The following is a 126,991-nucleotide window of genomic DNA, read 5'->3' as shown; positions in this document are numbered from 1 at the left end:
TGTGGTGCGGAGTCTTCCAGTCTTAACAGTGCTGAAGATCTAACCCAGGGCTCCGCACGTGCTAGGCGAGCGCTCCACCGCTGAGCCACAGTCCCAGCCCCTTTAACAAGAATTTTGATGTTAAAAAAATATTCAACATCAGAAACAATTCTCTTATATCCTTTATTTTTCACTTGCCTGACCTTTGTTTAGCTGTCACTAATGGATTTAAGAAAAAAGTCTCATAGTGAGCACAGTGATGCATGCCTGTAGTCCCACCTACTTGAGAGGTGGAGGCAAGAGGATTGTAAATTCAAGGCCAGCCTAGACAATTCAGCAAGACCCTGTATTAAAATAAAAAAATAGAAAGAGGCGGGGAAGTAGATAGCGGTAGAATGCTTGCCCAGCATGCACAGGTCCTGGGGTTAATTCCCAGTACCAAATTAAAAAAAAAAAATCCGACTTTATTTATTTTTATAAAAATGCCTTCCTTAAAAATTTCAACAATACAGAACGGTACAAAGACAAAATTAAAACCATCAGAACATTGAACATGCAAATAAATGGTTAGGTTACATATTGTTGAATATCCTTTCAGACATGTCATAGTCCATAAAATGTGTATATGTTTGTGTGTATGACATCTTACAAAAACAGGGCCATATATATACTGGTTTATATTTTTCTTTTTTAGTAACAGTACTATGTCCTTGGTATATTTCCTGGCCAATACATATAGATCTACATCATAATTTTAATAAATTTTTAGTATTACCCTTTGTAGCTCTTTAATAATTAACATAATCAGTTCCCACTGATGGACATTTAAGTGGTTTCTAATTATTCACTATCATTAGTGAATTATTTCTAATTATTCACAGTGCTGATATGAACAGCATGACCTGAAGGCAAGGTTGATATGGTATAACTCTCAGCTCTGCTGTGTAACTTTAGATGTTACTAAATTTGTCCCTCAGTTTTCCCATAAATAAAATGAAAATATTATGATACCTAATATTTGATAGGAGAACTGTGAGAATTAGGTAAGTTAATATATGTAGTAGTACCTATTACATATATTAGCACATAACATCTCATAAAAGTTGTGTACTATTCTAATATCTTTTCATTTGTCAGATATGTGGTTTGCAAATATTTTTTTCCTTGTCTATAACTTTTCATCTTCTTAACAAGGCCTTTTGCACATAAAGTTATTGAGATCCAGTTTCATGGATTGTACTTTCAATGTCAAGTTTAAGAAATTTCCTCTAGGCCTGGATGCTAAAGATTTTCTCTGATATTTCTAAAAGATTTATAGTTTTACATTTAAGTCCATGATCCATCTTAACTTTTGTGTTAAGATGCGTAAAGATAGTACACTCATATTCATAGCAGCATTTTTCACAATAGCTAAACCATAGAGGCAACCTGAGCATCCATTAACAGATAATGGATGAAGGGATAAACAAAATGTGGTATAAACATACAGTGAGACATTATTTAGCCTTAACAAAGGAAAGGAAATTGATGCATACTACAATGCAAACGAAGAAGACATTCAGCTAGATCAAATAAATCAGGCACAGAAGGGCACCTGCCGCATGACTCCATTCATATGAGGTACTTAGAACAATCAGTTTCATAGAAACAGAAAGTAGAATGGCTATTGTCAGGGGTTCATGGGAGAGAGGAATATGGAGTTATTGATGGGAACTGTGTTAAAACTTTGTACCATTTGGGGGAGAGTTAGCATCTTTATCATGCTGAGTCTTCCAATCCATAGAAGGAGTCTGTACTTATTTGTCTTCTTTCATTAGTACTTTGTAATTTTCAGCATAAAGATCTTTATATGTTTTAAATTTCATATCATATTCTTTGTAGCAACTTGAAATGGAGGGTTTTTTTAACCTTTATTTATTTATTTTTATGTGGTGCTGAAGATAGAACCCAGTGCCTCACACATGTTAGGCAAGCGCTCTACCACTTTGCCATAACCACAGTCCTAAATGGGGGTCTTTCAAAATAGATTTTGCAAACTGCTTTCTACTCCCTTATAAAGATGTTCTATCTTAAGGCTTCACCAATATTGAGAATTATTCATATTCTTTATCAACATACAGGCAAAGAATAATAGTTTCTTCTTTGATATTCCAGCAAAGTTGAACATCTTTTCATTTGTTTTTTGGCCATTTGTTTATTTATATTGATTAATTGCCTAATTTCTATTGAGATGTTGCTTTTTGTTAATTTAAGAGTTCTTTGTATTTAGAGGCATTGATCCACTGTCTGTCTTGTATTGCAAATAATTTTTCCAAGTTAAAAAATTCTTATTGAACTAGTATATGTGTGGGTGAAGGTTATCTGGTTATAAGGGTGTGTACATAAATAAAAATTGTACATTTTACTGTTGGCAAGCAATACTTCAATAAAAAGAAAGGTAATAAATAAATTCATTGGTTTTTTTGTGGTAATTCCAACAAAATAGAAAAGTCTGTAGTATATTCCACTTGCCAGAGATTTGTTCTATTTATAATACTTACATTTATCCATTTTTAAGACATGGTATTTACTTAATTCTGTTTTCTAATATAGTTATTTGAGTACATGGCTTATCATCTCTATTGGATAATGTGTATTAAAGGTAGGGATTTATTATAGAGTCCCTTTATAGCCATTCTGGGAATAAATGAAAGAGAAATAAATAACCCACTATTTGGGGGCAATTTCCAGTTATTTCATGTTATGGTTATCGAAGATCTTTGTTTCAGACACTGTACTAGGAATTCTATTATTCTTCACAAGAGCCATACAAGGTGATAATTTTCTTAGCAGCAAACCATCCCCAAATTTAGTGGCTTAAAACAATGATTCATGCACTTTGCTAAAAAATCTGTGTGTGGGCATACTTAGGCAGAGACAACTACTGTTCTCAGCATCCACTGGGTAGTTTGAAGGTTCAGGGTTGGAATAATTTGATGTCACATGCATTTAAATGATGGGGTCAATGCTGGCTGTTGGCTGAAACCTTAGCTGGGCTGTTGATTGGAACACCAGTATGTGCCTCCTCCAGATAGCTTGGACTACCTCACAGAAGTGGCTGGGTTCCAAGGCTGAGTGCCCAGAGAGAGAACCAGGAGGAAGCTGTGTTGTCTTGTACAAACTAGCCTCAAAAGTGACACAATGTCATTTATACTACATTCTGTTCTTGAAAGCAACCACACTACCCTGCTTAATTTCTAGGGAATGGGAAATGGAGTTTGGGGTGTGGCAAGAATACGTGGGATGAGAAATACTGCTCTGGCCGTCACTGAGAGTTCCTTTGACCTTGGCAGAAACTCATCATGATTAATTTACTAAAATTTCTAAGAGGCTTAATGCTCAGAATTCTGACTCCAAAGCCATGAGTGTGAGCTAGATATTTCTCTGATTTTTAGCGCCATTGACAAATATATCAATTCCTTTTATGTTTTATAAACAAATCCTTATGCATATCATTCATTTTCCATAGGAGGATCATCTATGAAATATTATTTTCCAATTATATTTAGACAATTTTGTGCCGCATAAGGTACTAATTTGTTTTAGAGTATTGTTTAATTCTTGGTTACTTTTTATCCATGGAAAGGGACTAGCATTTTTGAGGAAGCAGAGAAGAGAGAGCAGAGCTTAAAATAAATAAATAAATAAATAAGAGAGAGCACAGCTTGTGTGGAGAATTGCATGGAGGATAATGGCTTGAGCAAAAACAGGGGAGAGAAAAGCATTAAGAGATGAACTTAAAAGTAAAAAGGGCTGTGTCATAAGCAGGAAAAGGGCTGAGACCCAATGCCCGAGGCTTGGGGGGATCTCTGAAATTTTCTAAATAGGGGAGTGATGAAGTTCAGATTTGAATTTTAAATGAACACTTCATCTTCAGTGTTAAAAGCAGGAGATTCAGAGTGATAATTTAATCACTTCTTGTATAATTTGTAGTTTGCGTAGAATATTGTATGCTCATTCAACCCATAGATACAAGTAATTTTCAACTTAGGAAAGGGTTGTTCCCCCCACCCTCCATCGGACTATCTTTGGCCATGCCCCTCTTCCCCCTGTGTTTTATTAACTGTGCATAGGTTTAAGTCTTATTCTGGATTTTTAGGTGATAGTTCAGCACATCTGTTCTAATGAGATGGAATTTCTCTAATCTACTTGAGTATATTAGGATAGGATAGGCCATGAAATAAATAAACCCAGAAGTCTTCACAGTTGAACATGGGTAATTTTCCACTTGCAAAATGTCTGATACAGATTGAGAAACTTTTCTCTGTTTTATAAATTATTGGCATTGGAACACATAGTACGAGAAGTTAAAATTGGAGGATTTCATGAAATGATTTAAAGTCAGGCCTGGAGTGGCTTCTGTCACTTCCACCCACATCCTGTTGGCTGGAACTCAGTCAGTCACGAGATTCTAATCTAACTGCAGAGGGGGCTGACAAATTCAAAGGCACACAGGGACATTTGACAAGAACAGCGGTTTCTGACACCACCCTCTGCCCAGATTTTATATTCTCAGTCAACTAAAATTAAGATTCTCAGAATAAGTTGAAACAGAATCTTTTTGTTTCCAACTCTGTTTATAGTGTATCATCTCTGAGGACTAAACTCCTCACCAATATTCCCTAGTAGAGCTTGAGTGGATTTGTAGGGTTTGCTTTCCTAGTGCTATGCTGATAGCCTGCTGGATAAATTCAAACAAAATTCTGTTATCTTGAAAAAATAAAATAGAAGTGGTGCTTACATGTTTCCCTGGTTGATATAGATTGGGTTGAGAGGAACACATAAAATGCCTTTCTACTTTTTAAACAGGTGTCTCTCTTCTTTTAAGATAATGTTTACTTTTTTTTCCTTTTTCTAAGTATAAGACTTTAGGGCCTATATAATTGTTAAACTAAATTAATTGGCTACTAATACGTGTAAACTGTTTATCCAATGGGTTAAAACTGTGTTATGTATTGGAAAGTTGAATGTTAATTAAACATCGGCTAGGGCTGGGGTTATGGTTCAGTGGTAGAGTGCTTGCCTAGCATGCACGAGGCACTGGGTTCGATCCTCAGCACCACATAAATGTAAAATAAAGATATTGTGTCCACTTAAAAGTAAAAAATAAAAAAAAATTAAACATCGGCTATTGGGAGTTACATTGTAATAAAAATATACTACAAAAAAGGTAAGTTACTCCCTTTGATACTTCAAGTCACCTCAGAATCCCAAACTAGTTCAGCATTATTATTATTATTTCACATATATTTACAGCATTTAGACTTCACAAATTACTTTGATTTATTTTATTTAATCTTTATAATTCCATGCCATGGGAATTATCATCCCATTTGTTGGATGAAGAAATGAAGGTGATTTGCCCAGCATTATAAAGCTTGTGAGTGGCTGAGCTTGTGCTGCACTGGGCTCTTTCTGTTCTGACGACATTCAAAACCTATTGCCCAGTCCTCCAGACATGACTCTTAGCCGAATTGTGCTGACACTTTGATGAACCTTGAATTTGGTCATCAAAATGATAAATCCTTAAAAAGTTGCCTAATTGTATTTTATTGTTCATCACAGAAACTAGAAAATAATGAAGTTCTAGTTACTTGTTATTATTTTGGATAATTAGGCATCAATTTTTTTTTAAGATTTGTGCATTTTTTTTGGACACAATATCTTTATTTATTTATATGTGGTGCTAAGGATTGAACCCAGTGCTTCACACCTGCGAGGCATGCACTCTACCACTGAGCTACAGCCCCAGCCCTCAATTCATTTTTTATTATTACATTCAGAGCCATACAGCCTAGAAATGTCTTTAAAAATGACAAGCTAGTATCAATTTCAGTTTATAATTTAGCTTGTGTACTAAGGCTGAAATAAAGCAGACAATCAGCACTTAAGATTTGATTCTGTATTGTTTTCTTTTAACAACGCCTGAAGCAAGAAAGGCATTAAAAATCATTGAAACATATATGGAAAATATGCATTTGGATAGAATTGATATAAGTTTGCCTTTATTATTTATTGTACTACCAACAAAAAATATTCCTACAGGAGTATTTTGGCAAGAAGGTCCATTATTATGGATACATTTATCTTATTCTCCTAACACTATTCTTACTAGGTATCCTGAGGCTGTAGGACAATTAATACTCAAAGGAATAAAAGCAGCAAAGGGAGTGTTTGGAATTTCTCCCAATAAAATTATTACTCCATATACTATGAATCAAATTGATGAGTTAGCTAATGAGTTAAATACTTGGGCAATAATCATGTGCAAATCTAATGTTTCATTTGATAACCACTTACCATCTAATCCTTTATTGTCTTTTTGGTCATTGCATCCTGTAATTTTTCCAAAAATGACAAGAAAAACACCTATCATGAATGCTCCAAATATATTCACTGATGGGTCAAATAATGGTACAGCAGCAGTAGTTACCCCTGATCAAACTTTTACATTTTTAGTACCCAAACAATCAGCTCAAAAGGTAGAGCTTAATGCAGTTTTACAAGCTTTTGTGATGTTTAAAGATTCTGTATTTAATTTATTTTCTGATAGACAGTATGTAGTTAATGCTATAGTATCTCTTGAAGATGCTGGTAGGATTTCCCCTTCTTCTACTGTTTTCTCTTTGCTTTCCACTATACAAAGTCTAATCTGGGACAGAAAAGATCCATTCTTTATAGGACATATCAGGGCACATACAGGATTGCCTGGAGCCCTTAGTTTGGGCAATGATTTAGCAGATAAAACTACACATGACATACATATTTTCTCTACACTAGAAGAAGCTATAAATTTTCATAAAAAGTTCCATGTCAATGCTAATACTTTACAAAAGCGTTTTAAAATAACTAAGGAACAAGCTAGACAAATAATAAAACAATGTCAAAATTGTGTGACCTTTTTACCACAAGTTAATCTTGGAGTCAATCCTAGAGGATTAATACCTAACCATATTTGGCAGATGGACGTCACACACTTGCCAGAATTTGGAAAATTAAAATATTTGCATGTTACAGTTGATACTTCTTCTGGATTTTTGATGGGCTCCCTTCATGCCGGAGAAAAAACTAAAGATGTTATAGCTCATTGCTTACAAAATTTTGCCACTGTGGGTGTTCCAAAACAGTTAAAAACAGATAATGCCCCTGGTTATACTTCTACCTCTTTTAAACAATTTTGCTCAACATTTGGCATTACTCATATAACAGGAATCCCATACAATCCACAGGGACAAGGCATAGTTGAAAGAGCTCATCAAACTATTAAAATTTACTTATTAAAGCAAAAAGAAAGAATTGGGAAGGGGTATATATTCCCCAAAGATAAACTTAAAATAACCCTTTTTACTCTAAACTTTTTAAATTTGGATTCATCAGGACTTAGTGCTGCGGAAAGGCATATGTGTCCAAAAAATGTGCATAAGCCCAAGGTACTTTGGAAGGATATTCTAACAGGACAATGGAAAGGTCCTAACCCAGTAATTGTCTGGAGTCGGGGGTCTGTTTGTGTGTTTCCACAGGGAGAACAGCAGCCGATTTGGATTCCAGAGAGATTAACCAAGGTCCTGACCCAGTGATTGTCTGGAGTCGGGGGTCTGTTTATGTGTTTCTACAGGGAGAACAGCAGCCGATTTGGATTCCAGAAAGATTAACTAAAGCGATTTCTACAGACCAAAAAGAAGATGATTTGGCTCAAATCTATAACAACTGATATCCAAAACTCCAGTTTGGCTATTCTTACATCTGCAACAGAACCAGGATGCTTTTTTCAATATCTATTTTATTATTGCCCTTTGCCATATCATGAAGTTCTATTTTGTTTTTTGAGCTCATACAGACCTAGGTTAATGTTTTGCTGATCAGTTCTATTTTTTGACTATAGAGTTTTTAAACATTGCAATGGAGATTTCACCTGTAAAAGGTTATAAGGCCTTTACTATAATGTTATGTGTTGTATGTATTCTATTATGTGTGCACACTTGTGTTTTGTGTTATATGTTTGAATGTACGTATGTCCATATATCATATATGATGAGCGCTCATGATAAAATGGATCCAAATATTTTTTTTCACGTGATTTATATGGTTTAATTTAAATTGGGTAAACAACTGTTGAGGATTGTTTTAATATGTAAACAAAAAAGAAGGTTAACAGATCTGTTTGTTTACTTTCACCTTTCCTTTTCATTATATTTAATAATTCTCTTAAAGACAATGTAAATTGTTAAGAAAATTGTTTTCTTTTAGTGCCTTCTGTAATGTTACATAATTTTTTCTTTAGCCATTATTGCCAGAATTCCTATCTTCATCCCAGTGCTGGTGAAGTCAAAGATAAAACCAATCTATAGCTTCTACAATAGCCATCACTGAACTGCTTGCAGAACTTGCCTGGACACATTGTGAGCTCACCTGTATGCATTGTGAACTATCTGTTGGTGCAGCGACTTGTGGTAGTGTTGGGGTATTTTTGCTGATGATGTCATTGGTGATACAATTTTTCCAAAAGGAGCTGTCAATTGGCTTGGTGTATCTTCCTCCCTTCTGCTTGTCATGATCGTCCAGCTATTTGGGGGCCAACAGAGGTGAGGCAAAGAACCTCACCCCCCCGCTGGTACAAAGACCTCTCCACAGGTGTGGCTGTATACTGGACCGGTAGTCAGTGACGGGTAAGATCCAATTGCAATGGTACCAAAGGACCATATGTACTATTGGACAACCTAAGGCAGGCACGGTCCCTAAGCCACATGCTTGTTGTTCAAACAGAGAGGGGGAGATGTTGAGAGCCACAGCCAAGGGGCCCCAGCAAACTTCCAGCTGCCAGCAACCAGCTGCCGGCTGATGATTGGCTCACAGCGGCCCCAGCAACATCTAGCTGATTGGCTCCTCTGCGGTGATGCTCATTGGGCTGTTTCCCTGCCCTTTCAGACCACGGAGCTGCTCATTGGGGGACTTTTTTGGCTCCGCCCACGTGACCCAGCCAATCAGCCTCAAGGGCAGGAGGATTGTGGGAGGTGGGGAGAAGCTTGTGTGGGAGAGAGAGGCTTGTGGAAAGCCAGTGGTGGCAGTTGAGGCTCTGAGGGTTTTTCCTGAGAGGCTGTTTTGTTTGGCGTGTGTGGTTCTAAAAATAAAGTTAGTTTCTTTTGACAAGTGGCTCCTGATTGTGCCCAGCCAGACTGCGGCAAAAGAGAATTATTATTCTTAAAAAATATGGCCCCTTTTATTGATTAGGTTATTTTTTTTTTGGTGTTTTTTGAATTCTTTATATATCCTAGAGATTAATGCTTTATCAGAGGTATGTGGTAAAGATTGTTTCCAATCTATAGGCTCTCTCCTCATATTATTGTTTTCTTTGCTGAAAATAAGCTTTTTAATTTGAATCCATCCCATTTATTGATCCTTGATTTTACTTGCACTTTAAGGGTCTTGTTAAGGAAGTTAGATCCTAGGCCTACATGGTGAAGATTTGGGCCTACTTTTTCTTCTATTAGGCGCAGAGTCTCTGTTCTAGTGCCTAAATGAAATAAGTCAATCCCCCAAAAACCAAAGGCCAAATGTTTTCTCCAATATGTGGATAATAATTCACAATAAGGGGGGAACCAGAGAAGAGAGTTACTTTAGATTAGGGAAGTGAAGGGAGGGGATGTGGGGATAGGAAGGATAGTAGAATGAAACAGACATTATTACTGTGTGTGTGTATATCTATCTATCTATCTATCTATCTATCTGCATGACCAATGTGATTCTGCAACATGTACACTCAGAAAAATGAGAAATTATATCCCTTCTATGTATGATATATCAAAGTACATAAATGCATTCTACTGTCATGTATAAGTAATTAAAACAAATTTAAAAATTAAAAAAATGGCCCCTAAAAAGAGCTGGAAAATGTATCTCTAGTTGACAAGGGAGAATGTAAAATCTTCTATTTTACATTTTTCTAATTCTCCTCTGTAAAAGAATAAAAACATCCTAGAGTGTCACAGTACAGGTTAGTTAGAGAAACCTTACTCTCTGTCTGCCTATGTTTTAGTGTGGGCATTGTTACAGGGAAATACAACCTATATCATTTGCCATATTCACCATGTATATATTTTGAGTCATATTTGTTGACAAGAAGGTAATTACACGTTTTCTTTTTAACCATCATTTCCTCAATAAAAGTTGGTTAGGTGTGTGGGATTCTGCACTGATGGTGTGCATTTGTTTTACATGAGCCTGTGTCCCTCAAACAGCTCATCAGCCATGCAAGAAATGGATTCATCTCACAGGATTTAATCTGCTCTTCAGTGAGATATTTCATTTCCATAGTGGGGATCTAGCTCGGTTATACAGTATCTGCCCTGGCAATGGCAGCCTAGAAACGGGGTAGAATGCCGCCTACCCTGGGCAGAGCTCTGGGGCACCAGGGCACAGAGAGATGTTAATTATTTACAGTGGTGGATTAGCAAAGCTGCAGAGGAGCTCATGGGCCACTGACTACTGGAGTTAATTGCTTTTCCATCTGAAGTACACACAGATGATGTGTTTATTTGAGGACCTGAAAATATGCTGGTTTAATTACACATTTCTTGGTGAATAAAAAGGATTTATAATGCAGAATAACAATTCAATTTGATCTAAATAAGTCAAATATTATTAGAATGATTCATTTATTAAATAGCATTTTAATTTCTGCAAAACAGAAAGCTACTCTTCAGATTTTAAATAGTGTCCAATATTTGTGGTCTCAGGATGATCAAAAGCTAATATTAAGCCAGACATGCACAGTTGCTGCTTAAGTCACATTTAAGAGTGGGAGACATTCCCATAATTAATAGTAACCAAAATGTTAAAATCAGAGATTATTACATGGGGCAGAGGAAACACTGGTGGATGTGCCCTTGTGCCTGAGACCAAGCAGAGGAGACAACATTCATTAAGTGCCAACAATGCTCAGGTACTTCACATTGTTTTTGTGAGTTGGGGTAAGTATTATTACCACTCCCATTTTATAGATGAGGTAGCCAAGACTTAGAGGATAGTGCAGCTTGCCCAGGGCATGAAGCTAGGCTCTGGCCTCTGGCCTCTAAAGCTCCCCCTCTTTTTACTACCCTGTAGGCCAGAACAAAGAACCTATGAACAGAAAAAGAAGATCAGATTGACCCAAAGTACAGCTTGGAAGGAATGGGCAACAGGGGACAGGGCAGAGCCATGGGAATAGGAAGATACACCAGTTAACTCTGTTTTCATTCATGCCCATATTCCTACATCTTCCATTTTAGGTGGTTTGTTTCTTAGCTTGAGCATCAACCATGAGATATAGCACGTCTGCCAAACAGCAGGTCTGCACCAGAGAAAAGGACATCATCCCATGGCAGTTGTGTGAGTTTGCTCAAATTCCAAAGCCTTGGAGTCAAAGGGAATAACTAGAAAATCATTAAACCATATCTGACCACCTGAGACACATCCTGCACGGCCTCTGCCCTTTCCTCTCTCCTTCTGTTGATACAGATCGGCATTGAGGGATGAAGTCTCTCCCTTGTTTCTCCCTCTTTCTCCCCCAGCAAATCTTTTGTGCATCTAATTCTGCTTGGTGTTTGCCTCTTGTTACGACTTCAACTCCCAGGAACACTGTCCCAGCCATAAGTCATTATGTAATCTAGCATTTTGGAAGAAGGGAGCTTTGAGTGTCTGGTGGTCTTCAGCTGGTTTTTTGGACATATGTGACTCCATCTTTATCCCAAGTGGTACTGGACACACCTAGGGGCTCTTTACAGAAGGTTGAGATATCTGATGAGCAGTTGGAACAAGAATTCACAAATCTTGGGTTCTGGCTGCTAATGAGACCCTATTGGTGGCCACAGGATAGGGACATGATAGGACTTAGAAAAATTGAGTTTCCAAACACAGAATGAAAATATATTAAACTGATAGTAGTTGTAGTTATTAACATGATGAATCCCATGTTTAGTCTCTATAGCATAAATGTTATAATCATTTTGTATTTGTAAATTAGGGGAAATAGCAAAATATTACTTATGGCTTACTAAATACTAGTCACTATACAAAGTTTTTTTTTTTTTTTTTTGTACCAGAATTGAATTCAGGGGCACTCAACCACTGAACCACATCCCCAGCCCTATTTTGTATTTTATTTAGAACCAGGATCTCACTGAGTTGCTTAGAGCCTTGCTTTTGCTGAGGCGGGCTTTGAACTAGTGATCCTCCTATCTCAGCCTCGCGAGCTGCTGGGATTATGGGCATGCACCACTGAAGTTCTTGATAACCAAGGCAGACACTTATTCAATATTCATTATTTACCCCACCTTCTATGCTAATAAAATCCTGATTTTGAGAAAACAAAGTGCTTAGCCCTCGGTAGTGGTTTATGTCACATACCCATGACACTCCTGTTCTCTGTAGTCTAAGCATTTTTGCACTGAGGGATGGAGGACTGGATTATGGAATACACTTCCAGAAGATTATAGGTGAAATTCCTCACTTCCTTCAGGTCTTTGCTCAAATATCAGCTTCACTGGTCACCAGTTTTAAAGTGTAGAGCCTGGCACACAGTAAAAACTTAATACTTTTTTTTTTTTTTTTTTAGTGAGTGCATGAAAATAAAACAAGGACTATCTCTGGAGAAGGTTCAGTACAAAGGCCTTGGGTTTGGAACATGCCTCACACATTTAGTGAATAGGAGGTCAACATGACTGGGGTGGGTGTCATGGAGGAGAGAATGAGTGATAAGACCAGGTGACATTGAAGCACACGGAGGCTTGCAGACACGGTAACAACTTGAGCTAGGAAGCTGTGGGAAGAATGATAGCACCTGACTTTCATTTAAAAATAGCAGTCTAGCTGTCATAGAGAGAGAAGGGAGGTGGAGGACACAGAAGCAGAGAGAATCAGAGGTGACGGCAAACTCCAACCTGGTGATTATGGTTGCTTGGACCATGGTGAAGCCGTGAGGGAGGAGGGACAAGATAAGGTTCTGGCTGTATATGAAGGTGTACTCCACTGGATTTGTTAGCAGATGGATGTGGACTGTGAGAGAGAGAGGGTGAAGGATGACCCCGAGCTTTTTGGCTCTAGCATCCAGAAGCGTGGTGGCTGAAAGGATTGTCAGGAATGGGTTTTGGAGGGAAGTAAGGTCAGGCACTCAGTTTTGGGCATGTTGAAGTTTGAAATGACTATTACCTCCAAGTGGAGATAGAGGGTCAAATGGCTCCATGGCTCTTGGTTTTATGGGAGAAGTCCAGGTAGTTTTTAAAACCATGAGACCTGGTGAATTCAACCCAAGATCCAAGTGCAGAAAAAAGTAAGACAATTCTAATAGGAATTCATCCTAATAGAAGCAGAAATCAAAATTTGCGCCTACTGATCACATTGCTTTTGTTCATCTCTCCAAAAAGAGCTTCCCCTGTAAGAATGCACAAATTATAGGGCCATGTGCTAAACACAGTTCTAACAAATAAAATCTAGAGATAAACACATTTTTAAAAAAATAACAGATGGAGTCTGAGTTGGGTTTATCTAAGGTTAATTTAACCATAGAAGATCAATAATTGACTAAAAGAAAGTATGATGCCAAGTAGATATAGAAAAACCTTTGATAAGGTTTAAGATCCATTCATGAAAAACAATAAAAACGTAGGTGGCAGAGAAAGAAGACAAGTTCCTTTATCTAACGAAGGTCATCTAAAATAATCCTATAGCAATCATTACACATGGTGAAAAGCTAAAAACTTTCCTCTGAGTTGTGACCAGAACCCGGTACCCACTGTCTTTGTCGTCCTGTTGGTGTGGTGCTGGGGGTTTAGCACCCAGGCACAAGGAGGAAATGATAACATGTGAAATTGAGCTGCCACAGAATATGACACTGGGCTGTAAAGGGAAGTGGATTATAGATTGTGGGGAATTAATAAAAGGGCTAGGCAGGAAGGTGCCAGTCAGCTTTATTTTTAGGAAGATAAGGAATGGATTTGAGCCGGGAGGGTCTCCTGGCAGGAAAATGACATTTTTTTTTTGGTTGTTGTTGAAAACTCTTATATGCAGGTACAAAATTCAGTGCACACTCAGTACAAAACTTAAACATATTTTATTGTTATAATCCAAATACTTTAATAGAAATGAAATAAAAGCCTATAAGTAAAACTATATATGTTCAATTTGTTAGTTCATCTTATACAAAATAACAAATTATACAAGACCCACAGAGACCCCCCAAGTACCCCTTCAGATGCTTTCCTATATGATGTCTATGTATGGCACCTTCTCTGTCTCTTTGGCTAGGCCAAGATTGATGAGGACGCTCTTTTCCAGCTCCAAATAAGCCTCGTATTCCAATTTCAGTTCAGCCTCCGCTTGTTCTTTTGACATCTGATATATTTTCTAGGAGGAAAAAGAGCAAGACATCTCTAGAAATTGCTAATAGATAAAAACATCAAAGAATTAGAAGAAGCTGTTTTTGAATAGTTGGCGTGACTGGGCTCTCCAGAAGGGGCCGGGGAGGGTGGGATGGCTAGAGGGCAGTCCATGTGCAGGAGTGGGGAAATGGGGAGAAGTGAAGGCCTGGCTCTCTCCAGTGCTTCTCTCCAAAAATAAAAGAAAGCCCTCTTTCCCATAACTCTTTCCTGGCTCTCATGGCCTGGAGGGAGAGTAACTTGACTACAGGTTGCAGAATCCTTTTGAAGTTCTCCCTCCCCTCAATCCCAGAGAAAAGGCATAGCTTGTGGATCACATGGCAACTACTCCTTTACCCAACTCTGGTTCTCCAGCTGAAATTTCAATTAGAAAGATTCCCATTTCATATGCTGTTAGAGCTGTAATTATTATTATCCTTTGAGAAGTGAGCTGTGTCCAGACTCGATGGTGGCAAAGAGATGCTGTATCATTTCCCTGGGGTCTGTGGGTTGAAGCCTCATCCCTGGCATCCAGAGGGCATTCGTGAAGTCCAGCCAGGAAAGTAGGATCCTCCCATGACCTCTGACTAGCACTTTCTAGGTACCAATCACTGTCTCAGTGCTGGAAATATGGAAATATTTTAATTCACTTAAATCCCCACTGCAATCCTCTGAGGTTCATATTGCTATTGTTCTCATTTCCTCCTTTCTAAGGGGATATTTCTAACTAACATTGTTTTTCCTTAGTGACTTTATTCATCGTCCAAATGTAACAGAAGAGCCCTTTGAAATTCATTCACTTATCCATGATCTAGTTCCAGAGAAAATTTGAGAAGTGGCGGCTCTACTTACACTAGTATGGCAATATGTAAATCAATGGATGTGTAACTGATGTGATTCTGCAATCTGTATATGGGGTAAAAATGGGAGCTCATAACCCACTTGAATCAAATTGTGAAATATGATATATCAAGAACTATGTAATGTTTTGAACAGCCAACAATAAAAAATTAAAAAAAAAAAAAAAGAAGATAATGTGTCAAATGGAAATGATGTTACAAGAAGTAGTTGGAAAGGTTCTGGAAACTTTAAAGTAACACAATTTTAAGATATGACTATTGTAATATCCACTCATTTAAAAAATATTTAAAATGCAAGTTATTTTTTGGAATTTCCATAATTCTACTTTGTTTTCACTGATGTCGGTAATTTGAAGTTGTTGCTATGATATATAAACACACATAAAAAATTTGGATAATTACTTGGGTAAGGGAAGGGTGGCAGATATATCCCACCACATAATTTCATTGAATGTTTTTAAGTGTGAAAAAGAAAAACCCAAAACCGTTTTTTTTTTTTTTTTTGGTAGCAATGGAACTCGATGAAGAGTTAATTAACTGGCATTAATGCATAATTTGTTAAAGTAAGCAATGTTTTTGAAATGAGTTCCTCTGCTTCTATTGCACTAATTAGTTATCTATCAGTAAGTGATATTATTAATCTATTGGCTAGTGCAGTATGTTACGATATTTCCACATGTTGGTGCTTTTAACAGGGAACTCAGGTCTCACCTGAATAATTAAGGACGCTATGCATTTAGCTACAAGGAGACTTCTGCTAGGACCAAACATAAAATTATTGGTGACAAAGGGCAAGGAATGGAATGAACCAAAGAGAAGTAAAAATCTCAAGGGAAAAGGAGAGAAGAGCTTAATTAACAGACTATTGAAAAGACCCAAATTCCAGTGGATAAACGAAGATCAGAATTATAGAATTCATATAAAACAAAGAAAGGCTGAGAAAGAGGAGGGTGAGAGCTTGATTTAGAGTTCTAGGTTCCTTTTTGGTGGAATTAAAGATGGATGTGTCCTGTACCAAATTCTTCTGTATTTCAAGAGTCATACACAGCTCCAATATATTATATTATAGGAAAATCCACTCTCTCCTTATCTGTCATCTGCCATTATAGTTATTGTAGCTCTCATTTGAAGACAGTCTACTATTTGTCAGGTTATTTAACTGAAAGTCTTACAGTAATCATCAAAGGTAGTTACTAATATTTCTATCTTCCACACGAGACAACTGAAGCTCAGCAAATCAAAGAAGAGCCCTCTTGACTCTCATAACGAGAGAAGGTTGTGGAAATGAGGGGAAAAGCCAAATGCACATATTTCCATGGGTGTGAGGGGAAAACAACTTTCATTTCTACAATTTAACTTACAAATGTTTTCTTCTCCATTTCTAGTTCCATTTCTCTCTTTTCTTGCTCACGAATATTTTTGCGCTGTTCTACATATTCCAGATGCTTGACTTCTCTTTCAAAGTAGTGGTTAACACTTGCTATCTGTTAGAAACAATGGCTTGTGAGACAGTAACCCACAGGGAAGCTCTATGTTCTGTCCCAGACTCTTAGAATTCCTGCTGTTTGTAATGAGGCAGGCCACCTACCTGACCAACCTACTTAGTCCATCCTGACATTACCTAGTGACCATCTACCTAGTCATGAGAGAGATATCTACTTTGGGATGCTTTTAATCCTTGAGGTGAATGTAATTTGGAAATTGTACCCACCTGCCCACTTCCAGAGTAGCCAGCTTAATATGGGAGCAATTGTGCTTAGATTTAGGTCCTTGTGACTTGGAGGTTTCTAGGAAAGAAGTAGGTTGGAAGGAGAGGGCTGCAAATAACTGCTATTGCATAGTAGGAATATTTTTCCCTTTTTCTTCCTTGATTCGAGGGATATTTCATGTCATCAACTGAACTTAGAAAACCCAGATGAGGATATCAGTGGAGACCCTGAAGGGACTGAAGTAGAGCTGAACTCCTAGTCCCCTGGAGGGCTTAATATGTGAAAATAAGAACAGAAGCTGAAAAGTCAGCAGAGTCCTCAGGAAGGCAACCTGAGTAGGACGAGGGAAAGTGTGTCACCTGCCAGTAAGCAGGTTGTTGTTGGGATGTGCAGTGAATTACAATCTGTGCATTTAATGTTGGTTGTGTATATACTTATGCATCTCTATTCATTGATTTTCTTTTTATAACCTCATTATTAGCATTGCTTTAAACACTTGGGTAGTGTGTACCAGGTTTGGGGGAGGGGTGCAGAATATTGACAGTTCAGATATGAGGCCTGCAATATACTAAGGTGGGAGGAGGAGGACAGAAAGATGCATAAAAATGTCACCTGGGTCCTAAGGAAAGAACTTCACTGAAATTGGGAGGCTAAAATTTAGCTACAATCTGAAAACATTACTATTTATGATTATGAATTCCCAAACTGATTTTTCTATGACTCTGGGCTTCATCTAATTGCCTTCTCTCCCATCTCGTGTTAGGTCTTTTTTTCTAGCTTCAAACTACTGAACTCATATTAAGAGAAATATATCTCCTTTTTTTTTACTGCATTAGTTTTTTGTTTTCTCATAAAGCAAACATGCTGCCATTTTTAACACACTTTTAAGATATGCCTCAGCAATGTCTAGTCACACAAATCTTCAAAACTAAAAGTCACTAACCTCATTGATGGAAGGGTGACTTAATGTCCATGGAATTTCTAATATATGCAGTGTTCCATAATAGTCAGCTATGGCTATAAATTGTTGCTTAGCTGAAAGATTTAAAAGAGAGAGAAAATTCAGCAAATTCAGCTTCATAGGCTAAATATGCAATGTGTTTTGTGGTTTCCCAAGGGACGTGCTGTGGTTACAGTGATCTTGGCAGCTTCATCAGATGTTCATGACTGAAACATATAAACATGTAAAAGTCATTTTTTCCAGTTGATGAAATGAAAGCTAAGACTCTGAGTCTTCCTTGGCCTCCCTGTCACCTCAAACCTTGCTTTCCTGGCATCCGTATGAGGAGTATGGCTGATAGCCGGCTTCTCTGTGGCTGGGCTCATTGTCAGAATTGAGAAGAAAGTAAGGAGGGCACATGGAAAGATTTTCAAAGAAAAACCATGAAGCATATTTTCACCAAACACACTGAGGGCTAAAAGAATACCAGTTGAAATTCAAAGACATAGCCAGAACCACAGTCTTCATTACAAAACCGAATTGCTTACTTGAATCACTTAAAATGGGCAAAATACACTAAGTGTTTGAGAATTTTAATTTTCTATCTCATTATATATGTCAGTATACTTTCTTCTAATTTTCAGAAGTTCTAGTTCAAAAGGTTGAATCCTAGACTCATGATCCCTGCAAGTACAAAAACAATATTTTGTATCAAAGATAGGGAAACATACATCGGTGACACGTATAGCTATGCAGTACCCAGATTGTGATATGCTACAGATGCTGATGACAAAAGTTTCTGAATCTAATGTTTCTGAGAGAAATGGATCGACAACTTCTTGCCTGTACACCTTTGGAAACAAAAGGGAACTTTTTTTAGAAAAAGGCAAATATGCAAATAGAAAAATTGGGGAAAAGGAAATAAATTTGCTCTTTCATAGACACAGTCCTGGGTGTATGCTTGTTTTGCTGCATATTACCTTTTCCTCATCCTTAATCCAAAGATTAAAGTTTAAATAGATATATAACCCTAGAGAATCATTTGATCTCATGAAGAGAACTGCTTGATAGGGCCCACAGGAAAAATCACAAAAGTGACATAATGTCACAAAATATAAATTATAATAAAAAAGAGACAAAAAATATTTTTATATGGAAAAGAAACAGCAAAAAGTAGCCAAACTTCAGGGATGACCCTGTCTGACCCCAAGAGGACAAGAAGGATGTTTCCCGTCATGCTTGACATGGTAAACGTGTATCAGAAATCATTGGCAACGAGGCCAAACAGTATGGGAGGCTCTGGGTGTTTCCAAGGTTTGAGAGCAGGAGAGAAGGGGAAGGATGAGGAAGGAGGGGAGAGAAAGGAAAGATGGAAGAAGAGAAGGAAAGAATGAAGAAGAACAAGAGAGAATGGGGTGGAAAGATAAACCAAAACCTGAGAGAAAACACTGGGATACTTTCCAAATGAATGTCAAAATGTTTCCCAGTTACCCAAAAGGATATAGCTCACTTATTTAGAATTAACATACAGGAAAAGGTCCAGGGCTTGATGCTGGTGATCATAGTTATGCAAATATTCTGTGACAGAGCTGGTTCATGGGTTTTCTCCAGAAGGTCCCAGACATCGATGTATCCATCTTCTCGGCCAATATAGAAAACTCCAGGCCTTGTCAGGGACCAGTGTCCTGAGGTGTACCTTTTTGGTGAACAGCATGACTGAAGGAGAGGTCCATACTTCCGAGCAAAATTTTGAAAAGATAGGTTAAAAGCATTTGTTATTACCGGAGAGAAACTCAATGATTTTCTTAAAGTATAACTCAGCTGGCCATGATCATTTAACAGCAAAATTATCCCACTGGGAAGTCTTCTTTTTGTTGTGAGGGTTGAATACAAAAAAGCTCTTTTCTTTATTATTTGTTTTCATAGGTCATTTTTTTTTCTTGTTTTAGTTGCTTTTAGACAAGATTGAACCTTCCAGTTGAGCTGTTGAGGGTCCTATCAATACCCGCCTATCAATACCAGCTGTGAGACACATGTTGAAAGTCAAGAGCTGAGCTGGCAAATTCTAATTAATTAACTTCAGATGAGAGTATCTGATGGCTTACAAAAGTATTTGGAAGAGATTTTAGACCACCAATGCATCTTGAGATTATGTCTTTTATCTATCTACCTTAGGATAATTTTCTGATTTGGGGAACTTTTCACAGAGATGATTGGAATATGTCTTCTACCAACTGCCAGGGTCCATCAACCAACCAGGTTGTCTATGGGCATCTGCAGGGACTAAGCTAAACCATCTGCCTCATACACTCCAATACATGGGTAGGAACTTTTCCCATGGTAAAAAGAAGGTATCATGGCTTCCTGGACTTCTTGCCCATGTCTCCCAGCTTCTTCAGTCTCTATGAGGGTCTTGGCCCGCATGGTCTATGAACCATCTTGCCTGAATTTTCTTTTTTTATTTCTTTAACTACAATGCTAGCTCATTGTAAAAAGAAATGTAAGCATTCAGATGTAGATTGTTATAAAGTAGAAGTCATTTGTTGATGCATATTTAAGTAGTTTCCAATTTTTTTCAGTGATAAATTTGTACAAATGTTCACATACATTTCTCTATTACTTGTGTAAGTTAGAGTTTCAAAGGGTAAACCATTAGGGTCAAGAAATCTATATTCTACCTGGATCCAGCCCCTTTCCTAATCCTGACCAGACTCTTCCTCCTGCCTCCCTGTGACCCATGCATGTCTCTGGCAGGTGATCATCTGCCTGGTGATGGACTTCTGAGCCTACTTATTCCCTCTTTCTGAAGCTTCCAGAAGAAAAGCTGGAGCAGAAGATGACAGACCCAGTGTTTCCCGATGGAATCCATCCAGGAATCAGCCTCCCATCTTGTATTTTAAAGGGAGGCAAAAACACCAGCCAAGTCAACCGCCTGTGGTGTGTATTTCCAAGAAAAGGATTCGGAGAACAAGGGACTTGCTTTGCTGTTTACTGCCCGCAGGAAAGAAAAGCAAATGGATGTTTTTCAAAAGGCTTAAGGTGGTTCCACTGACAAGCTGGAGCGCAGGCCACCTGCTCTAATTTTTCTAAAAAAGTACCCAAAGGCAGTTATGTCAGAACAGGCCATTGTTCCTACTGTCTTTCCCAAGAACAAAGGACCACACCCCGACTCTTCCATTTCACAGGCCACTTACCATAACACCTTCTTTCCAAATAGCCACGTTCCACCCACCAATGGTGAGGACAATGTCATTGTAAAACGGTGATCTCTGGACAGTGTGGACAGCTCCATCATGGACAGTGTAGATGTTCACTGGTTTCTTTGCTGTTGGAGTGGAAAAGACCATTTTGGAGGTGAATGAATTTATAAGGGATAGCTCCTCATCTTTCTATGAAAAGGTCTGGAGAGTTTCCCACCAGGGCCATTTTTCAGACTCAGAGGAATACTTCGTCTTCTTATTCATTTACTCATTCATTAGTTCATTTAGGGAATCAATAAATACTATCTGTAGATTGCCTACATGTGCCAAGATGGATGGGTAAACAATGGATAGTGAACGATGTGATCCTGCCCTCATGGAGCTTAAAAATCTAGTGGGAAAGACAGATGCTCAGTAAATAAATCCTAACATATAGAATTAAAATATGGTAAAGACTGTTATGAGAGAAAAAATATTACAAGAAAGTAACAAGGAACATTCATCATTTAGATTGATGGTCAGAAAGCCTTCTCTGACGATAAAGTCATGGACACTGGAAGACATTGTTGTGGAGGAACATTCCAGAAAGAGGGAACAGCACACACCAAAGTCCTGAGGAGGAAAGTGTTTGATACCTTTGTACACCTGAGGAAATCAGCACCAGCGTCTGGTAATCACAACATGAGCCAGGAAAGGTCCACACCATGCAGGGCCTTGCAGGACAGTTTAGAGTCTAGTCTAAGGGTAGTATGTTTTAATGAGTCCTAGAAGGTAGACAAATTGATTGGCGGTTCTAAAGGGCCTCTGGTTGGGGGAATGGATTAGAAGCAGGTAGAGGTGAAGAGGGGACAGTAGGGGAGGCTGCTGCAGTAGTTCTGGGGAGAGAGGGAGGTGGCTTGGATTAAGGGGCAGTGGAGAAAAGTGGATTATCAAGAAATATATGTGAGCTGGGATGTGGAGACCGCTCGAATAAGGAGAGTGAAGAGATGAAGTGCTGAGAACAAAAGCTAAATTTCTCATGAGAGTAATTGGCTCTGTGAGGTTTCCACTTGTTGCAAAGGGTTGGGAGGGCACTAAAGAAGGAACATTGCAGATGGAAGATCAGAGTTGATGTTAGTCTCTGCCCCAGGCCACAGAGTCTTCCCACTTTTCTGGACTCTTCACCCAGAGCACAGGAAAGTTTTGCTTGGGTTTATTCTCTTCCAGGCCTGTCTGCAGAGCTCGATGCTCCTCATTCCTCGTGTCAAAGCCCAAACCAAAATGTCTATTTACTTTATACCAAAATCACAAACTTATTGTGAATCTCACTGTAGTAATAGTTATGTGGGAGCAGGGGTTGTTCTTCCCCTGTCCCCAGAACACTGATGGAACATGAAGTATAAAAAGACCTTCTATATCTTAGAAGACCTTATGAAGAAGGTTTTTCTGTCCACATTAATAGCAGCATTATTTGCATTAGTCAAAAGGTAGAAGCAACCCAAGTGTTCACTGATGGTGGAATGGATAAATAAAATGTGATGTAGACTGACAGTGGAATATTATTCAGTCCTAAAAAAAGAAGGAATTATGATACATGCTACATTGTGGATAGATCTTAAGGCTATTATTGCTAAATGAAATAAGTCAGTTGCAGAAGAGTAAATACTTTATGGTTTCACTTATATGAAGTACCTAGAGTAGACAAGTTCCTAGAGACAGAAAGCAGAATGGTGGTCACCAGGGACCAGGGAAAAGAGGGATAAGGAGTTAGTGTTTAATTGGTGTGGAGTTTCAGTTTTGCAAGAAGAAAAGAGTTGAGATTGGTTACAGAACAATGTGCATGTCCTTAACACTACTGAATTGTGTACTTAAAAATTATTAAGATGGCAAGTTTCTGTGTATATTGCCACAATTAAATTTTTTTTGGAAAAAAAAACTTATTAGGAAAAATAAATAAATAAAAATGTAAACATAGCACTTCTGGATTAAAAAAAAAAAAAAAGGCCAATTTTCCTCTACTCAGAGCCTAACCTTGAAGACAGTACAAAGTACAAAGACATACTTCTAAAGGCCACCTTGAAGTGACCTAGTAGATTCCTGTTAAGACAGGAGACTCTGGAAACCAGTGGCTGTCTTCTTGCTGCTGCCCCTGTGTCTCAGGGTCTGGTGTTGCCCTCAGGGTTAACTAGGCTTCCCTAAATCTCACCTCACCCTGGTGAGCAGGTGCTTCTGTAGTCTGGAATTCCAGTGACAGCAATATTCATAACAATAAGGGTTTGGGGATTTTTTAAAAAATCTTTTTAGTGCTGGGGAACCAAACCCAGGGCCTCATACACCAGACAAGGGTTCTACCAAGGCGTTAAACCCCCGGCCTAGGTTTGTTCTTTAAAATAACAGCCCATAAAAACTTTTTCTTCCTTTTGTTCTTTGAAAGACCCATTGGCCATTCAGCAGTGAATGAGGCTGTCTTAAATTATTAAATGGAGTGCCAGAGCCTCTGGGCCAGATCACTAAAAGAAAATTATAATAAGCGGAAAAGCAGTTTTCCTAAGTCATTATCTCTTGTGGGATTCAGTAGGGTCATGCGGTTAAGAACATCGACTGGTGGCATATGTGACCAAATGCTGGCGTCAATGTCAGCACTGCCACCTATATAAGCTACCCATGGGGCTGCTATGAGGTGAATTACATGGGTTAACTCATAGAAAGTGCTTGGAAGAGTGCCTGGCACATGGCATATGCTGATTTGACAACTTGAGAGCAGACTAAAGGAAATAACACGTCAGCTGTCACCATTCCGAATCTGCATTTCTTGGCTTGTCACTTAGATCATCTGGAAATGTTTGGTTCAGTCTTCTTTATCACACACATCTCAGTGGGTGTAATCTGACTTCCAGAAACATCTCCTAAGAAGAAGAAATTCTCCTTCCTTCCCAGTTATATATTTGAGATAAGCAGACCCCAGAGGGTCAGGCCACAGTAGGTGCCTCACCTTTACTCAGGAAACTCCATGCTGTTTAAGAAAGACACTGGGATGGGAGGTGCCAAGAGACATCCCTCCAGTTCACAGAAGGCAAATAGGGCACATAATTTACAGTGCAGAGCTTCTAAAACATTGACTTTCCCTGGACTTCAAATATTATTCAATGAGAATAATGGGTTTTTTCAGCTTTCCATGCTATAAAATACTTGACTGCTGATTTAAAATATTAACCGTGATCTTTTAGCAGTTAAAATGTTTTTTAAAATGAACTAAATGCAAGAAATTAAAACAACTCCTCTAGTCCTGACTACCCACATCCCATTGGACACAGAGTCCTGGCATGTCGACCCCTGCATCTCCCCCCGCCCCATTTCCCTGCTACCCACCCCTGTAACCATGCTTGGACTTCAGTACTGTCTCTCATCTGGGCTGTTGCAACTGAGTATCCTGTTTCCGTTATGAGTATTATCAACAAACCAACCCATCTTTGCTTTCCTTCCAGGAGATTTTCTGATTATATGCATGGCTCTGGGATAAAGTCCAAAGCTCTTAGGAGGGAGATCAAGGGTCTTTGCCACCTGGACCAAGTGTCCTCCCTAACAACTCCCCTGTTGCCTTCTCTATTGCTGTGCTTTGGCCATGAACTCTTCCTTTTTCCTAACTATCCATTGCTCTTCAGGTTTTGTGTTTTTGCCCTTGATTTTTTTTTTTTGTACCTGGAGTCTTTCCTCATCTGATCCAAATGGAAACTTCTAATCTATTTTTCAAGACCTAGCTCGACTGTGTCTCTCTTCAGTGGGACCTTTTCTTAATAGCCCCATATTGAGTCAGTTCTTCCTTGGGCTCCCACATCACTTTGCATTTTCTTATAACCATAGATCTAACGGCTGTGTGATGTCTGATTTGCTTTGTCTGATTTTTCCAACAGATCATGAAAATCTATTGAGGTGGAATAATATCCTGGTCATCTTGATATCTCCAGTGCCTGGCACATAACAGGTTCTCAATAATGACCTGATAAGTGGATAAAAGTAAGAGGGAAAGAACAAGCCAATAACTGTATGTTTCAAACATAAAGCTCTTGCATTTTAAGTTTACTGATATTTGATATTTTACTAGTAAAATAAAATCCATTTAAAATAGATGAATAAACCTGTTTGTATTGGGTCTTCTGGAAGGCAGTTTAGGAAGTTGGCTGTTCGGAGGAGATGGAGCCTCAAGAGAATCTCTAAGACCAGAAGAAATTGGTGCCTACATGTCCACAACCAAGTCATGGCATCTAGTCCTCAGCCAGTGTCTCAATAGTGTGGTGACAAACACTGCTGTGTTATACAGCGACTGGCATGTAGTACATGCACAATTAATATTCATGAATTATTGAATAAATAAATTACATGAAGAAGCATAAAAGAAGTTGAATATAATTCATTATATCCAATATCTAATTTTGAGTTCAATTTTAACTTATAGAATCAGGAATAAATGAAAAGCAAAAAAATCAGTTCTGTGTAAACTTGATCCTCCTTTGGGTCACATCTGATCCTCTTTTGATGCCCCACTATTGTCAATAACACATATTCGAGTTTTTGGACAGGGGATACCATAGAAGGAAAATATAAGTGCTTTTGCTTCGAGATTAAAAGCTTTTGCTTCACTGTTGGCCTGAGTGACAATGAAAGCCTTCCCAGGTAGATGGCAGACTCTGGTCTCTGGAACCAGATCAGTAGGACTGACTGGGGGGAAGGTTTGAGGTAAAGATGCCAGCCCCAACAGCTGTCCCATGCAGGATGTGGCTTTGACCTCTGACCTCTGTGGGTCATTCACTTGCCACTCTTCCGAACACCCACAGAACTGACCAGATTTCCTCCGCAAACTGAGCCAGCTGTTCCACCGGGGTCTGCTCCTACATGGTATTCTGAAGCCTTCCAGAGCCTTTATCTGCTAGCAGTTCCAAGAGCCACCTCTTCCTTTGCTTATGGTTATTTCAAACTTGAAAATGTAGTACAATTACATTGTCATGGTGGGATAAAATTTAAAGGTCTAAAGTAAGCAGCTGTAATTGTAGTGAATCCCAAGACTCTGAGACTATCAAAGACAGGGAGCTTTGCTTATTGGTGTACCTGTTCTCCTGGGTGTGACCCACGCACCTTTGCTTAGCTGCCCAAATCACGGGAGCAGGAGTTCGGGGTTACTGTTTAATTAAGTCGTTCAAGTGTCTCAGTGATGTAAGCATCATATAAGTCAAATTTGGGGGTAAAGTAAATCACCTAGAAAATCTTATTGAAACCTGTATTTAGGTTCAATAGGTCCCAGGGTAGGATCCAAGATTTTTGTATATTCTTCTAGTAAGCTCTGTGGTGACAAATATGCCACTTAGTCGAGGCCCTCATTTTAAGTAACACATGTATTAGAACGGGTGCTCTCCCTTCCACGAGCAGGACAAGGCAGGCCTCTCAGGACTTCACAATATTTCTTTGGATGGTTTAAATTAAAAAGAAGAATATCTTATTAATAACAGAGCAATCCACAAAACTTACTCATCAAAACTTACTCATAAATCGTCCAGTGTCAGGATCTCTTTCTAATTTCCAATCTGTATATATCACTTCACCTTCCTAAAAATATTACAGGTTTCTGATGAATACAATGACAACTTCAGAGACAAACCCTCAAATTCATGTGTTCAGACTAACTGCAACCAAGACAAATATGAGTCCACAGTTCAATGTCATCAAATGATAATTAGATAATCACTTTATGAGAGGGTATCGAAATCATGACTGTACTTGGTTTTACAAAAAATAAGTTGGTATTTATATACATACAGTGACATAGAGAACATGATGGCTATGGAAATGTGCTATGTACAAAGAATTCTGCTTCTGGGGTTCCAGAATTTTTGCTGATCCATGATCAGTTTCAACTCATTCAGTGATCTGTTCTTAACATGTAACAAAGTACTTAATAACAACTTGTGGACTAAAAGAAAAATTACCTTTCAATTACCTTTTAAAGTTGAGAACAGGAAACATTAAGTTCAACCCAAATAAAATAACAAGGAGTATATATGCTGGTAGTACCTTATGACCATTTTAAGAAGGGAAGGCAGAAGGACCCAGTGTATAAAAAAAAAGAAAGAGCCACACGGGAGGGAAGCATACAGTGCTAATGAATGACAGAGGTGGAGAGGCAGTAGCCCCCACTGTCATCTTTTAGATGAGGAAAATGGAAACAGAGAAGTTCAATGACTTAGTCAAGGTCACCCAGATGTAGACTCCTCCTAATTCTAATCTCCACCCCTGACCCCCCCCCCTGGACTGAGGGTATTTAAAAAGAGGAATTGAAAGGACTTGGAGGAGGGGATAGATTGGGATGTATAGGCCAGGGAGTGGAGATGAGAACACATTTGATTCATGCAAAGTGAAGGATGAGTTCAGTGGTGGTTGCCAGGAGCTGCAGAAAGGTGAAAAATGAGGAGTTATTGTTGAGTGGGTGCAGAGTTCCAGTTTGAGATGATGAAAAGTTCCAGAGATGGATGGTGACAGTAAGAGTGGATTTAATACCACTGAATGGTACACTTGAAATGGTCATGATGGACAATTTTGTTATGTATATTTTGCCATAATTTGAAACAATTTTTTAAAAAACCTTGCTGTGACACGCAAGTTATAAAACATAACGTCTATTGGTAGTGTCCTACTGCTTACTAAACGGAATTCAAAAGGCCATCTCAGGTATTGGACTCCAGTTCCCCACGCCAGGCATAGCTCTCCCTCCTGCACCATTCTGTGCCACCACCTGCTGACAAATCCCAGACTTTTATGACTCCCAAATATTACTCAGGCTATGACTCCTGCTTGGAACCAAATTCTCACCCTGAGCCTTTTGGGTTCTTCTCAAATGCTAATTTCCCCTCAACCCTCCTGCTTCCTGTTTTAGCAGTTTCTGGACTGGTGTTGACCTCTGTCACACTGTCAATGTGTCTGCTCCTTAACTAGGCAGAAAGTGCCTTGAGGACAGGGACTGTAGGGCACACTTTATCTCTAGCCAGTGTTGAGCATTGCTCCTGGCAGGTGCCATGCTCCCCAGAGCTTGTGACTGGGGATTAATCTTGGAGTACCAGATTGTGAAGGCAAATTGCATTCTGTTAAGACGGAGCTGTGGCATCTTCCCCTGGTGCGTTGGTCTGGGAAAAAGAGGGTCATGAGTGAAAGGAGCATCTCTACCTGACTGTAGACAAAGTTCTGAGTCTCACTTCTTCATCTGTGAAATGGGACTAATAATATTGGCCTTTATTCTTGGGATTAAATGAGTCATACTTTGGAAGATCACCTGGCACAGACCCTGATACATAACAATGTTTGATAAATGTGGGCTTGCTTTGGTTATTACGGTAGGTGCTGAAAATGGCATTCATTATCATTATTATACTCAATGGTTATTTAACTTCTGAATTAATTTTTTTAACAGTCTTTCCCAAGTCTAGCTTGTGTTAGAGTAGAAAGTGGTATTTTCTTAGTAAATCTCTAATACTTAGCATGTTTTTTTTTCCCATACAGTGAAGAATTCAGTGAATATTTGCAGGTTGATCAATAAATTATTAGTAAAAAGTGTCCCTAATTTTATAGAGTTTTTTTTTTCAGATTTGTGAATCTATGAGGCAACAAGGTTAAAAATCTCAAATGCAAATAAGCACATGAAAACATGGAAAATATTTTAATACCATAAGTCTTAGTACAGGAAATACATAAAACAGGACTATAATCTCATATTTTGGTATAATTAGGTATTGATTTTAAAAGCAGGGGATTCCTATTTACCTCTGTCCCCACGAAGAACTTTGTGCAGAAGTCTTCTAGTGGCTTCAACTGCTCAGACATCCCACCTTCCAGATTGTAGTACGGGCTAGTTTCTCCTGCCTTCAGTGCTTTGGTCTGGGCTAATATTTTGTCTTTCAGAGGAGCATAGATAGAAGAACACATGTTTACATGAAAGATCTTTTAAAAATACAGTTTACATTTTCTATTCCTTGCCGTATACATCTGTCCCAGTCTGTTCTGTTCTGTGGCATATGATATATATCATAAGTAAATACGCAAGCAGCATAAGAGCGTAATTAGTCCAGGGGCTGAAATGCAAACACCATCAGGAAAATGCTTCTTTTAAAAAATATTTGATGTCACCTTGTCTTAAAACAAAGTTCATGGTCTAAAATTAATAAATATCATTTCCTGAATCTTTGGAAAATAAAGACAAGCATGAGTGAAAGAACAAAAGTCACTCGTTATCTTGTCTCTCAGAGATAACCACTATTAAAATATTGGTATTTTCCCCTCTAGTGATTTTTCTGTGTGTGTGTGTGTGTGTGTATGTGTGTATATATACACACACATACACACACACATTTTTTAAAACATTGGACCATTTCTATTTGACCTTATCATTCTGCTTTTCCATCTTAAAGATATGTCTTAAGTATCTTTGCAGATCATTTATTATTTTTTTAAAAATAAATGTGGTAGTAAATCTCTGGGAAAGATGGTACAAAAAATACATGTTCACAAAACCCTTCTCATTGCATCTCCTCAGTCTGCCCTCTGGTTATGTCTATGGGAAACACCAGCAGATACAAAAACCAGCCAACAAACAGATAAAAACTAAAGTAGGGTAAGAACACTTTAGCTATACTAAAAATTTATGTCGCATTAAAAGATCTTTAGCATAATTCTGGACAAAATTAAAAAATGACATAGTCAACCAACACTTCCTTTGTTCTGGGACCTATATGTTTTGAAAGGTCTCTTTTTTTACTGGGTAAGACATTAAAAGCAAGAAGTGAAATAACCCAAACACAGGGATTTAAAGAAACTGGACACTTAAGTAATTGTTTACAAAGTGCAAATCAATGTTTTAATAAATAATGACGCACATTCAGTCACATTATTCTCCTTAAAAGAGACTATTTACACACATTTAGGAAAAGCAAAGAGGAATTTCTATTCATTTCATATATAAAATTAAATCATTAAAATATTTTAGATTTTTCACCCTTGTTTTAATGTCTGCTTTTTTCTTTTTAAATAATGTACATAAATATATTAGTAGAGTAGTACATGTATATAAGTTATAAATAATTATATGTACATTGGAGATCTGTACTCAAAAATATTTACTGAGAAGGTACAAGATCAAAAATTTCGGAGGTGGGCTGGGATTTTGACTCAGTGGTAGAGTGCTCGCCTAGCATGCATGAGGCCCTGGGTTCGATTCCTTAGCACCACATAAATGTAAAATAGAGATATTGTGTCCACCTAAAACTAAAAAATAAATAATTAAAAAAATTTTTGGAGGCCTCTGGTCTAACAAGGCTAATGAAAAACAAGAAGCAAATGAGAAGTAATATTTTAAAAGAGAAGAGAAGCAGGGTGGGCTGGGAGTCATGAATTCTGTACTGGACACATTGACTTTGAGCAGGTGGGTTGGATTCAGACCTGTGAGAGGTCTAGTGGAGAATTCTCAGCCAGAAAGTGGGAGCCACGTGAGTAGACTATGTTACCAACAAGGGTATAGCTGAAGTTAAAGTTTGAGGTACATTCATGATGAGAGCAGCAAGGCAAAATGGAGCCAGGAAATGGAGGAGGAACTGAAGAAGGAGCAGGATAGGAAAATCACCAACACCAAGGAATGTGTGATGAGCTCCAGGAAAATTTATTGTGGTAGTGCCAGAGGATGAGGCCAGAGAAGAATGTTACCATCAATTTCATTTACTCAGACCTGAGTGGGGCATCTTTGGATATTTAATAAATTCAAAGTCACCCTAAGAGGTCATGGATTTTTCATCATGGGGGTTAGTAATACTAGTAGCTCACATTCATCAAATGCTGTGTGCTTTATGTGAACTATTTCACTCAATCCTTGCAATAGCTTCCAAAGTGTGAATGTATTAATCCTCCTTCAAGGATAAGTAAACTGAGGTTCAAAGAGATTGAGTATTTGCCAAAGGTCTCAAAGATGGTGATTAACATTTATTGTGCTGTTCTTAGAGCTTTGTGTGTATTCACTCATGTTTTCTTCACAATATCCTATGAGATAGTTATCTTTATTTTTTACTACCTTTATCTTCTCACTCTGTTTTCAAACAGGTTAAAAAGTAAGGCAAAGAGAGGTAAAGTATTATGATCTGGTCAAATAATGAACAGTGACTTTGAGATTTAAACCTAGAACATCAACTTCACAGCCTTAACCACTATACCACATTGCTTAGAAGGATATATGAAAGGCCCTGAAAGCTATTGCAAAAGAAGAATTTCACAATCATTTAGAGCTAAGACTTCCTCATTAAAATAAATGTAGGATTTCTTAAAATCATTACAGTTCTTCAAAGGGTATTGTCACGGACCTAAAATGGGAGGCAAAAGGTGAGTGGTCTCTGGCCCCTAGATGGCGACAGAGCACGAGAAACTGAGACCAATTAGGTCTCCAAAAAAAAAAAAAAGGAATATCCAGGACTGGTGATCCACAGTGGAAGGAGGGCCAATATTGGATCTGTAGCAAAATGTGCTGAAGCGTTTATGAGTGTGTTCTAGTTAAAGGGTCCAAGTCTGGCTAGAATAGGTAGATAACTGGCAGTTTGTCCAAAAAAGATCCAAAATACCATAATTGATTTCTAACAATTAAGGTCCTTAAAACTGGCTATTTGCACAGGAGGCAGAAAATGACCATATAATGTCTGACTGTTTGTTTTTTTTTTTTTTTAAGATTAAAAAAAAATGTGATCAAGATTCCTGGGATTAGCAAATGAAATTTACTTCTTTTAGGCACTATAGAATTGCCTGAAACATGAAGAGCCAGGCATGCATAAGGGGACCTAAAACCAACTAGAATCTAAGTTGGGAATCCAAAAACATGTATCCATTACTGTTACAAATTGATTTAAAATGCCTTTTCTCTGAGAATCATTTATAAAATCATGTTGTCTGGAAAGAGAACATTCATTTGATGATATATACTCTGGTTTGATGACATATGGGACATGCTGTAAGCTTCTTATTTATGTATTTTGATTTTTTATTGATGCATTAGAGCAAGCTTCTTATTTTAAATAGGCCTTTCCTTAATTGGATGTCAATATATACATTATTTATTTTAGTGTCTATCCCACCAGAATATTAGCTCCGTAAAAAACAGGGACTTATCTGTTCTACAGGTGGGCTCCCTCAGAGCCAGGAATTTTATAAATATTTGTTGAATGAACTCAGACATCAATATGGAGATAATTAAAAATTATTCTTCAAAAATATAAAGGAGCACAATATTTCTATATAATACTTCTGGCCACATCTATTTTTATGCACTTATTGTTGAGTGTTGGCTGTGTCAACAGTAAAATGAAGTTTCTTTTAGAGATAAAAAAGGCCTCTATGTCATGAAATGGTACTATATTTAGGCAGCCTTCAGCAAGAGGTAGCTTGGGAGTCTAATATTTATAAAGATATGATGGAAAGAGAAATTATCCTCACTTAATGAATATTAAAATTTAGATTCATTTGTTTAAAAATATATTATCATATCTCAGTGCATTTCAAAAAATATACTATAGAGAGACATCTGCTTTAGGTCAAGATGGAGCAACTGGGACTGAACTTAGGCTATCTCACCTAAAAAAAAATCACAAAACACAAAGTATATGAAACAATAATATTTAAGGTGCTTGACATCAGACAACAAAGGGCAGTGATATCTGAAAATTAAGGTTAAAAAAGATAACAGTTTTAAATCTGTCAACAATCACATTAAATATAAATGTTCTAAATATCCCAGTTAATATACAGACATGATCAGGCTGGACTATAAAAAAAAAAAGACCCCAAAGAAGTGTTCAATACAAAGACACAAATAGGCTAAATTTAAAAGGCTAAAAAAGGTACTTCATGTTTTTTCACTAAAAGAAAACTGGAATGACTATAACAATAGTAAACAAAGTAGATTTTGAAGTCAAATTATACCAGTTATAAGACATTAATCTTAGGATTTGTGTATCTAATAACAGAGCTTCAAAAATAATTGAAACAAAACTGATAGAACTGTGAGAAATAGAAAAGCCCACACTTACACTGGAAAGTTTCAGTGTTGAAAATCAGAAAGGATATAGAAGACTTAAATAGTACAGTAGTCTCCCTTTATCTGTGGTTTGCTTTCTGTAGTTTCTGTTACCTGTGGTTAACTGTGTTCAGAATATATCAAATGAAAATTTCCAGAAATAAACAATTCCTAAGTTTTAAACTGCATATCATTCTGAGTAACATCATGAAATTTCACACCATCCCACTCCATCCTGCCTAGGATGTGAATTTTCCCCTTGCCCAACATATCCATCCTGTATAGGTTACCTGCGCATCAGGTGCTCAGTAGCCATCTTGGTTATCAGACAGACTGTGGTGGTACTGCAGAGCCTGTATTCAAGTAACCCTTATTTTACTTACTAATGGTTGCAAAGTGCAAGATTAGTGATGCTGGCGATTCAAGTATGCCAAAGAAAATCCATAAAGTGCTTCTTTTTAGTGAAAATGTGAAAAACACAATATTTGGAGAGTGAGAGAGAACACATTTATATAACTTTGATTCTAGAATATAGTTCCATATTGAAGCGTTTGATTTTCTGTATTATTTTCACAAATTAAACTGTTTTAGCAAGTAACTCACCTTAGATATAATCAAATACAGATGCCCAAACTATTAAATGCCTTTTTAATAGGCAAAAAGCAGTTACCTTGTGTTTTGTAAAGAAGATGGTCTTCAGTCAGGCTTATCTTGGTTGGGCAGAGGTCTAAACTTGTTTCCCCCTTAGACAGCTTTATCTTTTGGGAGAACATAAAGGAAAGCTGTATTCTTTCATATTAAGAAAGAAGTTCTTATCAAGGATAACTTAAGATATCCTTAATTTTGCCTGTCACTTCTGACCTCAGATTGTGGGAAACCCACCTACTCCTCCCTTCCTTCCTGCTTCCTTCCTCCCAGGTGCTTTTTACCATGGACAACACCTAACCCACATTTCCAAAACCTTGCCGCAAAAGGGAGCTTGTCTGGAGGCACATTTCCAAATCCCAAAGTTTCATGTTGTATTATCTTTTTGAAAATGCCTTATATTCTGCTCCATAAGAATCCTTGTTAGTTTTAATATAAAATGATGACTCAGTCTCATGTTCCCTAAATATTTCAATTAAATGAGACTCCAGGAAGTTGTAGAGGGACCTTTGCATCTACCTGACCTCCACCAGGTTCCATCAGGGACATATGTGACTCTAAGTTCTAGAAGTGGCCTTGGGCCTCCACCAGATCCTAGTGGCCAGAATGATATTCTTAATTGTCTCACTTTAGGTTTTTCCTTCATGGCTCCTTCCCTATTTTTCTATTTCAGAATGTTTGCACATGTTGTACAATTATTCTTAAGTGTTGCTGCTTGTTTTAATTATTCACCACTCAGTAAATTCTACCCCAGAAAATTTCTAATATTTTCTTTCCAATTCTTTCCTGGTTACTTCAGGAATATTCTCATCCCTCTATGCTCTCTCATCCACTAGGGGCATATTTAATAATGTAGTTCTTGTGATACTTATAAACTAAAAGAAAAGTATTAAGTTTGGAATTAAAATTAGATGTTCCAAAGAAAAAGCCCATTCACACTTACCATACACGGCCTTGGCCATATTGTTCTCAAGGTAAATTGCTTTTCTTTACATTTTGTAATTCAAGATGTATACAAATAACTTTCAAGTTCTGTTTGGGCTAAAGTATTGCAACTATATTATTTCTTACTATTGATATGCAAACTATGCAGGATTTTGACAGTGTTGGGGAAAATTAGCTTTTCTGGGCTAACTTGGGTAATTACCCATTTTTGAGTAATGGATACACAACTGAATAATTCTTACACAAACCATTTGTAAGCTGTTGTTCATGGTTTGCTTATATATGAAATATCAATCTCAAGTTCACAATGATTTTGATTTCTGGTTTGCTCTAGACAGGCATCAAAATAATGCTCAATCAAGGAATATATTGTTTGAATGAGTTCATGAATTTTAAGGTCCTGTGTTAATTTGAGCTGTTTTACTTTTAGAGGCTGTGCATATACATGTGTATTTATGCAAAATATATAGTGTACATAAGTAAATAGGATGGCTCTAACCCCATATTACCTCACCTTAGCAAGAGGTTTCCAGGAGAGATCTAGATGCAAAAAAGTAGGTGGTACATCAAATGGAATTTCAATACTTTCTTCTTTCTTTTTCTCTGTTGGCTGAGGGGTTAAAGGTTTCTGTGGTCTAATATCCCAGAAACATATCATGCTAAAAGAAAGTTGACAGACATCTTTATTAAAAACAATTAAGAGGTTTAGTCTCAGCACCAACATCAGTGCTGATATACACCAGCAATCTGACTATGGCTATGTTCTAAGGTCTCTGAAATTAATTTTTTAAAAATAGGACAGGTTTTTATTTCATAGTTTAGGGGATTATACCATATATAAGGTTTCTTAATGACCTCGCTTGTCTAGAGATTAATATTGCCATATGTAAGAATAGAGTTTAGACACTGATGCAGTCTTTTAAATATGAAATTAAGATACGTCTCATAAGCTAAAAATTCCACCCATTTAAAGTGTATGATTTTATATAGAGTATACCACCCAACATCAAGCAGTTACACTTTTTTCTCAGCAGCACATGGATCCTTCTCAAAAATAGATCATATATTATGTCACAGGGCAACTCTTAGACAATATAAAGGAGTAGAGATAATACCATGCATCTTATCTGATCATAATGGAATGAAACTGAAAATCAACGATAAAAGAAGGAAGGAAAAAGCATACATCACTTGGAGAATGAACAATAGGTTACTGAATGATCAATGGGTTATAGAAGACATCAAGGAGGAAATTAAAAAATTCTTAGAGATAAATGAAAACACAGACACAACATATCGGAATCTATGGGACACATTGAAAGCAGTTCTAAGAGGAAAATTCATTGCTTGGAGTTCATTCCTTAAAAAAAGAAAAAACCAACAAATAAATGATCTCATACTTCATCTCAAAATCCTAGAAAAAGAAGAGCAAAACAACAGCAAAAGAAGTAGAAGGCAAGAAATAATGAAAATCAGAGCTGAAATTAATGAAATCGAAACAAAAGAAACAATTGAAAAAATTGACAAAACTAAAAGTTGGTTCTTTGAAAAAATAAACAAAATCAACAGACCCTTAGCGATGCTAGCGAAGAGAAGAAGAGAGAGAACTCAAATTACTAGCATATGGGATGAAAAAGGCAATATCACAACAGACACTTCAGAAATACAGAAGATAATCAAAAACTATTTTGAATCCTTATACTCCAATAAATTAGAAGATAGTGAAGGCATAGATAAATTTCTTAAGTCATATGATCTGCCCAGATTGAGTCAGGAGGATATAGAAAACCTAAACAGACCAATATCAATTGAGGAAATAGAAGAAACCATAAAAAGACTACCAACTAAGAAAAGCCCAGGACCGGATGGGTATACAGCAGAATTTTACAAAACCTTTAAAGAAGAACTAATACCAATACTTTTCAAGCTACTTCAGGAAATGGAAAAAGAGGGAGAACTTCCAAATTCATTCTATGAGGCCAACATCACCCTGATACCTAAACCAGACAAAGACACTTCAAAGAAAGAAAACTACAGACCAATATCTCTAATGAACCTAGATGCAAAAATCCTCAACAAAATTCTGGCGAATCGGATACAAAAACATATCAAAAAAATTGTACACCATGATCAAGTAGGATTCATCCCTGGGATGCAAGGCTGGTTCAATATACGGAAATCAATAAATGTTATTCACCACATCAATAGACTTAAAAATAAGAACCATATGATCATCTCGATAGATGCGGAAAAAGCATTCGACAAAGTACAGCATCCCTTTATGTTCAAAACTCTAGAAAAACTAGGGATAACAGGAACATACCTCAATATTGTAAAAGCAATCTATGCTAAGCCTCAGGCTAGCATCATTCTGAATGGAGAAAAACTGAAGGCATTCCCTCTAAAATCTGGAACAAGACAGGGATGCCCTCTCTCTCCACTTCTGTTCAACATAGTTCTCGAAACACTGGCCAGAGCAATTAGACAGACGAAAGAAATTAAAGGCATAAAAATAGGAAAAGAAGAACTTAAATTATCACTATTTGCAGATGATATGATTCTATACCTAGCAGACCCAAAAGGCTCTACAAAGAAACTATTAGAGCTAATAAATGAATTCAGCAAAGTGGCAGGATATAAAATCAACACGCATAAATCAAAGGCATTCCTGTATATCAGTGACAAATCCTCTGAAATGGAAATGAGGACAACCACTCCATTCAAAATATCTTCAAAAAAAAATAAAATACTTGGGAATCAACCTAACAAAAGAGGTGAAAGACTTATACAATGAAAACTACAGAACCCTAAAGAGAGAAATAGAAGAAGATCTTAGAAGATGGAAAAATATACCCTGTTCATGGATAGGCAGAACTAACATCATCAAAATGGCGATATTACCAAAAGTTCTCTATAGGTTTAATGCAATGCCAATCAAAATCCCAACGGCATTTCTTGTAGAAATAGAGAAAGCAATCATGAAATTCATATGGAAAAATAAAAGACCCAGAATAGCAAAAACAATGCTAAGCAGGAAGTGTGAATCAGGCGGTATAGCGATACCAGACTTCAAACTATACTACAGAGCAATAGTAACAAAAACAGCATGGTACTGGTACCAAAACAGGCGGGTGGACCAATGGTACAGAATAGAGGACACAGAAACCAATCCACAAAACTACAACTATCTTATATTTGATAAAGGGGCTAAAAGCATGCAATGGAGGAAGGATAGCATCTTCAACAAATGGTGCTGGGAAAACTGGAAATCCATATGCAACAAAATGAAACTGAATCCCTTTCTCTCGCCATGCACAAAAGTGAATTCAAAATGGATTAAGGAGCTTGATATAAAATCAGAGACACGCCGTCTGATAGAAGAAAAAGTTGGCTACGATCTACATTTGGTGGGGTCGGGCTCCAAATTCCTCAATAGGACACCCATAGCACAAAAGTTAATAACTAGAATCAACGAATGGGACTTACTCAAACTAAAAAGTTTTTTCTCAGCAAAAGAAACAATAAGAGAGGTAAATAGGGAGCCTACACCCTGGGAACAAATCTTTACTCCTCACACTTCAGATAGAGCCCTAATATCCAGAGTATACAAAGAACTCAAAAAATTAGACAATAAGAGAACAAACAACCCAATCAACAAATGGGCCAAGGACCTGAACAGACACTTCTCAGAGGAGGACATACAGTCAATCAACAAGTACATGAAAAAATGCTCAACATCTCTAGCAGTCAGAGAAATGCAAATCAAAACCACCCTAAGATACCATCTCACTCCAGTAAGATTGGCAGCCATTAGGAAGTCAAACAACAACAAGTGCTGGCGAGGATGTGGGGAAAAGGGTACACTTGTACATTGCTGGTGGGACTGCAGATTGGTGCAGCCAATTTGGAAAGCAGTATGGAGATTTCTTGGAAAGCTGGGAATGGAGCCACCATTTGACCCAGCTATTCCCCTTCTTGGTCTATTCCCTAAAGACCCAAAAAGAGCATGCTACAGGGACACTGCTACATCGATGTTCATAGCAGCACAGTTCACAATAGCAAGATTGTGGAACCAACCTAGATGCCCTTCAATAGACGAATGGATAAAAAAAATGTGGCATTTATACACAATGGAGTATTACTCTGCATTAAAAAATGACAAAATCATAGAATTTACAGGGAAATGGATGGCATTAGAGCAGATTATGCTAAGTGAAGCTAGCCAATCCCTAAAAAACAAATGCCAAATGTCTTCTTTGATATAAGGAGAGTAACTAAGATCAGAGTAGGGACGAAGAGCAGGAGAAGAAGATTAACATTTAACAGGGATGAGAGGTGGGAGGGAAAGGGAGAGAGAAGGGAAATTGCATGGTAATGGAAGGAGTCCCTCAGGGTTATACAGTGGAGGGGGTAGAGAGAGAGGAGGGGAGGGGAGGGGAGAGGTGGGGAGGGGGGAGGGTGGAGGATGGGAAAGGCAGCGGAGCACAACAGACACTAGTATGGCAATATGTAAATCAACGGATGTGTAACTGATGTGATTCTGCAATCTGTGTATGGGGTGAAGGTGGGAGTTCATAACCCACTTGAATCAAAGTGTGGAATATGATATGTCAAGAAATTTGTAATGTTTTGAACAACCCACAATAAAAAATTAAAAAAATAAATAAATAAAGTGTATGATTTAATAGATCCATCAGGTCTCCCTTGCTCATGGCTGTGGCTCAGGTCACTTTTTCTCCTGTCAGTTTGCATATACTTCTGCTGTCTTTAATAGTACAGTTTTTCTAGTATTTAAAGGCTAGATAAATAATAAACTCTACATATTTCCTACATTGTTACAAATTCTTGGTCCTATAAATTAAAGGACAGAATTTTATTTAAATGATTATTCTCTACCAAGTTACTTATAAAAACACTTTTTACAAATGTACAAAGAAAATAGAAAAACTCTTCTACTTTTTAAAAGCTTTCCCAATGAAACGTTACAATCTCCCTAAGTGTGAGATAAAATTGAATGTAAATATCACACACTGCAAATTTATAAATAAGAAAATGTGAAGTAGCATAATAACTATAGATAACACTATACACTGTCATTAACCATGAATCCTGGTTAATTCCTTTTTGTTTTTAAAACAACATACCTACTGCTATAAAAATATTTTTACATACTAGCAGCAATCTATACCAGTCTGCCCTTGAGTTATATTAAGGTTAATTGTTATAATAAAGATGAGTTAAGGAGCACAAGACAATGTTCTTAGGAACAAATAAGAAAAAAACAATACATTGGGTGAAAACATTTTAGGTAATGTTTGAAATAAGACATACCAATCTGCTGAACATGTGGCAAGCTGACAGCATATTCCATTTCGATTCTCAAAGACAGAGCCCATTCTGTTAATCTATTTTTTAATGCAAAAAAAGTCAATTCTGTATATCTAGAAAAGTAATAACTTTTTTCTCATAGTTATTTTTTTATGTTTTTAATTTTCCTCTTCTATTTTAATATAAATTTTAATAAAAGATCTTAATACTACCACAAAAGTTTGGAAAATATGTCTTAAAATCAAATATGATTTTGTCACATATTCTTGCCCAGTCACAGCAACATTTTTAACATAGTTTTAATTAGAACACATGTAAATATTTATCCTCAGAATTTTCACTTCACATAATTTGAACATTTACCTAGGCATATGATGGATTATTTTAATAGTTTCATAATGTATAGATGATGTACTATACTTTCATTATTGTTGGAATGTAGGCCCTATTAGTTCTTTTATATTATCAATTGTGGAGCTAAACATAGCAGCTTTTATGAGGTGGTTGAGCAAGTAAAATCAAGAAAAGAGGCTAATATTGGTGACTGGGGTAGGAAGAAAGGAGGGGTTGCTGGGACAAAAGGATGGCTACTTCCAGGCCAGCCTTAGCAATTTAGTGAGCCCCTGTCACAAACAAACAGAGGCTGAGTGTTAACTAAGAGACCAATGGTGTCCAGTGTCTGTAATTACTGGCGTAACTCTGCAAGTACACGGAGGATCTGCAGGAGAGTTGATGACTCCTCCTTGTCCTAGAAGCTCCTAAATCTCAATTAACTAGCTGTCAATGCAAAAGCCTTTGGAGGCGGCTTGAGAAGATGTCACTCTTGAATTAATAGGAAGACATGATTTCCCCAATTCCCTCCCCTCCTGATAGGGATGAGGAGCAGAACAGTGAAACAAAGGTGGGACTTCCAGCAGCAAATAAGCGGTGAGAGCAAGAGTGGAAGAAGAGGACAGAGGAGGCTCTGGTTAGGCCTGGAGGCAGCACAGGAGCTGGGCAACCACAGACTAGGCTGACACCACTGTGGCCTGAAGGCCTTCAGGTTGTGGAGCTGCGGCCAACTTCCCCTTAAATCTGATAGTCCTTGCACCAAAATCTCTCTTTGCTGAGGCTCCCTGTTGCATGAAATCAGGGCCCTCAGAGATGTGACTGCTCTGGGGTTTTATGTTTTAAAACTAAAAATTCCTAAAACCATAATATTACAGAAGCTTGGAAAGCAGAAAGCCTTCAAATCAAACAGAAGGCTACTTTATCTTCTTTTCCAATCTTCTTTCATGTGCACACTTTGACATGAGTCTTTAGGGTGTGCATGTAATTTTCTATCTTGAGACACAAGATAAATTGAATCAAATATGATTTGGATCATTTCTTAAGTTGAATTCCCAAAATTGGAATTACTGGTCAAAAAGCTTGAAACTTTGGATGACTTAAGAACTACACTGACTAATTGCATTCTAGAAATTTCATATGTCAGTCAGCAATGGTAATGGACAACATTTTAACCTTTCAAATACTACTTTGTATTAAAGAGATTTCATTCTTTAAATTTTAATTTAAAAATTAAATAGATCCAAAAGAGTAAGTTATCTTTTCTTTATTAATTTGTTTGATATTAGAAAGGCTGGGTGATTTTCATGTTGACTCACTGTTTTGTTTGGTGTATGTTTTTGCTTACTTATTGAAAATTTTTATAATAACATCACATTTAGTACAAATATTTTCCTCCATTTCATTATTTACTTATTTTTAAATTTATTTTGTGTGACAGGAATTGAACCCAGGACCTCATGCATACTGGCCAATATACTCTACCACTGAGCTATACCTCCAACCTTGCCTTTTAATTTAGAAATTTAAATGTGTATGCTTTGAATCTGTCAATTTTTTCCTTTATCATTTCTTTCATCATTAAAAAGCTTAAAAAACTATCCCCATTCCAGAAATCTGACATTATATTCTGTTTTTTAAATATAATATGTTATTTCTATTTAAATGTATTGTCATCTGAATTAACTTGTGTGTGTGATGTGAGTTAAAAGGGAGTTATTTTGTGTTATAACTTTCATTATCAAATGTAAAATTTCTCAAAATTATAGAAACTGTGTCTGAATTGTTTATTTTGGTCTATTATGACTTTTTAACAGTAGTTTTGTTTTACATAATCCACTTGAATACCTGGTTGAGCTAGTAACTCTCAAAACGAATTTCTCAGAATGTTCTTTGATATTTACACTTGTTCATTCTTTAAAGTACACAGCAAACCCTGGTGTCCTTGAGGGAAAACATGTGGGGAGCTTGCTTGTTTTCAAATTCATAAAACCACACACTTTGTGAGGCTGGAGTCAAGCTCAGACCCTCAGTTGGGGTGGTCAGCCAGGCGTGCTACTATGTGGCTAATCTTCACTAGCAGCCCTTTGACACACTCAACTCTAAAATGCCTTGGCAAAGCCACACCTTACAGTGTGTTACAGATTGTTAGGGTTGCCTGCCCCTAAAGACCTGAGATCATAAATTCTAAGTCCACAAATGCTAAAGGAGTATAATATTTGCACTTAAGTTTTGCATATCAAACCCTCATTTTCTCCACCATCGTACCTGTATCAATATTGATACTAACTACAGTTTTCGGTGGTTAATAAACTATCCCTAGTTGGAAGATTGACCTTATTCGAATCCCCAAGTTCTGACACTGATCTGGAAATGGTGACCCAGTTTTTGATGTTAGGCTCCTATTTTTCTTTTTCCCACAACAATTTAAATATAAATGAACTGTTGACTTGAAACACCTACTTTGGATAAAATCTGAAAATTTATAATCCAGCAGGAGAAAAGTATAAAGCCATCAAGACTCACCTCGAATGTGTCAGGCAGCCAGTGTATATCTGTAATTATTTTCTTATGTCCACTTTCTATTGAAGAAACAGCACAGTGTCTGATGAAGTTGGACTCTTTAGGACTTTCCGGTTCAAGGAGAAACATAGGCTGAAGAAATGTTAAAGTCACATTTCAGAGAGCTGATGAGTGAACTCAGACTCTACTCATCATTTCAATTAAAATTAATAATTTGAAGATATATCAGTTCAAGGGAAAACATAATGAGTGTTTCTCTATAGTGTATATTTATGTAAGATTCTTGATTTCCCCTTAAGTTTAGTCGTAAGATTTTATTTCTAAACCTAAGTATTATTGGCACACTCCTGAAAGCATCATTGGTCTATCCCAGTCTTGAAGGAGAATTTCCATGTGTGCACAGAATGTGACATTGACCATTCCTTGATAAGAGGCTTCTTGATATTAAGACTGAAGAACTGGGGTTCTGAGGATGGGGATGGGGGTGGGCGGGGGGATGTTCAATATAGTGGCCAAATACTGAGTCAGGAGCAAGAAATATTTTTCCAGTGCTTTTTAACAAAATCCACAGCCTCACAAAATTATAGTGTATTTTGACCAGAAAGGATTTGAAATCCCTTCATTTCATATATGAGAACTAATTCCTGATGAAGTAAGGTGATGTGTCTAAACTCACCCACTGTGAGGCAGAGCCTGGATACCTGGCCCTCTGTCCAGGGCTCTCTCAATGACAGCACATAATATAAATCACTTGGTCCCTTTGTTTTACTTAACAATAACAACAACAACAACCCCCCCCCCCCCAACATCTGGTGGGATAGATGATGCAACTTGTTTTGTTGCACTTTTAAAGAAGGGTCCACACAAATGCAATTTGGAACACATCTATGAAAAAATGGGAAGGCTTCGGAAATAACATTCTTTTTTTCTTTTCTCTACTGAGTCTTTGTTAAACTCGGCAACTTTTTGATGAATTCCTAAATGAGAAAAAATTTGCAAGTAAAAATTTTTAGAAAACCAACCTTGAGTGTGACCTTTTTGCTTTTGCCACTCGCCTTAATGTTTTCTATGTGATCTGCAAATGTGGTGATGTCCCACAAGACAATCTAAAACAGAAATAAATGGTTTTTTTAAACACTTTCAGGAAACAGTTAATTGGATCTTAAAGATTTCTTTAGAAAACTATTGATATGCAGCCTGATAAATCAGTCTTCTTAGGTGATAATCAAATTTAGTCTATATATTCATAAACAATTTTTAAAATGAATATTAAAAAAGAATGTTTTCTCCTTTCTAAAAGTTCTTCAGCCATTGGATTTTTCTGCTTGTGATAATAAATGCCAATATTTTAAAAAGATCTAGATGAGTATCATGTACTTTGCTTTGCTTTGGGAGGAATTCTTCTCCTGTACTTGTGAATGTACAACTGCTATAGACCCAGGGGAAAAGATAATTTTTCAAAATTCTCCAGAATCAAGTTCTGAATTAAGTACAAGGCTGGTAATTGATGATTTCTATTTTTTGGGGGGAGGGGTGGGGGGGACTACAGGGGCACATTACTACTATGCTACATCCTCAACCATTTCTATTTTTTTTTTTTTGAGAGAGAGTCTTGCTAACCGCCTGGAGTCATGGGGACTATAGGTGTGTGCTTCTATGCCCAGCTTGTTGATTTTTATTTAATTGAATATTATAGCCAACTTCAATTTTGTATATACCTGGTCATTTTCTTGAAAAACCAGACTAAAATAGAACTGTTATACAATATTAAATTAGTTTCAATGACTAAAAGTTTCAATCTTTTTTTTTGTGTATGTATATATATATATATATATTTTTTTTTTTTTTTTTCTGGTGAATTCTATTTAAATTCTGTATCATCCTCTAATAACTACTCACAGGAAAATTTCAGAAGAGGTCTTTTTTTTTTTTCATGAAGTGGTAATGCTTGTAGCTATTTTTCTTCCATGGATTCTTATAGAATATGTGGCTCTATCCCAGCAACTCCAATAGAGTTGACTCAATTTTTGTCAATCATTGTAACTGGGTTACCCTGTGAACATCTCATATGCTGTTACCATGTCTCACACATCTTCATCCCCTGGTTCCTGGCAGGGTGACTGGCACACAGCTGACAATGCTTTCTTCTGTTGAACTTAATTTTTAAGTTAGTTCAAAAAACTACCGAATCAAAATTTATAGAATGTTATCTACATTAATAAGTGGCTAAAATATTCCATAAATACCTGTCCATTTATACAGCCTCCAGCAATGATGTTAGGGTCACTTGGGCAGAAGTTGAAGCAGATGATATCATCGGGGCTCTCCAGCATTAGCTAAAGCAAATCCCACAAATGGAAGAAAGAGCAAGAAAACCTATTAAGATCATAGCTAGTAAATAACATTAAGGTGGTTTGAGGTCTAATTTTATAGCTGTCTATAAGCAACGTGCATTAGAGTTCATTCTCAGAAATCTATCTCTGATTGGAAGGTGCTTTTGTTGAATATTATCATGTACATTGGCCATACCTATGATAGTGGGGATATTTTCAAGGGCACCTAGGTCTTCCCCCTTACCTACTTCTAATGTGCCCCCTATATAATGGTTGGCACATGTTAGAATTTTTCTAAACCAAAGGACTTTTTAAGGAAAGCCTTATAGTAACAACATATTATTATATTTAAGAATAGTACAAAAACTTAATCTAACATTCAAAAAAAAAAAGCACCTTCCACTAAACAGAACTCTTATTGAGCAGATACTGGAAACTAGAACCATATGAAACAAACCCAGACTTCAGTCTCATTTTATGCAGATTGCTATGTGTTTTAGTTTGGTTTGAGTGAGGTGTGTGTGTGTGTGTGTGTTGGTTGGTTTAGCTTTAGTTAGGCTATTTAAAATTGGGAAATTTTCACACAAAATCTTAAATTACTGATTCTCTTGACAAAGGGACGCCCTGGCAACAAGAGAGCTGAAGAGTACTGATCCAAGGTAGAGAGGTCCTGTACTTGGGGACACAGTCCTACTCCTCCCTCCCTCTTGCTCTCCCACAGAACCATCTTTTCTCATTTCCGCCACCTACTGGTGTTTCTTGGAATTGAGGAGATTCATGTGAAATAATTGAAAATGAAATACAATTGAAAATCAATTTGTATTTGAAAATCAATATTAAATAAACCCAGAAGAGTTTGTTTAAAAATAAGTTTTAAAATTCCTCTTTAACCATTTAAAAAAAATATATTGCTTTGTTCAGCACACTGTTTCAATAAACTCACCATAAACTTTAATTTTGCTCAAATTGGATGACAGGCTAGGCATTGAAGAAATCCCAATTTCATAAGGCTTTACAACATTAATTAAGTGGTAAGAAAGTACTTTTCACTTAGAAAAACTGCTAAAGATATATGACAAATTAGTACCTGAAATTTCCCGGTTATGTGGGTAACTTGTAAATTACCTGAGGATGTATGGGATCAGAAAAACTCCAGAATAAAATCAAGGATGGTTGCAGCAATAATTTACCAGAAAGCTGGACTCTCTCTTCAAAGGAGAGACGCTCGGCCATTGACACAGCGATTAGCCCTGAGTGAAATGTAAGGAGACATTAGCATTGGCAGCAATAGGAGGTGGAGAAGAGCTTCCATCTTGTGCTCTTCTGTGTAGCAACTACTCATTGACATTTTGATGAAATTCAAGTAGAAATCTTCCACAGGAGAGCGAGAGTCTTCTTAGAGCTCTGTTGTTGAACACAGTAGCCACTCGCCACATGCCACTTGTTAACTATTTCAAATGGAGATGTGCTGTGAGAATAAAATAAGCACTAAACTTTAAAGATTTGGTAATAAAAGAAAATGTTGCCAGGCATGATGTCGCACACCTGTAATCTCAGTGACTCAGGAGGCTGAGGCAGGAGGATTGCAAGTTCAAAGCCAGTCTCAGCAACTTACTGAGGCCGTAAGTAACTTAGTGAGACCCTGTCTTAGTAAATGAATGAATAAATGAATGAATGAATGAATGAGTGAGTGAGTGAATGAACAAATAAATAAATAAAGGGCTGGGAGTATGGCTCATTGGTTAAACTACCCTGGGTTCAATCCCTGAAAAAAAACAAAATGTTTCCTTTTGTATGTGTGTGAAAAAGGGCTGGTGGGGAGTTTGGGGAGAGAGTGAGCAGGGACTTCATGGTTCTGCCTTCACATGTTCCTCTGCTTCTCAGCTGCCAAGCTCCTTAAAGAAGGTAAGTGTTCTGTCTTGTCCAGCAATCCTGGAGGCAGAGTGTCAGGAGGAATGAGTCCAATTGGGGAGTCCCCTTGCACTGCACAATTGAGTGACCTGAACAAGTCACTTCCCAGAGTTGAGATTTGGTCCTCTTGTTGTAAAATAGAGGCAGTAATATGTGCATGTCCCATGGGATTGCTGGGAGGACCTGTGGAAACAAAGGTGTTTGGCAGGTACCTGGCACTCAGCAAATAGAATTGGTTTTGAAATTGATCTAGTTTGATCTAATTTTACATAAATTTAAAATTGATCTAATTTTACATAAAAAAGCAAGACTATTTGATATCAGCACAAAAGGGAATCCATCATTTCCCTCTCACCATAGATAGTTGGGTGCCAGGAGATGTAGCTAATCATTTTATCCGTGCCACTATGAAGGTCAGTAAAGGACTGGTACTCTTTCAGGTGGGTGTCAGTTTTATCTCCAAAGGCACCTTCTTCTTCTGCCAGGCACTTCCAGTCTTCAATGAATGTGTTCATGATTTCATTTTGCTGCAGGGCTATTTCAACACTATTTTATTCAAGAAAGCAATGAAGATGTTGGATTTTAGTGTTCAAAGATAAGGCTGTTTTAACAGGTTTTTCTTCATTCATATTGAACAAAACTAATAATTCTCAATTATACTTGGTCATAAGGATTAACCCCACATGAAATAAATAAATTAAGAGAAAAGAAACTTCATTGGAATTTGTTACTTGGAACTTCTTTCATGAACTTGCTATTCAGCAGCCGGAAGGGCCATTAGCTGACAGCCTCTGGTAACTGCAGGTCTGTGGGTTCCGAGGCAAGTCTGCAGTCTGTGCAGGTCAGTGACTGAGCAGGATGCCAGGGCCTGACCAGTTCTGCTCTGAAGGCTGTGCTGGATTGGCTGAGAGTTTGTCTGAAGCTCTACCTGAACACTTCTCCCTTTATATTTCACAGTTTATACTCAGGAAACCTCTACTGCTAATTTGGCCTCAGTTGCTTCCTGGAAAGCCCAAAGTGACACAAAAGGAAATTTCTAAGGCATTTTCAGTATTAAATGATCACTTATACTAAATGAGGACAGCTCAAATATGTGTGTGGACATGCATGTAATGTATATGTGTGTATTACATAGATACAAATACATATGTATGTATACATTCAAAACAACAAATAACTGATTCTCAACAGGGGGGAGATTTGGAGTTTAGCAGTGTGTGTGTATGTGGAGTTTAGAAGTTTGTGTGTATGACAACTAAGACTGGTGGTTTTAGTTGTCACAATGCCACAATGCCTGGGAGGTGTTACTATATTCAATTCTAATACCCACCCCCTTACAATATATAAGATAGTTCCTAAAATGAAGAATTATCTACTAAAAATGATAATATTGCTCCTTTAAGGAATAATCCGAGTGCCTGTAAAATCTCTTAGCAGGCTAGGGATTCTGGTTTCACAGGCTCCTGTCTTTAAATAGTTACTATGTTTATTATTCCTTTATATAATTAAGTTTGAAAATAGCTCACTAGGCTTCTTGGAGCTTTCTTACAATTAGAATGCTGCTTCAATGATTGAAAGTCCAAATATCTTGTGTGTATATGTTTACATAGGTGTGGTAAGCTGAATCATTTCCAATGATGAATTTCTTAAAATAAGAAGAAACCCTGCATTTAGACAATTAAATGTAAACACTAAATTTCCTAATGGACATTCCTAAAATGTAAATAAGGGTCCCATTTGATATCTCTGTCACTGATCCTTAACACTACTGGTCACTGCTTAATTGAATTCTCTCTTGGTTAAATTCCTTGTAGTTCATCTTTTCGAACAGAAGCATTTTTAAGTCCCTGTGCTTCAAGTGTGGATCATGGGCCAGCAGCAGCTGAGGGCCGGCAGCTTGCTAGCAGCACGGTCACAGGCCTCTGTCGCCTTCTACCACCTGTATCTGCAGAGTCATCGCCTGAATTTTAACAAGGTCCCCAGGTGGTTCACTCGCACATTAAGCTTTGGACAACCCTGCAGTAGAGTATGTTCATACCCTGGGACTTCAAAGTATACACTGTTTCAAGAAGAAAAATTAGTTAGCCTTTTTCAAAGGGTATTTCTGTTTCAGCCTGAAGGAGAAAGGCAGTCTCAAGAGACAGGGCTTGTGTTCTATTCTCATGGCCCTAGTGGGGAAGTCAAGGGAGAAGTGAAGACAGCACTTTCTTCTGGTTTCCAGTCGCTCCATCTCCAGGAACCTTGTGGTTCCTGAGAGGAATGAACTACAGCTGGCAAAACTGTTGTCCCAGGTAAAGCCCATGAGGATCACTGTTTTTTGTAACCCCATGTTGGCTGCTCTGTGAATCCCTTTGAAGTTTCTTTCCTATCATTTTTTTCTTTTGCAAATAATGCTTCTCTTAGGTTTGTTTGTTTTGAATGAAAGAAAGAACTCTTTTCTAAATGGACATTCTTCCAGAACAAAATCAGGTATATATTACTTTAAAAATCTTAAGTAAATTCTAAACTGGTTTAAAGTTGGAAGTACAGCAGTAGTATAAACATGGGTTTCTTATTTATTTTGGCCACTGCTATTGTAATTCCTGTGCTAATTTTCCTTTTTAATAATTCTTGCTTCTGCTTTGTACATCTCAGGGAACAAATTAAAAAGCAGTTCATCATTCCTTTCTTTATAAGCATGGCAATTGAAAGGAAAGTATAAAAGCCCAAGTCTAAAAATAACAACCAGATTATCTTTAGAATAATTAGGGATTGATGAGTGGTCCTTTTATTTTTAATCTTCTTATCAAGAAAAACATTAATGACTACTTAGTGTTGCAATGAGGTGCTATGTGTTTTGCTATGTTTTGATTCTTGTAACCTAAGTAAATCCATATTTTAGTTATGATCAGTGTGACTATGCTCTGGCAGCATTAGGTCTATTTTGAGTCTTTTCTTGTAACACAAACTTTAACTGAGCTGAGTTGCTGGCAGACGACACATTGACAACTGAGTATTGATATACAAACCCGATAGTTGGTATCTCAAGACTTTTCCTTCCAAAGTTACCACCTGGAAACTTTACATGTCTTCAGAGTCCATAAATAACAGTACCTTAAGACTGCCATTTGAGACTCATGTCGCTGTGACTGCACTCTGAACATTCACTCTGAACATTCATTGGATGACAGAGGTGAGCAGTCCTTTGTTTCATTGTTGGACAACTTGGCTTTTCACACAGGGGACTGGTCTCCCAATCCATTAGGACATTTTTCTCCATGGATGCACAGTGTTTAGTTTGTAACTAACATTTTGTGTCAGAGTAAAATTTTTTTTTTACCCATTTTTGCCTAAATGTTCACATATTCCTTTTGTTTATTTTGCTCTTGTGTGCATTACAATGGACTGATTAATTTGGGAGCTATCTTGACTTGTTATTTGATTAGGAGGACAAAAAAAAAAAAAAAAAAGGAACCTGTTTTATTGCAAGAATTACAATGCTTGAGGTTAAAATTGTCATCAGGTATTGGAAAACCTGACCACCCTTCTTGGTCCAGTGCAACAAGTGACAAGAAACCTTACATTTTCTTCTTTCTTTCTCATTGCATCATGCTTGATGTGAGTGATTGGCAAAGAGTGAATGTACTCTGAATCATTAAATGAATTTTTTCATCAGATTCTTTCTAGACATTGGTAACAACTTTTGAGAGTTGCTGGAATTTTCAGGACATTTTAGTTCAGTCTGAAAGAATTAATGAATGTTTTCTTAAAAATAAAAAGCTTATCTTGTGCTATGTATAAATTTAACTATCACATTTTTTTAATTTCGGAAAGAAATAGAAACCAACCAATTCAGTACAACTGCTAGACTGGTCCACTACTGATCACTTCAAACTCTGATGATAGTTCCATGAGATTTAGTGAAGCCCATTCTCTAGTTTAGAAGCCCCAGCACTCTGCTCTGAGTCCTAGCACAAGCATAGGGGTTGTTTTGAAAACATCTCTCTTTCAGAACCTGGGTGGGCAGCAAAAAAGAAATTTGTGATAACAGTGACATGTCCAAAAAGCATATCTGAATTGAAGATAGTTTTTGAAAATTCTTTCATCATAATAATGATCATCCCTAACACCCACAGCATCTTCAACCTAATTGTCCTATAAAAGGCAATGAAACTGAGAAGGGAATTGGGGGGTGGAGAAAAGAAACCATAGTATATACAAATATACTTTGACTAAGGTCGAGCATCCTTAGTCCAAAAATTTGAAACCTGAAATTGTTGAAAATCTTAAACGGTTTGAACAAGGACAAGACACCACAAGTGGAAAATTCCATACCATGAAACTTTGTGTAAAATTACCTTCAGGCTATGTGTGTAAGGTATATGTGAAACAAATTAATTTAATGTTTAGGTGTGGGTTCCTCCAAAGCTATCTCATTATTATTATTATTCCCAAATCCAGAAAAACCTGAAATTGGAAACACTTCTGGTCCCAAGCATTTTGGATGTGGGATACTCAGCCTGCAGTTGTTAATTTGTAATTAGGAAAACATCCTCACACATTCAGTTGTTCAGTGTGTTTGATGTGGTCCCAGCATAGGATATTGCTTAGCAATAGAAGGGCAAGAAATACTGATAATCTGTAGAATGTGTCATGATCTCATGCACATCTGATGTTTTGTACTTTCTATCTACATACCATATAGAATTATTTATTAGAAGCATTATAAATAAACTTGCACATTTTATGTTTTATTTCTAAATTTTAATATAAAGTTTTTTACCTTGTGGATACCTTCTTAAGAAAATCAATCAAAGTCTTTGATTGTCCAAGTTTCTCTCTTTCCTCTTCTGAGAATTCTCTAGCATAATATTGTGTAGTAGCATTTTTGGGGTATGTCCTAATATATTCAAAGAAAATAGAATACAAAAAATTATATAAAAGAAAAGCAAATATAGATCATGATAGGTCAAAAGTTTATCTCTGTAGGTGGGTGCAGAGGTGCATACCTGTAACCCCAGAGACTTAGGAGGCTGAGACAGGAGGATTGCAAATTCAAGGCCAGCCTCAGCAACTTAGTGAGATCCTGTCTCAAAAATGAAAACTAAAAAGAACCGGGGATGTAGCTCGGTGGTAAAGTACTCTGGGTTAAATTCCCAGTACAAAAAAAAAAGTTTGTGACAATGATATTAGCTATTAATTTATACTTAAATTCTAAAGTTCGAAATTTTTTTTGTCTTAGCAATTGATATTAACTACCATTCAAAATCTAAATGTATTTCTCTCTGACATAATTAAAAGGCTTATTTTGTAAAATTTTAACTTAGAAATCATTTTTAATTTATAGAAAAGTTATAAGGAGGATATAAAGAATTCTCATACACCTTTTGCCCAGATTCATCGATTATTAACATTTGCCAGATTTACATTATCGTTGGCTCTCTCTTCATGTCATTAATGTTTCTTGACTACTGCAATACACCCTCATGCTCAGGGAATATTTGGCAATGTCTGGAAACAGTTTTGGTTGTCAACGCTGGGAAGCGTTGCTGGCGTCTAGTGGGTAGACCCCAGCGATGCTGTTACACAGCCTACATAACACAGGTAAGTTCCCCCACAACAGAGGATCATTCAGCCCAACATGTCAGTTGTGTTGAGGTGAGAAACTCTGCTCTAAGTATGCAAAACTAGAAAGAAGTTATAGTTAGGCAGTGATGGCAGCATGATCTCTGAAAGGAATCTGCTTCCTCCAGTCTGCTCTCCAGGTCACCTTCCCCGTGAAAATGTCACATAGCCTTTTACTTCTGGGCTTCATTGATAGCCCCCACTCACTAGACTGGGTGATGTTGGTCCTAGCATGTGGTGCTGAGAAACAGATGAAGCACAATGATCAGGAGTGTAGGCTCTTAGGACAGGCTGCCTGACTTTGAACCTCATTCTCTCACTCACTCTTGAATTTAGATCTCCTGACCCTCTCATCTATTTACACCCTCTATAGCCGTCACTATTACTCACAGCCAACATTCCTTGAAAGCATACCACATCCAAAGTCTTGTGGTTGGGGTCCCTGTTGTTAGAGGTTTACTGTCCCTTCTGAGTCCACCTACTGAGTCTAACCTGGCTGGCTTGGACTTGTCTTCACCGGGATAGGGACCCAGAGGAAAGCTGGCTGGCTTAGCTGGACATTTGTCTCAAAATCCAGGGCCCTTTGGTACTTACGTATCACCTCTCTCCTTTGTGTCTCACTCTCACTTTTTGGGAGTTTATGGATCTCTACTATCATCATTCCCTGCAGGGACTTTACTACCAATCCTTGTCTTTCTGTTTGTTTTCTCTGGTTCAAGCCTGTCAATTCATCTGCCTCCTTAGTTTCTGATTCATTTCTTGGCCCAGCATTTGGTGTTTATGTTTCTGTGCCCTGACTTTAACATTGCACTCTCAAAGTTTCTGATTTTTGGCTTAAATATATCTGAAAAGCATTTGTGTGTTACGTTCCATGTTTTAGACCCTGATTCTTCTGGTCTTGAACTCTTTTACTGTATTTCATGGCTTTTCCCTTAACACTCAATATAAATGCGTGATCAAGCTGAAAGATTTCACTAACTCCATCCTTCCTCTTTCCTTCTTCTATTCCTTTTTTTCCTCCCCATTTAGTAAGTGCATGTCAGGAACTATTGTAGGAGTTAGAGACACGGGGTAGGGGGAGAGAGAGACAAAGTTTTTGTCTTGTGGAGCTTAAATTCTAAATGGGGAGGGGAAAAGAGACAATGAAAAATATATATTAAGCAATGCCAGCACCATGAAGAAAAACAGAGTAAGGAGTTAGATAGTCATCAAAGTGGTAGCCTTTATGTAGGAGTGTCAGGGAATGCCTCATTTGAGCAGAGGAGGAGGGAAGGAGACATAAAAGATACCTGGCAGGGAAGAGCATTCTAGGTAAAGGAACTGCATACATATACCAAGCCTGAGGGTGTTTGGAGAATCCAAGAAACAAGAAAGACAGTGTGGCTGGAATGGATGAGAAAGGGGAATTATGAGAAAGGAGAGGGGGAAGGAAAAGGGATTCTTGATCATGTGAAGCCTTATAGGTTCCTTTAGGATGGAAACCACTGGAGGGCTTTAATCAGTGACATGATCTAACTTACTTTTTTTTTTTTTTTAAAGAATTTAACATTTATTTATTTATTTCTCTTTTTATTTTTGTGGTGGTGCTGAGGATTGAACCCAGTGCCTCACCCATGCTAGGCAAGCACTCTAGCAACTGAGTTACAACCCCAGTCTCCCAATATACATTTTAACAGGATTTATCTGGCTTTTCTATAGAGAACAGAATGTAGGAGGAAGAGGATAGATAGCAGAAGCCCAGTCAGGAGGAATTGCAATAATCCAAACAAGAAGTGGTGATGGCTTTGTCCAAGTTGATAGCAGTGGATATATTTAGAAAATAGATCCAAGAAAATCTGAGGCTTTGGGTCTGAGTAATTAGGAGTATATAATTGTCATTTATTGAGAGTAGAAAGATTCAGGATGTTTTAGGTTTGGGGATATAAAATCAAAAATTTTGTTTTGGGGCATTTAAATTTGAGATACCATTAGACAATTCAATTAGGCAGATGAGTAAATGAGTGTAGGATTCGGGGAAGAGATGGAGGTTGCATGTATAGATTTGGGAGTCATCAGCAAAGAGATGGTAGGAAACACCACAGGACAGAAGGAAATCATCCCAGGATTAAGTCTAGTTAGAAAGGAGATCAAAAGGAGATAGCCTTGGTGCCCTGAAATGTTTAGACAGTTTCTAAAGGAAGAGGAAGATCCAATAAAAGAGACTTAAGAGCTGCCAGTGAGTTAGGAGGGGATAATAAGAGTTTTCAATAAGTCCAACAGAAAATGTGTTTCAAGAGGGATCAACAGTCAATCCTGTTAAAAACTGCTGAGTGGACTAAGGTCTGAAAATGGATCACTGGATCAAACTGTCAGAGATCTTGTTAAAGACTGCTTAGAGTGGGCCTTAGACAGAAAGCCAGAAGAGAAAGTGGAACTACAAAATATGGAAAACTGCCGTGAAGAGTTTTATTTGCAAAGAAAAGCAGAGGCATTAGGTAATAGCTGTAGGGGGCAAGCTATTTGTTTGCTTTAATGATGAGTTCATAGTATTTTGTATGTACACATGTCTCCTTTCCACTTCTTCCACTCTGTTGACAGCCACCACGTAAATTTAAACATGGTCACATTTTTCCTGGTTTAATTACAACAGGCTCCTAGTTGGTCAGTCTCTTCAATTCCAGCCTTTCTCTTCTCTGCCCTCCAATCCACAGTACCTGGATATCTATAGCCTTACCATCCTGTCTCTGCTTCAGAACTTGCCAAACTTTCCTACTGTCTGTCATTCTTTGTCTGCCTCATCATGGAGGAAAACAGAACCTTTGATGCCATCCCAAGAACTCTGAATTAATGTATTTTTGTAAGTAATAATGAACCAAATAAGAAATCTAGCCAATGAAGTAAGACTTGAGGTGTAAAAATGATCACTTAGGTGGTATAATGGAGCAGTTAGGAAGAAACAGTAATATTCCAGGTGAGGAATGACCAGCATTGCAATTATTAACATCACTCATTTTCCCATCTCATATTTTTATAGTCTTACATAGTTGTATCTCACTTTCTTAAGATTTTTAACGGCATTATTGAGCATAATTAGATCTTGAATTGAATGACTCTATGTGATCTATAGGATCATTGTCAATCCATTTCTATTACTTATAAAGAGCTCTCAAACTATCATGGAAGTTGCTAAATTTTATGGCAATTGTCTATAAAAATACATAAGCCTATTCTATACCTACCATTTTGTCTGAGTGCTTATGTCCTTGACAAAGGGGATTACTTGCATGCCAATATCTTTCTCGAGTTTTTTAAGGGTGAAGTTTTTATCTGGGTAGGCTGTACAGTCAATGTAGGCATCTTTTGTACTGGAAGCATTCTGGTCACTGAATGTAACTGGCGCACCAAATTGATTTCGTTTTCGAGAAATCATATATATAATCTGCAACACATGCAAGCAACAAAGGTAACATAATGAAGTCCTAGGAGAAAAAAAATGGATGTATAGTAGACAGTGTTGGCATTGTTCCCAGTTCCTCTCAGCTCCCTTTGTACAATTTCCATGTGCCTGTTCAGTTTTCCATTCCCCCTGGCTACACCCACTTTGGAGGACCCTCTAGCACCACTGAGAACACAGGAACAGAAAGTGACCGACAGATTGCATCTTGACCAATAAGGGACTGGTAGGAGGTATATGGAAGCCCAGTTTCTCGGCTTCTGTTTGGGACAACTCTGAGGTAGAGTTTAGATTGCAGGGCCCCTCTACAGGTTCAGGATGAGGCCTGGGGGACTTTTGCCTGAGATTGCTCCCTTGCAGGACTTCCTCCATGTCTCTGTCCTGCTGTTTTTCATCTTATCTTATGGGGCACATTCATAATAGTCACTCACACACAAATCCTCCTCTCAGGAGATGCTCTGGGAAGGAATGCCATCATATTCATTCCCCAGGGCTGCGATAAGGAAGTATCACAAACAAGGTGGCTGAAAACACAGGTTTTGTTTTCTCAAGTTGTGGAAGGTGGAAGTCGCAAATCAGGGTGTTGGGAGGGTTGGTTCTTTCTGAGGGTTGATGGGAGAATCTGACCTGACTTCTGGTGTTGGCCACAATCCTTGGTGTTCCTTGGATAGTAGTTAAGATGGTTCTACTCTCTACCACCTTTTCCACAGGGTGTTCTTCTTGTTCTACATATTCTACATGTAGCCATCTTCTTATAAGGATACCAATCAAATTTGGATTAGGGATTATGTTACTCCAATGTGACCTCAACTAATTATATCTGCAATGACCCTTTTCCAAAATAGGGTCAAATTCTGAGATAACTGGGATTACAACTCCAAAGTGTCTCTTTTAGGGGGTGGGGCAGATTCAACCCATAACACACACCTAAGGAAATGGCCATTTGTCTATAAGATATTAAAAAAAGACACATCCCCATAGTACATATAACAAATTTTATAGATCCCTCAGGAATAAATGTTGTTCAGCTATAGGGAGGTAAGAACTGGAAGTCATATTTAAGCCCCTGACCTGCTTTGTAGATTCCTTCACCGATTCTTCCTCAATTTCTTTTTCACTGCCCAAAGAAACCCATGGTTTAGAGACAGGTGGCTGGTAAACATATATGTCTTCAGGAATAAGTTCTTTATTTTCTTCCTGTTCTTCTGGTAGTACTTCTGGGGGCTGGAGTAAAAGAAATAGCATTTTAAAATATATGACCAAATTTAGGTTTGCAATCACATGTATGTATTTTGCAATAAATGTTGCTTTTATGTAAGTTCATTAAGTACTTTCTGTTTGTTTTCTTTGTAGGTTTCATGATTTTGAATGATGAGAAGTAAATTAAGTCCAAAAAGGGAAGAATAAAGAATTAAAAAGAGACATTAAGAATGTAGGAAGAAGAAGGGGAAGATAGAGGAAAAGAAAAAAAGGAAGCATGATAAGAAATAGTCATTTATTACCCATCTTTATGACCACAGAATGCCACATTTGATAATAAAATGTAAAACTAATTTTATCTGATTTAAAGAAAGGTTCTTTGATAAAAGGAATGTAAGTATGAATAAAGATGATATCCCTTAAATATTAGCAATGAATTTTTTAAAAACCAAGATGTTCACTGCTGTTTTATTTGTAATACTGGAGGAACTAGCAACCAAATGAATATCACTAGGGAAATGGATCAATGACAGTGTGGTATCATTGTAAAGTAAAACCCCATAAAGCAATTAAAATGAACAAACACAATCAACATATATACGACATCCAAATGTATCAATATTTATAGATTCTAGAATTTTACTATTCTGAAAAAAACTGCAGAATGCTTTATATAAAATGACATAATCTTCATGATAAATTTTAAATTAATTAAACAACAAAACACATTATTTACAGAGGATACATATATGATAAAGGTATAAAATCATGGGCACAAATATTATAAAACAACCTTAGAACAATGGTTCCTTATAGAGAGGAGTGAAGAAAATGAAATTAGGGATGATATCAAAAGGAGTGAAACATTATTTTTATTTTATTTCATTAAAATTTTTTTTGAAGTAAATATAAAATATTCATTTTGTGTGGTGATTTTATAGATATTTGTTATACCACTCTTTTCTATACATTTAAACTATTTCACAATAATAATATGAAAGCAGAGAAAACAATGATAAAAATAAAATTTAAAGTATTAAGGCAAAATGAAAGATTAGTTTTAAATTAGAAACTATCAGGTATTTAAAATTCTGGGACTTTCCCCTATTTTTTCTTCTTATTGGACAACCATGCAAATCTGTGTGTCTCTCTCAAACAATCTGACCAACCTTTCCAAATAATTCTACTCAAATTATGAATCTCTTGCTGAGTGCAGAGGCGCACTCCTGTAGTTCTAGTGGTTCTGGAGGCAGAGGCAAGAGAATCTTGAGTTCAAAGCCAGCCTCAGCAAAAAGCGAGGTGCTAAGCAACTCAGTGAGACCCCATCTCTAAATAAAATACAAAATAGGGCTAGAGATGTGGCTCAGTGGTCGAGTGTCCCTGAGTTCAATTCCCGGGATTCCTCATCCAACAAATTATGAATCTCACAAATCTGTTACCTTTCTTGCCTACCTTCAGCAAAGGGCTTTACCTGTATTAGTCCATCTGATTCAAATGGGTACTATTGGTGCCACTGTTATAGATTTGAGATTAATAATTTACCCAAGGTCATGATAATGGGTGTGACTGGAAAAAAAGGATCATGGACCAGGGAGAGACACTCCCAGGAGACCAGTGGTGCTCCAGATAATCTGGTTTTCTCTCTTGCTGGGTTAATGAAAGGCAAGCAGGAAGAGTGCCTACCACCCAGAGACATCTGATTCTGTTCACCCTCCATTTACTGCTCACCTGTTCTAGGCACCTGAATCTGATCTGGGCCCCAGGGAAACTGAGCTGAACAGGAATAATCAGAATACATATAGGGATCCCCCAGAGATACAGCTTCCTTCCAACAACTGACAAATCATATGGGCTTGGGATCTGCTTACATTTAAATAGTTTTCCTTGCCCTCTTCGGTGCCAATAAGATAAAAGTTGAGTCCATATTTGAAGTCTTTGTCATAAACAATCAGAAGCTCATCTCCAGGATATGCCTGTAAGAATATAATCAAAAGAGAAGATTAATGTTTAATGGTTTATTCAGACGCTGACACAATATTGATTTTTCTTTAATCAGTCCATAAAAGATAGCCATAGTACTAGTCTGTGACTGATAACCCCAGACCACAAAATTATTTGCTTAACTTAAAGCTCTTAAAAAACACAAAATGTCCAGGGATATTTATCAATACAACTTTATTTCCAACAGGAAGAGAGAAGCATTACTTTTATTTGGTGTGCTCTATAGCATGTTTGGAGACAAATCATGAGCAAAATTATGAATTAAACAAAGCAATATGAGAAAATAAGAGGTAAATTTCTATTCAAGGTAAAACTGGGCAAGGATGAGCTTTACTGGGTGCAGGATAAGACAACTAACCTGAACTGTTGGAGCTTTGCTTTTCACAGAAGATAATCAAGCAGGATTTCCAAGGAGATGTGGGCAGGCTAGTGTTTGTTCAGGGTAAGGGGGGCTGCCAGATTTGAAATTAACAACCTCTCAAACTTATGTTATATGTTCCCGGTACATAATAACACACTGTGCACCATAATGAGGTAGGATAGAAAACAAAGGGGGATATTGTACTTACTTGGACAATTTTTTTGACTGGGTGGAAATCAGATACTGCGTCTCTGTTGTGCAAATCTTCAAAAATATCTTCTTTTTTGATAAGCTTATAAGGTACTTCATCTGTGATATCTTCATCTATTCGGCAGTTGAATATTTCCTGGGTCTTGGTAGTTAACACTATAGGATAAATTTCAGGATGACCTAGGAGAGATAAAGTGAATTTGGACATTATTTATAACTACTTCAAATATTAGCAATGGGAATATGCAATTGTTTGCTTTTAATAAATTTCTTGGTTAAAATTTAAAACTTCAAATTTATTGTTATTATATTCAAAGTAAATACATCCATTATAAAAAGATGTTGAGCAAAACAAAAAGGAAGAAAATAACAATGGCCCATAATCATACCCTTCAAGAAAGAACTTCTATTAATATTTCTTTTAGTCACCCCATATATACCTTATATGAAATTCTGGATCCTGCTTTTAATACTTACTATTATGTCACAAGTATTTTACTGACATTAACTAATCCTTCAAAAACCATCATCTTAATTTAATTCTGTAGCATAATTTTAAACCCTTATTGGTAAACATTCTAAAATTGTCCCATTTGTTTCCAATTATTGTAAATAACCCTATAAATAAATATCTAGCTCATAAATTTTATTGCATTTCAAATATTTTCTTGGGATAGATTTTAAAAGTGAAAGTATTGGTTCAAAGATCTGATCATCTTTTCAGGCTCTTTCAAGCCTCTATTGCTTTTTTAAACACCTCCAGGCACCTGCCTGGGCTGTGGCTTTCTGTCTCTAGGTGATGGCTTTCCATTTCACTCAGAAAACAGGATCTGTATAGCACAGAATCCTGCTCAACAGCTGATCAGCACAGGTGCCACAGTCTCACCCTTTGCTCAAAGCAAAAGACCTGCCCACCCCTCAACCCTCGTTAGCCAGGGTCCCACCAACTATTCCTCTCCCTTCAACTTGTCTATGCCTAAGCTGTTTTCCCTCAGCACACTTATTTGCTCAATGACTTCCTTTTAAAACAAAACAAAACACACACACACACACACACACACACACACACACACACACACAAAGAAAAACCCCTTCCCTTGACCCAATATAGTGACTCTGCTCTTTAGGGCTTCTTCTTTTCACAGTCTAATTTCTTCATGTTTTTCAATTATTGACTTCTCAGTTAAGTTGTATCACGAAACCCTTGGGCATTGGAAGGAAAGTGGGTAGGGAATCCCTGTTTCCCCTCTGGTTCACCAGTTCCAGGGTTGCTCTCCAAGGAGGAAGGAGGGATGGAGAAGCTTCCATTCCTGGTCTCTGGTGCCTCCCTCCCGCCCCAGACCTGTCCTCAGTAGCTGCATGTCCTGGGACAGAGGATGCAAGAGGACAAGGGAGCATTTTGACTGTTGCCATCCACTCATTTAAACTTTCTTCCCATTTTCTTATCCTTTGTCTCACCATCAGCTTCTGCCAAACACTCTAGGCTCTGCATCTGCCCCCAGAACTTTCTCTCTCACATCTGTACTCCTGGGGTCCCAGGCCCACTGTCATCTTTTCCAACTCCCATATACCTGCATATCTCAGCATCCTCCTTCCAGCTGCTCAGCAAAGGCACCAGTGAGGGGAGGAGTGTATGTGTCCTCACGTTGGAATTCTGAGCTTATTTTCCTGTAGAAACATTTTCCACTACCCAAGTGGTTCTATGGTACAATTATTCAGGATATTTTGGGGTTTTGAATGACTGCACACATAACACTGACTATATGTGGAAATATATTCTAAATTGCAATCAGTTGGTATAACAAACATTTGAAATTCAGTAAATAATGAATTAGGGACAAATACCCATTTTTATCTCTCTCAAAATACTAACCATAACACTTGACATATGCAAGATGCTCAATAAATAATTGTTGGCTTGAATTACATGAGTAATCCTTTGAAAACATATTGTGGACAGTGATTTGTATAGTGTTGAATACATAGTAAAAATTCTGAAGTTTTGTCATGAAAAACCATACAGTGACACAACCACATTAATGTGTATAGCAGCACAATTCACAATAGCTAAATTCTGGAACCAACTCGATGCTCTTCAATAAGTGAATGGATAAAGAAATTGTGGTATATATACACAATGGAATATTAGCTTAAAAGAGAATAAAATCATGGCATTTTAAGATAAATTGATGGAGAATATCATGCTAAGTAAGCCAATCCCCAAAAAATCAAAGGCCGAATATTTTCTCTGGTAAGTGGATGCTGATCCATAATGGGAGGTGGGGAGCAGAGACCACTGGAGGAATGGAGGAACTTTAGATAGGGCAAAGGGGAGGGAGTGGAAGGGAGACGGTATGGTGGAATGAGATTGATATCATTACCCTAGGTACATGTATGATGACTTAAATGGTATGACTCTACTTTGTGTACAACCAGAGAAATGAAAAATTGTGCTCCTTTTGTGTACTATGAATCAAAATGCATTCTGCTGCCATATATAACTAATCAGAACAAATAAATAAATTTAAAAAAAACATATTGAGAGAATTCATTTAAGCAACCCATGTATATTTTATACAATTCATCTGCACTTTGGTTTAAAATTTTTTTTTAACATATTGGTTGTTAGTTAGCTTTTAAAAATAGGACTAGGTAGATCCTTGAAGCTCTCTTTGCATTAGGGTAAGACACAGGTAGTCAGACCAGAAAACTGCCTGCCATCCAAGAAACTGGAAAGACAGTGACAAAGATTGTGTACTATGCTACCTTCCCAGCCTAAACAAAATTTTCAAATTCTACCAGCTTGATATTTTTCACAAAGCTATCCTATTGCAAGAATTAGGCATTCTTAAGGTGACTTTAATATAGGATCTAATAACATTCCTTTATCTATAAGTTTATAAACCTTAGAGACTGTTTCTAGCTGGAGTTGGCAATTAATCAGACAAAAGGCAGCCACTAGACTACAAAAAACCTCTACAGGCTGGTATATTCATGCCCATCAGAATAATCTCCAAACTGAAGAGAGCAAGGCTGGATGCTTTTGGCCACCCCAAAGGGTCTGGGGATAAATTCAAGACAAGAACAGTTCTTGTTTATGCTTTGAGGCACACATAGAGGGACAGTAAGTATCTCAGGTTACAGCAATGGGGCCAAGGTGATCAGCACTGAGATGGGCCCAATTGGGCTTCCAGCATATGGGATATTAGTTGCTGGAAGATGTTGGGGCAGAGGAGGAGGCCTTGGGGCCTCCTGAAGCTGATGGAGGTCAAGAGTGCCTGACACAGGGCTGTACCTGCTGGGAGGGTGCAGGCTAGTACAGGCCTCAGGCCTAACAATGTAACAGCCATTCTTTTATTGGAGCATCTGTGCCTGGTGCAGTTCTAAACACTTTGTATGCATTACAAACTTATTTAGTATTCACAACATTCTGAAGTGGTTACAAAAGCTGTCTCTTTTTTTTTTTTTTTTTTTTTTAAACCAAGGAACTGAAGCCTACAGAGTCTGAGAAACCTTTGCAAGGTCAGCCACTGAGAGGTGGACGCTGCGGAGCTGCCATCAAAATTAGAATCCTGCTCCTCCACATAGTCAGGGAGGGCACAGAGAGGAGTCCTGCTCCATAGGACACAGTGAAGCGCAGATATTCACCTAGCAACTTGATAGAGCAGGATCTAAGACAGACTTGAGCTCTACATAATTCATGCCTCAGACTCTTGCTGTGTACACAAGCCAGGGCCGTGCGAGTTAAAGCATAGGTTATACATGTATTGTCTTACGTATTGAAAGAGTTCATTTAAATGAACCTATTCATTTTATATACTTCACCTGTGCCCTTTCCCCCCTCATTTTGGTTGCTATCTAGCTTTTTAAAAATAGCTTTACTGAAGTCTAATTGACAAACAATAAACTGCATATATCTGAATGTACTATTTGATAAATATATGAATTTGATAAATATATATAAGCCCCAAAAGTTTCCTCCTGCCCCTTTCTCCCTGCACTCCTCCATCATCCCCAAGCAACCGACCACTGACATGCTTTTTTTACTTGAAATATTTATACATGGAATTACACAGTGTGTACTCTTTGTCTTCTTTTAGAAGCATAATTATTTTGAGATTCATCCATGCTATTTGCTGCATGTAGCAATGATTCATTCTTTTTTTTGTTGCTAACTGGTATTCCACAAAAGAAAATAATCAAGATTTTAAAGAGATTTTCTTAAATTCCTAGCATTTTTTAAAATAACTAATAATTTTAGGTATTATCTATAGGAAATCCTTGCCTAATCTCAGATCACACATATTTTCTTCTAAAGGTTTTATAATATTTGGTTGTACATTTAGTCCTATGGTCCATTCGAGTTAATTGCATATGATGTGAGGTATGGATTGAAACTTATTTATTTTTACATAAAGACATCCAATTGTTCCAGTATCATTTGTTGAAAAGACTATCTTTTCTCTACCCAATTGCCTTTGCACTTTTGTTGGAAATAAGTTGAACACATCTATGTGGGTGGGTCTATTTTTGGACACTATTCTCGTCCATTGATCTTTATTATCTTTCCTATGGTGATAAGAGTTGTGTGAACTTATTTTGTTATAGCCCCATGTGAGGAAATGTATCTCCTATTTTAATTTCTACAAAAATCTCATGAGGTAGACATCCTACCTCATTTTTCAGATGAGGAAGCAGAGAGACTCAGGGAGGTGAAGTTATTTGGGACTATATAGTCATTAAGAGGAGGAATCATGATTTGAATCAGATCTGTCTGGTCCCAAAGGCTGTGCAATTAACCACTTATAGTAAACAGAATAATGTCCCTACAAAGTTGTCTGCGTCCTTTTGGGGACCTTTTGGGTTGCATTGTCATGCATTTTATTGGTGATAATGCTGAAGTGCAGTCTAGTGCTCCTAAGTGCAAGAAATCTGATATGCCTAATGGAGAAAATACGTGTTAGATAAGCTTCATTCAGGCATGAGTTACAGTATTACTGGTCACATGTTAAATGTTAATGCATTAATGATATATATACGATTTCAAATATTAAATGAGGAATCTTTAAACAGAAACACACTTAAAACAAGGTTGTGTATTGACTAGTTGATAAAAATGTAAACAGAGGCTTGAAGGAATATAATTCTGTATTTCTCCTAGAAACAACATTTGGTATTGGATAAGTCATTATTGAAACAATTTTATAGAATTTTCATGAATAAAGAGTATTATTTTTGGATTTGGAATGTTCCCCAAAGTCCTATGTGTTAAGACTTAGTCCCCAGCTTGGTACTAATGGGAGATGGTGGAAATTTCAAAAGGTGGAGACTAGTAAGAGGTTTTTAGGCCATTGGGGGCATGCCCTTGAAAGGGACTGTGGGACCTGGGTCCCTTCCTTTTTTTCTCTTTCACCTCCTGGCCATGAGGTAAGCAAGCCGTTTGTTTTGCCATGTGTTCTTGTTATGATGTGCCACTGCAAGCCCAAACCAACAAGGCTAACTAACTAGTCAAAACTGTGAGACAAAGCATACATTTCTCTTTATAAGTTGATTATGTCCATTGTTTGTAATAGTGACAGAGAGCTGACAAACACGTCTGTACTTTAACTTGACAGTTACACATGCTATGAAGAAAAGGCCTCTTAAGATGGGATTGGAGTCTAGATCTCAGTGATACAAAGATAGGTGCATAGAAATGTGAGAGCTATTTCCCTATCCTATATAACCAAAAGCCAAATCTTCATCTAAATCAAACCTGAAAGTGAGGTTTCTCCTCTACTTCCCTGAAAAAGTCCTGTTGGTATAAAATTATTTTACCCTTAAAAGAAAGAATGTCATTAGTTTTGTTGTTTAAGTTCTAGTTCATTTCCTTGAAAGCCAACCCCTTTCCTTGAAATAGTGGAATCTATGAAGGAAAGACAAATAATGCTTATGAACCAGACTTTGAAAAATACTATTTTGATAAAAGTTATAATAGGCAGACTTAAAATACTTCATAATTACAAAAGATCTTTCAATAATCACAAAATATATTTTTAAAGGTCTTCTTGGTCCAACTCTATTTCTTAGTTTGAAATTCTGTTTTCATCTCTTATTTTTTTATTCTTTATTTTTTTCATTTTATATTCTAAATCACATGGTATAATGGTAGCCTTTGGACATTTTGATGGATCAGTTCAATATGTAATAAATATTCTTTTAAAGATATCTTTTAAAAAATTGTTTATTTATATATGACAGTGGAATGCATTACAATTCTTATTACACATATAGAGAACAATTTTTTCATATATCTGTTTGTATACACAGTATATTCACACCAATTCATGTCTTCATACTTGTACTTTGGATAATAATGATCATCACATTCCACCATCATTAATAACCCCATGCCCCCCTCCCTTCCCCTCTCACCCCTCTGCCATATTTAAAGTTCGTCTATTCCTCCCATGCTCCCGCTCCCTATCGCACTATGAATCAGTCTCCTTATACCAAAGAAAACATTCGGTGTTTTTTTTTGTTTGTTTTTTGGGGGATTGGCTAACTTCACTTAGCATTATCTTCTCTAACTCCACCCATTTTAAAAATGTCTTTAATTAATTTACTTTTATGTGGGTCTGAGGATTGAACCTAGTACCTCAAACATGCTAGGTAAAATCTCTCCCGCTGAGCCATAACCCCAGCCCCAATATATAATATTTGTGCTTGCTTATTGCATATTAAAATATTATAAAACTGGGACATAAATACTAAATTATATTTCTACTTACCCATGCTCTCCATATTTAATGGTTCCTCTTCTTCAGTATCTAGAATATAATAAAATGATATCATATGTACATTTTTCAATCAAGTAAATATCTTAGTTTATTGTAACCTTTTGCCAAACGGTATAATTTAGAGCATAATTACAAGTATACAATGGAGACTTAAACTGTCTTATGAATAATTATAGAAAAATCTGAGTAATTGCTTTTCTCGAAGTTATTGCTTAGTGATACACTTTCTACAGCATTCATCGTATGTATGGTATTTAATTGATAGTGAAACAAAATGAATCCAAAGTAAAAATTAATCCCCAAATATTGAAATCTGCATGTGTTTTTGACTTTATGGCAGCAAAAATATTTCATTTTGCTTGATACATGAAAACAATCATTTTGGCTGCTAATATATGTAGAAGAAACACAAATCCCCTTTGAATGAAAAATAATCTTACCAGGTAATGGTTTATGTTTTTTTTTACCACGTTTCCCACCACCTGGGCTCTTTCCTCTTTGAGCTTTTGGAGCCATGGTTCTGATGTAGGCTGCTGAAAGAGAGATTATCATTAGTAAATTCTAGCTTACGATTTCAAATATCATTTTGTGAACATAATAATATGTTTTCTAAACTTTGCCCTGGACTAAATCAACATGTATTTTCAGTGGAGTAGATGTTCTGTGACCAATGGTTTATTGTGAAAACAATCTTGCTGATAATATCTTGTTCCAATGGAGCCATTCAGCTGAAGCACAAGATGGTGACCTGCCAAAATTTCAAAGTTTCCGCAGAGGCCCTGCCATGGAAGTGCAACAGAGTGCACTGGATCCCCTGCTTCTCACTACTGTTTCCACCCCAGGTGGTTGATCTCTGCTGCCTTGTGCTGGGATCCAGCACAGGTGCCCCAGCTACAAAGATGAGCTTAAAGTCTGCTGGGAAGGACAGGCCCACAATGTGCATATATGTACATAATTGTTAAATAAACAGTTTAAGTTGTACATTGGCCTTAGCATGTGAGCATATAACCACTAAGGTCTCATTTATGCTGTCAGAGGCTGCCTCTGGATGTTTTCCGTGGAGTTGCTTATCGGTTTTGACAAGATATAATACTAATTAAGGTCATTACCATCACATCAAATCCCCATGTTCTCCAAGATGCCTGCCTTGCCCATTCCTATTTAATGGTCAGGAGTGTGATTTCAGGAGTTTAGCCAGCAGTATTTAAAAACAGGCTCTACTTTTAACCAGCTGAGTAACTCTAGGCAAATTACTTAACTTCTCAGTTTATATTCATCTCTTCAATGGTAAAAACAATGACCTTCCTCACAGGGAGTCCGTGAAGACTTAAGATTAATCAAAAATCTCATCATCTTCAACTCAGTTATCTCAGAATGGTTTGTTTCATTTTAACAAATCAACACAGTTTGACTATTACCTCATAACCTATGATCAAAGAAAATCACAAGTCTTTTTTTTAAAACCTAGTTTCCGGATTACAAAAATCTTGACCCAAAATATGGGTGCCTATAAATATCTTTATCTTCAGATTTTTGCCCAATACGCTTTTCAAATGGTAATAATGATAGCTTGTGGTTGTGGAGCATTTACTACGTGCAAGGCATGCTTTTAAGCAATTCATGGGTACTTTTAACTTAATCTTAACCTTATTTTATTATTACTGCTATCTTTATCTCCACTTTATGATGAGAAAAGAGGCCCTGAGAGATTCAATGACTTTGCTGAGGGGACACAGAGAGCAGTGGGCAGTGGGTCAGGCTGTGAGCCCTTACAGTACAGCTATAGGGCCACGCTCTCTCTGTAATAAATTGTCCCTCAGACTGGAAACCGTTTGTTATGTTTCATTACAAATGAAACTATTTGTTGGGTACAGTGGCACACACCCATAATCCCAGTGACTCAGGAGGCTGAGGCAGGAGGATGGCATGTTTTAGGGCAGCCTCATCAACTTAGAAAGACTGTCTCAAAAGAAAAAAAGGACTGAAGATGTAGCTCAGTGGCAGACCTTGGTTCAGTCTTCAGTACTACAAAATAAAACAAAAACAAATGAAATTATTTAAAATCATTGTCTTCATATAGAAAGGCACAATTTATGATTTAATCATCACTATATTATTATGATGTAGAAATCTGAATTTTTAAATATTTTTCAAAAAAAAAAAAAAAAGCTCAGCTTCAACTTTTCAGACTAAATGTTCTCTATCCTACTTGTCAGTTTTAGCATAATTTCAGGCCTTGGACCTAGCTCTTTTTTGTAAAGATTTCTTTTCAGTGTACTTATCAATTCCTTATCTCCATTTTCTATTTCAGGAGCATTTGGCTTAAAATGCACACACAAAAAATGAACACTACCTAGCCTCATCTTGCACACCACTCACTGGCATGTGTGCATGCACACATACACATACACACACAAACACACCACCACCGTCACCACTATTCCTTCTCATATTATCTATTGACTAGGATGGACAAGGGGTTATCCTAGGTATTAGGGAAACAGCATTGGACAAAATAGGCAAAATAGGGGTAAAAAATGCTTGCCCTGTTAAAGCTTGCATTTTAGGATGAGACAGAAAATGAAAAAAATAAAGGAGCACAATAGTGAGTATTTAGGTGGTGATAGTTGCTAAGAGGAAGAATAAAGTAGGAAGGGGAAAGGAAGTGCAGGAGTGGTGCAGCTATGATTTTACAATCTCTGACAGGGGAGGCCTCACTAAGTGTCACCGGAGAAAGTCCCAGAGAATGGAGGAAGCCCAAAATGCAGACATCTTGGGGAGACAGACAGAGTGTTTCTAATTCAAGGGAAAAGCAAGTATGAAGCGTTCTGAGGGCAGGAGTGCTGCCTGCACATTTAATAAAACAGCCAGAAGGAAAGTCTTCTTGTCATTGGCACCCTGTCCTTCTGCTCAGGTTCCAGGGGCCCTTGCAAAGTATGGGGCCAACTCTGGGGATGGGAGAGGGATATTCTGCCTGCTTGCCAATAGGTAGGAATGTATGGTCCTTTTTACAGGGAAGAGAGGTAGGAGTTGGGGACAATATAATTGGGAACAATTGTATAATACACACAGGGGGGTAGGTCAGGTATAAGCTTTAGCTTTCACTGTGAACAAGTTGTGGAGCTACTGGATGGTTTGGAGCTGAGGAGCTGCTTTACTCCACCTGACCTGCGTTTTAACTATGAGCAGGTGCGCTGTGTTAAGACTGCATCAAGGAGAGGGCTGAAGCAGGAATCCAAATGAGAGACCTTCAACAATTCGTGGAAGAGATGATCGCAGCATAGATCAGGGAGAAAGTGGGATGAACAAAAATGGTTGGGTCAGCCTGGTGGCATGTCTCTATAGTTCTAGCTACTCTGAGGGCTGAGGCAGGAAAGTCTCTTTGAGGTCAGAAATTCAAGGCCAGCTTGAGACTAGGAATTTGGAGCCAGCTTGGGCAGTGTAGCAAGACTCCATCTCCTAAAATAAAATCATGATTTGGATTCTAGTTGTATTATTTAGGTGGAGCTAATGAAATTTGCTGATGACTTGATATAGGGTCTGAGAGAGGAGGGGATAAAGGATGATTTTAGTGAATTTTGCCTAAGAAATTGAAGGCATGGGGTTGCTATTTGTTGAAATAGGGAATATTAGGAGTTGAGGGCATGTGAAATTAGTCTCTGTAAATTGTGAAGATGGGGATTATGTCTTTATGTCCATTGGCATAATCCGTAAAACTAGCATAGTGAACATACTAGAAAAATTGTTTTAAAAAGTTGAATTAATGATTGCTTAGTTTCCTCTTCCCTTCTGCCATTTTTTGTGAGTCTCCAGTCTGGACAAAAGGTTTTTTGCCTAATGGTCCATGGAATTTCTAGTATGCATGCTGTATTAGTTTTTTACTGCTGCCATAACAAATTATCATAATCTTGATGACTTTAAACAACACAAATTTATTTTCATACATCACTATAGATCAGAAGTCTGACCAAGATTTGAAGTATTAAGTTTGAATTAGGTAACAGTTTAATACCATCATTCTCTAAAATACTCAAGGTAAACAGGTGTCCATTTCTTTTCAAATGCTGCTTTTAAGTAATCTGTGTACTTTGATTGAATCTCAATTTTTGTAGAGGAACAGTTTTCCAACAGTAAATTGACAAAATTGGAAGACACATTATAAATGCCTGCTGCCTAACCAGAATAGCTCATTTACTACTTTCACAAATATTAATTAACTTCTGTCTCTAAATTATAGACTAGTGACCAAGGGTAAAGGGAGAATCAGGTTGTTCTGTAGTTTTTCAGAGGCCGCAAGCCTTTTAAATTAAAAAGCAACATGTCTTAGTTTCTAAATAGAAAATTCATTAGCTGAAATTAGACTGGTGAATATAGTCAAAACTGGAAAGAAAATGATAACTTTGGTAGTAGCTATCTTACAATGAATTTGTGTTTCAGGAAAAATCTCATAGTTTATTTTAGTAATTACAAATAATAAAAACCCCACCAATATTATATCTAGAAAACAAATCACTTTTGGTTGGAGGTACCTATAACAAATGAATAATGTATAAGTATGTCTGCATACTTTTAATAAGTACACTTATTTCAGGTTTATTTTTATAAATATTTTTATTTTTTTAAAAAAAAAACTCAAATAAAAAATACTGATTTTAAATTATAGTTGGGCTTATTGAAGTTTTTCATAAAAGTGCATATTTTATATACTGAGCATGTTATATAATACTTTCCAAATTTTATTTTTCCATTAAATTGATTATTAAAAGGTTATGAACACATTTTCAATATCATTTATTGCTTTACTGAGATTACTCTGAAATGTTCACATTTTTCCTGTTTCCAGCTGAAATTGATTTGTACTTACTAATAATAACAGAAGAGCTATCTCATTTCATCTACTCCCTAAAGTAAAGGTTATGTCCAGGGATTTGTGTTATGATTGGTTTTCAAAGCATTAGAGCTGACTGGATTTCAACCAGAAATTGTAGAAGGTAACGCTGAGAAATGTTAAGCATTTCGTTAAAAAATATTTTCAACGTTTGAACCACTCATAGTCATTATAAATTAATCCATCCCTTCTAGAGTACTTTCTTGCTACCAAGGTACCAAGGTCACATTGTCTATCATCTAGGTTAACAGCCACAGACTTCAGAAGCTGACGAATTGGGTATTGGATGAGTCTTCCAAAAAGTGGATCAAAACCCAAGATGGTGCTCCACTGACTTCAGAGTTGTCCTTGACGTGGTTCCAAGCTGACTCTCCAGACTTGTCCATAACTATATCCTCTTGAGATGCTTCTATTATTTAGGAGGATGACTACTGCAGATGAAGGAATATGTGGTGCAAATTACAACTGACATAGCACAGTGACTTAAATAGCCACAATTTCTTCTTTACCTTCTTTGTGTGATACACACAAGCTGTTTGCTTATGCCCATCTTTTTGCCATATTTATCTGTGGCCTGTTGCCAGCAGATCTTGATTTGAAAAGACCTGTTGCAATAGCATCTTTTCTTCATCTAGGTCCTCAGAAACTTTACCTTTCTGAGTCTTCTTCAATTAGCTGACCTTATCTAAGGTCATTAGCCTCTCATCCCAAAGTATTTATAAACTTATCATGCTTGCCTCCCATCTTTTATGTTTTTAAACAGATATTTAGAATAAAATTTGAGACTAACATCTTGGGAATTTGGTAAATGTGTCTCCAAGAACTGCTTGTCAGTAAATCTCCATTAAGACCCTGATTAGTCTTCAGGGTTCTCCTGGGCCTTTCAGCTGTCTTCTGACAAGTACAAAACATGCACCCCTCGGAGATAACCTATGTTTCCTTTGTCTACTACTCTTGTTTCCTCCCCTCTGTATCTATTTTGCTTTCTTTCCAAGACTGAATATTCACTCATTTAAGTAGATGCTGTCTTAACACTTTATCCTTTGAAATGTCCTGGCACCCTTCAATACTAGGGCTCATTAAAATGTCTCCTGAATTCTCAGCCCTCCTTTTCCACAGCTTCCTCTGGTTCCTGCCTTCAACATGTCTTCCTAGTCCAAAGCTCCTTTTCTATTTTGTGCCATAAATCCCTTTGGCAGCATGGTAAAGCTCATATATCAGATAAAAATGTGAGGTTACAAGAGAGATAGTCTATATTGAAATCTAGCCATTAATATATTTTGAAAAACTATGCTTCGTTAATTCATGTGCTTCTTTATTAACACATTAAATAAGATCAAGCAGTGAGTCTAACAACCACCTTAATTTTGGAGGTTGTAATGAGCATAAATAATATATCTGTAACATCTATAATATGAAAAGAGGTATGATTTATTTTTGTGACAAAATTACAGTTCCTGCTATTACTACTGTGGTTTGTTACCAAATGAATACATTTAATTTAAGTTAGTGAAAATAAACATATAATTTTTTTTATTTTATATATATTTATTTTTTAAATTCCTTTTTTTTTTTGGTACTGGGTATTGAATGCAGGGGCACTTGACCACTGAGCCACATTCCCAGCCCTATTTTGTATTTTATTTAGAGGCAGGGTCTCACTGAGTTGCTTAAGTGCCTCGCTTTTGCTGAGGCTGGCTTTGAACTTGTGATCCTCCTGCCTCAGCCTCCCAAACTGCTGGGATTAAAGGTGCATGCCAAAGCATCAGTGTAGAATTTTTTTTTTTTCATCCACAGAGTCCCCTTTACCCAACCCTCTAATCTAGATCATAACACTTAGCTGACCTTCCTGCCTGTGTGCTAAGTGGAACAAACATCTAAGGCCTGCCTTCAGAACTCCAGTTCCTAAAATGCAAATCTTATTTTTCAAGTCACTTTTCTGAACTGGAGCTAATTTGAAATGCAAATTTCACCCTCTGATTCGGTAGGCCTATAATGATTGTGGGACCCTGAAATTTTAAAAGCAGTACCAGGCAGTCCTGCACTGGTGGTCTGCACATCACACTTTACACCATGGGATAGAGTCCAAACTTGTACACATGTCCTTCAACACCCTTCGCAGTCTACTCATCACACTCACCTTTTCAGTTCTTGTCCAGCCTCACAGGGTTACCATCCATTCTCAAACAGTTCTAGTACTTCCCTGCACCCCCTCACCCACTCTCTCTCTGTCTGGAGAACACCCTACCCTCCAGCCATTTCTGATCCACACCACGTGCATCCTTTAAGGTTCCACTAGGCACAATGTGACCAGTTTTCTGAAGCCACCCCGACTTTCTCTCAGACTAAAATAATCTTGTTCTCTTTAACACATTCTAATCTCACTGTATGTTGTTAATTATGCCAGACCTCTGCAAAAGCCGAAGGCCTCACACTCAGAACTGCCTGAAAAATTGCTGTTTGAATTTATTTAACATTTAGCATTCACCATACACTAGGGAGGAAGGAGAGAGAATGCATTTTAGCAGAAACTCACTACTAGGTAAAATAATCCCTAGGGGAATAGGTAGGGTCCTTACTTTCAAAAAGTTTGTATCTGCATTCATCTTCCTGTTTATTTTACAGTCCTGAAGTCATCTAACTACTAAAGCCAGCATTAGTCTTTTGTTGGATCCTCCCCCACCCTGAATAACCAAGATCGTGCCATTTTTTTAAATATTCATTCATTTAATGATTTATTGAATGTCTACTATGTGTCAGGCAATGTAATAGTCACTGAAGATATATAAGCTGTGGACAAGTCAATACCTGCTCTCAAAGTTCTCGTTAACTGCTCTTTCTTTGCCTGCTTGGCTAGGTTGGAAGCTCTCTCTGAAAGCAGTGAAAGTCTTATTTTATTATTGTTGTTGTTATTTTCATCTGTATTCTTCACCTCAGCAATGCAGAAATATTTCTGAACTCCCTTGAAAGAGTGAATAAAATAACTTTTTTTCACTCCTTTCTCGTTCAGAGCTGTCCTTACCTGTTATGGATAAACTGAAGAGAAAGAAGAAAAGCTCCTTCGAGAACTGCAGATGGGAGTTTGACTCTCCTCTCTCAGAAAAACAAATCCCAAGAGTACAAATCGCAGCTCCTTCGCCGGGTGTTGCCAGGACGCATCCGTTGCTAAGAGAGAAGAGGCGGTTCCTCTGCTGAGATTGACAAAGCATCATCACCAATACAGTGTTCGCTCTCCAACAGTTTCTTTTAGAGATGGCTTGTGATTGGTTGCTGGGTTGTGACGTCACCTAACGGAAGCGAGGGTTGTACGCAGTTTAACACTGACCGGGAGGGTTGAGCAATTTAGGTCTGTTTCTACGTCAGTGGCCAGGTCTCACAGGCTTGGTCCAAGCCTCGCACCCACCAAGAATCCTCGTGGGGTGAGCTCTCTAGGATGGGTGACTAAGGGCTTATGGAAATTGCCCTTTAGGAAACCCTTGGGACAGCTGCCCCGGCAACCCCTCTCTGGCGAGCTGAATCCTTCCTAGGAACCTGTCTTAGAATTCAGGTGTGAAGAGGAAATTGGGTTCAACCGGGTGTCATGGGCGTCCCAGAACTGTTAATATAGTTTCCTCTTGCAAAAATAAATTTTTCATAGAGTTTGACTCGTCCTGGATGTCTGAATCTCAGGGGTGGAAACGTTTGAATCCCTGAGTAACTCTAAGGATCATTTTATCTTGTAATTATGAGACCCAAGGGATTCAGAGTGAAGCTCAAGCTCTCTGAACAGTTTCCCTCTTTTCCTTAAAAAAATTAATTATAACTGCCCTAATTTGTAAATTGGCAGAATTTAATAAAACAACGCAATTGACTTCCATAATTGGTCTGAATTAATTTTCTTACATTCGATATGAATGAAACACTGGAGAAGAGGCTATAGGCTTGTAACATAAATGACATTTAATCCTAAATAAAGATTTTACATCATACATAGAAAGATCACGTTGATTCTTTACAATTTTAGAAGAATTTGCGTGCAAAATCCAGATACATTTTACTATAGGAATCATGAAAGGAGGTGGAGGAGGAGGGGGAGGAGGAGGAAGAGGGGGAAGGAGGAGGGGGAGGAGGAGGAAGAGGGGGAAGGAGGAGGGGGGAGGAGGAGGGGAGGGGGAAGGGAGAGGGAAGGGGAGGAGGGAGGGGGAGGAGGAGGGGAGGGGGAAGGGAGAGGGAAGGGGAGGAGGGAGGGGGAGGGAAGGGGAGGAGGGAGGGGGAGGAGGAGGGGAGGGGGAAGGGAGAGGGAAGGGGAGGAGGGAGGGGAGGGAAGGGGAGGAGGGAGGGGAGGAGGAGGGGAGGGGGAAGGGAGAGGGAAGGGGAGGAGGGAGGGGAGGGAAGGGGAGGAGGGAGGGGGAGGAGGAGGGGAGGGGGAAGGGAGAGGGAAGGGGAGGAGGGAGGGGAGGGAAGGGGAGGAGGGAGGGGGAGGAGGAGGGGAGGGGGAAGGGAGAGGGAAGGGGAGGAGGGAGGGGAGGGAAGGGGAGGAGGGAGGGGGAGGAGGAGGGGAGGGGGAAGGGAGAGGGAAGGGGAGGAGGGAGGGGGAGGGGGACGGGGACGGGGAGGAGATGATCTTGGCAGAAGTCTTATCTAAACATTGTTAACCTTTTCCTGGACTCTTCTACTCCTGATGCTGAAAGATTAACTTTCCCCTATCTCAGTCCTGAGTCGTGTTTCCTCATTCTGTGTGCTTTCCTGGTTGGCATCTTATTTTTCCTCTCAGTATAGAATAGCACCTTTAAATGCATCCGTGACCATCATTTCTATATTCACAGCCTAAACTTCAGACCTGAGTTTTCACTAACTATCCGGCATTTCTAACTACCAGTCTAGTTTGTATCCTGATATTGAATAATTGCTACATAAAGATACTGAATGAATGAGTGAATTAATTTATTACTATGCTGTATGTACCACAGTGTAGTCAAAGCCAATCCATTATCTTTCAGATATCTTTCAGAAATCTTTCAGAAACATTTTTCTTTTTTTATTTCCTGAGGTAAGAGCATCACTGTCTATCAGTGATAGTTGGCAAAATTAGAAAATTGAGTCATCCCTAACTTGCCTTCTATTGCTCACAATCAACACATTATTAAATCCTATAACTTTTCTTTTGCAAATATCTCTCTAATAATCCATCTCCTCTTAACCATCTTCTATGTCTCCCTTATTTCAGGTATGACTTATCTACCATCTAATGTCTAGAATTGTCCTATCTTCTCCTGTCTCATTTATTTGCCAAGTTGCCATGAAATGTTCTAAACCAGGGATTCAATGCTGAGCCTGCTTAAATATCCTCAACCTGGCATATGAAGTGCTATGCAGAGTTCTGAATGATACATTTAAAAACAGGTAGTTAGACTTTTCTCTCTTCCTTCCTCTCTTCCCAGTGCAACCCATTTAGTCCAGTGCTTCTCAACTGAAGACCCCTAAGAGCTGAAGGGCATGAAAAGAGGGATTATGGGTTAGTAGTAGGCTGATGAGGGGTTATAAATTGAAATAGATTTCTGCAACTGATATATTAGTTTTATATAAAGAATTCATGAGGTTTTTACATTCTGCTTCACAAGGTATTCATGTTTATTTATTTTTGAGGGGATGGTGCTGGGGATTGAACCTAGGGCCTTGTGCACGCTAGGCTAGCACTCTACCAACTGAGCTATATCCCCATCCCTCATGTTTAATTTTTAAAAATGTATAAAACCACTATTAGCTAGAATTGATATTAAGTTGGATAAACACAAATTATTGCAAGGCAACTGTGACATACTTATCCCATTCTTTTCCACAGCTCCTGATGTACTACTGGACAAACCCTGGAGTGGTGTGTTCCAGGGTGGGAGCCAGGGCCTTAGTTATACAGGGCTCTTGATAGCTCCCCCAAAATGCCATTCCCTTTCACAAACATCTGCTCATCCCTTTATTTCTGTCCAGCTCTACCTCCACCCATATGCCTTTCCTCGTCTTCATTACTTGATAAACTCCTTTTTAATTTTCAAAACTCAAACATCACATTCTCTGTAAAGCTGTTTCACCTTTTCCTCTGTTTATCAATTAGAGTAAGTATTACCTTGTGCTGCAATGGCTTGTTTATATGGGTGTCTCCCTTTAAAAATATTAGGGGTGGCAAAGTGTTTCATTCTTTTATATTTGCACTGCCAAAAGTAGCATCTGATATATTTGGTAAAATATGCTTAGTTATTTAATTGGCTGTTCTTGAAAACAGACCTAGAAGGAGCTAATCAAAGCCTCTTTGTATTCTTCTAAAGAATTTTTCTTGAAAAATAGTCATAATTCACTGAAGTCAGATATAAGGAAGTGAGAAGTATAACCTTGTGATTTAGATGAGACACCAAGCACTTCTGTCATCTTTTCTTTAGAGATATCCCAAGGGGATGTATGTTTGGGGGAATGAGTCATAAGCCACATGTCAAGAAAGTTAGAAATTAAATGGAAAATGTTTAGAAATTTCTTCATGTTACAAATGCATGATTGACTGACCGTCCGTTCTTTCATGGGAACTTTCAGAAATGAAACTTTCAGAAATGAAACTGCACTATGGTCACAGTGAATGCTTCCATCCAGGGGATGCTGATTTAAATTTGCCTGAAACATAAAAATAGAACATAAAACTTAGTCTTGGGACTGGGGATGTGGCTCAAGCGGTAGCGTGCTTGCCTGACATGCGCGGGGTGCTGGGTTCCATCCTCTGCACCACATAAAAATAAAATAAAGATGTTGTGTCCACCGAAAACTAAAAAAATAAATATTAAAAAATTCTCTCTCTCTCTCTCAAAAAATATTTTAAAATTTATTCTTAATTTTATTTATTGAATGGAGGTCAAGAAGTCAGGACTGAAAATGCTTTTTTGATAACTTAGGGACATTTAGATAAATTTCAGATTGGGTTTATGGAAGATGATCTGACAACTTAGATCTGAGGCAGATTTCTACTAATTATATGTATTTTAAAAGAATTAGCACAGAAACTAGGGATGGAAAACCCCGTTTTGGAGCCTTAATAAGTTTTGTTTCTCTGCACCAATATGCCTGGAGGGAGAAAAGGTGAGAAAGATGGAAATGTAATTGTTTGAATCCTAAACTAATGGAATGACCACATGTTTTCAAAATGCTTGGAGAAATATCACAGTCTAGTGCATGAGGAACCAAGGAGCATCTGAGAAGAATGCTCAGCTATAGAAATGAGAAAACCAAACAGAATGGTCTGACCTGGGAACAAAGCTTAAGCTGTTGGAGAAAGGGACCAATTGTGACATTTCTAGAGAGAGGAAAAAAAAAAAAAAAAAAAAAAAAGAACTCCAATGAGAAATTAGAAAATGTTCAACACTAAAGTGAGGAGAAAGGCAATCTTGCTACTTATGCAGAGAATGGCTTAAGTGTACTGAAACTAAGGAGTACAGGCCTGGATGACTCCAGAATTTCTGACCCTTCCCACAAGGGAATCTCTGCAGACCATAGGAAGCACACATCTCCAGTGGGGCAGTTCAAAAGCTGAGGAGGAAAAACATGGGGCTGTGTGGTACCAGAGTGGACTTCTCTGTGAGTGTAGGTGAGTCTCCCTAAACCCAGAAAGAGTTGGTGATGGGGGACCTGCTGTATGGCAGTGATAGTGCTACAATATCAGCAGGCACAGACAGCCAGTGAATACCAATTCCACATGCTTAGTGATTCTTACCACCAGGGATGGGGACACACACACACACACACACACACAATAATACTGGATTTAAAATGGGAAAATAGTGTTGAAGACTAAATCTGTCACTTTTTAGATAAGCAGCATCATATAAACTATTTTTAAAATTTATTTATTTATTTATTTTTTAGTTTTCGGTGGACACACCATCTTTATTTTATTTTTATGTGGTGCTGAGGATCGAATCCAGCGCCCCACACATGCCAGGCGAGCATGTTACCGCTTGAGCCACATTCCCAGCCCTAAACTATTAAATTCTTTAAATCTCAGTTTTATATCTGAAAAATTTGGGATCATGATGCTCTCCTCAGAGCAAGACAGATAAAGGGTGGGAGCAAGCACATTGTTGCCATAGGGGAATTCTTCAAAAGGTCATTTTTGAAATGAATTGCAAATAGTTCAGGTTTCTGTAGGGAACTCTCATTTGCTGGGAAATAGAAGAATTGATTCTTCTCTCAACCCAGCTTCAGATTTGAAATAAAATCTGTGGTGAATATTTTTGTCATGTGAGGTTCCAAGTCATAAGGTGCAATTAAAAAGCAATACTCCCATCCTGGAGTCTGCCCAGTTTTCATAGCCAAATGTTGAACGGTTCAGTATGCTCCCTCAAAGTTGTATAGTTTAGAAAATTGTGTTTAATAAATCATTTAAAATGTAAAGAACAAGCATATGTTTATTTTCCCCCTCTTGCCATCAGATAAATGGTAGATGAGCCTTTGAGGATGGATATGAAGAGATTACCCATTATTAGCCTGTCCAGATTGCCCATAGATCTTCCTCTGGTCCTTCTTACATAACATTGCCATAAAAAGGCCCGCATAGTGCCTTAAATGTGGTATATATTTAGCGAATGCTTGTTAAATCAGAATCTTAATTCTGTGCAAAGTGAATTTAAAGACATTGTTATTGTCCTTTGGTTATGATTAAATGTAAATTTAAATATCTATCTGTCTTCTAGGCATTTCCACTTGGATGACTAACACATAGTTAACCAGAGTGTGTCAGTCAGGTCAGTGCCTGCCAGGAAATACTTGTTACTAGTCCACTAGCCCGTGAAATATTTGTTACCATTCCACAAAAGAAGTGCAGAAATTGAAAGTGCTTAAAAACTTTTTAGCAATTCAGTAGAGTCTCTTTGTGTTACATATGAAGAAAATTGAGGTTCATATTCAAAATGTCTTTATTCCAGTTTTCCATTTGTACTGTATTTTATAGAAGTATCAGTGTGTAAAGAGATGAAAATGAAATAAAGCCAACCAGCCCTTTAACGGTCTGAAAAGAACTCGATTGACATCTCAGATACACATTCAAGACTAAATTCTCCCCACCTTCCTGTTCACCCTGCAGTCTTCTTCATTGCAGTGGATGGTAACTTTGTCTTCTTGGTTGTGTGGCAAAAATATATCAGATGCTATGTTAGGCAGTGCAGACAAAAAAGCCTAAGTCAATATCACGTCAGTCCTTTGCTTAAAACCCTCAACTGGCTCTCATTTCACTCCATAGAAAGCTTACATTTGATGGCCTGCAAGGTCCAGGACAACCTGGTTCCTGTTACTAGTTTCATTTTCTACCATTGCTCCCTGCAGCTCACATCTGTGCAGACACACTGGCTTTCCTGTGGTTACTCAAACACACATGGCAGGTAGCTCCTCTCTTGCATTAGATATTCCCTCTGTCTGGAACATTTAAACCACATACCCTTCAAACTTTTGCTAAAATACTAACTTCTTAGTGAGGCCTACCCTTCACCCTTTAAAATGACAACTCCCCAGCACCCTTCATTCTCTTAAGAGTATTTATCACCTTTCAGGGCATTGCAAAATATACTTATGTTCGTTGACTGTCCACTGAGAAATAAACTCTACTAAGGCAGAGATTTTTGCCATTTTTACTGCTACACTATAAATGTGTGTTCAGTGATGTGGGGCAACCATTTTGGAGATCATTTGGGTGGTCTACATTAAAACTGAAAATGTACACTCCTATAATCTAGCAATTCTATTCCTGGATACTTACCCTACCTAGGGAAACTTTTACACATGTGCATAAGGAATTGGTTCATGGATGTTCACTGACAATTTTTGTAATGGAAAAAAAAAGTGCATTAGTCGTGAAATGGATGGAATGCTATGGTACAGTCAATAAATTATTATGAAGCTGTTAAAATAAATACACTTGCCTGGATAGAACTAGAACAAAATTATCAGGTAAGCATTGAAGATTAGGTACAGAAAAATCTCATCTTTATGAACAAAAACATGCATGAATTATTTCTATATGTGAGAGAAATATTACATAGATATGAATTGAAAAGATTTACATGAATTCATGACTGAAGCTGCATTGAGGTAGAGCAGTCAGTTTTGTAATGCTTTATTTCAATAAAATAAAAAGACTGGACCTGCAAAAAATGAAAACTAATATTTGTTCAATTGGAGGATTGTGGGTATCAATTGGGATCGACCTGTTATTTATTTTTTGTATTTTCTCTATTTGAATTTTTCCCATAATTAAAAAAAAACATTGTTTACTAGATTAAGATTGTTAGAATAGGAACTATATTTTATTTTATTTGGTGCAGTGCTGAGCATTAAACCTAGGGCTTTGTACATGCTAGGCAAATGTCCTGCCACTGAGCTCTATTCCCAACCAGGAATTATGTTTTATTTCTATTTTTATCAACAGTACCTAACAATCTCACTGTAATATAGGAGGTCCTCAATAATCTAAGTGTGTGTGTGTGTATGCTGAATAAATAAACATTTTATTAGGATCTCCTTTAGGGACAGAAGATGAATGCTTTAGACAGAAATGTGGACAACCTTTTGGGTTTACATATGTGTGACTTAACACCCATACTACCTGAGACTTCAGCTGAGCTGTTACTATAAAGCAAATACAATTTTGACATGGCAAGAATATCTGGGAAATAAGGAAAAAAGTCCCCTTCTATCCACCAGATACCAAGGATGTCATGAGGATCTATTGGTTATCATAGAAGTGTTTCCAAATTTCAAACAGATGTTAATCACTGGAATTCAGGAATAGAAAAAAAATTGAAATTTCTAAAATTATAAGTTATTTTGTATTTTTCATACCATTTTATTTAGATGTTCTTAAAATATAGGAAGTAAGAATAAACAGTGAATAGTTTTTCTGTGTTAGAATTATGCTAAAAGTTCCAAGGATTTCTTTTCGTTTAAAAAAGATAATAAAAGCATGGTTTATTATTACTGTGAACCAGTATATTGAACGAGATTAAATATTTCAATTATATATAATAATGATTGCTGTTATAGTTTGTGTGTGAAAATAGTGCGTGTGTGGAATTAAGAATTGAATCGCCAGCCATGTGCTTGCTAGGCAAATGCTTCACTACTGAGCTGTATCCCCAGCACCAAGCCTCTCCCCCCACCTTTTTTTGTACTGGGGATTTAACCCAGGGGCATTTTACCACTGAAGTACATCACCAGCCCTTTCTATTTTTTATTTTTAGACAGGGTTTTGCTAAGTTGCTGAAAGTGGCCTCAAACTTGTGATCTTCCTGTTTCTGCTTTCCAAGTAGCTGAAACCTGCCACATACCTGGCCTGTTATAGATATTTTATAATAAAAATCATTAAAACAAGGAAGCATTGATACAAACTAATTCTAAAAAATATTTTTAAGTGAAAAATAAGACTAATATTTTAAGTTATTCTGTCAATGGTAATTTAAGACATAAAATAATCACTTTATTTGATATTTTTACTTTGTGATAAATATCTAGAGGTGATAAAATTTCTCTTATTCTGCATTTGATGTTGGTTCAGTTGTTAAAAGTGCTTCCAAAAGCATTATCATATTGAACATAGGGCATATATTGCTTTATATAAACTAACTTTTTTTTTCTTTCATACAACTGAGTGTTTTATTGGTTTCTTTTTTATTTAATTTGGAGAATTTATTAGTTAGGCTTTGGTTAATATGGTCTAGTTCTTCTCAAAAAGGAAATAGTATTCATATATACTGATACTCATAAAAAATACATATTCTTCGTTGGAAAACCAGTTAACTTTCTTTTTGCCTCATTTACTTATTTATTTATTTATTATTACAATTCTTAATACACAATTACACAATAATTTATCATATCTCTGATTATATATAAAGTCTGTTCTAATTAACTTTTTTAATATTTATTTTTTAGTTGTAGTTGGACACAATACCTTTATTTTTAGTTATTTATTTTATGTGGTGCTGAGGATTGAACCCGGGGCCTCACACATGTTAGGTGAGTGCTCTACCACTGAGCCACAACCTCAGCCCAATTAATTTTTTTTAATAATGAAAATATTTCATCTTTTTTTATATACTTTAGTGAATACAGTCATGCTTCTATATTAACAAGGGCATACTCTGAGAAATGTATCAGGTAATTTCAGTGCTGTGTGAACATCATAGAGTATACTTACAAAAACCTAGATGTGTAGTCTATATACAACTAGTTATATGGGATAGCCTATTACTCCTATGCTACAAATCTGCACAGCATGTTACTATACTGAATACTGTAGGCAATTGTAAAACATTGCTGAGTATTTGTTTTTAAACATATCCAAACATAGAAAAGGTATGGTAAATATGTGGTATAAAAGTTTGTTTTTTTTTTAAATACTATACCTTATCAGACACTTACTGTGAATGGAGCTTTCAAAACTGGAATTTTCTCTGAGTGAATAGTGAAAGAATATAAAGGCCAAGGACATTACTGTAGACTGTGAACACTGCACTTAAGCTATATCAAATTTATTTCAAAATTTCCTTCTTTATTAACAAATTATAGCAGTCTTACTTTATACATTTTTAAGTTTTAAACTTGACTCTCATAATAACAGCTTAAAACATAAACACATGGTACAATCGTATGAAAATATTCTTTATGTCCTTGTTCTATAAGATTTTTCTATTATTACTATTTTTACCTTTGAAAATTTTTGTTAAAAACCAAAAAGCATGCACATCATCCCAAGCCCACACAAGACTAGGATCATTAATATCAGTGTCTTCCACATCCACATCTGTCCCACTGGAAGGTCTCCAGGGGCAACAGCATGTGTGAACAGTCATCTCTTCTGGTAACAATGCTTTTACCTGAAGGATCGGTCCAAGGCTATTTTACAGTGAACTTTTGTTTTATATAAGTAGAAGGGGTACACTCTAAAATAACAATAAAAAGTATAGTATGGGGGCTGGGGCTTTAGCTCAGTGGCAGAGTGCTTGCCTCACATGTGTGAGGCACTGGGTTTGATCCTTAGTACTGCATAAAAATAAACAAATAAAATAAAGGCATACTGTCCATCTACAACTACAAAAATTTTTTTTAAAAGTATCCGTGGTAAGTACATAAGCCAGTAACATAATCATTTGTTATTACTATTGAGTATTATATACTGTGTATAATTGTGTGTGTTGCCCTTTTACATGACTGGCAATGCATCAGATTTGTTTACATCAGCATCACCATAAACATGAGTAATATGTTGTGCTAAGATTTTGTGATGCCTACAACATCCCTAGATGATAGGAATTTTTCAGCTTCATTATAATCTTATGAGACCACCATCATGTATGCAGTGTGTTGCTGACCAAAATATCCTTATGCAGCACATGACTCAAATACTGGAAAATGCAGCGAATGAATTGATTGGGTAATATTCAAATAACATTTTTATCTCCTAGCGACAGCAGTAGTATTACACAGAGTCATATGTTGAAACTGCCAATTTAGAGGCTTTCTTGCTTCCAAGATTTACTTCTGGAAGTATCTTTCATGTGTGTAAATGTATTGACATTCATTTTATTTGCAAAAACAACTCCCCAACAGCCCCAGGAACACACACTTAAAACAAGGCAATATTTAAAAGCAAGATTGACTGATTAGATCTTAACTGCTTCTCTTTCTTGAGCTCCTGCCCTGCTTTCCAGAAATGTTTACCTAAATCTTGGAATTATTAGCATTTCCTCTTTCTTTTACTTGGTGTCAGTGTACTTCTTTGAGCCCGTAATAACACTTTGTTGATTGTTAAGGTTAATTTTCTCCCTTATATTATTTGACACCTTTGAAACAAATCAACTGAACAGGTACATGCATGTGAGTCTATTTTGGACTCTGTTCTATAGTTTATATATATTCTATTTGTCTCTTTTTTCCGACACCAAACTGTTTTGCTTATATAGTTACATTAGATGGCTTGGAATCAGGTAGGGAAAATCCTCCAGACCAATGAACCTTGGTCATTCTAGGTTCCTTGCATTTCCATATGGATTTTAGAATCATCTTGTCAATTTCTATAAAATAGCTTGCTGGAATTTTCCTTGAGAATGGGTAGAGTCTATAAATGAACTTGGTTAAAAACTGACATCCTAATAGAATTAAGCATTGCAATTGATGAACACAGTGTATCTTTTCATTAATTTAGATCTTTAAAAAAACAGAATCAACATTCTCAAGCACATTTAAAAAAACAGAATCAAAATATGCCAGGCACAGTAATGAGTGCTCTATATGCATCATATTAATTAAAATTCACCATTCCATCTATTAGACAATTCAACATAAAATAAATAGAGAGGTGGAAAGAGTAAATAATTTCTAGAGGCTGGTCAGTAAGTGGAATAGAAGGGAATTTGGGACCCCATTAGTGTGACTCCAAAGCCTAGCTTTTTTCATTCATGGGTCTGAATAACTCAGCTCTAAATAGAATTAAGTGAGGGAGAGAAGGCTATCCTTTATGCCTATAAGCCTTCCCATGACTCAGATTGTCCCGAACAATCACACATTGTAAACTCTCACCACCGCCATAAGTTCAATGTTACAGTAAGGAGATAGTGTTAAATTGTGTGGCAGCAAATGGGCATTAGAGATTATATTTTTCAAATTGCACTTGAGAATTGAGTGTGCCAATTATATCTTTTAGGCATCTATCTACCTTCTCTACAACACTTGGGATTCAGGCTAATGAACAGCAAAAAATTATTGTATGCCATTACAAGAAAAGATAATTCCATTTATAAATTGCTATGGCAAACTGATCTACGTCTGACAGCTCTTTTTTTGCAGTGGCAGAGGGGGGTGGAATACCAGGGATTGAACTCAGGGACACTTGCCCACTGAGCCATATCCCCAGCCCTATTTTGTATTTTATTTAGAGACAGGGTCTCACTGAATTGCTTAATGCCTCATTTTTGCTAAGGCTGGCTTCCTGAGCCGCTGGGATTACAAACATGCGCCACAGCGCGGGGCCTCTGACAACTCTTGATACAATTTCCGGAATATCGTGCTAAGGAAATTTACTGGCATTTACAAACTTACCTGTGGCCCCAAATAACGAAAATCAAATAAATAAATAAATAAATAAAAATAAAAAAATAAAGCAAATCCAAAATGATTGTAATTAAAATCAAAGTTCCTGATCCATTCCTGATAAGGAGTAGACTAAGGTTAAATTCATGAAAAAAAAAAAAGTTACAGTTCAAAGTCTACTTTAGGTGCTTCTAATCACATTGTTTCTAAGAGGCTCCCAGGGCTCTTCGTCCCACTGCCCAGCCTCGAGAAGAGTCCAGTTTATAGTCTTATTTTCATGGTACTTGTCTGAAGAACCAAGGAGGGCACAAGGCTCGGGCTTGATGTCTTATACTTCAGAATTTCACCTTGTACGCGAAAATCAGAATGACAGGCCTTGGAGTGGACTGTGCTCTTACACGTGCTAGGTGCTGTTCATCCAATATTGGGTGTAAGTCCTACAAATCACTGGAGAGGAATGGACCAGGAGGAGTGGCCCTGGCCCCTATGAGGCCCGAGCCCAGGCACCTGCACCACACCATGAAGTAGGGGTGTTTACTATGAAAGCAAGGGGCGTAAGGGGAGAGGGTGCCAAAGCACTCGGACAGCACCGGAGTCCTTCAGAGGGCTGCTTTGTCCACCCGTCCTGCTAAACGGCTGCCCCAGAAAGGGCGTGGAAAAGAAGCTGAGCAGTGGGGAGGAGGGTCACGGGTTAAAGCGGCCAGGGGAGGGAGGATGCCAGGCTCACGTTGGACTCTGGGCGGAGCAGAGCCTCAGAGGCTGCTCGGGCAATGCGCTGACATGCAGCACGCCCCAGCTGCTGAGCAGATTTGACGCCTCCTCGCCCAGTCGCTCGGTTGTTCCCCACTGGGCGCCCCCTCCTCGCGCCGGGAGCCACAGGTGAGCCGCACCAGGTGCCACCCGGAGGCATCAGGTGTCGTGGGAACAGCGCTTCGCGCGCAGGGAGGGACCACTGTGTAGCGAGCTGTAGGTGACGCAAAGCTGGAGGACAGGGCTTTTGACGCCATAGAGGGCACAGAGGTGGGAGCGGGGTGCGAGATGCAGCTGTTTGGCACAACGCCAGTTCCATCGCTGGCTAAAGGTCAGTTAGTAGCACGCGCGGGCTGGGGGTAGGGTCCCGGTCTCCGGGGTCCCGTGGGTTCGGCGCGCCTGGTCTGGGTTAGCCCCAGGTGGTAGCTGCGGCGGGTGAGCTCGGCCCATCAGCTCCCGCCAGGCCTCCGCCCACTCAAAAGCCAGGGTCCAGGACTCCGAGAGCAGAAAGCCACCTCCGACCCAGAGTCTCTACCCTGAGAGGCTGCACTCTGCATTGACTTCCTGGAGCTCGGGGATGGTCTTGAAGTTGCTCAGCCCGCTGCTATTAACTCGGATTGTCCCTTTAGTAGAGGCGTGTGGTCAGGGAGTGGAATTGGGTCTACAGTGGGTCTCGGTCCTGGCGGAAAACAGCTGCCAGGGGAGCTTTAGCGGGCTAAAGAGCTTAGGAGCTCACAGGCCGACTGCTCTGGGTCAGCGCGGCATCTCGCACCTCCTACCACCTGACAGAGGAGTAGTAAGGCTTGTTGCCGAAGTTTTGTGTCAGGTGAAATTGGAAAGGTTGAATCACTTTGTCACCAACTCAGAGGCTTTCACCATTTACACAGATTCCCTATCTCTAATTTCCTGCAGCTCAATCCAGTTAAGCCTCTGACAGCTGTAAATCAGTGATTTACATGTATCAGAGCATGCTTCATACCTGGGATAGACTTTTTTGTTGTGGTTGTTGTTTTATTTTTTTAAATACATGACAGCAGAATGCATCACAATTCTTATTACACATAGAGAACAATTTTTTTTCATATCTCTGTTTGTATATAAAGTATGTTCACACCAATTCTTTTGATGGGGTCTGTGCATACCTTGCACTCCTAGTGCCTTCCGGGTAGATGCAAAAAGTAGCTGCCAAGGTGCCTTCTGCTACTGGGGATTCCAGCAATTTGCAGTTAGCAAACTGCACCCTCAGGAGAGTTTTTGAGACAGGTAAAATTAACGTTTGCAGCCAATTGAATGAACCTCCTGTCTTTTTGAATGTAATGTTGGCTTCCGGAGCAACTTGGTGCGATGTGCTAAATAAATTAATGGTGGTTGGCTCATGTTCTCTCTGTTCCTGTGGGTTATTGTTACACGGTGTGTGGCTGCCTTGTTTAAGGTTTCATCTTCTCTATATCAAAACGGAAAGAGCTTAATGTGCTCTTAACTCTGTAGTCCATAAAAATATTATTAGCAACTTCGTTTTTATGTTGGTATTCATATGAAAATTTTATCAACATAAATCATCTTTGTAATAAGTCCTATAGTAAAAGTCTTCTTAAATGCTGGCTCAAATAGTTTACTTTTTAAAAGAAGAAAATTAAATGTTTTGTTTGAAAATACAAGATACTAACTCTTTTCTCTCTCTTTTGTCTTAATCTAAGAATTATTCCTCATCATTACATTTTATCCACAAACGTAAGAGCCACACTTTAATAAGTTCTATCACAATTACTTCATTTTGAAGGTACTGCATATGCTACTTGGTAAACATGCTTTATACTTTATTCATTCAGCAATATCCTTATTAATGTTTCTTATTAATCAAGAGTTTAAAAATGTTCCCCATGGCTAGCTTTTATAACCAACAACTATTTCTTGGAAGTGTTTGGGGTTTGCCAAGAATGTTGGAATCCAAATCAAATGTGGTTTCTAGACTTAGAAAACAGTGTGGTACCTAAATAGTGACTTGCCAGGTAGTGTATAAATGTAGGTTGTATTATTCCCCCTTCATTGCTGTTTGTATAAGCTATGAAAACAACAAACAACCAGTCTTTCTATTCTGTCTGGAAGGATTTTACTCTCTTGGTGGTTTGGGATATTTTATTTTGAACAGGTTTCCATAGTATCAAAATTAGTTTGGGGGAAAAATCCAAGATAAGTCCCAATCTTTGGAGTGACTTTCTCCATTACTTTGGAAAAGCCACCTCACCCTTTTCAAAGTGACAAAAGAAACAATTGATATCAAATACTTTGAAAAGTAAAGTGTATTATATAAATATAAGGTCTGCAGTGAAAAGCAGAAACAAGTGATGGGGCTAGTTGGGAATTGAGTAACTGCTCTCCCCTTTGTAGAACATCTCAGTTCCCTGAGGTTCACAATGCTCTGAAGAACCTTATTGGCTGTTTAGAAAACTGCCCTATCTGCTGAGGGTAGAGGGTAAGCAGAGGTAGACATTATGCTAGAGCTTTATTTGCATTTTTATTTAATGCTTGTTATAATCGTATGAGGGTAGATATCATTATTTCTATTTTACAGGACAGGAAACTGAGGTGTCTGAGTGACTTGCATCAAGTCACACAAGTGTTAAATTGTAGAATAGAAACCAAACTAGATCTTGCTTCTCTACCGTACGTACACCCTATTACCTACCACTCAGCGCTTTTAAACTTAAAAAAAAATTTTTTTATTAAAGTTTTAGTTTCTCCCCAGAGAAAAAGTGACCATATCCACATATACATAAAATGTTGCATGTAATTTCAAAGTCTACCTACCCTCTGAAGTTCTTTTTTTTTAATTCAGCAGAATGCATTATAATTCATTACATATACAAGCACAATTTTTCATACCTCTGGTTGTATATAAAGTATATTTACACCATTTGTGTCTTCATAAATGTACTTAGGGTAATGATATCCATCTCATTCCACCATTTTTTTTTACCCTCATGCCCCCTCCTTCCCCTTCCACCTTCTTGCCCTATCCAGTGTTTATCTATTCCTCCCAGGCTCTGCCTCCCAACCCCACTATGAATCAGCCTCCTTACCAGAGAAAACATTCAGCATTTGGTTTTTGGGGATTGGCTAACTTACTTAGCATTATATTCTCCAACTCCATCCATTTACCTGCAAATGCCATGATTTTATTCTCTTTTATCACAGAACAATATTCCATTGTGTATATATACCACATTTTCTTTATCCATTCATCTACTGAAGGGCATTTAGGTTGGTAAACAGTTAAGCTGTTGTGAATTGCGCTGCTGTAAAAATTGATGTGGCTGTGTCACTGTAGTATGATGTTTTTAAGTCCTTTGGGTATAGATCAAGGAGTGTGATAGCTGGGTCAAAAGGTGGTTCCATTCCCAGTTTTCCAAGGAATCTCCATACTGCTTTCCATATTGGCTGCACCAATTTTCAGTCCCACCAGCAATGTATGAGTGTATATTTCTCCTCACATCCTCACCAACACTTATTGTTGTTTGTGTTCTTAATAGCTGCCATTCTGATTGGAGTGAAATGAAATCTTAGAGTAGTTGTGATTTGCTTTTCTCTAATTGCTAGAGATGTTGAACATTTTCATATATTTGTTGATTGATTGTATATCCTCTTCTGAGAGGTGTCTGTTCAGTTCCTTGGCCCATTTATTGATTGGGCTATTTGTTTTTTGGTGTTTAGCTTTTTTGGGTTCTTTTTATACTCTAGAGATTAGCGCTCCATCTGATGTGCAAGTGGTAAAAATTTGCTCCCAGGGTGTAGGCTCTCTATTCACCTTACAGATTGTTTCTTTTCCTGAGAAGAAGCTTTTTAGTTTGAGTCTATCCCATTTATTGATTCTTGATTTAAATTCTTGTGCTATAGGAGTCTCATTAAGGAAGTTGGGGCCTAATCCGATATGATGGAGATTTTGGCCTACTTTTTCTTCTAATAGGCTCAGTGTCTCTGGTTTAATTCCTAGGTCTTTGATCCACTTTGAGTTGAATTTTGTGCATGGTGAGAGATAGGGGTTTTATTTCATTTTGTTACATATGGATTTCCAGTTTCCCCAGCACCATTTGTTGAAGAAGCTGTCTTTTCTCTAATGTATGTTTTTGGCACCTTTGTTTAATATAAGAAAACTGTAATTATGTGGGTTAGTCTCTGTGTCCTCTATTCTGTACCATTGGTCTGCCAGTCTATTTTGGTGCCAATCCTTGACTTTTTCCAGTTTTTAGAGGGAATGCTTTCAATTTTTTTCCATCTGGAATGGTGTTGGCCTTAGGCTTAGCATAGATAGCTTTTATGATGTTGAGTTTTTTAAAAAATTTAATTTACTTCTTTATTTTTATGTGGTGTTGAGGATTGAATCTAGGGCCTCACACCTGCAAGCACTCTACCACTGAACTACAACCCCAGCCCTGGGTGTTGTATTTTGTTGAATGCTTTTTCTGCATCAATTGAGGTGATTATATGATTCTTATCTTTAAGTCTATTGATGTGATGAATTACATTTATTGGTTTCCGAACCAACCTTGCATCGCTGGGATGAACCCCACTTGATCATGGTGCACTATCTTTTTGATGTTTTTGTATTCGATTTGCCAGAATTTTATTGAGAATTTTTGCATCTATGTTCATTAGAGATATTGGTCTAAAGTTTTGGTTTTTTTTTCCTTTGATGAGTCTTTGCCTAGTTTTGGAATAAGGTTGATATTGGCCTCATAGAATGAGTTTGGAAGTACTCCCTCTTTTTCTATTTCACAAAAGAATTTGTATAGTATAGGTATTAGTTCTTCTTTATAGGTCTTGTAGAACTCAGCTGTGTATCCATCTGGTCCTGGGATTTTCTTGGTTGGTAGGCTTCTAATGGCATCTTATATTTCCTTGCTTGAAATTGATCTGTTTAAATTGTGTATATCATCCTGATTCAATTTGGACAACTCATATCATATGCCTCTATAAATTTATTGATGCCTTCCATATTCTCTATTTTATTAGAGTACAAGTATTCAAAATAATTTCTAATTATTTTTTGTATTTCTGTAGTGTCTGTTGTGATATATATATATTTTTTTTCATCACATATGTTTGATTTGAGTTTTCTCTCTCCTTCTCTTTGTTATCATGGCTAAAGGTTTGTCTATTTTTTAAATTTATTTCTTCAAAGAGCCAACTTTTTGTTTTGTCAATTTTTTCATTTTTTAAAAAAATTTCAATTTCATTGATTTCAGCTCTGATTTTAATTATTTCCTGTCTTCTACTGCTTTTGGTGTTGATTTATTCTTTTCCTAGGGCTTTGAGATGTAGTGTTAGGTCATTAATTTGTTGACTTTTTCTTCTTTCAAGGAATAAACTCCATGCAATGAACTTTCCTCTTAGTACTGCCTTCATAGTGTTCCAGAGATTTTGATATGTTGTATCAGTGTTCTAATTTACCTCTAAGAATTTTTTAATCTCCTCCTTGATGTCTTTTGCAACCCATTGTTCATTCAGTAGCATACTATTTAGTCTCCAGCGGTTGGAGTAGTTTTTATTTTTTATTGTATCATTGATTTCTTTTTTTTTTTCATTGATTTCTAATTTCATTGCATTATGATCTGATAGAATGCAGGGTAGTATCTCTAATTTTTTGTATTTGCTTTGTGGCATAATATTTGGTCTATTTTAGAGAAGGATTCATGTGCTGCTGAGAAGAAAGTGTATTCACTTGTTGAAGGATGAAATATTGTATATATATGTAAGCTAAGTCTTAGTTATTGTTTATTATTGAGTTCTATAGTTTCTTTGTTCAGCTTTTGTTTAGAAGATATATCCAGTGGTGAAAGAGGTGTATTAAAGTCACCCAGAATTATTGTGTTGTGATCAATTTAACTCTTGAACTTCAGAAGAGTTTGTTTGATGATGAACATAGATGCTCCATTGTTTGGGATATATATATTTATAATTGCTATGTCTTATTGGTGTATGATTCCCTTGAGCAGTATGAAATGTCCTTCTTTGTCCCTTTTGATTAACTTTAGCTGGAAGTCTACTTTATTTGATATGAGGATGGAAACCCCTGCTTGCTTCTGTAGTGCCTATGAGTGATATACTTTTTCCCAACCTTTCACCTTCAGTCTGTGTATGACTTTTCCTATGAGATGAGTCTCTTGGAGGCATCATATTTTTTTTATCCAATCAGCTAGCCTGTATCTTTTGATTGGTGAGTTTAGGCTATTAACATTCAGGATTATTTTTGAGTCATGATTTGTATTCCCAGTCATTTTTGTTATTTAACTTGACTTGGGTTTTCCTTTGATTAGCTTTTCCTTTAGTGTAATTCCTCCCTCTGCTGATTTTCATTGTTGTTTTTCACTTCTTCTTCATAGAATATTTTACCAAGGATGTTCTGTAGTGCAGGTTTTCTAGCTGTAAATTCTTTTAACTTTTGTTTATCATGGAAGGTTTTTATTTCATTATCAAATCTAAAGCTTAATTTTGTTGGATACAAATTTTTTTTGGGGGGTTGGCATCCATTTTCTTTTAGAGCTTGATATATATTGTTCTAGGATCTTTTGGCTTTCAGGGTCTGGTTTAAAAAATCTGCATATAACCTAATTAGTTTCCCCCTATATGTAATCTGATTTTTTTCTCATGGTTTTTAATATTATATCCTTATTCTATATGTTAGGCATTTTCATTATAATGTGCGTTGGTTTGGATCTGTTGTGGATTTTGTACATTGGTATCTTGTAAGCCTCTTGAATTTGGTTTTCTAATTCGTTCGTGTTTGGAAAATTTTCTGATATTATTTCATTGAATAGATTGTTCATTCCTTAGGTTAGGAACTCTATGCCTTCCTCTATCCCAGTCACTCTTAAATTTGGTCTTTTTATGCTATTCCATATTTCTTGAATGTTCTGATCATGATTTCTTACCATTTCACTGTGTAGTCTACGTTCTTTTATATATTTTGTCTTCATTATCTGAGGTCCTATCTTCCAAGTGGTCTAATCTGTTGGTGATGCTTTCAATTGAGCTTTTAATTTTGTTTATTGTTTCTTTTATTTCAAGGATTTCTGTTTGGTTTTTCTTTAGAACCTCTATCTCCATATTGAAGTAATCTTTTGCTTCTTGTATTTCCTTATGTAGCTCTTTGTCAAAATGATCTTTTGCTGCCTATATTTGCTCTCTTATATCATCCTTTATTTCACAGAACATTTTGATTATGTTCATTCTGAAATCCTTATCTGTAATTTCATCTGCTGTGCTGGCCATGGATTCTAGTAATGTGGTATCTTAATTTGTTTGGGGCACTTTCTTCCCTTGTCTTTTCATATTGCTTCCTTTCTAGCTCTGTTGATCCGAGGCATTATTGTTTTACCTTTAGACTTATAGCTCCCCTGTAGGGTTCCAATACCTCACCTTTGAGGGGAAGGACAATGTTAACAGATCCCAATATACACAAAATACCATCTAAAAACAAATAGTTGTTATTAAGACATTAAAGTTTGGTCACAATGTACAGAAATAGTGAATTCAATTATTATCTACAATATAATCAGTAGGTTTGTAAAAAGGTTTACAGTTTCTAATGGTGGACAAAGAACCAGGGGTGAGGTATAGAGAGATATGCTGAGGAGATATGAGATGAGGATACAGAGTTATTATATCTTAGGAAGTGTGAAAGAGAAATCTAAAGAAGAAGATTAGTAACAGGAGAATAGAGAGGTAATAATTTGGGGTAGACAAGTAAGTGGAAAGTCAGTAGAGTACCTAAGACAAATACACATATATATTAAGAAAAATTTAAAAATGTTAAAATAGTAAAAATTGGAGGAAAAAAAGAATATATAATACAACTGTAATAAACTATTCAGTCGTCTCAGTTCTCAATATCCTAATTCATGCAAAATACTTGGTTTCACATATGTCGGGATGTGAGGGTGGGAGAATAAAGGGGAAGAAGAAAGAAAAAAAATCTCAAAGGAAGAAACCAGGATTATTTTGGTTGGAGATTAGTCCTGCTTTCCTTCTCATCCAATAGGTGGGGATTTCTGTTCTTAGTTGGTATCTCCACCCTCAGGATGGTGGGGGTTACCAGGGTGTGAGGTTTGGTCTTGGGTACAGGGTACCTGGAAGTGGGGTATAACACCATCATCCTGTTGGGAGACTGTACCTCAAGGATCTCCTTTGAAGTCTGCTCCTGTGATGAGGGCGCCGGGTCTCCTCATCTCATGTGGACCTCACAGTTCCTGCCACCTAAATTAGTTTCTAAAGTGTATCTCCCTCACCCTCTCCCTTTTTACTTCCTGATCAGGGACCTTTCTCTCTGGGGGTCTTGTGTGTTGCACTCTGGTGGCTGCGCACCTGTCACAGAGAGCTGTTTTGAATTGAGCAGTCACTCTGCTGAGTTAGAGGCTGCTGGGGATTGGGAGGAATTAGAAAACTATGGGTACCTGGCTATTGGGTGTTTCAAACTGGTAGTTTCCCTGACTAAAGATGGTGATGGAGGTGACCCAACATGGAGGCTGCTGCTTTCAGCAATGGGGTGTTGGGTCTGATGGGGGGAGCCCGGTGATGGCTGTGGCATGCAGAGTTGTGGCTATAAGCTTTCTTCAGAGCCTGTGATGTCCCCAGGTGCAGGCAGGCTACCTTGAGTAGGGGACTATGGAGCTAGCTGCTAAATCCCAAGATGGAGGTGACTGGGGGAGCCCCACATTAGTAGATGGGGGTCCACATGGAGTGGCGGCCAGAGTTCCTGCATGTGGGTAGCAGCTGAGTGTCCTTTGTGGGGGTGGTGCCTATGCTGGTGGTTCTGCTAAGGCACCTGCAAGATTTGTATGGGCCAGTACTTGGAAGTCCTTTTCTAACTCTGAGGGCCTGGGCCCTGTGCAGCACAGTGGCTGTGATTCCTGTGCAGGATCAGTTGTGGAGGGGTCCTCTACCACTCTCAGCTAAAGCCGTATTCCCACTAGTTGAGACCTAGGTCATGGATGACACAGAATGATGCCTCCCTCTGGCCCGCCATCTTGGATCCCCAGCCCTGTGAAGTTCTTACCCAGAATCTCAGGACTCCAATCTTTGCTCTAAGTATATCTGTTACTTAATGAGATAGAGAGCATATATCTATCTATGTGTATACATACACACACACACACACAATACATAATACATGCATATAATCTTTTACTGATAGGAGCAGCTCTTGAATTTGATAACTTTCACAAGGTGGAAATTCCCTTAGTAATAGAAATAAATGGAGAATGTGATGTCTTGTATTTTAATTGATTCTATAAGCATATAAAGTGCAGTTTAGAATAATTGTGCTTATTTGATACCAGACCTGTGTTTGGACTTCTTCCTGAACTAACCTGAACTCTCAAGCAACATGGACTTGTGTTTTCACTCACCTACTAGAGCTCTTGTTTATCTTCTTCCCTAGAGATGGAAAATCCTGAGACAGGTATAAGTAGCTGCACTTCTCATGAAGAGGAAAATCGCTGCACCTTTAACCAGCAAACATCTCCATCTGAGAAGCTTCTGTTAGAAGACCAGATGAGGCGAAAACTCAAATTCTTTTTCATGAATCCTTGTGAGAAGTTCTGGGCTCGAGGTAGAAAGCCATGGAAACTTGCCATACAAATTCTAAAAATTGCAATGGTGACTATCCAGGTAAGCAGCTCAGATCACAGGAGTGAGTTTGGTAAAAGCGTCTTTAAATAGCAAGAGAACAATGGAAAATAATTTGTAAATTCGCGCATAATGGAGAATAATAAATAAGGAAACATAGGATCTCAACCTTTTTCTCCTTAAAATTAGTGAAAAGCTTTGGCTTTTTTTTTCTTTTAATCTTTAATTAAACTGTAATTTTAGCCATAGATCTAATTGGTTTTCAGGGATAGACAATTTTAATATTTGGATTCCAATCAATAGGTTTAATAGTATGTGTATATGTGTGTGTTTGTGGGGTGATTTCTAAATCAGCCATGGAAACTAGACATCACCTAACAGGAGGACTTCCTTTTCCTTCCTACTTGGTTTTCTGGACATTTATCTCTCTTAAAAAATGTCATAGGTTTCTGCTAAAGGCAAGTTCTTGGATTCTCACAGCCCTGTGACCATGAGAACTATGCAGAGGGAGAATATGAAGTTAAATGAAAATTGTCATTAGCCAGCGAGAGATGGAACCATTTTAATTAATAGGGAAATTTTGAATCTAATTGCCTTGACATCTTTTAAATTTCTTTGAAAATCATATTTTGTGATGCCTATATATAGTAGTTGTAATTCATTCTTTTGAAAATATGTTTTCCTTCTGATGAGAGTAATTATCTCTCGTTAAAAACCATAGGGCAGGGAGTGGGGGGCGGGGAGAAAGGAAGGAAGAAAAACAAAACAAAACAAGCAGATGCTAATGGTGAAAGTAAATGATAGGTTTTTTTTTTCTTTTGTTAATTTTTGCTTTCTCTTTTTGATTGACAACTGGTGTTGAAAGAGAGATTTGTGAAAAAAATAAAATCCTGACATTACTAATTTTAATTGCTTTGTAACTGGGAGACACAAAGGGTAATTCCTATAATCCTATGAAGTTGGTAGAATGCTTGCATGTGTTTCTAATACTGGAGGTTATGTTAAGGGAAATGAACATTTGGATGATACTCTGTTCTAGTATATTATTTTACTTAATTCCAACAAACCATTTTATTTAAAATTAATAAAATACTAGCATTACTCATATTGCAGAAAAGGAGACTGATGTTTATAGTTTTAAAAAAGCCAATATGGCTAGTCAGTGGCAGAATCAAGACTTCAGAGGCAGGTGTACTCTCTCTCTAATATTTCACCCTCAAAACAGATTCTGGATTCTCAGTATAGTATTTGTCAACTTTGAATTGAATATCTTAATTTCCAGGTGCTAAAACAATGTGTCACAATAAAGTTTATCTGTGTTGTTTTGTATATAGGGGACTATGTATCAACTAAATGAAAGTATTATTGCTTGAAATAATAATAGGTACCACACTGAGTATTTTCTGTAGACCAGACTAAATATTTTTATAGACATCATCATGTTCAATTTTCACAACAAATTGGAGGTGGGTAATGGGATCTCTATTTTACACACAGGGGACTGAGGCTCAATGTGACAAAATAACATGTCATAGTCAGGAAACTGGAAGAGTAGAACTGAGATTCAAACTCAGGTTTATATCCTCTAACTCTTAGGTTCTCAGTGTGCTTTAATCTTTTAGGGAGTCCATCTAACCTTCTTATAATTAGTAGAGTAGTCAACAAGAAAATTGGCCAGTGGTTTAAGCCTGTTGGTAATAAGCATGTAAAAGGTGTTTAGGTGAGCTTTTAACAAGAAACTTAGGGTTTCTTTATTGTAATGTTTCTTTACTAGTACTTGAGCAATCAAACAAATATCACATAAAGGCAACTTTGTCACTGAGCAAATGAGGGTGACATGGTGACAGTTTATCTCTTTTTATAAAAAAGGAGTCTTTCTGTTAAGTTGGAGATTTTTGTGTTTGTAGCAATAGAAGAAAAATGTCTACAATGACAGGCACCCTCCTAAGAATCATCCTTTCCCTCTACCTGGCTTAGTCTCTGAATTATAATCTCAGTCACTCTTACTCTTGTCTGTCATCAGGCCCTTCAGGGCAATGACCTCATTATGTCCTCAGCACCCAGCTCAGTATTGGCATGTGGAAGGTATTCATGTATTTGAATGAATTGGTAAAAATATCCTGGGAAATCTTTGGAGACTTTTTTGGTCATCAAACTCTCATCTTATTGGAATTTGAATGAGGACATTTGGCTTAAAGAGGGTTCTGAGGAATGGGAGCCAAGTTAGGTGGAGGGGATGAACGTGTGGTGTTGGTCAGACATCCTAATGGGAGGAAGAAGGGGAAAGATTTCTTTGCTGATGGAGCACTGCATTGCTTTGCATAGTGTAAAAGGGTGGAGAGAGTTTAGATTTAGTCTCCTGGGTATGGGTTCTAATTTTGATTGAACACTTGCTAATGTTGTGACTTGAAAAAGTTGTTTAACTTCTCTGATCCTTTATGAACTCATTTGTAAATTTGTTATATTAGGAACTATGCTGAGGGGTTGGTTAATAAATATGAAGAAAGTTCCTAGAATAGTTTATGGCACATAGGTGCTCAGAGTTGCTCCCCCTTTCATATAAAATATGCCCTGACTCACCCTGGGATCTAAGTCTTTTTTTGATACTGAGGATTGAACCCAGGGGTGCTTTACTGAGCCACACATCCCCAGTCCTTTCAGACAGGTTGCTAAGTTACTGAGGCTGGCCTTGAACTTTTGATCCTCCTTCCTCAGCCTCCTGAGTTGCTTTGATTATAGAACATGCCACTATGCTGGCTCAGAGTACACTTTCTAAACGGGGAGGCTGGGGGAGAGGGAGAATAGAGTAGATATTGAAATAGATTGGGAGAGAAGAAAAGATGAAAGAGTAAAGCAAGCTTTGGGGTGTGATTGAAAGGGTTTCTGTTACTATGGCAGCAGAGCAGTGAAACAGATTTTTGTGTGTGAACAATTGAGTTTCATGTGAAACTCTGGAGTCAATCCTGCCTAAATATTAAGAACACATTATATTAATATACTTTAACTTAGAGATTAGTTGAAAGGATATTTTTAAATTTTAGTCTTATTGTTACCATTTTGGAAATGAGGCCTAGGTATATAGTTTGGCCATGGGACTTGGACTCTCTTACCATGCAGTATCCAGCAGCTGCAAACCTCCTTGGTATCCTATGGAATTCATGGAAACTCTCGTTTGCTGTTCAAGCCGCTGTACTATCTGCCTCCACTTTTTCTATTCAGATTTTTCCCCTGCTTACTGTTTCTTTTTTCTTTTAAGCTGGTCCTTTTTGGACTAAGTAACCAGATGGTGGTAGCTTTTAAAGAAGAGAACACTATAGCATTCAAACACCTCTTCCTAAAAGGCTATATGGACCGAATGGATGACACGTATGCAGTGTACACACAAAATGATGTGTATGATCAGATCGTCTTTGCAATGAACCGGGTAAGTCAATGAGGGAAAGGAACAGACTGGGAAAATGGTAGCAGTATACATCATAGAAACTGACCCTTAAGGACAGAATGGGAATAGTTTCATGTGGAAATGTCTTATGTATAAGGTCATTTTATTGTCTTTTAAAAAACATTGCCAATAAACATTTATGAAACTAGAATTTGAGAAAAGCTTTTGTTTAGCACTAATAGAAATAGATACTTTAACGACTTAATTAAAAGCTTCAGAGATAGGGCTTGGCAAGGGAACTTCAAAGATTTTAAATGATTAACCATGACCCTGATTAAAGTTTTCATTAAGTCTTCAGAGCTCCTGTTTGCAGAGGGCCTCAACAAATAGTAAGATTATTAACTTTGCAGAGTTTATATAGCAATCAAGATCTGAAAGTTCATTTAAAATAAAGTAAGGCTTTAATGTCATATATTACAATGATTTTATTGTGCTATCGACTACCTGTCAAACAAAAAATAAAATTGTTTTTGATACTGGTGAGTCTCTAATCAATTTTTTTTTCTAGAAATAGTACTTTAGCGAGATCCCAAGTATCTTATTTTGTAGCTGAAAGTGTTCTTGAAGTTGGTATTTCCAACCTGGGTTAGTTTATAGCAATGTTTCATAATTATTACAACTCTTCTTCAAAACATAATTTTAGTGTGATTGTGACTCTTCATTTTCTAGAGACAATCTATGCACTGTGATGAAAAATTGTTAGAATAAAATACGTCTTTATGGCATTAAGATTTTGGTTAGCATTGGGAGTAGAAAAATTAGTGATAGAAATAAGTTGCATAAATTGTTAAACAAAATTACGTCCTACAATTTGTAGGGAAGAAATAGCATAATGCTCAAGCGATTAGTTTTTTTCCATTTCTCTTTTTATTTATTTATTTTAATTAGTTATATATTATAGCAGAACACATATTTATTCATTGTACACAATTGCAGCACAACTTTTTATTTCTCTGATTTTATATGATGTAGTGTTGCACCATATGTGCAGTCATACATGTACCTAGGGTAATAATGTCCATCACATTCCACCATCTTCCACCTGCCCCAATACCTACCCCCCTCCTCTCCCTCCCCTCTGCTCAATTCAAAGTTCCTCCATTTTTCTCATGCCTCTGTCCATTTGGAATCAGCATCCACTTATCAGAGGGACCATTCAACCTTTGGTTTTATGGGGATTGGCTAACTCCACTTAGCATGACATTCTCTTACTCCATCCATTTACCTGCAAATGCTATAATTTTATTCTCTTATAATGTTGAGTAATATTCCATTATGTATACATGTCACATATTCTTTATCCATTCATCTATTGAAGGACATGTAGGTTGCTTCTACAGTTTAGCAATTGTGAATTGTGCTACTATAAGTATGCTGGTTTTAAGTCCTTTGGGTATAGACCAAGGAGTGCGATAGCTGGGTCAAATGGTGGTTCCATTCCAAGTTTTCTAAGGAATCTCCATACTGCTTTCCAGATTGGCTGCACCAATTTGCAATCCCACCAGCAGTGTATGAGTGTGCCTTTTCTCCCCACATCCTTGCCAACACTTATTTTTGTTTGTATTATTGATAACTGCCATTCTGACTGGAGTGAGATGAAATCTTAGAGTAGTTTTGATTTGCATTTCTCTAATTGCTAGAGATGTTGAACATGTTTTCATATACATTTGTTGATTGATTGTATATCTTCTTCTGATAAGTATCTGTCCAGCTCCTTAGCCTATTTATTGATTGGTTTTTTTTTTTTTTTTTTTTGGTGTTAAGCTTTTTGAGTTCTTTATATATCCTGAAGATTAGTGCTCTATCTGACATGAGTGTGGCAAAAATTTGTTCCCAAGATGTAGGCTCTCTCTTCACCTCATTGATTGTTTCTTTTGCTGAGAAGAAGCTTCTTAGTTTGAATCTATCCAATTTATTAATTCTTGATTTTATTTCTTGTGCTTTGGAAGTCTTGTTAAGGAAGTCGGGGCCTAATCTGATGTGATGAAGAGTTGGGCCTACTTTTTCCCTCTATTAGACACAGGGTCTCTGGTCTAATTTCTAGGTCCTTGATCCACTTTGAGTTGAGTTTTGTGCGTGGTGAGAGGTAAGGGTTTAATTTCATTTTGCTGCAGATGGATTTTCAGTTCTCCCAGCACCATTTGTTGAAGAGGTTATCTTTTTGCCAATGTATGTTTTCAGCTCCTTTGTCTAGTGTGAGATAACTGTATTTATGTGGGTTTGTCTCTGTGTCTTCTATTCTGTACCATTGGTCTACATGTCTGTTTTGGTGCCAATACCATGCCATTTTTGTTACTATCGCTTTGGAGTATAGTTTAAGGTCTGGTATTGTGATGCTTTCCTGCTTCATTCTTCTTGCTAAGGATCATTTTGGCTATTCTGGTCTCTTAGTTTTCCAAATGAATTTCATGATTGATTTTTCTATTTCTATAATGAATGACATTGGAATTATAATTGGAATCACATTGAATCTGTATAGCACTTTGGGTAGTATGGCCATTTTGACAATATTAATTCTGCCTATCGAAGAGCATGGGAAATCTTTCCATTTTCTAAGGTCTTCTTCAATTTCTTTCTTTAGTGTTCTGTAGTTTTCATTGTAGAGGTCTTTCACCTCTTTTGTTAAGTTGATTCCCAAGAATTTTATTTTATTTTATTTTGAGGCTATTGTGAATGAGGTAGTTTTCCTAATTTCTCTTTCAGAGGAGAAATTGCATTTGATTTATGGGTGTTGATTTTATATATCCTGCTACTTTGCTGAATTCATTTATAATTCTAGAAGTTTTCTGGTGGGGTTTTTTTTTTAGTCTTCTTAAGTATAGAATCAGCGAAGAGTGATAGTTTGATTCTTCTTTTCCTATTTGTACCCTTTGAATTTCTTTCATCTGTCTAATTGCTCTGGCTAGAGTTTCAAGGACTATGTTTGAATAGAAGTGGTGAAAGAGGGCATCCCTGTCTTGTTCCAGTTTTCAGAGAGAATGCTTCCATTTTACTCCATTTAGAATGATATTGGCCTTGGGTTTAGCATATATAGCTTTTACAAAATTGACGTATGTTTCTACTATTTCTAGTTTTTCTAGTGTTTTGAATAAGAAATGGCGCTGTATTTTGAAGAGACTTGATTTTGAGATTTTTCATTTTAAGTGTATTAAATTTCTCTAAGGTACTCAGCACGAAATTAGTAAGTTTTTTTTTTTGGGGGGGGGGGAAGTGTGTTAATTAGAGGCAAGAGATAAACAGTCCATTAAAATTCTTTACAAAACATCTTTGCTATTATTGACAGGCCTAAAATCAATCTTTAAAATACAATATTTGGCATTCGGGTCATTCTGCTTATCAGATCTCCATATTCTTTAAATGTAAAAATCCATATAGATTCTTTATCCTAGTTGCATCCTAGTTGGTCTATTCTTGATACTACAATAAAATACCTGAGACTGGGTAACTTATAGACAACAGAAATCCATTTCTTACAGTTCTTAGGCTAGAAAATCTAAGACCAAGGCATCTGCAGGCTGTGTTCTCACATGGTGGAAGGGCTAAAGGACCTATCTTACTTTTAGTCCTTTTATAATGTTCTCAATCCCATTCATAGGGGCTTCTCCTTCCTAATCACTTCCTAAAAGTCTCACCTCTTAGTATTATCATATTGTGGTTTAATTTCTAACATAAGAATTTGGGAGGATCATACTACATTCAAACCACTGCACTAGTATGTAAATAAATAATACTAACCATGGTGATTTTCTTTGGGCAGGTGAGTCCCAACTATCTTCCAAGCACTCACTTTTAGCTGAGGATGAATACTATCTATTTTTATGAACAAATAGAATTTTTATGGTTAAGAGATGAGTTATTCCACATGTATCTGTGGAGTTGGAAATGGTTCATGCTAAAGAGCTTAGACCTCAGATGGCATCTAGCTGGATAACCATCAGGGCTCATTCTGATCAAATATTGCAATTTTAACAGTTTCACATTTTACTATGCTTTTCATGTTTTACCTGTGCATCTACATTTGAGTGTCAAAGACCTAGTTATTTTGTTTTAATGCTAGGTCCTGACTTTCATCTTACTTCCTCAGTCATTTTTGAGTCATCTTCACTGACTCCTTTTCTTTCATCTGCCCCTTAAATTTGGACAATTCTCAAAGATTTGTCTTTTTCCTGAAGAAATTCCCCCCACACACACTACCAGCTTTTGGCCAGCGCGAGGATGAGGTGACTCCCAATCCGCTGCTCACTGTGCTTTGTGCTGCTCCTCAGAGCTGCCAGTCCACAGCAGCTTTGAGTTCTCTTCCACCTGCTCCCCAGACTGCTGCCTCTTTTTGGCCAGTTGCTTATGTGTAAAGGCCTTAAGTTCTTCTTAGAATCTTTTATTCTTTTAACTCATACTGTATAAATTCCTGTGTCTGGTTCGCCTCCCTTTTTTTCCCCACTCACCTGCTCTACCATTTCTTGGTTATTTTCTAAAGAATTCACCTAGAGTCAGAGACCTTATTGCATAATATTTCCCATGATATAGATTTAAAGATAGAAACATATAGACTATCTTTATAAATATGTCTATAGCTCCATAAGCAGTGTGCAGCAACACAGAATTGTGTTTTTATTCTTTTGTGGTTTTATTCCACAAAAGGAGAGTTATAGAACAGGAGCTCAGATGTTTGCGAATGAGCTCATAAGACTCATTATAGGTGGTTGGATCTGGAGATCATAGAAGGGCCACAAACAAGCATTCTATAATCAGGAGCAATCAGTTTTAATTTTCTTTGCTTTTGGTGCCACATCACTACTCAGCTTTTAATTATGTTTGTATATTATCATCCAAAGGATGATTTGGGATCTTGCATCTGAGTAATAATTTCCTCTCAAGGCTGCAGAGGCCAGAGGGACAGATATCCAGCCTGATTAAAGCCCCACAGAGGTCACAGCCACTTAAGTGCCCTTTGCAGTGTCTTCAGAAGTTCCCCAGGGTACTGCCTTCCAACCACACACTCATCTCACATCAAACACAATGGAGGAGTGAAGTTAGATGAGGATGAAGAACTACCATAGATTTGGTAACATGTTGCTCATTGGTGACCTTGGCAAGGCCCAGCTTGGAATGTACCGCATAGGCCCATATTATAAATTATTTCCTTCATTTATCAAGGCATGTTTCCCATGCATCTTTTGTAGAATTATTGTTCTGTGTCCATCATACAAAATTGTTAATTCCAGGAGAGACAGGTATCACATACCTATCTTTATATCACCAATTGTGCTAAACGTATTGCTCAGGGTAAGCTCTGGAACCGTCTACAGAAATCCATCAGGTGTACATTGGCAATTATTTCAAGGTACCATAGGATTCTTATTTGTAAAAGTATTCTTTTGTTTTATTTAGAGGACTCACTGAAACAAGGGAAACATTTCCAAGAAAGTGATTAAACTGTATTATAAAAATTAAGTTCCGTTTTTTTAAAAGAAAAAGTTTAAATGGTGAGCCTGGAACAAGTGTATCCCATTTCTATTATAGTTGTAAGTAGAACTCTGATCTTGTAGGAAATATTTCAAAGATAAACAACATTTTTACTCACACTGACTGTAACAATCAGTCTCTGGACATAGTTCTTTAAGGAAGGAAAGAACCTCAAAGATGGTGTGGTTTCAGGCTTTAGTTTTGCAGATAAGGAACCAGAGCTCAGAAAATGTGTGACAGACAGAGATAAGTCTTGAAACCAGAATTCAAGTTCAAGGGTGCTCTTTGCCCTTAGCCTTCCAGGTGCTCAGCAGCAAGTCACTTACTCTGCATATTAGTATCTCTGCCCTGAGGGGAGGTGGGAACCTGCCAGAGCTGGGGAGGGAGGGACATCATGGCTCACCTCTGCCCTGGCTGGCATGCCACTTTCTATTTCTTTTTGGTCGCAGTACTTGGAGCTGCACAACATTTCAGTTGGGAATCACGCTTATGAAAACAAGGGGACCAAGCAGTCTGCTATGGCAATCTGTCAGCATTTCTACAAGCAAGGAAGCATCTGTCCTGGAAATGACACTTTTGACATTGATCCCGAAATTGAAACAGGTGATGTTCATCTATAAGCTGGAAGTTTAGTTTTTAACTCTTTGCTTTGTACCTAAAATCATTTATTTCATCTCTGAAAACATTGATATGGTCACTATTAGGGCATAGTAAGAATTATACGGAAGTCATTGTGTCAGCTTCTGTTCTAAGCCTTTACTACAACTCATGAATCCTCACAGAAACCCAGATAAAGCAAGGTTTATTATCATCCCCCATAGAAGGTTGAAGTATGGCTCAGAGAGTTAAGAGCTCTGCTCAGGATGGAGCTAGTAAGAGGCAGCACTGAAAGTTGGCCCAGGCTGTCTGTGCTTGGACACTATACTACACCACCTCTCATGCCCAAAAGTCAATTAAAGAGATGAGTAGTATGTCTACGACACATCATGGGCTCACAAACTCTTTATGTATTGTATTAAGAGGGATAGTAAAGGACAATGGTAGCAACTAGTGAAATTTTTCTAAAATGCTGCTTTTCTTTTTTTGGTACTGGGAATTGAACTCAGGAGCACTCAACCACTGTGCCACATCCCCAGCCCTATTTTGTATTCTATTTAGATAAAGGGTCTCTCTGAGTTTCTAACCCTTCGCTGTTGCTAAAGTTGGCTTTGAACTCACAAACCTCCTGCCTCAGCCTCCCAAGCTGCTAGGATTATAGGTGTGTGCCACACCACCAAACCTGGCTAAAATGCTTTTCTTTATTAAAAAATTGCTTATAGAGAAAAAATTGTCAACACATAATATTTTTAAAAACAAGGCATTTAAACCATTTAGAAAATCTTAAGCACTGCAAATGCTTCAAATCCTGTGTTTAGGATACCAAAAGGAAGTGAGAGGCACTCAGAGTTAGGCTTAAAAAGACAAGGAAGCAAGAGGGCATTCTAAGGAGGAGCTAGAGTCTCCATCTCCCAACCAACCCAGAAGTGCTGTGGTCTCTCGTGTCTTAAAAACACAGGAGGCCCTGTAACCAAGTGGTATTGATGTCTAGCTTCCAAAATCTTATTTCAGAAAAACATGAGGCTCTGAATAACTGATCTTAAATGTGCTATCATTTCAAAATGCAGTTTTATTTTTCTGTTTTAGACACTACATCATGTTTTTGTTTCTTTCTGTGGCAGAATGTTTCTTTGTAGAACCGGGTGAGGCTTTTCATATTGGAACATCAGAAGAAAATAAACTCAACTTCACGCTGGACTTCCACAGGTAAGGGAAACAGACAGGAACGTAACTTGTGTTTGTTTGTGTGTGTGCTGCCGCTGAGCCAATGCCTCCTCTCTTTTCTAGACTGGTGACAGTGGAGCTTCAGTTTAAACTGAAAGCCATTAACCTGCAGACAGTTCGTCATCAGGAGCTCCCTGACTGCTATGATTTTACTCTGACTGTAAGTGTGAGGTGCACTGAATTCGGTTCCAATCTGGAGGAAAAAAAAATCATTTTATCTAGTTATATGCTTCACATACTTGTATTGAGGCAAGATCAAAATGACAAAATATTTCCACATGAATGTTTGTAAGTGGGGTATGGATACAGCTAGCTCTATTTTGCTATAAATTATCTACTTGAGAAATTCTGTAACAACAGGGGCTTGTCTTATCTCCAGTACCAAGAATAGTGTCCGGCGCAGAGTTGATGTTCATACATGAAAGGAGCAGAGGTGTGTGGTTGTGAGTCCAGGGTTCCCTACTGAGTTTCCTCATTGTGGATGGTTTAGCCTTCGGGTTATTGCTCATAGTGGCTTTCTCACATTGCCTCTGAATGCTCTGAATGTCTCTCCTCCTTCCGCCCACCCCATCACTTCTATGTTGTCTGAATTCCAGTTGCAGATGGAGCTGTAAAGCTCTCTAGCGAGCAAGAGATGCTCTCATGTGATTTTAACAGCTCACAAGATCAGATCACTCACCTGCTACTGTTTGGTCATAGCAGAAGAGCGTTTGAAACAACTTGGCTTCATATGATCCAGATTTTTGTTACTTCAATGGTCGTTTTAATCAAAAGCTATGCTTCTGATAGTCAGCTAATTGTAAAAAAAAAACACAAGTTTTCAGAGATTGAGGTTAGAAAAAAAATCTAGCATATAATGTAATGTAATAGTTATACAGAACATTTAACAAGAAAAAGCACTAAAACCATAAGACTAGTTAGAATTAGGCTACATATTTTGATCCTAATATTATCAGCAAGTTATGAATTATCAGTGTTACTTGATTTCTTAAACTTCAGCTATCATCCACAATCTCCTCTCTTTATTCTTTCTCTCTTGGGTTCAAGAAATGACAATTTTCAGGTGTTTTCTAATTTTTCTACCTTCTTCATGGACTTCTTTGTGATTCCTTGGTTAGAAATACATTCTACACAGTGAACTCCTAGGTGTTTTGTGGGCTTCCTCTTTTGTTCACCCCCCTACCTGCTGGTAGAAAGCCCCTTGAAGTCAGGAACCATTTTGTTAATGTTGTGATCCCTCAGCAAAAATAAAGGTGACAAAAATATTTGTGGGACAGGTAAATGAAATATTTATGAGATCTGGACCCTTGTCAGTGGCCCAGTTCAGTGGTATCAGCAAACTGGTTTTTTAGCCACAGGCAGATTTATTTTATTTTCAACATTATTGGTGGATCATCCTAAGCTATGCCTCTTTATGGTGAATTTAGCATTGTATCTCACAGAACTGCAGTAGAGCTTGTGTCCTATGAAGTGATTTAATCATAAAAGCCATTAATGCACCTGTATCCTTGGAAGGAAACATGGACTACACAGCATATATCTGATACAAAATGTAGGGGATCTGGAGTTAGATAAGTCTAATTTCAGCTCACCAGTTAGTAGCTATCTAATGTTAGGCAAATTACTTATGTGGTTTGCACCTCAGTTTTCTCATCTATAAAACAAAAATCAATGTCTGCCTGACTGACAAGATTATCACCAAGATGTGAGATAATATATATACAGGACTGACTTAAGTATTTGTTATGTACTAGAAAACAACTACTCTTCTTGGTTTTCCGTGTTTGTTGTTGCCTTTGTTTTTTTGTGGTGCTGGAGTTTCAACAGAGGGCTTTGTCCATGTGAGGTGAAGGACTCTACCACGGAGCTACCGCTCTTGACCTTCAACAGCTATTTTTAAACCTTTGTGTGGGTGCCCCCAGTTAGATTTATAATGGAAAAAAAACAGCGCATTTTCAATCATGCATAGTACTTTAATGATTTGTGCATCATGTACTTTGAAGATCTTTATTAGAGGAATAAATATCTAGGATTCTTATATTCTCTTGAAGAATTAGTTCTTTCATCATTATGAAACAGTAGTTTTTAACCCTGATAACATTCTTTACTCTTCAGCTTTCTTTTGATTAGTGTTAACATGCTAAATCTTTTTTATCTTTTTAATATTAGTCTATTTGTGTCTTTTTATTTAAAGTGGGTTTCTGGTTAGGCATAAAATTGGGTCATCCTTTTTTATCCAGTCTTACAATCTCTTTTCATTAGCATGCTTAGGACATTTATTTTTTTGTGGTTATTAATGTTTTCCCTTTTTTTCTGCCCTCTTTAAAAATTTTTTTTCTGTAGTTGTAGATGGACAGAATGCCTTTATTTTATTTGTTTGTTTTTATGTGATGCTGAGGATCGAACCCAGTGCCTCACACATACTAGGCAGGCACTCTACCAGTGAGCTACATCCCCAGCCCTCTGCCCTTTTTGATTAAGTATTTTTTATTATTTCATTTCTCATTTTAGTTATACCTCTTTGATGTTTTATCCTGGGGCTTATAGTATACATCTCTAAAATCTACCTTCCAGTGATGCTACTTTACTGCATGAATAGTAGTTTTAGAACCTTATAACCATGATTGCACATCTCCCATCTTAGTTTTTATGTTATTGTTGTCACACAATTTCTTTCTTTCCTTTTTTAAAATTAGAGCTTAAGGGTTGTACATGGTAGTTGGGTTCATCTTGACAAACTCATACAACAATTTATTTCTGTATGTGTTATGGAGTTATAAAGCTCTGTAGAAAGCACACGATGCTGTCATGTGAGTTTATCAGATCACTCACCTGTTACTCTTTGGTTATACCTTATTATTATTTTTCTTTAAATAGCCAATTATTTTAAAAAATGATTAAAATGATAAGAAAAGTATCTGTATATTTCTTATGTACCTACCATTTCCAGTGTACTCCATTCTTGTTTGTAGAACAGTTTTGCATCTGGTATCATTTTCCTTCTGACAAAGGGCTTTCTTTAACATTTCTTTCTCTTTTAAAAAATATCTTTAGTTGTAGATGGACACAATACCTTTATTTTGTTTATTTAGTTTTTTTTTTTTTTAATGTGGTGCTAAGGATTGAACCCAATGCCTCACTCGGGCTAGGCAAGCACTCTACCACTGAGCCACAACCCCAACCTCCCTTAACATTTCTTACAGTCCAGGTCAGCCAATGATGAATTCTTTCAGCTTTACATCTGAATAAGTAATTTGACTTTATTTTAAAATACAGTTTGGATATAGATATCTTGTCCTTCCCCTCCATGGTACTTTAAAGATGTAACTCTTCTATCTTATACTGTTTCTGATGAGAAATCTGCTGTCATCCTTATCTTTGTTTCTCTGACCAGGATGTGTTTTCCCCCTGACTCTTTTTAACATTGTCTCTTTATTTTTTAATTTAAGCAGTTTGGCTGTGAAATGCCTTGAGGTTATTTTATTCATGTTTCCTATGTTTGAGGTTCATTGAGCATCTTTGGTTGGTGATTTGTAGTTTTTATTGCATTTGATATTTATTTGTCATGATTTCTTTCCATATTTTTCTGTCATTTTCTCCTCACCTTTTAGAGAACTCAATTACATGTATATTTGGTCACTCAAAGTTGTCCCATAGCTTTGCTAATGTTCTGCTTATTTGTTTCATGTTTCAATATTTATTCTCTGTGTTTTTCATTTTGGATGGTGTTTATTGCTGTGTTTTCAAATTTACCAATTTTTTTCCCCTGTGCTTTTTAATTTTTTCTAATTCTATCCAATATATTTTTCTTTTTTTTTGTATGAGGCATTCAGCTTCTTCTGAACCTTATTTGAGATGCGATTGACATTAAATCATGGTTTACTCATTCCAGATATTTAATGAGCACCTATTATTCATAAGATTCTAATGCTCTTCAAACAAAACATTTTCTCCTTGGCAAGGATTTCTGACTCTGCCACATAATACTGAGCATTTTTATTGCATGAGGCTGTTCTGGGTCTTCTAGCCACTGTGAAGAACAGTCAATGACAGTGCTCTCTGTTACTTGTGGAGGAAAGAAGCTTGTAATTCATCATGACAAACAGAGTGACAAGATTCTAAACCCATTTGAAATCTCATATCTGAAGTGAATCTGACTGCCTCACATGAAGAAGCTTCAATAAAATTATTCAAATTACAGACTTTCAACAAAGCTGCTTCTGGATTTGAGAGGGAGAGAAGAAGAGAGGGGAGGTGAGGGGCAGTGGGGTGCTGTGGGGCAAGGATTGATTTTCTTGCCTTGTCTTCCCTTTCCCTGCATGGAAGAGGGAGGCAGCTAGAAGGGGAAGACAGCAGGAGGCCTGTGGGGGGCATTTCAGCATAGCTTCACTCTGCTTGTTGCCCTGTGTTTTACTGGTTATCCCAGAAGCAAGACATGGCTGGCGACTTACTGTCACCAAGCCCTTTATAATATATGTGAAGCTAGAGTGACCACATAATCTAGGCCCAGAATGAACATTTTGAAAGCTCCACCTGAAATGTGTCAAGACAGAATGAGCGCCTGTGTTAGTAAAACTTGCAGGAGCACTGAAAATCTACCCCCAGCTGAGGCCCTGCTGGAAGTTAGGGTAAAACATAGCAGCACCAGCTCTTACCACATCAAGAGGGTGTCTGGAGGGACTTAGAACCCGTAGACGGAGTAGGTACTCTTGTTATAGAAGGTGTGCAGGGGTGGAGTGCTGTCCTAGAAACACAGGGTTTTGGAGACTAAAAGTTCTCTATAGAAGACTCCTACAATCTTCTCAATTCACAGAGAAATAAAGAAAACTTCCCAAGGTTGAATAGAGGTAGCAATAGGTTGGAGATGGGAATCTGGATCTCCTGTACCAAAAGAATTGCTTCTCAATCAGTACATCGTGGTATTTTAGCTTCAAAAACTGTACATATGTCTTTGACCTTTTTTATTTCTTCACAGATAACATTTGACAACAAAGCTCATAGTGGAAGAATTAAGATAAGTTTAGATAATGACATTTCCATCCGGGAATGTAAAGACTGGCATGTATCTGGATCAAGTAAGTAATAAGTTCTACTCATTTTTGGAATGCTTACTAAAAAAAAAAAAAGTAAAATGATTATTAAATCACTGCCCAAAAGATGTGTGGAGCACCAATTAAAAGATTCCCAAGTCCCCAGTTCTCTGCAGTATCAGTAGATACCTGATATTTCAGGTAATATGTAAGTTATTAGTATTGAAATGACTCCTTCCATTGTCCACGTGTCCTTGCTTGCCTACTCCTTACCAAGAACATACTCATAGACCCCGCTATAATCTACATGTACCAAATCGATATTTATTGAATGCATATTGCATATTTTTATCTTCATTTTTCTCCTTTTAATATTTTAAAATATCTTTGTGAGAGGCTGAATCCTTGTTTACAGAGGAAGAAACCAAGGCTCAGAAGTTATGCATAGTGTCTATGGTCATGCAACCAGGGAGAAGTCAGGTATGATTTTACCCTGAAGCATCCCACATGTTATAATTGTCTTCCATCCAGGTTAAAAAGTAGACTAAAGGAGAAAAGGGTCTACTCTTAGAATCCAGGTCTATACTGAATACTGTCAAGAATTTTGCAGCTGGAGACTAAGGACTTGAGAAAACTGCCTGGAAAGAATTTGTCTTTCTATTTTATGGATAGATTATCTATCCATTAGATTTTAGATCCAAATTAGATCTATACATTTTATCTATCCCTCATCAATAACAATGGGTGCTTAATAATTAGGTCAGGGGTTCTTGGATTCCATTGAGAAAAGGGATCATGGCCGGTATCTGCACCCAGGAATGGGTAGTAATCCTTGCTCAGACAGTATTTGGATAATTACTGTTTTAGGGGTTCCTACTAATTGATTTACCAAGTTCAAAAGTAATAATGAAATAATGATATAATATGAGTAAATGAAAAGAAATTTCTGCATTGTAGTTTTTTTTTGCACTGACAGGCAACTTTGAATATATGAGGCTCTTGAATCACAAAGTTTATTTCAATCACAAACTTGTTTATTTCAAAGACAAACCTGTTTTGTCATCTGTAACACCATAATGCTTTTTCCCACAAACTTTAGGGAAAATTAGAGGATATGAAATACTATTCCTGGCACACAGGCTTCCTCTCAATGTTTGTTTCTTGGTTTTGAAGTTTTTCTAATGTAGATGTAGCCATTGTGTAGCCCTTAGGTGCCCCTTGGCAAATAGGATGCTTCAGGACAGAACTAGTCTTAAGTACTTTACCTTTATATCTGTATAGAGCAGTCTAACTGGCTAGAAATAAGTTCTGTAGCAGAGCTGAGGCCTTTGTCCATCTTTCTTCATTGACTCTACCCATGTAGCCAGATTCTAAACTTTTTCTTTTATGATACTAAGGACTGAATCCAAGGCCTCACACATGGTAGGCAAGCACTCTACCACTGAGTTACCTTCCAAGCCCTTTTTATTTTTTCAAGAAAGAGTCTTGCTGAGATGCACAGGCTGGCCTTTTGATCCTCCTGACTTAATCTCCTGAGTCACTGGGATTACAGGCATATGTCACCATGTCTAGCAACTTTGTACTTTTGATTCTCCAAAAGCTCTGAGTGGGTGACCCTTTCTTATCACTCAGGTATCAGCTAAAACTTACTGCCCCCTAGGTGAGACTTCTTACTATGCAATATACACAGAACTCCTCCCCACTTTCCCACCCCAACCGCTCCACACACTACAGTGGTTCTCAAATATTAGCATCACCTAGAGGATGTGAAGACCCATAGAGTTTCTGAGGTGCATTTCTAACAAGTCCCCTAGGGATGATAAGAACTAACAATATAGAGTGACAGGTGCTGGAAACAGCCGACAGAGGTTTAAACCCTGACTTTGCTACTTACATCACCTTGGGCAAATTATGTAACTTGCACAAGGCCCTGGGTTCAATCCCCAGCACCACAAAAACAAAACAAACAAACAAACAAAATAAATAAACATATAAAGGACTTGGTGCTATGTCAAGAAATGTGCTCATTACATATCAGCTATTGTGATTTATTTGGTCTATATCCCTGACTTCTATCTGAAAGTATTTTGTCCATGTACTTATTTACTTCTTAACTTGTCTCACTTCAGTACAACAGAAATTCCAGAAAACCAGGAGTCTTGTCTATCTTGTCTGTTACTGTGTCCCAAACTCTAAAATGGCAAATGAATAGTGGGTACTTAAGGAATATTTACACCCAGATAAATAGCTGTTAATAGGCGGTGCGGGAAGGATAATTCTATTTAGAACAAAAGATCACAAGCTGATAATTTTATTTGATTGATGGCCATGGTGATTTTCAAAAGAAGGGCTTTCAATCTTAGTTAAATGCTGGTTGGAAGAATGTCAGGTCTTCTTTTCTTTGTTGTCTTTCTGGAAAGAAAGTTGGAATTTTCTGAATTATTCTGAAAAAGAAGTAGATGCCACCATATTAATGTCTTACCACATACAAACTATGTATGCTCTTTGCTTCTAGTTCAGAAGAACACTCATTACATGATGATCTTTGATGCTGCTGTCATTCTGACTTGCTTGTCTTCGTTACTCCTCTGCTTCAGGTCTGTGGTTAGAGGACTTCAGCTTCAACAGGTAGGAGCTGATGTTTTCTGGGAATGCAGATGGCATTTTGATAGAGAGGGAAATTCACTGTACCTCTCTTCTTTCCTCTAAAGGAATTTGTCAATTTTTTCCTCTTCCATTATAAGAAGGAAGTTTCTGTTTCTGATCAAATGGAATTTGTCAATGGATGGTACATTATGATTATCATTAGTGACATACTGACAATCATTGGATCAATTCTGAAAATGGAAATCCAAGCTAAGGTAAATATTTTTCCTAATGATTTGTAACATTTCCATCATTAGTATCTGATTTGGATTAATGATAATATATTTTTGCAGAATGTGAGAATTCATTCTCTCTCTCTCCCTCCCCCACCCTCTCTCTCTCTCTGTATTTTTTGGTACCAGGGATTGAACCCAGGGGTGTTTAGCCACTGAGCCACATCCCCAGCCTTTTAAAAATACTTTATTTAGAAATAGGGTCTTGCTGAGTTGCTTAGGGCCTCGATAAGTTGCTCAGGGTGGCTTTGAATTTTGATTCTCCCGCCTCAGCTTCCCCAGCTGCTGGGATTACAGATGGTACCACTAGGCTGGGCAATAATTTCTTCCAAGCTTTATGTTGAGTAAAGTTGAAATTGATAACAGTAATTTTATTTACTCTAGTCAGGAAGTCTCTTAGGCAGATGTTTTTGGAGTATACTCCATAAGCCACTGTGTCAAAATTATGGATGCCCAGTAAAAATGCCCTGTTGGACCTTCTGAATCTGAACTCTTCAGGTGGGGTCTGTAAATTCTTAAACACAACAAAATTCATACACACACCAAGATAATATTGGTGAGAGTTTAAAAAAATCTTAAAAGACATATTAAAATCCTCAACATAAAAAATAATGGGTTAGAGGGAAAAGTAAGATCAAGGTACTATGGTATGGTGCTTGCATTTGTTTCTTATTATTCAGAAAATACTCTCATTTACTTGTTTTTCCCATTGATGTGCTCCAAGATTATCCTTTTTAAGTTATGATTCACCTAGCTCTGAAAGAAATTCTTCCCCCAAAATAAAAACCAAATTAAAAAACTAATATTGTTCAAAATAGTCTTGCTCAATCTTACATTTTTCTAGCCTTGGTGCAACTAATTATGACTCTTGAGTCACAAAGGGAGCCAGTGATGAGCCTGGGCAGAGACCACAAACGCAATGGCTCAGATCAAAGAGGAGCTTATCTCTCTCTTAGTAATAGTCAGGGTGGGTATTCTAGGATGGCAAGTAGCTCAGCTCCCTGCTGTCTTTCAGGGACCCAAGTTCCTCGTGTTTTTTTTTTTGTTGTTTGTTTGTTTGTTTTGCCATCCCTAAGGCTCAGCCTGACTATATGATCCACACTGGGTCACCTCACAAATGGGTGGCCTCTGGGAAGTGAAACTATCCCTAAATATACATACACCAAGGTAATGGTGGAAACTTTCCCCTGTTTTATAACCCTGGTTCAAGGGTAGTAGACCTCATTTCTTTTCATATCTTACTGGAGACAACCCAGTCAAACTGTACTGCAAGGGATCCTGGGGCATGTGCTTAGGAAGTAAATAAAAAAGAAAGAAAGAAGAAGGAGTGGTAGATTTGCAGTATATTTTTATTTTTACCAAACTCAATGATCACTTATCTCCATGAGTCCTTATTGGTGTCCAATAAATTTTCTCCATTTTCCTAGACTATTCATTCCTCCTGTCTCACAGATGATCATTCCTTCTCTTCTGAAACCTCTGACCCCATCCTCACTCTCAGCTGATAACCTTACTTCTTATTTTACAAGACCAAGAGGGGAAAACAAAACAGAACTTTGGCAAACTCCCACATCCCTTACCTACCTATAAGCATGAGCGCCCATACCTTCTGTTTTTTCCTCTTTACTGTGACTAATAGGTGCCCTCCCCACTCACTTACTCAAGAACACAGCTCCAGCTAATCTCCCTTCTCTCTGAATCATCAATTTCCCTCTCCCTCCCAGGTAGTCATCCCCTAGCATTTTTCTCCTTTCAGAGGGATAAAATCTCAGCTTTATTTCTCTATTCCAGCTTCTGCCCCATTTCTCAGATTCCCTTTTTATAGCAAAGGTCCTCAAAAAAAGTAGTTATCTCATTGCTGTGGTTCTTTCCTTCCCTTTCTCCTTATATCTATTCTGATCAGGCTGCCCTGCCACTCTGTGGAGTCTTTCTTCCAGTGATCTCCCATGTTGCTAAGTCCATGAATCAATTATTTATCCCCATCTTGATGTGTCAGCAACTTTTAACACTGTTGATCATTCTGTCTTTGGTGGCACTTTTCCACAAGGCTGTCACTTACCTGGCTTTCCTCCTGAGTCACTGACTGGTATTCAGACTTTCCCTTGCTGGTTCTCCTTCGCCTTGCCAACCTTCAAGGTGTTGTGCTTGTGCACCTTCTCTTTTCTGCCACGGCCTTGGTAAGATCATCTAGTATCGATTAGCTAATGTTCCCCAAATGTATATCTCCAGCTTGGAATTCTCTAGATTCCAGACCTGAGAATCCAAATGGGTATGCCACATCTCCACTTGGATGTTTACTTGTCCTCCCAAATTTAACTCACCTGAAACAGAAGTAGAATCCCCACCTCCACAGTGCAGACCTGCCTCTTCCATGGCCTTTCCAATTCCAGTTAATGTCAACTCTCTTCAGTTGCTCAAGCCAAAAACCATAGATTCATCAAGAATTCCTCTTTCACTGATTCCCTCTCTCACACATGTAAGCCAAGAGGAAACAATATTGGTCTAGTTTTAAAAATCACCTCACCCCCACCACTATTCCCAGCCTGGTCTCAGCCATCACCAGTTCTTAGCTGTTATTGCAATAGCCCCCCCCCCCCATTCCTCCTCTAACCATCTGCTGTCAATCACAGCAAGACATTTGACTATGAGGACCTATGCTATCCTTACCTTGTGTCTCCATATTCTATCAGTTGCTCCCTCTCTCACCAGGCTCCCTCCTGCCTCAGGAACTTTGTACTTGTTGGTTCCTCTGCCTGGAAATCTCCTCCCCAAGATTTTTGCTTGACTTGCTTCCTCATTCCTTCCAGATATTTGCTCATGTGCTACCTTTTCATTTGATCATCCCTGGTCACTCTATTTCAAATTATGAACCTGTCCCCATTCCTCATCCCCTCCCTGACTTTTCTTCTCAGCCTTTACCACCAGCTATCTCTCTGAACACCCAGCCTCCCCCTGCTCCATCTAGAATGTCAGCCTCAGGAGGGCAGGGAATCTTTTTGTGTTTTTTTACTGCTTTATCTTGAGCACCCTGGATAGTCCCTGGTTGGTAGTTACCCTATATTTCTTGCCCAGATGACTTTGCTGTTTGACTAATTTTTTTTTTCACTCCATCTTAGAGTCTAACAAGTTATGATGTCTGTAGCATATTTCTTGGGACTTCTACCTTGCTCGTGTGGCTTGGAGTCATCCGGTACCTCGGTTTCTTCCAGAAGTACAATGTAAGGAAGTGCATGATTCGCCATGCCGTTGGCATTTGTTTCAAAGTTATTGTTCTGCTTTGGACCAATAACAAGGGGATTCTAATGACTTGTCTCACTTTCCCAGCTCCTTATTCTGACCCTTCAGGCAGCGTTGCCCAATGTCATCAGGTTTTGCTGCTGTGCAGCTATGATTTATTTAGGCTATTGCTTCTGTGGATGGATTGTGCTGGGCCCTTACCATGACAAGGTACTGATAAACCACATTTTTATTGTTGTTGTTACTAAGCTCTTAGAATGGGGCCAAGGGCTTGTTTATCCTTTTTAAAGGAACTTCTTTTATTTTGTGATTCAGCCTTAACATGTGGAAGGTAGTATAACTGTTGCCATATTTATAAACTAGAAAAGTATGACCAACTTGAGAAAATCATTGATTCACTCAACTGTCCCAAATTCTGTTTGGAATATGTTAATTATTAAGTTCTTTCTACTATCAGCAAATTTTAGTCAATTCGATTCATCAGCATATATCAGAGGAGGACATGGCTAAGCCTTCTTAAAATGTGACTTTATTTTTTTTAAGTTGTATATAGAGAAACTGGTAGCAATATTTGAAAACTTTGTTACCAGAGGTGCAGTCTTGAAAATTATATCTTTCCTTAAATGGAATGAGCTTTAAAATGAAACATACACACATGTATGGTTGGGATCTAGACATCTCTGCAGAATGCCAGGGTCTCTTTCTATGAAGGTAAAGAGGAAGGGGAAGGCTTATCTTAGAAAGGCCCAGGGGTACAGATTTAGTACTTCTGCCTTCCATTCAGATTGCTCCAATTAAGAGGAGCACCAAAAAAGGGCTGCTTATTCCAGAAAAAAAAAAAAAAAAAAAAGCAGTAGGTCTGTGTGTGGTATATGCATCACAAAGCAAATGCTGTGACTACCTCAGGTTATTTGTTTGCAAAGGGTAACTTGGAATATCTGGTCCCAGTATTTTTAAAGTAACATCCTGAACACAGGTCTCTAATGGGAAGGAATGTGGAAGAAAATGAATTTTTCTCTTTTCTTTTTCCAGTTCCGTTCTCTGAACAGGGTCTCTGAGTGCCTTTTCTCCCTGATAAATGGAGATGATATGTTTGCCACATTTGCAAAAATGCAGGAAAAAAGTTACTTGGTCTGGATGTTTAGTAGAATTTACCTCTACTCGTTCATCAGCCTCTTTATATACATGATTTTAAGCCTTTTTATTGCGCTGATCACAGATACATATGAAACGATTAAGGTAGGTTTACCAAGAGACATATGTACCAACATTCTAGATTTTGTATGGTGACAATAACACTTAGAACCAAAGAAAGTTGATGGATGTTAACTTCTTCAGGGTAGGGAAGGTCTTAATTTAGAGGCAAAAACAGAACTGAAAACAAAGGAGAATTTCCAGAATGTTAACAGTCTTATCTTTAAGTAACTGTGCTTTCACAAGCAACTTTTCTGACATTTTATTAGAATTAAAAGGATCAGTATTGGGTGAATAAAATATCTGGAATTGCAGAAAGCCAGAATTGTGTGGGAAACTTTAAAAATCTATTTTCATAAAGAAAAACTGAGCCCTCCATTTGGTGTGTGCTGTAACTGAATCCATTACTCTTTGCAATGCTCTTTGGGGCACACCCCCAGGGACTCAGCCTCTGGAGCAGCAAAGGGATTATGGCAAGTACTCTGTGCTTTATCCAGTCAGAAACTTGATTTTAAAAGCTATTATCATTCATATTGGATATTTAAAAAAATCCATTGAGTCCCTTAAAATATGGAACAGTAGAATAAATATCCTTATATATTTAAATTTCTAATAACTTTGTACTGTTAAGTCTATTATTGGAATTGACACTTCCCCTTGGGGACTTCTCTTTCTGAGAATGAAAATATGGAAATATGATTGGCCCAGGGATGAAAAGAAGGCTGATTTGGAGTTGATAATTATGATCACCTTGCTTGTGAAGACTGAGCCATGACTACATTCTTGACCAACTTTCAGGTCAAGAAATGCTCTCTTCGATTCTTGTTTGGCAGATGTATGCTTTGGTCCCCCAAAATGACTGGGAAAGGTTGCAGATGTAACTGTCAAATACCTCCCCATGGTGCTTTTAAAATTCAGTATCTTCAACTCTGTGTGCAGAGAACTGTGTCATTCAAGGGTGACATCCCAGAAGGCTAAGAGTAACAGTTTGATGGCACAAGCTAATCATTGTAACATTATACATTGTAACATTTCAGATGTTACCCTCTCTCCCTGAGCTCAGAGCACTTGCAAAATGGTGGAGTTATTTTGGATCCTTTCTGTTGAGGGAATCCTAAAGATCTCATATCCTATACTTTGATGCTTATGTGGCCCTTAAACAAACCTGTCTGCCTGAAGGAGTAACTCCAATAGGGTTCACAGGTGCCTTATAAGGCATTCAGACCTTTGTCCAGAAACCTGTACCAGCTCAGGAGTGTCAAAAGCTGTGTGCTGAGGTCATCTGGGGAAGACCAGGGGTGTCCACCCCTCAGCCCCCCAAAACACCTCCACCAATCTATATTAGTTGGGTTTCATCCAAGAAACTTCCTTCACACAGACATAGAAGCCAAGGGGCTGCAGCAGTGACAGAGGGTCCCATGTTTTATATGTGGCTGACTGGAGTCTCTCCAGAAGGGAGACAGATGCATAGCCAGACTCCACATGCTCATTGTGGGCTGAAGTGGACTGGGAAGAGCAGAGCTGAGGAAGGCAGCTGCAGAGTCCCAGGTCTACTTTACATCAGCCAAACCTAAGGGTGACTCCAGAGGCTGCATCTCCCTAAGCTACACTGCCCCTCTAGGAAAATCCCTGCCCTTATCAAATGGTCCATTTTGTATTTGGAATAAAGCTGTTTTTAAGGGCTTTACTAATGAGAGCTTTTCCCTTCTTCTGCATAGCACTACCAGCAGCATGGATTCCCAGAGACTGAACTTCATACCTTTATATCAGAATGCAAGGACTTACCCAATTCTGGAAAATACAGATTAGAAGAGGAATCTCCAGTATCTTTGTTCTGCTGTTGTAAAAAGTAGCTATTAGGTTTATCTGTGTTCTAGAGGAAAATATAATATGTAGCTGAATTAAGAGACTATTTGAATATTTTGAGATCAGGTGCAGTATGTTCAAATACTATTATTTAAAGCTAATTATAGCTATAGCTCACCAAGAACTTTTTGTATTTTAAAAATAATACTTAATGTCCTTGCTGTTTTATACTGGGTTTACTTTTAAAGAGTAATTTTGATGAGGGAAGCTATTGGATTATTGTTCTTTCTTATTTATTTTGTCATAATGTTTGAATGTGTTCTCTGTGCCCCTCTTTACTCTGCCTGTATGAATTGTGTCCTCAATGAAAAGCAATTCCTAGTTTGACAGTGACCTTGGACAACTCAGTGTCCATTCCTGAGGGAGTGGGGATGGTTGCTGTATATCCAATGATCACTGTATTTAAAAATCTTCTCTTAAGGACTGAACAAGAATGAAACAACCATCACCAGCTAACAGTGTGATATATTTGTTTCTGAAAGACAATTGTTATCAATTCTGCTTTTAGTTCTGGAGAATATTGGGTATTTTAATATTCATTTACAAGTTTTTTTTTCTTTTCTGTCAGTGTTAAAGTACAAAGTTGAAAGAGTTTGTATACATAAAATGAAAATGAAACCAAATACCAATTGTATATTAAATAAAGATTATGTTATTGGTATTTAAGTGGCCTTATGAAAACTTTTATGTACTGTGCCTTTCCTAGGCACATTCAGTCTCATGGTAAGGCAATTTGGGGCCGGGAGTTATGATTTTATGGAATAATTTTCTATCAGTCATGCAGAAAATATGTTGGACAATAATTATGCTCAAAATTTAAAAACAAGTGAGAAATGTGTGCCTTAAAAATATACAAAAATATTCTCTATTCCTTGTAGACCATCGATTGGTACTTGCAGGGGTTTTCACAACATGAATATTTGTTTTATGTATTATTGTTCAAATAGAAATGAGTTCAATAATGTATAATAAAGGGTTTCTCAACGCAAACTTTTCTAAGGAAACTGATTTTTAAATTGCTGATTTTAAAGGCTTAATGAAGGTGACTTTGAGACACTGAAATCTTCTATTTACAATAATGACTCCAGGTGTTGAAATGTGAGGTTCTACAAAAGTGTAAGCTCTTTTTGTAGTTCTTGTGGCTTTTAAAAAATGAAAAAACTCAACCTCCTGTTGAGGATTTGGGGGGACTTAATTCTAATATTCGTATTACAATCATTTTTAGAATTTAGTAGGATGCAAAATGAATTTTAAAATCATGTTTATTATTTGATAAGCCCTTTTTGTTACTCTTTGAGAAACTTCTGCATTAATAATAACTTCAGCGGCGGTATGGAGCCACTCAATGAGGGCTGGGCCTGGAGTGTTGCTTTGCTCTGCATTCACTGTGTTTCTTCCGTGGAATTAAAGTCAGTGACTTGGTGCCTTCAGATCTCTCTTCTGATTCTTTGCGCTTTCTCATTGTGGCAGGAATCCCTGATAAATTCCAAAGCCTAATTTTTAGTAATGCTGCCCATGAGACAATAGCTCAACTATTTCATGAAAGTAACAGCGCTAACTTTCTTGAACGACCCCAAAATCCGACAATAGACTGATCTAGGTTGGAGAACGGTTATGGGCTATTTCTAATTTCTCCTTGTTTGTGCATATGTACCATGAAGAATATCAAAGCAATGATAGGAAGGAATGGAGAGTGAAAGTAATTGCTTTCCCAAGCCCTTCACTCTCCTTAACGCAGGAGACCAGGGTTGGCTTTTGTTGGATACTCCTTTAAGAAGGTGAGCCTCCTTTCCCTCTATACTGATTCTCAAGCTTCTAGTCATAAGAATCCCTGGGGGATCTTGTTAAAACTCTAGATATCCAGGCAGCACCAGAATAGAGTCTTATCTATCAAGTGATATCGGATACTAGGAATCTGCATTTTTAATAATCGCACAAGGTGATTCTGATGCAAGTAATGGCCGCATTGCCTAGAGCAGGACCAGAAACTAGATACATTATTTTGTTGGCGCTATAAATAAAAATCTGTCTATAAGGGTCAGAATTCATAACACAAGTTATTTGAGAGTGTAGATGAAATGAGATATCCACTCTGTTATTCTTAGTAAGTACATATTAATTTCAGCTGGAAACAGAAAAATGTGAACATTTCAGAGTAATCTTAGTAAAGTAGTATGTGGTATCAAAAAAATTTTCATGATCTTTTAATAATCAATTTGATAGAAGAATAAAATTTGGAAGGCATAATATAGCATACCCAGTGTATAAAATATGCAAGAGCTATAAAGGTATGAAGGCCCTCATCTAGATTTCAAAGAATATATTGAACTGCCTGGGACCCACCACAGAGTTTCTATGTCAGAAACCTGCCTAGGGAAGAAGCCATCACAGAGCTTCAACCTAATACATCTGTGGGAGTGGGACATGTGCTGGGATCAGAAAATAGTTGGGCCACTGGCAGCATGCCACTCAAGCATCTGTGCATTTCCAACCTGGGAGAGCAGCCCTGTGGGCTGAGCTCTGCCAAGCTGTGGGGCCAGAGCTGCCTAGGACTTTGGGAGCCCATCCCCTACCCCAGTGTGTCCGGGAGACTGTGCTTGGAGTGAAAGACCATTCTGGTGTTTCAAGATTTAATGTTTTGGATTTGCTTGAGGTTGATCCCCCCTTCCATATATTCTATTTCTCCTTTTTAGAACAGGAATGTCTACCCTATGCCTGTCCTGCCAAAGTATCTTAGAGGCTTAAAGTTAGAAGGAGTTCATCTTGAGTTTCAGATAAGACTTTGGACTTTGAAGTTGGGACTAGTTAACACTTTAGGACTATAAGGATGGAATTAATTTTTTTTTTCATTGTGAGAAGAATGTGAATTTGGGACAAGGTCAAAAGTGAAAAGTTATGGACTGAGTGTATTCTGCCCGAAATTTAGGTATTAGGAGATTGGGCCTAGTGGGAAGTCTGGTTCATGTGAATGGAGCCCTCGTGCATGGATTAGAACCTTTCTCATGGGAATGGGCTAGCAGCCATAGGAGTTTGGTCCCTTTTTTCTTTTGCACATGTGCCTACTTATCCTGGTTTCTGCCGTGTGTTGAAGCAGCACAAGGCCCTCACCAGTAGCTGAGCAGATGCTCTTCCAGAAGGTAGAATCAGAGAGATTATTTCCTAACTCACTCTATGAGACCAGAATTATCCTAATGCCAAAAGCAGACAAAGATATTATATGAAAACAACAGACAAACATCTGTCATGAAATAAGAGATTCAAAAATCCTCAACAAAAATATTAGCAAAATCCAACAATATGTATAAAGAATTATATATTAAACGAAGAGGAATTTATTCCAGGTATGCAAGGCTGATTCAACATTCAAAGATAAGTTAATGTAACCCATCATATTAATAGGCTAAAGGAAAACATTCACAAGATCACATCAGTACATGCAGAAAAACCATTTGACCAAATCCAACACACATTCATAATAAAAACTCTCAATAAGCAAGGAATACAGGGGAATTTCCTTAAACTTGATAAAAAAATGTCTATGGAAAAAAGACCTACAGTTAACATCATACTTAACAGTAAGAAACTTAAGAAGCTGTCCTGCTAAAATCAGGAACAAGGCAAGGATATTCCCTCCCACACTCACTTTCAACTTTACACTGGAAGTCCTGGATGATGCAATAAAGTGAGAAAATAAAAGTAAAGGTATACAGATTAGGAAGAAAGGAGTAAAATTGTCTTTGCAGAAGAAAACCTGAAAGAATTTTTTAAAAACTTCACGGAACTAATAAATAAGAATAACAAAGTTGTAGGACACCAGGTTAATATGCAAAAGGCAGGTATTTTCCTATGCATCAGTAATGAATAATTAGAATTTGAAATTGAAACACAATACCACTTATGTTAATACTCCTCAAAATAAAATATTTGGATATAAATCTAATAGAATATGCACACAACATATATGAAGAAAACTAAAATACTTCTATGAAAGAACTAAACAAGTGGGGAGATATTCCATTTCTGAATAAGAAAGCTCAAATTGTTCAAATGCCAGTTTTTCTCAACTTGATATTTAGACTCAACACAATCCCAATTAAAAACCAAGCAAATTATTTTGTGGATATGAACAGAATGATTCTAAAGTTTATAGGGACTGGCAAAAGACCCAGACTAGCCAATGCAATATCAAAAGAGAAGGATAAAGTTGCAAAACTGATATTACCTAATGTCAAGATTTACCATAAAGTTGCAGGAATTAAGATAGCATAGTACTGGTGAAAGAATAGACAAATAGGTCAATGTAACAGAACAAAGAGCCCAGAAACAGATTCAACATAAATAAAGTCAACTGATCTTTGACAAAAGAGCAAAGACTATTTTTTTAACAAATGGTGCTAAAATGACAGGCCATCTACATGCAAAAACAAGAATCTAGAGACAACTCTCATATTATCACAAAAATTAACTCAAAATGGATCACAGACATAAATGTAATATGCAAAAGTATAAAACTCTTGGGTGAAAACATATGAAAAAATATATATGAACTTTGGCTTGGCGGTGACTTTTAAAATACAGCACCAAAGGCATAACCCAAGAGAGAAATAATTGATAAAGAGAAGACAAGCTAAAGATGGGATAAAATATTTGTAAAATACATATCTGATAAAGAACTGTCATCATATATATATATTTTTTATTTTTTATTTTTTGGTGATGCTGGGGATTAAACCCAGGGCCTTCTGCATGCCAGGAAAGCACTCTACCAACTGAGCTATATCCCCAGCCCTCTGTCATCTAAAATATACAAAGCACCCTTAAAATTCAACAATAAGAAAACAAACAAAAAACCAAAAACCATTAAAAATTGGGCAAAACCTGAATAGACATCTTATTAAAGAAGACATGTAGATGACAAATTAAACACAGGAA

General features: G+C 37.5%; 2 protein-coding genes across 3 annotated transcripts; one reads left to right on the top strand and one right to left on the bottom strand.

Annotated features, from left to right (window-relative positions):
- Window positions 1–14,250: 14,250 nt before the first annotated feature.
- Dnai3 (dynein axonemal intermediate chain 3) lies at window positions 14,251–87,822 on the bottom strand. The gene is made up of 23 exons (XM_027935103.2): window positions 87,481–87,822; window positions 74,686–74,854; window positions 66,767–66,805; window positions 59,995–60,176; window positions 59,293–59,397; window positions 57,296–57,448; window positions 56,010–56,209; window positions 51,950–52,066; window positions 47,543–47,733; window positions 46,402–46,526; window positions 45,190–45,279; window positions 43,966–44,049; window positions 42,947–43,075; window positions 40,097–40,170; window positions 35,280–35,424; window positions 33,846–33,933; window positions 28,897–29,027; window positions 26,628–26,691; window positions 21,109–21,239; window positions 19,444–19,648; window positions 17,918–18,009; window positions 16,627–16,749; window positions 14,251–14,394 (listed from the first exon to the last, which is right to left on the bottom strand). Exons 1-23 carry the CDS (start codon window positions 87,820–87,822, stop codon window positions 14,251–14,253), a joined length of 3,123 nt encoding a protein of 1,040 aa, XP_027790904.2.
- Window positions 87,823–96,941: 9,119 nt separating this feature from the next.
- Window positions 96,942–122,046, top strand: Mcoln3 (mucolipin TRP cation channel 3). Of its 2 annotated transcripts, XM_027935206.2 has the most exons (12): window positions 96,942–97,169; window positions 100,384–100,551; window positions 106,482–106,635; window positions 107,751–107,835; window positions 107,917–108,013; window positions 112,829–112,928; window positions 115,399–115,511; window positions 115,595–115,744; window positions 118,879–118,980; window positions 119,087–119,209; window positions 120,032–120,238; window positions 121,912–122,046. In XM_027935206.2, the coding sequence occupies exons 1-12, from the start codon at window positions 96,942–96,944 to the stop codon at window positions 122,044–122,046; spliced, it is 1,662 nt and encodes a 553-aa protein (XP_027791007.1). The 2 variants fall into 2 exon arrangements, with proteins under 2 accessions (XP_027791007.1, XP_027791008.1); XM_027935207.2 differs by lacking the exon at window positions 100,384–100,551.
- The last annotated feature ends 4,945 nt before the right edge of the window (window positions 122,047–126,991 follow it).

The sequence above is a fragment of the Marmota flaviventris genome, chromosome 10 (genome assembly GCF_047511675.1).
Source record: "Marmota flaviventris isolate mMarFla1 chromosome 10, mMarFla1.hap1, whole genome shotgun sequence".
In the NCBI taxonomy this organism is placed as follows: domain Eukaryota; kingdom Metazoa; phylum Chordata; class Mammalia; order Rodentia; family Sciuridae; genus Marmota; species Marmota flaviventris.
This window is presented reverse-complemented; position numbering and strand designations above follow the sequence as displayed.

Excerpts from the sequence above, each read along its gene's own strand:
- Dnai3 (XM_027935103.2), bottom strand. The coding sequence starts at position 87,822 with ATGGAACTGGCGTTGTGCCAAACAGCTGCATCTCGCACCCCGCTCCCA. Across the intron at positions 52,067-56,009 it reads ATAAGCACTCAGACAAAATG|GACATACCCCAAAAATGCTA; the intron begins GTAGGTATAGAA and ends TGAATATATTAG. Across the intron at positions 14,395-16,626 it reads AAATGGAGAAGAAAACATTT|AAAATATATCAGATGTCAAA; the intron begins GTAAGTTAAATT and ends TTTTCCTCCTAG.
- Mcoln3 (XM_027935206.2), top strand. The coding sequence starts at position 96,942 with ATGGAAAATCCTGAGACAGGTATAAGTAGCTGCACTTCTCATGAAGAG. Across the intron at positions 115,745-118,878 it reads AAATGGAAATCCAAGCTAAG|AGTCTAACAAGTTATGATGT; the intron begins GTAAATATTTTT and ends ACTCCATCTTAG. Across the intron at positions 120,239-121,911 it reads ATACATATGAAACGATTAAG|CACTACCAGCAGCATGGATT; the intron begins GTAGGTTTACCA and ends TCTTCTGCATAG.